Source organism: Chrysoperla carnea, chromosome 4 (genome assembly GCF_905475395.1).
Source record: "Chrysoperla carnea chromosome 4, inChrCarn1.1, whole genome shotgun sequence".
NCBI classification, from domain to species: domain Eukaryota; kingdom Metazoa; phylum Arthropoda; class Insecta; order Neuroptera; family Chrysopidae; genus Chrysoperla; species Chrysoperla carnea.
The window spans coordinates 33426477-33568664 of record NC_058340.1 but is presented as its reverse complement, the minus strand read 5'-3'; the positions used below and the strand labels follow the sequence as shown (position 1 = coordinate 33568664).

Below are 142188 nucleotides of genomic sequence, written 5' to 3'. Positions count from 1 at the left end.
ACTGAACAAACTTTGTAAATATATGTACTTTGAACTGGCTTGGATTAAACTGACATGACATAAGTTTTTTTGCGAAACATATAATAATTACCAATAGGTTCAATGTGAATGGTAGATAACAGATTATTAGAAAGTTATTTTAATAAACTTTTAAGTTTGGAAATCATTAACTTTCTTAAAATGTCATTGTTACGAAACTATAATTTAAATAATAGCGCCAATTTTATCATATGTGACCATTGACGTTTGTAAAGTATAAAGTCAATGTATGTGACAGACGTAAAATAATTGATTGTTGTAGACAATAATAGTATCGGTAAATTAATGTGCCTCTCTGTCCCTATTATTCGGAACAATTTTCGTTTAGTATCGATGAAGTGTACTGGATGTTTATATATTGAGCAAAAACTTTTTGGAGAAAACGCGGGTAAAATTTGATGATGAAGACTCGGCTTTTTGTCTCATTTTTAAAAACAATTCGTGACACTTTTTTCATTATTACGTAACAAACGGATGAGTAGGGGTTTGAAGCCAAAAAGCCATTTCGGTGTATAATTTTATGACGGTTTGGGTTAATTTTGTACGTAAAGATCCACTATAACCTCACCCCGTCATCAATTGCGACTTGATTAAAGTCGCAAATTTCATTTTCTGTACAAAAATTTATCCCCAGTCTACTTTTGTAGTCTAAATTAAAATTACTGAAAACGGGTTCACTTCCTGTTTCATTTAGTACAAATTATTATCGCCAGTTTCCAGAGTGGCAACTTCCTGTTATCTGATTATTTTGATTGATCCAAAGAGCATAGGGTAGAGGAGAAGCAGCCCATATGAGCTAATGTAAAATCGTAGTATACGAGTTTCAGCGCCTCTACCGAGTAAGGCTTTTAAACTTAATAGATAATAGTCGCCCCCGCAAAGTAGTTAAACTTAATAGTCATACCCGCAAAGGCCTACAAACTTAATAGTTGATCGCCACAGACTCCAGATGTCACTTAAAATTATATTCCTGCTTCTTCTCTACCCTATACTCTTTGGATTGATCTTTAAAAATGGTAAGTACAAGTATTGCCATCCGGTAGTCTAAATTGGAACTACAGAAAACGGGTTCACTTATCTGTTTTAATTAGTACGAATTATTATCGTTAGTTGGCAGGGTTATAACTCTCAGTTATCCAATTCTTTGCAACTTTTTTTTGACAGTTTAAAAATATTACATAACTTTTTTTATTTGTTTATAAAAATAAAAGAATCTCTACATTGCCAATGAGTATTTGAATTATAAATTTATTAATGTCGTGAAAAAAAAATTTCCAAAAAATTCTACGAGATGATGGAATTACATAATTTGGATTTTTTGATGCTTAATTATAAAAAACAAATTTACATACAATCAAATAAAAAGGTAGCATACAAAATAAATTGAACTACAAGAGATATTAATGCTCACCATTCTAAATATGATACGGCTCTTGACTGATGCATACTCAATGGTTGCATGTACGGAAAAAACTTTAAAAAAAAGTGCGCTTTAAATATGACGCTCGAGACGAACGTTTTTGTGTCTTGCTTAAAAAAATTGTAGCCAGCTACTATAGATACTGCAGTAAGCAAAGGCCATTTTTACTCTTGTGGGCTTTTTTTTGACAAAACGTAACCAATATAGAGTTGAGTAGAATTATGAAACCAATCTCTTTACCTCTCGTACACTCTCTACTATTTATTACTAGCAAAGGAATATATCGTTTAGTAGCAATAGAAGAATCGCTATACTAAATGAGTTTTCTCAGGTTTCACTCATTTACAAAATGCAGAAAACTTTACGTTGAAAACTTTAAATTTAATATAGAAATGTAAAATAGTATTTTTATCGAAGTATAAACAATAAAGATTTATTGAAATTAGGTATGGAAGCAAAAACTGAAAATGAAACCAAAAGCTGTTTATATAGAAAATATGCGAATTCCAGCTAGCAAACAACTTAGACTTTATTATAATCCATATTCATATTCTTCTCAAAAGGTAATGTATCTTTTCGAATTACTTCAAATTGATATTAGATACTTGGAGATTTTTGGCTACTTAAGCTAAAAAGGGGAGTATGAGTATGTTTGGGAAAGTATGATAATATATTTCGGCAATATTTCTCCTGTTTGAATTACCAAAGCTTCTGGTATCAATTTGAAGTTTCCGATTGCTTCAGTTTCCGGAAGCCCAGTCAAAATATGTTTAAATCGACTTTATTATAGGAATCTTAATAAATATCCTAGGTCCTCATTGCATTGCATGAAAAAAATTTATCATTTCAAAGTTATATAATAGATGTAACGAAATCAAAACAATATGATAAATGGTTTTTACAAATAAGTCCAAATGGAGAAATTCCGGTTTTACAGGATGGTAATCGAATAATCACCCATGCAAGAAATATAATTAATTATCTTGACGAATGGCATACAACGGGTAAATCATTTAAGACCGGGTGGAATTTTTAATGACGATACCTGATTGAATCGTAAACGACTAACGCTATAGATAGAATATTGGATAGAAGAAGGTCTTCGAATGTATCCGTTTACGTGATTTTTATCCTAGTCTCCATAGTCGACGTATTTCTAACTACAATTTAGCAACTCATTATTGATTCTATCACAAAAATTTATTTAAAAAAAAACCTTCACCTATTCAATATCTTATGACAGGTCGCTATCTGTGTGCAGGACACTTTTAAGCTTTACTGTTCAATTTTTGTAGAATTAAATACTGAGTTATTCCCTAAGGATTTAGAAACTATAAAAAAAGCAACACATTTTCGGAATATCATTGATGAAATACCAATCACAATTTTAACCGTTGGATCATTTATTCATAAAATATCGATTGAAGATCCCAAACCACCATTTACTTGGTCCATTATACAGTATATAATTAATGGAGAAAAACAAGCGTCAACATATGTGCACAAAAAGGCCGAATTATATCCAGAATTTCGTGGAAGCCTTCTAAATAAAGCCGTGTACTTAAAAAGTCAACATGATCAAATTGTAAATTTTCAAGAATTCAAAAAAATTATTACGAATTGTCATGACGTATTCGATCAAATCGAAGCTGAGTTATCAACGAATTCGGTTGCTAGTAAGTATATCGAATAACTACTATATCGAAAAGAGTAGAATATCAACCGCTTTCTGATAAGTGGATATATATTGGCTAGCGAAATGAGAGTTCGTATCCTACTTGCTACTAGATCAAAGTGGGTCTAAGATTTAAAAGTGAGAGATCGCCATTGTTCTTTAGAGTGTTCTTTTATATATTACGTAGCCTCATTACAAAAATTTTATGATAAGAAATGTAATATATTTGTTACAGAAAACACAATCAGATTGATCTGAGTACCGGACCACTCTGGCGTTAAAGAGCAGACTCGTTGGCACGAGAGGCGTCGTCTCAAACACTCCTTTCACCTGAACCTGTCAATCCCGGCGGAGAATTTGTGGGCTTCTTGCATGACGTCTGGCCTCGATAGAATCCTTGATTCGGAGACGTCCCACCTCCGGGTGACAGGTTGTTCTTAAGGAGGGCACAGAAAATACCCTTGGTCTAGGTGCTAGGGACACAATTGCAGTACCTCTCCTATGTAAAATTATTATTATTATGTTACAGAAAAAGAATTTTGGCTTATTAATGAAACATTCACGACCGTCGACATAAGTTTATCCGTATTATTGGAACGAATATATAATATTGGAATATCAAAATTATTTTGGGGCAATGGTAAACGACCAAATCTTGCAAAATATTTCGAACGTGTACGAAAACGTACATCTTTTCAAAAATCAATGCCGACACGCTTGATGAATTTCCAAATGATGTATGGATTAAAAGTATGTCTGGCATATATTACAGGACTTACATGCACATTAGGTGTAATGCTTTCAAAACGTTACAAATAAAATTCTTTCAGGATTGATTTAGGTTCAATTAGCTACTAAAATAAATACTTTTACAAAAAACAATTTATAAAATTATTTATTGTAATGTGATGAACAATCCGTAATTTATTATAATAATTGAAATATATTTGTAAAAATTTTTTATTTAAATATTGCTGTTACTATATCGAATTATTAAATGGGAAAACTAGACAATTGGGCATAGTATGTAAATTAATAAATTATCAAGTTTTTAGTCTTCATGTAAGGCTTCAGAGAGAAACCTGATTTGGATCCCCAGCTCTTAGAAAGCAATAGGATCACAGAGACAGACAATGGCTACAACAAAATGTCGTATATTTAAACTTTTTCTAATTTTGTATTCACAATTACAACAATTTTTGTTATCTTAAAAAGTAGCCCCATATTTTCACATTCAATATTTTTTCATAGTAACGAAACTTTTTAGAACTTATTTTCGATTTTTTTATCATGATTTTTCACATTTTTTTGGTATATAAAAATAAATTATTTGTTCCTATATGCTGATACTTTTTAAATGGGTAATTCTTTAAAATTTGAGTGCGTTAAGTCGATACGAACGCTCAATATGATCTCCAGGCCTTTAGTACTCCTCATATCAATGATCGTAGTTACAATGTTAAAAGTAAACGATCTCTATAAATTTAGAATCTCATACATTAATAATCGATTTTTTTTACGGGAAAAAAAAACATAACAAGTGCTAAATCTAAAAGAGATAGCATTCGCTTAAAAAAAAAATGCTGAGTATTGGATAATCATCGACCAATATTTGATTTTTTTTTCTATTTATATGAGATGCTAAACGTCAGTAAACTAGCGGAGCATACATATCGATAACCTCGACCAATAATATTTCGATTATAGCGCCACTTTGGTCATAAACCCAAATAAAGTTGTTGTAAAAGAAGATAATTGTATTCAATTTAAATGATTATTTCCACTCTGTTTTATCCAACAGATTTAATCAATTTCAACAGCTAGTGTATTAAAATTTCAATTTTTGTTTCAATATTATAAAAAAAATACACAAATAAATAATACACAGCTTGCCTTGCTTCTAAAAATTTCAAGTTTTATAGAAAATGAAACTAAAACTCTAAAACTGGGTAAATGGATAAAGACCTACCCCTAGCAAGCGTTACTGTGAATAATTGAAATTTAGCTCAACTCTATTCATGTTCAGTTCTTGATAATTTCAGTCGGACATTACTGAATATCAGCAGATTATTAGTTCGAAAACTTGTGTCTGATCAGTATAACTAACATAACTGCCTGTGTAAAGTTAATTAAGAATTTTAAGTTATGTAAGTTCTTTATAAGCGAATATAGGGTGCACCACAATAATCATATTCCGATTCATTAAGATAGTACCTAATTTGTACTAATCTAAGTAGACTTTTTAGTAAGATAGTTAAAACTGTTTGGGAGAATGAAAAACCCAATGTTTTTTTAAATTGTACGTTTTATGGCCATCATTAAATGACTTTCTAATACTTCCTTAACCGATTTTTCCTCGTTTGTGACCACCTTAATATCGAGCTTTAGTTTTTTGTTTAAAAATATTAAATGAAAGATTTTCTTATTAAATTATTTGTATATTTTTGGGATAAAATTAACTGCATAAACAATTAATTGGTATTAAAATAAATAACAATAATAATTCATTTACACTATTGATATTATTATAGATGCAGTAAAATAAACAGAAACTGATCGAAATATCTAACAGTTGAGATGATTTAATATTGAAACGTAATCTCAAAATTTAGCTTATGTCATAATTTTACTGAATCGAAATCCATCCAATAGTGTGAATCAAGTTTTTTTTACGTAATCTGTTACGTATTCTACTATAAAAGTCAAACTGGATTTGTAAATTTTTATCGAACAATAAAGTTTCAATTTTTGTAAAAAAATTCTAATTCTAATTCTATATGAATTATAGTAAATAATTTTGCCAAATAATCAAATATAAATTTTTCAAGAATTGTTCAAAAGTAAATCCAAGAAATACGACGTTTGCTTACGTACTTCATGGAGAAAAGATCGGCTTGATTTTAGAACAGGAGGGTATAAGGTCGACAATCACGTATCTATTTTTACCATACATATTTTTGATGAAATTTTATTGATTAATAAACACGTATATTAAAATTTATCGCTTATCTAACAAAAAGTGTTCATGGCTATTTTCAATTAATTTTAATCAATTTTTTTCATAAGGGTTTTCTGTAGGCAAGCCTATGCCCTTATTTTCGTTATTATTGTTACCTATATTGACTTACATGTTCATACCGTAAGTCATTATAAGTAACTACACCGATCTGTTAACTAATCGAAATTGGTATTATAAGAAGAAACAGGCTTGCCTGTAAAAAACCATTAATTAATTAATTAAATTATAAATAGTCATGAACACTTTTCGATAGACGAGCTATCGTGTCTATTTAGTTTACCGAATGTTTTTTTGCACAATTCTTAAAATCAGAATATTTTCTACACACTAAGCTACACAAAATTAAATAATAGCTTAAATAAAAGTGTCAAATGAATATATTTAAATAAATATAAAAGTGCTTCCATAAAAAAGAGAAAAAAATATAATTATCACCAAATTAAAATTTTAAGAAAAAAAACGTAGGATAAATCAACAATATTAAAATTAACTTTGAAATAAATCAAGCACGTAGCCAAAAAGGAGACCTTTTGAGCTGACTATCAGGATGTTATATAAGATTTACACAAACTGCAAGTATTTTCTCAGTCTTATTGGGATAGAAAACCGTGTGTCAATTTCTAGTAAATTCAAAAAATTTCACAAACTACAAGATTTATTGCAAACATTATCTTTAAAAATTTTTTTCATTTAATTCAGCCTAATTAAACTTGAATGGAGAGTGAACGCTGCATCAAATCGGGTTTTTTTGACATGTTGAAATTGTGACTTTATTTTAGTTTTTTGTCAATTTTGCTCAATCTCAAAAACTGATGTCAGTTTTTGAGATATTTTTATACCATGCATATATGTAATATGCAAGGTATACTAAGTTTAGTCCTAAGTTTGTAACGCTTAAAAATATTAATGCTATGAACAAAATTTTGGTATAGGTGGCCAACACGATAACAACACTTTTTTAGTAGGCCAACACGATAACTCAAAAACGAAAAATGATAACAAGCTGAAATTTTTACAGCGTACACAGGACGAAAAAATGAGGTCAAGTTCGTAAATGAGCAACTTGTATAGTATGTATGTTATGGCTATATCAGTTATATTTATGTGTGACATGTATGTATGTGTGATAGAGTAATCAACACTGTCTATACATGGTATTTCAACAATTAACTCAGTCATTTGTTTGTTTTCAGTACCATTCAAGTTTCTGAATTCCTTGGAATTCTTCTCCCTCCCTCTCAGTTGGCTTTCTTGGAGTCTCAGGGGATTCTAAGGTGGCCCCATCAACTAAAAGAGTCGACTAAGAGGAAAGATGAGGATTTTAAAGGAAATACAAAGTCTTTAGAAACTTGAATGGCAGTGAAAATGATGAAATTTTGTTAAAATTTATTAAAAAATAAATATATATGTAAATACATCAATGAAAAATATCTGAAAATCTGACATCAGTTTTGAGGATGTATTTATTTTAATCAAACTTTGTCCTCTTTGATGGACCTGGTTGGATTTATACAACATTCTTTCGGTTTTACTCAACAGGTACGAAAAATTGTTTTGGCTACGGACTTGAGACAAAAGAATAACAAAATATAAAAAATGAGCTACTAAATAAATCTACTAAAAATCGTTTTATAACAAATCGTATTATCTTAAACTAGTAGCAGTGTTTGGTATATTTTCCCCGTTGCCATTCTTACGAGATGTGTTAGTTTCAGCAGGTTTATAAATTGGCATACCCATAAATTTCGGTGTTGATTTTGGCGTTGACGTTGTTGGCATTGTAAAACTTGCTTTTCGATTTAAATTCGTTGTTGATGTATCTTTTGCTTTTGTATATTTAAACGAACCATCGCCAGGTGCTCTTGGTAATAAATTCGGTTGTTTAAACCAAAATCGATACGTAAAATACCAGGTTAAAATGGCAATACTTCCACCAACAAATTTTTCAGCCATTATGTGATAGTATAACATTGTTGATATTAACATAACATCCCATAAAATTTGTAGTACTGTCATTGCAATAAATAATATTCGTACATATATCGTAAATTTCTCGTAAAATACTTTTACACCAATTAATTCATGTTCAGATAAATTACGGAGTATATTATTTGATTGTAATGTTTGAACACTTCGATTATGCTGTTCATTTCGTAAATTTTCTTTAATAGTTTCCCAACCAATAATCACTCGAGCTTCTTCAATTAACATTAAACTTCCATATATTAAAATGAAACTGTGTCCTGAAATATCAAATCCATTCCAAAATAAACCAGCCTTTAAACAACTTGGTTTTGAGTCATATTGTTTATTGTTGCACTTTCCATAAGTTGTTTCAATGAAATTAAAAAACTTAATCCAGAATAACCAGAAGAAAGTAGCGATTGCAATCCTTGGTAAATGTTCTCGAACAACAGTTCGAATATTTCCACAACAATATGTAAGCGATGATAACGTTACAAATGGAATTAACAATAATAAATTCCAACCCCATGCAAATTTCACAAAATATTGATTAAATAAATTATCAGAACGAGCAAAATATGTTTTTGGAAAAGGTAAAAAATCGGTGATTAATGATAGTAAAAATAATGCACCTAAGTATAAAGCTACCTTTAAATTAATATCGAAAAATATCGATTTTTTACAAACATGTAATACCATTAAAGTGAAAATTTCTTGAACTGATGTTGGTTCTGCTGTTGGTCGTGTACCACGATTTTCAGTTTTTGGATTTTCCATACTACGGAAATTCAACCGAGATGGATTTGAATGTATTGGACGCCGTTTCGACATGACTTCGCAAAATTTATTAAATATCACACGTTTTATAATTCATGATAAGTTTTTTTATTAATTGAACTCGATGACCTTTGAAATAACTAAAATGTCTATTTACACCTTTACGTTTCTAAATAGTGGGGTTATGTGTGCTTCTGAACACGAACGTATTTAGACGTTTTAATCTAGGTATGTATTAAAAAAAAAAATTTAAAAAACATGTCGTCGAATAATAAACGAACAATTTATGTTGGTGGTTTAGCTGAGGAAGTCGATGAAAAAATATTAAATGCAACTTTTATTCCGTTTGGTGATATTGTAGATGTTCAAATACCTTTAGACTATGAAAGTGAAAAACATCGAGGATTTGCGTTCATTGAATTTGAAAATGCTGAAGATGCGGCGGCTGCTATTGATAATATGGTAAATTTTTCATTTGAATATTTAAAATTTACATTAATTTAAAGCCACAAACGTCGTAAGTAATTTAAAGCCACAAACGTCGTATTCTCATAACTTACAATAGTATCTACCCCCATTTTTTTTTCATTTTTCTAAGTACATCTTTTTTCTAAAGAATGATTCAGAATTATTTGGACGAACAATTCGAGTGAATATTGCAAAACCACAGAAAGTTAAAGAAGGTTCAACGAGACCAGTATGGGCTGAAGATGTTTGGCTACAACAGCATGCCGGCGAAACTCTAGAAGTAAATGATGAAAATAAAGAAACGGCTCCATCCAATAATGAAACCCAAAACGTAAATATAATTTTTGAATGAGATTTCGGGCGTAACTGAAAATTTAATTATATATTAACATTTTAGGATACATCCACGGAATCAACACAAAAAGTAAAAAATCCTCAAGTGTATTTCGATATTAAAATTGGCAATCAAGATGTAGGTAGGATTACCATGATGCTACGTGCCGATATTGTCCCGAAAACAGCAGAGAATTTCCGTGCACTTTGTACACATGAAAAAGGTTTTGGATATCAAGGAAGTATATTTCATAGAATAATTCCTGACTTTGTATCCTTTTATAAGTTTAAATCGTAATTGTGTTTCTGTTTATGTCGAGTTTAAGGGACCTTGTACAAACCTGGTGGAAAAACACTTTCAAAAGATTCGAATTAAACCCAACTTTCTAACAAACTCATTTTCCGAACATAGATCAATAATCGAAGATCGAAAAATAACAATAATACACGTTTTTCAGAACTTATATATCTGGTAAAATTTTCAGCCTAGCGTTTCTGATTAGTGATTGAAAAACGAGTTTTTGAATTTGATGAAATATCTTGTAAAATATCGATTTGTCGATGCTCTTTTAAAAAGAATATGATTATAATACTATCCTTAATCCAAAAGTAGATGTGTCAAGGGGGTGATTTCACAAAACATGATGGTACTGGTGGAAAATCGATTTACGGACGAAAATTCGCAGATGAAAATTTTATTTTAAAACATACCGGAGCAGGAACATTATCTATGGCAAACTCAGGCGCAAATACAAATGGATCGCAATTCTTTTTATGTACAGCAAAAACCGATTGGCTTGATGGAAAACATGTGGTGTTTGGGCATGTTATAGGTGGTTTAGATGTTTTACAAAAAATGGAAAAATGTGGAACAAAAAGTGGTACAACAAAGGAAAAAGTTATGATTGCGGCTTGTGGAGAATTACAATAAAATTGTTTTGAATTATAATTTGCTAATAAATATTTCATAATTTTTTTACGAAATTTCAATTTTTTTTTTTTAAATTTCCATTAAATAAAAAACGCATTCCTTTGACGGTTTTTAATTAATTTTTTCATACTAAGTTTACTTTATATTTGATTTTTGTATCCAATTATATCGGGCAATCTAGAATACGAGTTGCATACAAAAGATATCCCAATTATACTGGTTTTTATCCAAGTATTCCATCTGACAGGGACAGCCCTGCAGACGTCAGAAATATACTTTGAGTAGTGTATATTCTTTGGAGAGTAGAAATATATAGTGTAGTAGTTTGTGGTTAAGACGCTAATCAAAAGATTATGTTTAATCCCTTAATTTAAGATTCAATTGATTAAAACAAACTTAAAAAACAATTTTTTTTCCTATTTAAACAATTTGGTTTGAAATGCTAGCCAGCCGTAGCTGCATACTGCGCCCCCTTCCTTTAATTTTCCCTATCCTTTTTTGTATGACATTTTCTGTCCAATATTTATATATTTTTTAAAAAGAATGAATAAATTGAATTAAATATTTTGGGATTTCAAAAATGTTTGTTTATTTTAGAAAACAAATTTTGAGATTATTTAATTGGAAGTATTCGTAAATAACTCGATTTTTTAGACTTAAACTTAAAATAGACAACTTGAATTGTAGTTTAACATAAACGGTTGCCTACTAAAATGAGAATCGACCGAGTACAGCTCCAATTGAATTACCTCAGAATTTGGATTTTAAAATAAACAAAAATTTTTGAAATCACAAATTTATAATATTTAATTCAATTTATTCATTCTTTTTTTAAATAATACAGGGAAGAAAGAATAGGATATGGAAAATGAAAGGAGGGGGATAATAATATACAGCTATGGCTGGCTTAGTTAGGAAGATCTAGTTCAATTGACTATTTCTAAAAAATTACTTGAATTCGATCCGCGAAATTATTTTTTTTATGGGATTTTGAATGATATATCAGACTATGCATCCAATTATCAAATGAACCCAAATTTTGTATTTTGTGGTTCTAAATGTAGCTGAGTTTTAATCGAAATAGGAGGCAAAAAATTGTTATCAAGATTCAGATGGCAAAATTAAAAAATCAATTTCCCCTTTAAAAAAAATCCCTACATGGACATAACTATGTTTGTTTGCCATTAATCAATTTTTTGTGTCAAAAATATAAAAAAAAAAGTTTTGATTCGTAATTTAAGCTCTCTTATATTTTGAAGATATTTTCGGCATTTTCGGTTGTATCTCTTTACATGATTTAGACTTAAAATAGATAACTTAAAATGCAGTTTAACATAAACGGTTGCCTACAAAAATAATGAATGATTAATTCATTGTTAGATTCAAACAAAAAAGACATTTTTAAAGATATTTTGGAAAAAATATTTTACAGTAAAATTTAATGAAAATCATTTATTAAAAAAATATACACACACGATTTTAAAGTTAAAAACTAAAATTGTTCTTAAAAAATTAATAATGGACAAACGGCTTGTACATTGTACTTAGCCATTCCCTCAGTCGTTTTAATAATAAACTATAATCACATTAACTTCTCATCGTAATTAAAACCATCCACCTCCAGAACGACTGGATGCAGATGAGGATGAAGACGAAATTGACGCTGAAAATAATGATCCAATATTAAAACTAGCTGTTTGAGATTGGGATTGTGCTTGTGTTTGAGAACTTCCTCCATATCCACCAGATCCAGCTGATGCAGATGATCCAGCGAAACTTTGTGCGCCGTTAATACCACCACCTCCATAAGCACCGCCACCAGATGATGCGGAACTTTGTGCGCCGCTAAAACCAACACCTCTGTAGCCACCGCCACCACACAGATGGCAGCCTCCGTGTCTTGCTCGCCACCTGTTCAAGTGGCGTGCAATTCGAATTGGAATATTGTTTGGATTAGATTCAATTGAAACCGCTTGAATTGGCGAAACGGCTTCCACTTCTACCAATTGTGTTATAACATTTTCTGGCACTGAAATAATATTTAAGAATAAATTTTTCTCGAACTCTGGAAAATCACAATTCAACGAAACTAACCTGGTATAGGACTAGACAACACAAACTTTAAACAAACTATTATAGCACATAAGCTTAAAATTTTGTTTAAACTCATTTTAGACTGTTAATTACTTTCCACTAAACTAATTAAGAACAAAATAGACAAAGTAATTCCAAAGATACTTGTATATGTATCCAAACATTTCCCCCACCTATAAAAATATAGTTTTTGCACGCACACCGTAGACTGGATTATCCAAATATAATTTGAAGGTTTTTACAGGTATTTTTTTTTTATAAATAAAGTTGCAAAAAAAAATAGATTACTTTGTTTACATTTTAAAATAACCAGTTTGCATTTGAATTACTTCAAGATGTTTTGGGGAGTGTCAAGTTCAAGTTCATTATTTAATTTATTTTTATTTAACATACAAATAGTAATCAATAATTGTAATATTTCACAATTTTGACAATAATTTATTAAAATATAATAAATTATATTTTATAGTTTTATTAAAATGAATCATATAACTATTACCCCATGGACAAATAATATAAATTATAATTATACCTTCCCGCCTTTAATTTGGCCATAGCCATATTTTGTAATATCCAAAGATATTAATAAATAATAGTAATATTATATCTATGGTAATATCTCCTTTTCTTCTTGTGTTTTGTGAGATTCTAGATCTTATGAATCATGAGTTATAAACCCATGGCCATTATTTTGGTAAAAGAGGGCTAGATAGCTTCAAACATTAATATATAATATATAGTAGCCATCCTCTTATTATTGCAGATTCGGCTATTAGAAAACAAACTGCGGCGGTTTTTGTTTTCTAACCAACTCGATTTGTTGAAGTTGAGTGGAACTATACCTTCAGCTTCAGGACTATACCTTCAAACTTAGTATAATATATTGTAGATTCCCCCCCCCACCCTTATTATTTTAGATTTGTTGAGTGGGAAAATCCTTTTTTAAAGTATTTATGGAGGAGGCTAAGATTACAATATAATTAGATGATTTAACATTTTTCAACATCCAAAGTTTTTGTTTTCTTCAATTCGCCGCATGATTTTAGAAAAAATTTATTCTAAATATTCCGTTCTGCCTTGTTGTATATACAGTGCGTTTGAGGGGAAATTCGGTTTAATAAAATATAAATTATCTTTATAATTTGGGGATGAGTTAGTAGATTAATAATTAGTTTAAAATAATTTACTTAATAAATTATGTAGGACTTAAGTCGAATCATATTCTAACAAATGGAATGAGAAAAAATTTATTTAAAAAAAAAAATTGTATTTGGAATTAATATTTACAATTATAAACTAAAAGTGTTCTTAAAAAATTAATAATGGACAAACGGTAAAAAACCGTTTCCTCAGTCGTTTTAATATTAAATATATTAATTACATTTAGTAATCAAAAAATCCACCACCCCGATTTCCTCCAAAACTGGCCGCAGATGCAATTGATGCTGTAAATGGTCCAAAACCAAAGCTAGCTGCTTGAGCTTGTGACTGAGAACTTCCTCCATGGGATCCAGATCCAGCTGCTGCTCCTGCGAAACTTCCTGAACCACCATAGCCACCACCTCCGTGGCCGCCATAACCACCACCACCACACCGGTTACAACTTCCACCTCCGTGATGTTTATGTTTGAATAGATGACGTGCAATTCGAGTTGGATTATTATTTGCATCTGATACGATGGGAATTGCTTGAATCGGCGAAGCGTCCAATTCCACTAATTGTGTTAAAGCATTTTCTGGCACTGAAAAAAAAAATATTTAGAACAAAATTTTCGTAAACTTTCGAAAATCACAAATAAAAAGCTGACCTGGTATCGGACTAGATAACACAAACGTTAAACAAACTATTATAGCACATAAAGTGCTTAAAATTTTGTTTAAACTCATTTTAGACTGTTTTATTTGTTTTCCACTAATTAAGAACACTTATGTACAAAGATGTGCTGAAGACACGCGTATTTGTATTCCAAAAAAATCCCTACTTTACAAAATTGTTTTCCTCCCACACTGTAGGTTTGTTTATTTGCATATTTATTTTGAAGGTTTTTGCAGGTTTTTAGCAAAATAAATTTTAAAAAATGTGTTACTTTGTTTACATTTAGTTTCAATGACCAACCTGATTTTCCTAGTTTGTGGAACCATCTTTTTTTTTTTTTTTTTTTTTTTTTAAATTTAAGTATTATAAATTTTGAGTTTTACTGTTCGAGAGCTCAAAGCTGTTAGTCCGGGAGGTAGCGTTGCAAATACAAAAATCATAGTATCAATATGACTGTGAACACTCGACAGTCAGCTGCTCAAGTAGCGATGGGTGTGGGTGTGAGAGGTTGCGAAAGTGGTAAAAAATAATAAAAATTAAGGAATAGTAATAGATTTTTATAAAGTGATCTATTAAAACTTACCACAAAAGGAAGATGGGTCTCAAAAGAAAATTTATGAATGGTTTTTGAGATTTTTACAAATATGTCAAAATTTCTCTATTTGTGGGCTCTTTTGTGATAACAGATTTGAGCATTAGTCAGTGGAACCCCAGGTCTCCATCACAATAAGCGACCAAGCTTATAGATAGAAAATTTCATGTAATTATCGGTCATAGAGCAAACAAAGTGATACATACACTCTTGGAAATGTAAATTAGATTTTAAAGTCCATATTAATACCCGAAAATCTTGAGAATATCACCAACAGCATATGAGTCATTAAGGATGATTATATTAGATTTCATCGTTTATTAGACGTTTAATTTTATGACTAAAATTCGTTAATAATCCTGTCAAATGTAAACAAACTAATAACTGTTTTATTAAGTGGTATTTTTAAGGTCAATTAATATGGATGATGTTCATCTTTCTTTTAATGCTTTTAATTAATATCAAATTAAAATCAAAACAGGAAAACAGAATGACCTGTTTGCCTTCTATGAAGGACATTTAATTAAACATATTTAAAAACCATTTAAGAATGAAAACAAACAAAAGTTTTTAATTTCCTAATAATTAATCAACACCTACGTCCAACTTTAGGTCATAAGACAAAAATTTTACTTGGGAATATATGAAAATACTGGTTATACTTCAGCAGAATTACTGTAAATCAAAAATTCAGCTACAAAATTTTGAGTACAACACCGAAATGATGTAATTTATAATATTTTCTCATGAGTAGAGTGTCAAGCGATTTTCGCAACAATGCACATGAAAAATAGCCATTAAATTTACTAAGCTTCTAATTGCGGGATGGTGACCAATGGGACTTAGCACAAGGTGCGAATTATCTCCGGGGCAGCGATTTTTGTCAATAAATGCCCTGTCCGAGCAGGGATAGCAACTGTGAGTTAGAATGAAAGTTTAATATATTGTTCGGGTCTTAAAGGTCTATATTGTTCGGGTCTTAAGCAAATTGAATTTTTTCCTGATTTTGGGGCTTCTAAGTTTAAACATGCTTTAGCTTTGTACGAAGTACATAATAGTCCTAATACACGAACCAAAGTTTATAAATTTTTAATCTTACATTTTTATTGAAGTTCCTATCGAATTTTCGAGAAATTTTTAACAAAAAAATGCGTATTCATATTTCAAATTGTATTTAGAAGGGTTAAAGACTTTGGTTTTCACATTTTATAAACACGAATTTAAATTATTAACAAAAAATAATAACCTCACATAGGATCGTTACATAAATTACAAAATTTAAGTCTTTAGCCCTTTGTAAAATCATTTTGAACATGCATGCAAATTTTCAAGTCATTTTATTCAGGGCAACATAGAAAATACTTTTAAAAAAATGTCGATAATCTTCATATGACTATAACCCCTTAAGTTATAAGTTCAAATTAATATTTTCGGATGGCGCTGCGCTTGTTAGATTGTTAGTTTGTCTAGTTTGATTACTTCCTGTAATTAAACTTAACCTAAATACGATCGAACTTGTTTATTACAAAAATTTTGAAAGAAAACATCAAAATAAAATTGGAACGAATAACGAAATGTCTAGTTATTCAGAAGATTCCGACGACACTACCGAAAAAACATCCTTCACATGTAACATTTGTCATAAAACATTTTCTAAGAAAAATTATCTATCGAAACATAAAAAAATTCATTCAGATGAAAAAATATATAAATGTAATATTTGTGAGAAATCATTTATAGAATTAAGTACCTTACGACGTCATCGACGTGTTCATTCTGGGGAAAAACCTTACAAATGTTTAACATGTAACAAAACTTTTAGTGACCAAGGTAATCTTGCACGTCATAAACGAATTCATGTGATTAGTGGACCATTTACATGTAATATATGCGATAATACGTTTACAACACGAAGTAATTTAAGTAATCATATGCGAATACATAACGGGGGGAAATCAAATTTAAATGATAATGAACCTACACAACATTTTGAAGAAAACACATACTCTGAAGATAGTTCCGAAAATCATGATGAATCGTTGGATGAATCAACACAAATTCAAGAACGACCTTATGTGTGTAAAACTTGTAGTCAAGCATTTCGGTTACAAGCCTCGTTAAAAATCCACATGAAAATTCATACTGGAAAAAAAGCATACAAGTGTAATATTTGTGATCAAAAATTTCGTGATTGGAATGGTTTAAAAATGCATGGACGAATTCATACCGAAGACAAACAAGAACGACCTTTTTCATGCGATGAGTGTGATCAATCATTTCGATTGGAAACATCGTTAAAAATACATTCTAGAATACATAAACAGTCTGATTCGTGTAATGTTTCAAAACAAAGTAAGCGAAATAGTTTACAAAAAACGATTTATGTTGGAGATCGAACGTATAAATGTGAAATTTGTGATAATACGTTTACCGGACAAAGTAATTTAACTAATCATATGAGAATTCATAGTTAAAGTTGTTTTAATTCGATATCGTAACGTACTTAGTTGATAAGTTCGAAAAAATTGTACAGTAGAATCTCGATAAGTTAAAGTCCAAGGGAAACACAAAATATTTTAAGTTATAGAGGTTTTAAGTTATCAAGTGTCTATGTTAGGTAAAGGTTAATATAGAGGTATGTACATGTTTCTATGTACCCTAGTTAATATAGAGGTATGTACATGTTTCTATGTAGTTACTGAGGGCCTATACAGAGATTATTTATTTAAGTTATAGAGGTTGCGTATTTTAAGTTATAGAGGTTTTGGGCTCTGATGGGAAGGGAACATAGTATTTTTTGAAGTAACAGAGGTTTTTATGTTACCGAGGTTTAAGTTATCGAGATTCTACTGTATTTATTGGAACGAAGAACATATTCAGTATTTGTAAATATATACAAGTGAAAAAATTGAACATTTTCTTTTTTAGTAATTTCAAATTACGTTTTTTGTTTGTGGTTATTGATACTTTTCGAAAATTTTAATATACAACGTTGGATTTGATCGATATTTCCGCATCTATACTTATTTAGCAAAGAATTTCTAGCAAAATCTCAGACAAATCGAGTATATGCATTTTTTAACCGAGGAGGAGGTTATCAATTCGACTGGTTTTTTTTAATGTTTGTTACCTCAGAACTTTCGACTGGGTGAACCGATTTTGATGATTCTTTATCTGTTTCAAAGCTGGTGCTTCTCGTGTGGTCCCATTTCATTTTGGTCTAGTTCTGACAACAGTATCCGTGAGAAAATCATAAAAGTCTTAAATTTGCTTTAAGTATGCACGACAAGAGGACGAGTAACTCAATATCAAGCCAACCGGTTTCGATGATTCTTTTTTTAGTGACAAATAATTTAGTATTCTTCATATTCACTAAAAATTACAAAATAAAAAAAACTTTTAACAAAAAGAAAACCGACTTCAAAAGAAATACTTTTGAAAAACAAATTAAAATGCACTAAAAAGTAAAAAATAACGATAATTTAATGTAGTTACAATTATTGTTATTTTTGGAGTCGGTGTCAGCCAAGCTAATGTAGCAAACTGTTCTGTCAGAGTTGTTTCCTTGGCTGACAGCGACTCCAAAAATAACAATAATTTGAACTACATTATATTATCGTTATTTTTTACTTTTTAGTGCATATTAATTTATTTTGGAAAAGTTTTTCTATTGAAGTCGGTTTTCTTTTTGTTAAAAGTTTTTTTTATTTTGTGACTTTTAGTGAATCTGAAGTACATTAACTAATTTTTCACTAAAAAAAGAATAATCGAGTTATTCATCCCCTTGTCGTGCATACTTCATGCAAATTTAAGACTTTTATGGTTTGTAAGTTTTTTTTTTTTTGTATAGTTACCATGAAACTTAAAAAATAGTTAGGGATTTTCTTTCATAATCTAGGATTAGTCAGGGAATTTTACATCTAGCTAAGTCAGATTAACTATGATTTACGAACAAACAAAAAAATAGAAGGTAAATACACTAAATTTTGGTTGTGAGCTCTTCTTATAGCGTGGGTACGTAATAAAAGAAAGGATTTTTGGTAATTATTTTACTTAAGATCGGTTTTTCTAAGAAAGAGATGGTGCATGGTATTATATAACGTCCGTAATTTGCATAGAGAAGGATAGATAATGTTCAAGTACCATATATTGTTTGTATATTCATCTAGCCTAGAGTTTTCAGGACAGGCAAAGTGAATAATGCTTTTCAAACTTGAAAACGAACGTTCTGCGCTACAGTTTCTTACAGCTAATGTGATAAATATTCGATATGTTATTTCGATGCTCGGAAACTCAGTGTAAAGCTCGTCCATTATGCAGAACTGTTTATAGATCAGAAGGTGAATTTCGTTCCATTGTTTTTTTTTTCTGTGTAATACGCATGAAAGAGCACAAATTCTTCACCCAAACATTTCATAAACGTTTAGATCGTTAACAAATTTCTTTATTATCCCAATTGCTAAATTTAGTGATGGCAGAGATTTTTTTATGAAACTTTTCATATATGCTAAGATTGTCAAGAATGATATTGTAAGTATTAACTCTGAAATGTTTTCGATCTAAGAGTTGAACATCTCCATCTCGTGATTCATCAGCATGTAATTTTCTCTTCCGTAATGAAAAAATTAAACATTGTAGTTTTTCATTAGTAGATGTTTGCAATACGAATACACTTTTTCGGTAACACGGAAAATTTTTTTATCACTCTCAGAATTTTTCCGCCCTACGGCGCTGGGTATTTTGTAACAAGAAACATAAAATTTGATATTTAGAATTTTTTTGCAAAGCCCTGTGTGCAAAACCGTATACAATATCGGTTGGTGAACTAAAAATAATGGTTGAGAGTACATTTGATGCACGATTGGATTCTAAGCAGTTCTCTTCAATGATTTTGTGTCTAGCCATTAAAAAAACAACATAAAATAATTAATATAATTTATTTAATTAATTTTACAAGTAAATCTTATGATTAAAATGATTATTTACAAATTATTCCATAAAACTTGATAAATAAATATATAATTTTTTTTCCTAAAACTTAAAATGGTAAATAAAACAAAAAAAATTGGAATATTTTTGGTTTATAGCTTCATTTGTTTCTTTGACTATCTTGGATGCTATCTTTTTCCATATGATATAGTATATCCAAGATTCGTCATTAGCGTTTGTTTAATCGCTGGTTGTAATTCTTTTTGCATATAAGTTGTTAACAATGATCGTATCCCTTTTAAAAAGATATCCTCCATTTCACGTGATATCTCATCTTTCTCCTCAAGATTATCTTCTCGTCGATGTTCTTTGGACGCCATCTTCGGTTCACATCCATATGCGTACACACTAATAAAACCAGGTTCCAAGAAATGTGAATCTGTTCGAATGTTAAATTGACCACGTTCTCGACGTACAGGTTCTGTATAGAATCCAATACCAGCTTTACGTAATCGTAAAATCATGCCACATTTTTCGTTAGGGTATCGATAGGCATCACCACGTTTCAAGTCATCATCTTTGTATAAGTTGACATTTCCACTGATTGTGAGATCATTAAAAAGTAAACTTGTTTCTAAACTCTTGTTGCGAGGATGAAATTGACATTTATCTACACGCACCCAACTGTTCGTGGCAGGTAAGCGTACACGCATATCTGTTACATACATATCGTATGGTATTGTACGTAATGGTTGATGCAATGAATACCCCTCTAATTCTAGGCCATTGTGTTGACGCGACTGTTTTGCTTGTTGACGACGACGTATTTGTTCAAGTGCTGTTTCAAGTCGACTGGAACAACGTGGTTCTTTATTATTGTTCCCATTTGCACGATACTGATTGTTATTGTTTCCGTCTGTTAAATCATTTGCATGTGGATACGTTGACAAATCAGCATATTTGTCATTACGTCGTGCTGAAATAATTAATAATTTTTATATTGTTTATTATAAATTTCTAATTACTTCCTTGATATTAAAAGTAGGTAGATAAAAAGATAAAACTAGATGAGATTATAAAAGTGTAATTAAAAAAAACAGAATTGTTTTGATTTTATTATGTGATCTTGAATTTTTAGGGTTCCGTTGCTTTACAAAGAATTATTTTGGCCAATAATAATATTTTTTGATCAAATCATGTAGGGAACTAATTAGTAATTTTTTATTTATTCTAAAATTACTAAGATAGTACGAGCACCAAGGCAATTTTAGATTTATAGGGTTGAAATTATTTGTGTCTTATTTTCAATTTTGATGACGGATTTTGTTATAAGTTCATGAATGTAGACGAAAAATAAGAATTTTTTTTCTTCGATTTATCGTACTAAATGAACCTAGCATTCTTTTATAGATTCTTAAGAAAAAATTCTTTGTTGGGTGTATTGACTTGCATTTTTTGCACTGGCTTTAGAAAATTAGCTTAAAAAAAGTCTATATGATTAAAAGCGGAACTTTTTAGTTTAAACCCACATTGGTGTGAAGGGGGTTTAAATCGTAAAGTAAATCAGATAAAATAAAATAACTTTTAATAGATTTTAAAAAGGATTTTTGCGAATCAAGATTTAATGACATATAAGGGGGATTTTGGGGTCGCTGAGTTCGAATTTTCCGTCAAAATGTTAAATTTGTAAAGGGAGTATTCTTTAAGCCCACATAAGCGGACCTCCTAAATATATAATACCATTTTTTTTTTGAAAATTTAAGCCTTTTTAAAGCATGTAAGGAGGTTTTAAAGTTGCTGATCTTGAATTTATGATCAAATTGAGTTCCGTTTTAAACCATATAGACTTTTTAGAATAATTTTCTGAAGCCATTGCAAAAAACTACAAGTCAATACACCCAGCAAACAATTTTTTCTGTAGAAAAAGGTTCGTTTATTGTACTATAGATGAACCCTTTTTAACACGGTTCATAGTACTGTACGGTCTAAATAGTACTACTATGTAATATTGTATTTACTTCGAAAGTTTTCTTTAGATTAATGTCGAATCAGACTTTAGTGTTAGGTGTTTTTTTTAAGAAATTTACTACAAATTAAAACATTGAAAGCTACGAATGGATATAAAAATGGGGGACATACAATGCAAATTTTTAGAACTGCATAGATTAGAAGTAGAACTACACAATTTGTATAGAACTGCGCGTTAAAAATGTTTATAATTTCCAAGCGCCAACACCAACAATATACATTATTTTTGCAAACAAAAAGGGAAAATTGTTTTTAAATATAAAACCATGGGTCAGAAAATTTACAAATTGATAGAATCAAGAATTCGTTATAAAAATCAAAATAAACAATTTTTGTGTTTTTGTGAGTTTTAAAGAATTAAACCAATAGAGAATTTGCATTAATTTTTTGTTGTCACAAATTCATATACCAATGAAAGAATAATTTATCTAAAGAATATTTAAGTAACTTTTTTTTAAAATTAATAATTCCATTTTTTTGTTGATAATTAAAAAAAAATAGTTATATTTTTGAATAATAAAACGGTAGTGACGTATTTACACCCGTTGAGGCAGTGAGCCAAACAGAATCACGGTAAATTCACATTTTTTAGCTGATTTTTATGGTAAATTACGTTATAAATATTGAAAGCAAGTTTAGAAACAAACCATTTACTATTCTACATGTTATTTTATCATTTCTCCTTGCGGTGGAATTGCTAAAACAGTTGTGTTGACGTCATTCGCGTTTGAATTTATAGTTTAGACAAACGATTTTCAATTAAAAATTAAAAAACATGCAAGTTCTTTATTAATTTTAACAGGCATCTATATATTTTGACTTTATTTTCATATCCCCAAAGCGAGTGTGTTGCACAATTGATTTCGAGAACTTTTCTGATTCCGTCATTCGGAGCTAGTCAAATCACTTTTAAATTTAAGATCAATCCAAGAGCATAAACGTTGGGTATTCACTAATTGTTGCTGACTCAACATTTTGGCACTTATCCAAAGCAAACTTCCAATATTCAGGCACGCTAACCGTAATAACATTAACAAAAAAATGATCTTACTTGAATATATATGCGGTTGTACGTCATCTCTTATTAACACACCATTTGTTGAATCCAAAATTTTCAAAATTAACACCACAATCATCCAAACTGATCGTGCCATATTCAAAAAAAACTACAACAATACAGAGAATAAAAAAAAAGATTAACTGTAAAACAATCACAAAGTTAAATGCACTATAATAAATGAATGAACACAATAAACTTTTACTTAAGAGAAATTTCTTTAGAATTATTGTTATTGTTATTATTATTATTATTAACGGAAAAAGATTGTACTAGAATAAAACTCTTTTACTGATTGCTGTGTGTATGCTGTACAGATTAATAACGTTAACTAAAAGATTTTTATAAACGGTGAAACTATTTAACTACTTCGAATATAATCTTTTACCTACACTACTTTCATATACAATTATTAATCATTATTTGAAGTAGTACTGAAAATAAAAAGGTAAAATATTAACGCCTTGTATATTTACATGTTGGCGTGAAAATCATTCTTTAATCTTTATCGAATTATCATAAAACAATAATATTATAAAAAGCTTAGCTAAGTGAGTAGAGTATTTGGTTTGAATGTAAAGAGAACTGGGTTCGAGTCTTGTTTGGAGAATATTTTTTTTTAAAAATATTTTATATTCTTCTAGTCGCCCTGGTACCTCAGTTGGTTAAGGCGTTACCAATTCCATCCGTGGTATGCCCAGAGTAGCGGGCTCGATTCCCGCCGTCGCAACAGAAATTAATTTAATAGTTGTGATGGACTGGTGTAGTGCATGGTATATGCATGAAGGAGGTGCACTCAGCCTCTGAAATTGAGGAGCTGATAAATGAAATTATCAGCGGAAAAGGTGATAAAATAAACATATCTGGTATCACAATGGGCTCTGTAGCCTAAGTGTGTCCTTCGTGGACAGCCAATATAACCTATCCTAACCTATATTCTTCTATTCCTAATTGTTCGAGTCCATCCATTCGAGTTTCAAAGAATTTGGATTGAGTTAATATTTTGAAGGCTTCAGTATTTTGTACTGTCAGGTTTAAATTAGTTAAGTAGAACTGGAAATTCTAAATTTTTGCCGATTTATTTCTAATGTGAAACAAAATTGCTAATCTTTTCTGGATGAAATTTCGACAAGTATTGATGTACACCTGATACAGACGTCGGAGTGTAGGCATATTTCAGTTAATTACAAAACCAACAGGCCTAGTTATTTAATATTCTAAACATCTAAGTGTACTCCTTAAAGAAACCGTCAACCAAAAGGTCGTTATAAGATCAGACATTGCACTTATGATACTGCAAGATAGATATAACCAGACAACCATCAGAGACCTTCTGAGGATATTACCTTCAGTCTTATATATTCTATCAAAAGTACTCTATAAGCAATATGATAGCAAGAGTCCTGCCTAGGAGGAAATGCTGAACATCTGGGCTTATCTGTTGCTTAGGAGTGCTGCAAAAACTATCTTAATAAAGAGGAAGATTAATTGCTATAGACAATCTAATTATTTGCAGAATCTGAAATCATTTATGAGCCCTAATATATCTTTCCATTGTTCTTAAAGCTTACAATAGTCCTGAAAAATCACATTAACAACCGCAATCCTTTCTTTCTATGGCATTTAAACGATCGTATTATTTACGAATGGAGCACTCGAAAAAATTATTTGATTTTTGCAGCTATAAATGCATCAATGTTGGCCAATTGATAGATTTTGCTTTCGCATAAGGTTATTCTCAGTCGCAACAAGATCTGATTATACAAGTCTGTTTGTTAATTCATTAGCCCTTACTTTACTTATTTTGAGAAAGGTGGTAAAATTATTTTAGTCTAAAGGCAAGGTTTTCTTTGTTGATTTCAAACAGTAGGTATCTTTATATTTACGTGAGAGAAATACTAAAATATTTTAATGCTAACGTGTGATTAAACATTACATACTAAATCTTAAGACAATAAGGTTTAGAGTGGTTGCAAAAATCCTAATTTAAATACCATGCAATGCGAAATTATAAATATTAGTATTCAGATTAGATTCGCAAATACTTAGATTATTTTTGTGATTTTGTAAACGGTAATATATTATTGAAAACAATAGTAAATTTTAAGAAACATTTTTTTTGGTAATTACAACCTTCTCAGATTCTACTTGTTATATGTCAATCATTAAGTAAATAATCCAAATTCGATTTTACTCTTTTTTTTGATTCCGTACCTTTGGAAACAGAAAGGTAGAATTAATTTACGCAAATTTTAAGTTACTCGACGCAAAAGAGCTTAACATCTCAAGTTGAAAATAATATTGTTGCTGAAAATTCTGTCTTTAACTTTGGCATCCTCTGTGAGTAGAAGATACCAATGTTTTTGAAATACCGACTTTGACAAACCAGATTTTTATCTTAATGGAACCATATTGATTTTCTTTTTTCAGAAATTTTGTGGAAATAAGTAATTGGTAAAATTTTTTGAAAATTTCATAATATATTGTACATTTTGTCAGAACGTATGGTGCGGTACCTTCATGATAAATTGAACTCGAACTTGACCGAATTTTAAATTAAAATTTTGTTCTAATTTTCTTTTTATAATTGTTTTAAGTTTTAGTACTTTTACCTTTCACCTTTCCATCTAATTTTTATTGGATGCTGATTTCTTTATCTTGTTCTCAAGTCATTTTTGAAATAAAGAAACTCACTGTTTGGAATAAGAAGAAGAGAACAAAGTAATTGCAATTTTTAGATTCTAAAAAAGATTTCATAAATTTTTTTATTTTCAACTTCTGAAAGAAAGCTAAGTTTTAAAAATTTGAATTAGATTAACTGATTTTTAGCGGTTTATTATTTGAGGGCAGGTCAGTCACTTGTTGTATCTTCATAATTCATTTATTGATTAATTAAGGTACTACGATCGTTAAGGCCAGTTAGGACTGTGGTTGAAATTATTTGAACCTTATTTTCAACTTCATGAATGTAAACGAAAAATAAGATTATAATTGTTCTATATCTGCCTTAGTTTTCGAAATATTGAGAGCTAAATAATTAAACAAAATTATCAAATTTCGATATTTTGAAAATTACTCCAGATATCGAAAAATTGTATTCTTACTTTTCGTCATATATTGTCAAGTTAGAACATAATTTTCGTTTATATTTAAGTAGTGTTCAGGATGAAATGTATAGTCTGGAATCTATATTGTGGTCAATGTAGCGTCACGACGCTCTTCTTTCGCTCGACGCAATTCCGACGGCAATATTTCACTGCTTTCTATTGGAAAAATAATAAAATTTAGTAAACGATAAATAATAATTGCAGTTATTATCAATGACAATAACTAAAATAATTAATAAATGAAAGTTTTATATTTTTATTTTCAATATATAATTAGAATATTTTTTATTAAATGGTGCATAATTTTAATATCTTAATTTTCTTAAATTAAATTGAATTTTATTTTCGTTTTATTTGTGATGCTACACATATTTAAATAAAAGTTGATCATTTTAATAAAAAAAATTGAATCAGGTCGTTGATTAAGGTGACTAAGTTTACCATCTCTTCTAATTAAATGTATACCTTTAAGTACTTAATACACATCCATTGTTTACAATGAGAGACGACTACTTTAAGAGTTTTTTTTGTTGTTGTTATATTTAATTTTGTGATTTTAAAAACTGTTATATATTGTTCATACACGATATTTAAAAAGTTATTAACATCCTGTGTCGTTTTAGTCGAACATTCATCCGAAATGTGATTTAGTATGATAAAGTCTGTAGGCGCCCTTAAGTTATGTACGTAAAACGCTTTAAAATGAAACAATCTTTATTAATTTGCCAGCTACAAAGAGTTTTATGATTCACAGAAGCTTTAAATATTAAACAAACAAAAAATTAAATCTAAAACTCAACTTTGAATAAGATTAATAAATATGGTGGGAACGCAAATAAATTCAATGTATACTGAAAATTCAATAGACTGCTTGATTTAATTGCGCTTCCACCATTTATTTGTCATTTATTACATTAGAGTTTTTTTGCGTAAATTTTTGAGTACCTTGTATAGAATTCTCTAGAAATTGAAAAGAATATAAGTTAAATGTACATATTTATAATAGCAATAGTTGTAATTTTTTCTTTCATGTGTGTTAAAATGCATATGAATGGTACACAAGTTCTGTGTACACCGCAACATACAGAAATGTATTACATAAAACAAGTATCTATTGTTTAGATTACTTATATTTTAAATGTCAATACTTAGGAGGATAGTCTCAAACTCTTAACATACTAAGAATCGGTCAATTAGTGCTATTTCTTATTAATGTAAATTCGAATTCTATTTTTTTTTGTATCTTATAGCTTTTGTTCGATTTTTTTAAAAGAGGAAATATATAAAAATTTATTTTCATATTTCTAATTTAATTTAAAATATTCGATCGGCAAATTGAAATTCGTAGGTTGTAGAATATTTTATGATTGTTTCGAGTTTTCTTTCATGTTTTCATACTTTTTAACTAGTGCTGAGTTTAACAAATTTTAAATAAGTTTTAAGGGAAATCGATTTTTATATTTTTTGGGTCAAAATTATACTCTAGCAAATGATTTTTCTCCAAATCGGAAACAAAGAAATTTCTTGATTTTTTTGTAATTTTCTTAAGGTACCAGGTTGAATTTTGGCACCAGTTCATATCAATATCCGCAGCAAGTCTTCTGAGTAAGAAACCTCTAGTTTGAGATAAGGATTAGCTCTAGAGAGATATATTTCTTCAATACAATCATGAATTTTTTTCGGAAATTTTAAAGCTTAGTTTACAGAGATAAATTTTGACTCTTAATTTTGGAGATATAGTGTAAAATTTTCTGATAATTATTTTTAAATTGACGATTAAGTAAAATTCGATGAAACTATAGAAGTATTTATTTTATTTATTAAATAATTAGTGTCAAGTATATTTAATTCATATTATTTAATTGTTTTTATTTTATTATTGATTTGTTTCATTTAGAATTTGTTATGGATTTGGCTACAAAACGAATTTTTATTAATAAAACAATAAATAATTGTTATTTAATAATATTTTACCTTAGCATACTTATAAAATAGCATCGATTTGAGGTCGCAACCTCTATAAAAATACCGGAAACGTACCAAGAATATAATTCACCTTTTCCATATTTTTAGCCAGTTGCAATTCACTTGTGTAAAAGGACTTGAGGATATTTTACTTTAGAGCTATAGGCAAGATGGAAAAAGATTGAAAATAAATCTGGGATAGCTTACACACTTCGATTTTGAATCAATAGCTGATTTAATTCCCTTTTTGCTAATCGAAAATTAAATCGGTCAGAATCTAAAGATCGACTCATATAATTAAAATCTCTAAAACACAAAATGCAAAAAATCGAGAAATTTTTTTAATCTCCAATTTATATAAAACTCAGTATATAAGGTAATTTTGACCCAAAAAGTACAAAAATCGGTTGTTGACTGGTCGAATAGTTTTTGAGATACGGACTGAAATCAATCCAAATATTGCGATATCTCAAAAACTCTGCATCCAATCATTAAATTAACCTGATTTATATATTTTTTGGATTAAAATTACCCCATCCACCGAGTTTCATCAAATTCCAAAACAAAAATTGTTTTTGCTTTTTTCTCGATTTTTTTAAAGAGCATGCAGTTCCCATATCCAAAATTTGCATTGCCTTTTGAGCCTCTTAGGATATGAATTTCCATAAATTCTCTTAGAGCTCAATTAAGTTACTTAAGGAACGTGTATACAAAATTTCAGGCTTCTAGATGCAGCGGTTTCAGCTATGCGTTGATCGATCAGTCAGCTTCCATTCTTTTATATATATATATATATAATTCTAAACTTTTTTCAGTTTTTTAAAAGGACTATTTATAATATGAATAGAAAATCACACTGCATACAGTTCGTATGCATGTAGAGATAAAAAATTAATTTACCAGAATAACAATATGATTATTTACATTAAAAAAAACATAAATATCCTTTACAACAAGCTGTGTTTCAAAATAAAAGTAATATCCTAACTTACTAATATTTATTTATTTAAACACTTGTCAATTTTATACATTTCTTTTTGAAAAAAACTATTAAAAATATTAAGAAAAAATAGATTTAAAACAAAACCTCAACACTTAAGACATTGTTTATTTTGCTAATTTAGGATCAAATCTTAGTCATACGATACTATTATACTATTATATTTATGTCAAGTAAGTTAGCAGATGTATATCTTAAACAGTATAAAGTACTGTTTTCGCCGTCTATCGTACTTCTCGATCGATGTAAGTTTGAAAAATATAAAATGTAAGAACTTTCCAAAACCTCGAAGGATGAACAATTTGACAATTTCTGTAATAATAATTTCTGGTTGCCAAAAATACGATCAACTAGACCACTTTCCGAAGCAATGTCAAAAGTTTCATCGATGTGTGTCCACTGTACTCAGAAAAAAGCTATGTATAGTTGTCATTTAAAAGCACATTTTTTGTTTAAAAGAGACTATGGTTTCAAATAATATGTAGATGAACGTTTAAAACTCTTAATTAAACAAAGAGAAAGATACTTTAAAAGTGACATCATTGCTGTGTATCGCCATAGAGATTACATATAAAACTTTATTTTGCAAGAAAGAGACGGCCAACAATCTTTGAATGCTCATAACTTCGTCTTTTAATCAATTTTAATTTAAATTTCAAATTTTGTTATGGTGTCAAGTTTATTTTTATATTTTTATGGGTAATGTGGAAAATTTGATATCAGTCATCTACTCAATTCAACAAGAAAAAATTTGTGTGACTATTTTACGATATATTTCGGTTGGTTACCTAGGTAGTAGGTATATAGAATCCATTGCAGGGTTTTTTTAATGATGACTCAATAATTTATTTTAAACAAGTGAAAATATACAATTGACTGAGTCAATTGTTGAAATACCATGAATAGACAGTGTTGATTACTCTATCATATTACACATACGTACATGTTACACATACGTTACTGATATCCCCATATAATACATACCATACAATTTAGGCCAAATTGCGCCCTCACGGGTAAACAGTGATGTTTACGAAAAAGTGTTTCAAACAAAAGTTGTTTATTTTTTGATAAGGAAGATTTTTTACATTTAAACTTTTGTTCTATTTCTAACGGTTTACGAGATGGGTCCTACGGACTCATAGGTCAAGACCCAATTGACCTATGTTGCGAACGAAAAATGAAAAAGAAAAATGAAAATTTACGAATTTGACCTCACTTTTTACGTCCTGAGTACGCTGTAAAAATTTCAGCCGGAAATGGACTAATTAGGTGATTTTATAAACAACTATACCAAAATTTTGTTCAAAGCATTAATATTTTTAAGCGTTACAAACTTGGGACTAAACTTATTACATAATATATGCATGCTACAAAAATTGGTGGAAGAGGCGATAAAATTTTTTTAGAATCCTACAAGTTTATAACACTACAAGTCCAACATTCAAATGCCGTTGTAATCTTAAAAGATTTAAAATATAATTTTTTTTAAGATACAATAAAAGTTAACGGAAATGATTTTCATAGATTAACAATAACATATAAAACATTGTTACTTGATATTTTTGTTTATATATTTTTAATTTCTAAAATATACTTAAGTTTAAGTATACTTTATTAAATTAAAACAATTGGATAAACAGTATAATAATACTGTATTTTATATATTTTTAATTAGACTTACATAATAATTTTATACGTTTTATTTAACGCACTTTAATAAGTGTCACAGTTATAACTTACTCTGTTAAATTATTTTTAAATTAATTAATTAAAAATACTTATTAATTAAAATACTTTCCAAGAATGATAAATTTTAAAATATGGTTTTTATATTGAGCATTTTTAATCTATCTAATTTAAATTAAGTCTTTGTGGCGATATGACGGTTATTTGTAGCCATCGAAATAGAATGGCTTGATAATTAACGTTAGGTTAGGTTAGGTTAGGTTAGGTTAGCTTAGGTTATATTGGCTGTCCACGAAGGACACACTTAGGCTATAGAGACCATTGTGATAACATCTATGTGTTTTACCACCTTTTCCGCTGATAATACCATACACAGCTCCTCAATTTCAGAGGCTGAGTGCACCTCCTTTATGCATATACCCATGCACTACACCAGCCCATCACAACTATTAATTAAATTAATTTTGTTGCGACGGCGGGAATCGAACCCGCTACCCTAAGCATACCGCGTACAAAATTGGTTACGCCTTAGTCAACTGAAGTAATATGGCTACAACTAACGTTAGAAAATGATTAGTAAAAAAAAATTAGTTTGTATCAAACACGAATAAACATTTCTTGATGGTCTCCATTTTCCTTTCAATAATTACGTTATTCGATCTATTAAGGGTCGCTTGATTTGTAATAAAGGCTTAGACATTTTATGTTGGTTTCACCAAGTTAAAACTAATTGATATAGTTTCTCTGCGCCAACACCAACAATACACAATATTTTTGCCAACACCGCAAGAAAAGTGTTTATAATTATTAAATTATGAATTCGATCGTCATGAAAATTTGTAGGGTTTTGATTAGATGCTTACAAACTTATAAAACTTATAAAATTTGTTTAAAAAATGTATCCCCTTCACGTCCCCATAAAAATATTATTTAAAAATAAATTTTATATATTTTCGTTGAAATAATTGCAGTAGTAAATCATATACTTTTTAAGATTAATAAAATGTAAAATTTAACTTTTTTTAAATTTTCAACATTTATAGGCCTAAGATATGCTCAGCTCTAAACCATTTTATGCGTTCTTTCGATGCAGTCAATCTTGATGGATGGACTCTTATCGAATATTTATAATTTGAATGCTTAAATTTTATAAAATTTAATAAAATTAGATTAATAATATTATTTTTAACCCCCGAACTAAAAAAGGGTTGTTATAAGTTTGACCATTATGTGTGTGTGTCTGGGTGTTTGCCTGTCTGTGGCATCGTAGCGCCTGAACGGATGAACCGATTTTAATTTTTTTGGTTTCATTTGAAAGGTAAGCTCAAGTGCGAGCTTAGGTTTCCGTATCCGAAGAAACTTAAAAATTGGCGATGCATTAATCGATTCAGTTTGGAAAATTCATGACATTTAAATAATTACTATGGAAATAAATGGTCCAATAAATCTGGTTCAATTCATTTCGAAAAGTGCAGGAATGGTAAAACAATTAGGTAATTTAAAACAATGATTCAAAAGAACAAAGTCAACTAAAATATTTCAATTTAAATTAAAATATTTCCAAAAATTTGTCCCAAAAAATGATAGCTGTCTAAGTATCCTTTTCATCTCATCTGTTGTCCTTGACCATCACTTTGATATTGATTTAAGAAGGAGTGTTATAAGTTTAAAAAGTTTATCTGTGCGTCTTCGTGTTTCTCAGTGGCATCGTACTTCACTTGTCTTCAATTTTTCCTTTGTTTTTGGAGTAAGCGCGCTATGCAAGTGTAAGTAAAATATTTATTTTCAATCCTGATTAGGTACTTTACTTAATTTGTTACGGTCGTGAACTCAAAGATGTAAAGGAAATATAAATTTTACATATAAAACTTGTTAAATAAAAAATTATTACAATTGTTTACAACATGGTTTCCCCTTTTTGTTGTAAAATTTAAACTAAATAAATACTTGCAAACGATCATATTATATACATTTGATTTTAAGAAGTTAAGATTGTTTATTTGTATATTAAAAGAAACATTGTTTAAAATGACATTTTGTATATTTTTATAAGAAATTCAATGTTTTTAATATACCAACTTTTATTGGTTGTTTAAAATATTGAAATATGAATTTAATTTAGTTGAAAATCAGGTATTTAAATTGGTAGAAAATTTAGATCTTTATCAGGCTAAAAATTAAATAATTTTTGAGTCCTGGTACGGGATCACCGCTGAAAAGAGTGACCCAAACTTAGTGGGTTTCAAAAAAAATTCCAATAAGATATAATAAAAATTGCCTTTGTTATCAAAAAAATCGAATTTTTTAACTTTATGACGTCATCAGAATCCAAAATATTTAATTTTGCTCTCAATCACATCCAAATTTTATTTAATTTTGAGAAACCAAGTATGTAATCTTGCTAAATTTGGGCCATAATTTTCAAATTTGTGAGTAAAATTAACATAGATCCAATAGGTTTCAAGAATTTAGAGCCTTAGTCCCGGAATTAAGCATATAAGTGATAGCCAGCATAAAATTGACATCACAGCTTCTCAATTTATTTTTATAAGCGAGTCATATTTTAATTAAAAAAATTTAAGGGATGGGCCTCATTTTTCTGTTTTTACTAAAACATTGATTTAGGCAATAGTAAAATATTATATTTTTTAATTTTATTTTTAATATTATTTATGTGAGAAATATGTAAGTTCAAAAACATAACAAAAGAAATATTCAAATTAAAAATGTTTTGAAAACTTTCATTTGGAATTAACAATTGATATTATTACTTACTTATAAATTTTTATTTTTTATGTATAAAGAATAGAAATTAGATTTAATTTTTTTTTTTATTCACATCTTTCTTTGATCAGATTACATACTTACATGAGCATACTATATACATGCATTATACATGGGATATTTCAAAATATGTGGGAGGGAATTAAGAGAGGTGAAGTAAAGTCTGGCTTTTTGTTTTAATGATGACTAGGTTTTTAATTCATTTGAACTTAACGCTTTAAGTTAAGGATGACTATCTGATTATACACTTTTGCATATTTATTGCAATTTCGCGATTGCGTTTCACTAAAACCAATATTTCTTAAGCAAAATATCGATATTTGCCATCTCTAGAAAAAAACTTTGGGGCCATTTTCTACAGATTTTTAACCGATTTCAAACAAAAAAAGAGGAGGTTATCAATTCGACTGTATTTTTTTTGTGTGTGTTACCTCAGAACTTTCGACTGGGTGAACCGATTTTGATGATACTTCATCTATTTGAAAGCTGGTGCTTCCCATGTGGTCTTCTTTCATTTTGGTCCAGTTCTGACAACGGCATCCATGAGAAAAGCATAAAAGGTTTAAATTTGCATTAAATTTGCAAGACAAGAGGACGAATAACTCAATATTAAGCCAACTGATTTGGAAAAATCACAAAATAAAAAAAAACTTTCAAAATCACAAAACAAATAGAAAACCGACTTCAAAAGAAAAACTTTTCCAAAAAACGATAATATAAAAAATAAAAATAATATAATGTAGTTAAAATTCTTGTTATTTTTGGAGTCGGTGTCAGCCAAGCCAATGAAGGAAACTGTTGTCAGAGTTGTTTCCTTGGCTAACACCGACGCCAAAAATAACAATAATTTTAACTACATTATATTATCGTCATTTGTTTATGATATAAAACTTGTTACACAATTTAAGACTTTATGAATAAAAAGATGTAGAAAACTATAAAATTCACAATAAATATGAAAAAATATTTATTTAAATTTTAGTACGTACATTTGGGGTTTTACAAGATAGTTATCAAAATTTTTCTATACAATAAAAATAAATTTAAGATTTTAATTTTTAATATTTCATCTTTATTTAATTATAACTAGAAAAAAGTTAAAATATATTTAAAATTAATTAGATAAAAAATCACATTAATAAATTAAAAGCGAATAAAATATTTGTAGGGAAAAAATTTCCATTCTAATAAATATATTCAGTTTATCATTGGTAATTTTTTTAAAGTTCTAAAGTTTGCGTATAATTTGAATACTCATTTTATAAGAACAGCTCACAGCAGGCCACTAGTGTGCATAAAAAAAGTTTAAGTCGTTCAGTATATTCTTTCCATCGAGTAGAAGCTGTTTCTACTTGATGTAAAAGAGAGAGTAAAAGCTCAGAAGCAGTTTTGCTAACATTTCCGAAAAAAAAAAAATTTATTGGTGTATTTAGACGAGCGGGTCCTTTGGAAAATTGAAATTTTCCATTACTAGTTTACCTTATGTAGAAGTTAAATGTCTTCGTATGCAAACAAATGTATTCTTCTTGCATATGTAAAAGTTGATTAAGTATCTTGTTTTCCACCTTCAAACTTTAAATTGTTTTACGATTGAGGACGCAGCATTGGCGGTTTTACAAGATAGTTGCTGTAGTCTTTTAAATTTCCGTCCTTGATATAAAAGCTTGTTTTAGGAATATAAATCTTAAATAGCCAGTATAAAATAATAAAAAAATTTACTAGAAAAGTTAAATTTTCTTCAAGTAGATTAAGGAAGTTCCCAAAAAATCACGTTCTTAGGATCATCTTTATAAATCTATATATTATGTATATATTAATTTTAATGAGCATGTATATATATTTTAATACCTTAAGGTGTTAAATCCTATATTGAAGTGTTCTTATTTAAAGGTTGGCTTTATAATTATTATGTAACAAGGCTATTCTTCCCAAACTTATTTTGGAAAACTAATATTTATTAGTTAAAAGCATGACAAAAATTTTCCTATAAAGAAAATTATAACAAGCGGCACTCATTTTTCCATAAAATACGTTTAAAGTGATGAAATGAATGGCATTTGTGTGTTCTTTCTTCTATACCTAAGTGATTTTCTCAATATTTATCAATATTTAAAAAATTATGATACATAATGAAAAATTTTACTCTTAATTTTTGTCTCATTTTCCCAAATTCTAACAGAAAACATCCTCAAAATTTGAAACGTAAGTCTCAAATATTTTCATTCATTTTTTGGGAACGTCCTTATTTCAATTTTAATGAGCATTCAACAAGACGATTGCCAATCATGATTCAAATGACCGTTACTATAATGAGTAGCAGAATTATTATGATAATTATTATGATAATTTATTGAATAACTATTATCACCACTATTGTTCATATTCATAGTTGATTGAAATGCTTCACAATGTTCCGTACTTGATGTACTATATTCTGATAAAATAGTTGGTGACGAACATTCTCGAAGATGATTATGATGATTCTTTGTATCGCCATTATTATTATTATTATTATTATTGTTATTATTACTTCCTGATGCATTTGTTCCGACATTATGTTGAAAAGTGAATGGCCAACTCTGTAATAAAACAATTATTGTATGATTATTTTAATTATGCATAATTCTTTTTATTGTATTTAACTATTTCAATTACATAATTTATATAATATTAGAATTGATCATGGTAGAATCATAATGATCCAAGTATCAATATTCCAAAGTCGATTGCCATCATTTTTTCCGAAAAATTCCAACCTCTTACTTGATTTATTTTTACGAAGAATTGATTTAATTCTATGTTAAAACGAACATTATTTTTTTAATTAATAAAAATTTTTACATTATTCCAACAATGATTAATAAACCGTGGGACAGAAAGGGTGCTTTATGAAATGATTAATACATACTTGAAACTTTGTGAGTGGCTTCCTTTTCGCCAGTCTACTAAACTTCTCTCTACGACTTTTTTCGAAAGCGCTGCGTTCTCTAATGAGTACGATTACGTCATATTTAAGCCATCGGTCTGAGAAAATGCAGCAGAGAAATTGACGAACACAATGATCACTTGATAACATTAATAATTATTAGGTAGAAAATAATTTCTTTAAATTCAGAAAAATCATTGTATCGTAAAAAGCGTGGGATGCTAAATTTCAATTATTGTAAATATTTTATTGACAGATATTGGTAAAAGAAAAGTCATTATAGAATATCTTAAAAAGCTTTTTTTTTTTTTAATTTAAAGAAATAATTTTCTACCTTTTAGTTGAGCAAGGTACAAAATGTTTTTTATTTTTTTTTTAACCGATTATTTTGTGTTTTTTAGTTTTTTGACTATTATTTATTCAGTATAAATATGGTGGGAGCGCAAATAAATGTATATATTTGAAGATATGAAAATCGTTAATCTTGAAAATCCTGATCAGGATAAGCAAATAAATTATTAAATCATTGTATTGCCATCGGTCCTTGATAAGTGTGCCATATTTCTAGTTTTGAAGGGGATCAAAATCATTCGTTCAAAGTTATCGTTACGTACTAACATGCGTATGAAGCTAATAATAAAAGCGTGTTAAAAATCATTAATTTTCTTAGAACTTTCCTCCAACAAGAACACATTTTCTATTTATTTCTCACAAATATAAAAATGTTGCTTGAATCACTATGGTTCTACCGTCCCTAATCATTGGTAAATCTGATGACATACAGGAATTTATGTATTAATTCTTCAGCACTCATCATGTTATGCTTCAACAATTGGAAAAATTATTTGTGTAATATACGAGAAATCAAGTTTTCACCACATTATGGGTTGTAAACACCACTTGGAAGCTGATTTCACACTTTTAGATAATTGTCAATTTTGCAAGAAAGATGAAGTTTCAATTTCATGAGAGTAAATTTAGTCTAAAAATGACGTTTGTCTGAATACAGCGATTGTTTTTGACAAGCTAGTCGTGGGACATGGATTTCCGAGCTAGTACAAATCTTAAGAGTAACCTCGCTTCGATCAACTTATGTCTGGATGCTATGGCAACTACATTACTGTTGAAAAACCTCATGTACTAATGTATCTTGTCTTGATCTGGATTAGAAATAGGATAATCAAGAACATATACGCATGAAACTCGAATGGAGTGAGCATCAGGAAAAAAGGCGCCTATCTGGGCGAAGTCTAGTCCTTGGTCGTTGTGTACTTTGTACTGCGCATCAGGCTGTCTTTTGTTTTCAATCAATTGAAAGTGATGTAAAACAATTTCAATTGTTTTCAATCACTCAGACAGCTTGATGGGCAGTACAAAGTATGCAACGACCGATGACTACTAGACCCCGCCGAGAGACGCGTCGTAAATTCATCCACGGGCACTTATAGCTCGGCATAGAAGTTTCATGTCAAATTAGAATCGTCATAGAATCGTCATTGACCGTGAGGCCTTAATATATAACAAATTATTTGTGGGCTGTCTTTGATTGTTTTTATCTGACTTTTGGGAAAGATACACGTTAAGGTTTCAAGTGTGTCTCAAATATTTAATTAGTAAAAATAGACTTTTCTGGGTTTCGATAATTTTGTTTTAAATCGACGCATATCTCCAAAGAAAGTCATTTACGATGCAATGTGTAAGCAAAATGATATGGCGTACTGTAAAACAAATCAATTAACTCCTTATACCATGCAAAGAAGAAAATCTTAGTACCGAAAAAATACTTTCGATAAAAAAAATCCACAAAATAATGATAAATCTTTTTTGGTGGTAGTTGGAAAACTGGCTTTCTCAACACAACATCGTTAAGCCCCAAAAAGATAAAAGATGAAGAATCTATCTTAAAAGATAATTTATTAGTTAACTAAAAAAATTTACAGCTTATTATTTTCGTCTTAGTTTTGACAAAATGAAAACAAATATATTTTCAGTAGCGGGCGGCTCTTTTTTATGATGAATTCTGAAGAAATATAATTATTCATAAAAACCAACACATACATATGTATAAAAATAATTATTTCATCTTTAAAATAAACCATTAAATTATAAAATACCTAATTGAAATAAGATATATTTTAATAATGACTGAAGTATGTTAACAAATAAATAAATAAATGTATATGTATATAAGATGCACGAGCCAAAAAATCTATTTCGATTGTGTTTTTCGACTCCAGGTGGATGCAGCCGTTGTCGTTGTCGGTCGGTTTATATTGTTAATATGATACATTGTTTGTTTTGGGGAAGTGCCTCGCGATGTACAATGTGTATATACCAAATGTTATATATCTTTATCGTATTTTAATAAATAAAAATTAGACAATTATTTTTATTTTTTTGGAATTTTAAAAATGTTAATTATGTGATGAGATTTCTTTCTCAGTGGCCAATGGCATTTAGAGCTTTTGTGTTTGTTTATAATATTTTGGTATCCAGTCAGAATCTTGGTATTCACTCCATATCAGTATTTTGTGTTTTATTTTCTCTTATGAATTTTGATAAAATTCTGATTAATTTAATTTTTTGGAAAAATTTGATGGACACGTAATGATTAATGTATTACTATGCATTTTTTTAATTTAGAGTATTTTTGATGAAAATGTTAAGATTTCATGCAAAATAAATTTCTTTTTTCAAATTTTTCTGTTGTTTATAAATGTCTTTCAAAAAACGCAATATTTACAACTTTTAAAAATATTATGAATTTTCACGGACAAAATGAATTATATTTACTTCCAATTATTTCTTTTTGGTTTTGGGGCCATGTAGTTGAAGAAATTAGAGGAATAAGGAAATAATTTTGATGAAGTTTGATATTGACAAGTTATCGCCCTATTAGCTCAGTTGGTTAAGGCGTAACCGATTCCGTCGGCGGTATGCTTAGGGTAGCGGGTTCGATTATCGCCGTCGCAACAAAATTAATTTAATTAATAGTTGTGATGGGCTCGTGTAGTACATGTTATGTGCATGAAAGAGGTGCACTCTGCCTCTCTAATTGAGGAGCTGATAAATGAAATTATCAGCGGAAAGGTGGTAAATCATATATATGGTATCACAATGGGCTATATAGCCTAAGTGTGTCCTTCTTGTACAGCCAATATAACCTAACCTAACCTAACCTTGATATTGGCAAAATTAATGATAATTGTGTGGTTTTAATCAAATACTTGATTCAAAACCAATTGAATCTTATATTTTGGACAATTCTAAATAATTTTTGTTATTTGACTAAACCTCGCCATTTTCGAGATGTCGATGTTTTAAACTTGTTTAGGGTAAAATTTTGACGATTATAGAGTGGTTTTGATTAGAAAAAAAAAGTTTTGATTTTATATTTTTGATTATTTTAAATACGTTTTGTATCTTGACTTTTTTTTCCTATCCTTACCATTTCCTATTCTTAAAGATCGATCTCGAAAATCAGTTGGCATCATCAGACCTGTTGATAACAAAATTTTAGCCTAAAAAAGCTTAAAACGTTAATAATTCAAAAACGTCGTGGTATATTATTTCCAAAATATGTCGAAAATATAAGCTGCAAATTAGTTTTTTTTTTCTATTTTCATAATTTTTCAGCACGGTTGGCTATTACGAACTTTTAAGCACGCTTGTGGTCATTTTTTCGGTTTTAATACCTTAATTAATATGTAGATCTATCTTGAGATTGATAATTTAGTAACATTTTTGCGAATGAGTTTTTAACTAAAACCCTCTACAGATATGATATATTTACGGTCTAGCAAAAAGTATGAATTAGGAATTTCAATTTTTTTCAACATACTACATAAATTTTCGTTTGGTATTATATTTTTGGTGGGAGCGCCGATAAAACGTACATAATAACTGCGGCATATCTATTAAAATTTTTTTTTTGAAATAAAAAGATCCCATCAGGCAATTCAGATCTTTGGATAGTAAAACGAAAACTGGATTAAAACTGTCTAAGAAAATCGACTTACCAAATTCAACGGATGGTGATGATGATCTGTATTCGCTGCTAAATCATTATTTTCTGCATCATCCGCTGACAGCGTAGCACGTAAATGTGCAATATAACTTGTAGCCAAACGTAATGTATCCAATTTACTTAATTTTGTATCAGCTGGCACCCAAGGTAAAGTAGTTTTTAAACGACAAAAAGCTTTTGATAAAACTCGCATTCTTGCGCGTTCTCGAGCATTCGCTGCATTTCTTTGTGCCGGTGGTTGTCCATCAAAGTCGGGACTTTCACATCGCATCATTTCTGATTCTTGCATTCGTTTACGTCGGGGCATTTTTATTCCCTACACACACACTCACACGCACATTTCACGCCACAAAATTTGGTTAATTTTGATTAATTAATCCAGAAAAAAAATTATAAACTTTTGGAGTAATTTTCTTAATTTGCATACAAAATAGCTTTAATTTACCAGAACTAATTTGACAATAATTGTAAAGGGATGAAATAACACTCCTGAAAAATTCCTTGAATATTTTTTTAAATATTTAGTTATATCATTGGTTAATGAATACTCTTGTGGGTGGAGTTTTAACGATATCTTATTGGTGCGTTAAAATTGTATATCGTTTACTTAAGTCGTTATATTTAGATCAAATAAATAGCTTAAGTGTTTTATTTGTTTTAAATAAATTTTTCATTCAAATTTTTAAAAGTTTTTCCTCATGTTTAAAATTGTCATTTTGCTGTTACTAGAATTTTACAGATCTTTTTTTAAAGTTCATAAAATTTTCCAATATATAAGTTATTTGGCAGTTTTTAATCGGTTTGAACAACAATTTTTCAACAGTTTGAGCAAAGCCATTCTTGAAAATATGTATAAATAATTAAAATATCTCATCAAAATTATCGAAATTTTTATACCATGTATATATGAAATATACATAGTATATTAAGTTTAGTCGCGCTTTGTAACGCTTAAAAATATTGATGCTACCAACAAAATTATGAAGAAACTAAGAATATTTTTATGAAGAAATATAAATTGAATTATTGGATTTAAAAGGCCGGTTTGCCCGAATTGTTAGCTTTCGGAAATAAACGCTGGAGAAGAAGATATGTAATAAATGTGTTTTAAAAATTCACATATCTTTATTTATTATATATATCATATTTTAGCACATAGGCAATTTGCGTGACATTTCTGTAAGAACAAACTCTTATTTGCTAATGCACTATCATTTTTGCAAGAATAAAATCTAATTGTTGGCGAAATCTCAATGTTTACTCTCGCCTTTCGGTTGCATGAAAGATTCTTTTTCTATAAAACTAAGTTTGGCAAGATTTGCTTGTTTCCGAATTGTTTTTGATAAAATATTACCATATAATTAATGTTTTTGAGTAAATGAGTGTCTTCTTTTGCTATGCCATTTAAATAAATTGCACTTTCAATTAAATAAATTGCAAATTGCAATCCAATCGTTTTTCAGTCGTTATTCCAAAGAAAGGCGTCATAGGATAGTTTCTTCTAACCACAGATTAAAAACAAGAGTATTCCAGACTATAATTTTTTGACATATTCACGTATGAACCTTAGATGTATTAAACTTAAATCAAGTACCTACTCGCCTGATACGAAATTCATTATCGTATCGAAACTTGAGATTATTAGCTATATATACATTATGGAATGGTGGAAGATCCGATAAAAGCAAGAAGAAATATAAAAAAAAGGAAAAAAAAATCTTATAGAAAGTTATTTCAAAATTATTATTTTCAAACAATTCTGGATGTATGTAATTAAAATTCAGTGACTTTTTAAATAATTTTGTGAATCTTTGTTTGAGAATTAGATGTTTTATTCTCGAATTTAATAATGTAAATAATATAAAGAAAAAGCTAATCAATTATGAATGTGGCTCAATAGAATACAATGGCAGAAAAACCATGTAGAAAGAGTACCAAATGCCAGGCCATGCGTATAGGCCCAACTTGCATTGCCCAGATAGATTTACGAAAGCTAAAAGAAAGGAAAAGTAGGAGAAAACTTTCGAAATATGACGATTTTGGGATTTTTCAATTAGAGCAATGTATTTTATATCGATTTTCAATGATTTTTTTCCTAAAATTTTGCATGAATACCTAAGCTGAAATTTTAACCACATATTCTATGAGTAAAAGTCTACTTATACAAAATTTTGAGACCATGCTCATACATCCTTAATGATAACAAAACGAAATCTGTTAGCAAACTTTTGTGATATAAAGTTAAAATCAAAATTTGTTGTTTTTTCTTGGTAGTAAAAATATTATTCTTTTAATTTGACAAAAATTGATTTTTTGATTGACATAAATAGATTTTTTTTACTGTTTTTAGACATATCCGAAAATAATACTTTTCTCACCCTTAGGAAGTATTATAATAAGTGTCCAAATGTTTTCTGTCATGTCATCTTTTAATGATGATCCTTCTCTGCCACAACTTCCTGATAAATTATATTATAAGATTTTGTTTTTTTATTTTTATTTTTTTAAAGAAGAAACATGATATTTAATTTTTTTTATGTTGAATTAATTATTTGGAATTAAGTGGATGAAAGTTTTCTTCGAGGATACCACAAATAGATTAATTTAATTTTTTTAAGACCTATTTTATTTGTTACTTTATGAGAAAATTATTTGTTTTATTTATAGTTTTTTATTTTTTTTAAATTAAGGAAATAAATTATAAGTGTGTGTAAAACTTGATCCATGCAAGTACAGATACATAATTTTTTTTCGAGGGGGAGTGAATAAACTGTGTGGTGTCTCAGAAACTATACGCCCAATCGTTAAATAGATTCAATTTTTGTTTTTATTTGAGCCAAAATTATTCAAGCAAAATAGAATGATTTATGTCTAATTCGGAGGCAAAAAAATTAAATTAAATGTTTCTTTCTTGTTTCTTTTAAAAAAAAAAAAAAAAAAAAAAAAAACCAAAAATCAGTCAAAAAATTTTGTTTCAGAAATTTGGTTCAGATGAAATAAAGCATGCAAATTCTTTGCAAAGAATTTTGTTCTTATAAGTCAAAATTTGTGGAAGCGTCGAAATGTTAGAGGCTCTATGCCGTTAATTTATTGTCTTTTGAAAACCAACACTGATCTTATTTTAAGGGACGGAAATGTGGCAGAAATTTATTTAAATTTCCCCGAAAATAATTAAATAAACTAAATTATGAACTGTCTTAAAAATAGAGGCACAATCAGATTAAAAAATTATTTATTAAATCATTTAAATGATTTTATGAATAATAATAAATTAGCATTAATCCATTTTACGAACCGTAAGCTCATAATGAAGCAAAACGTTTATGATTCTATTTGTCTCCCATTTGGAGGATTGATAAAGATAAGTTTGGGAATAAAAGTGAGGTTTTAATCGTGGCTAGAGTGATGAATCTATGAAAATGGAGTTTTTTTTTTTTTTTTTTCGAATTTTCCAATTTTGTTTTGTCTGCCGTATGTGTCACAAGAAGATTAATATCAACACAATACGTGCAAAAAATGGCATTAAGTTTACAAACGTCGGAAGAGTTTAAAACTGTTTTTTATAATTACACTCTATTTTTCAATCCTTTCGACATGGCTGATCTTTTTGGCATGGCAATCGTGGAAAAACATCGAAAAACTAGGTCTGCAAAAAAATGTTTGTATCATTTTCATTTTTACGTTATCGAAATACCTTAACTTAAAGAAAATGTGAGAAATTTCAAAAAACAAGAAAATATTTAATTGCTTTCATGTCAAGAACATATTTTCTTTCAGCTAGTACTTTTTTTAGTGTGCAACCAAAAAGAATCATAGAAATATTACTTCATTATGATCTGCAGGTCCATTATGTAACATAAAACTTAAAAAGATCGTAAAGCAACAAAAGTTATAAATTATTAGAGGGATTACCTTTAAACTTTCATCCCTATTTAACTGGAATGAATTATATACACTTAGTGAAATACAAATTGTTCATAATGAGGCGTGTCACATAAAAACTAGCTTACATTTTGTATTTCTTTTGCAAAATATTTTTATTTTTATTTTATTATGCATATTTATCATTTTTAATTTGATTTCACTCAAAAAACTAGTGTTATTGTGGCTTTTTGGATTTAATATAAATGAGATGTGATTTATATGGCTGTCGACAAGGTGATTATTTGTTAAAAATTATTTTAAACAGACGGTAACTTTTTTTTAATGTAGTTATCATGAAATTGGTTGTTGTATTATGAATTTTTGATATTTCAAATGATTAGTTGAGTGAAAGATTATCTGCAAAATCGTGTAAAATAAATCAGTACCTATTTAAAGATAATTTAAGATAAAATTTTTTTTATTTTTTGATTGATCCTTTTAGCAATGATTAATATACAGGCTATCTCGTGATTCAATCGACATAGATTAAGAGCGTATTCTTTGGATTTTAAGTCGAAAGTGTCTTACTTATACAAAATCGTTTAACCAATAAGGTTAATATATTGTTGCTTAAAGTAGTTTAATGTTTTATTAATTGAAAATTGTTGTATTGCTAACACAAATGTAATTAAAATTTTGGTTGGAAATGCCCCCCCCCACCGCTATTTAACAGCTCATTATTATTGCTCTTCTAGTAATTGAAGACGTAGCTCTCTGAAAAGTATCTGAGTCGCCTAGTATGGATACAGCTGGAGCCATAATACACCAGAGTCGATCCAGATACTCCTCAGTAAGCTTCACCTTCAATTACTAAAACCGCAATATTATGAGGCCGCTGGGGGAAATTTTGAACCAAATCTTAAATTAAATTTGTGATAGAAGTACAAAAATTTATAACTGATAAAACATTTAAATACTTTACTCAACAATGTCTTTCCATTATTGGTTAAAGGATCCCGCAATATTAGACAGAGAAATGGCTTTCTGTGAAACTTTTTCAAACCGTCATGAAAATGTTCTTCAGATCGTTCTGATCAAAAACTCTCTCGGCCAGAACACTTTTTTACTAGTTGTTTTAGAGTGGGTTCAGAGAACCATATTCCTATCTAAAACTACGGGGTCCTTTAATAGTGCACATGACTCCTTAACCATAGGGTTTTGGACAAAAGTATATAAGGACTTTCGGCTTAAAATTATCCAAAGCTATTAATCTATGTCCATCGAGTCACGGAACACCCTATATAGCAAAAAATTAATTGCTTCACCTATTTATTCTAGAACCTCGTACTCAAACTATCGTGACCTGGTTCCTTGAAGGTTCTACTTATTTAAAATGTTAAATTTATAAACTAAATACTATAGCAGCAATATTTTTATCAAATTTACCAACCATTTACCAAGACAAATGTGAGAGGAATTTCCAATGAAACTTAGTCAACTATTCCCGAGATTAGTCTGGAAAACACTCATAAGTATAAAAGAGAAATAAAAAAAGAAAATTTGTTTTTTGTTACACGAAAATATAACTTTGTTTCTGAAAAACCACAAAATCACGTGCTGTTCGTATTTTCTTACGTGCTAATTTTTCATTAAATTGACAGAATTGACAGAACAAAATCAAAATCATAAAATAATATTTTATTCACAATCCTAAATAATTACATATATTATAATATTTTCTGGCTAATCGTGCATCATCCAAACATCCATATAAATCATTGATTTTTAAACAATCTGTTTTGGACAATCCTTTACGTTGACCTAAACGTACACCTTTCATTTTAGCTGTAATTGTTGGTTTACCTTTTCCTTTGCTAAAAAAATATGCACCATAATGCATTATCGAATCATAATCGTATTCAAAACTGTATGTTGTATTCTTTTTACTTTGTTTGTCGAAATTTGAACGAAATTCTAAAACAAAAATTTGGTTAAAAATAATTTTTTGTTTTTTTAATTTAACACCAATGACTATTATTTTAAAGTTATTCAGTATTGGATATAAAGTTTTATATAAGAATACTAGCAGATATCCGCCCGCTTTGCTGGGCAATTTCTTCTTTAAAAACAAAGACTATGATGTTATAGCCCTCACTTATCCTCCCTTTTGTTCACAATTTAGTGGATTTTAATTTTTTTGTGGGGGTAACTCTAACTTTTTTGAAAATGAAGTTTTGCAAATAATACTCGCTGACATTGTAACTTTCTATAGGTCCAATCATTAAATTAACCTGATTTTTATTGTAAAAAAAATTTTATTAGAAAATATTTTAGAAAAAAAGTTTTATTAGAAATTTTTTTTATCTCCAATTTCGATAAAACTCAGTATATAAGGTAAATTTGACCCAAAAAGTACAAAAATCGAGTGCATTTGATGACTGGCAGAATTGTTTTTGAGATACGGACTAAAATCGATCCAAATATTGCGATATCTCAGAAACTCTGCATTCAATCATTAAATTCACAGAAGATGATTACTTGATAAATAAAATTTCAAATTTTTTAAATCATTTTCATTTTTTTGGTATTGAAATACCTTAAACTTCGAATTTCTCTACATAAATGTTAATAAATAAAATTCTACCTGGTCTAATATTTTCCTTATGAATTTTCACAAATTTATCTCGATCTGACCGTGATTGTTCATGAAAAATACCAATTGCATGCATCAATTCATGTATGGCACGTCCTTCAGTACCCAAACAATTTTCACTTCGATCATCCGGCGGTTGTAAACTAACAATCTGTGGTCCACCATAACGTCCCACATATGACCAACAACCACGTGGATATTTAATTGGCCATATTAATAAAAAGTCCTTTTGTTTACCATTCCATGGTACAAATTTTACGCACGTCATAAAGTTTAATATCCGTATCGCTTTATATATGGTTACTACTTCTGGTGCTTCATACAATGGACTGATTACATATGGCACCGTACGATTCAACCATTTACGTTCAGGGAATACATCCCATCGGATACCAACACGCCAATGATTGTACATATCATCGTTAATTGCCATATCACCTTGAAATAATCCTGGACGTATTTCTGGATCATAACTTTCACCGGATAATAATTGGGCTGCTTCATCTAATGCTAAATGTTGAGCTGGAAATAGTAAACTATTTAAAAACAATCAGTTAATTCGCCATAACTCCAAGTTATTATCTAAAAAGTTTATAAATCTTGGATTCTAAGGATTTTGCTGTGTCATTCTTTCTATGTTTCGAAATTTCCGTACTCTAATTCCGAACTAAAAAAAGGGGTGTTATAACTGACCGTTATGTGTGATAGCTAGAAAAAATGATAGCTCTCTAAGTATCCTTTTTATCTCATCTGATGTCCTTGACCATCACTTTGCTATTGATTTATGAAAGAGTGTTATAAGTTTAAAGAGTTTTTCTGGGCGTCTGTGTGGTCGAACCGACTTGATTGAGAATATTTTATAGCTAAGTTTCCAAAAATCGGTTTACACGGAATAAATCGCATTTGTCGGGGGTTTTTTTTAAATTTTGTAAATTTCATTTGTTCTCATCACTTCCATTGTATTGACATCAGTTTTGTGTTAATTTTCAATGTTTGAAACCTACTAGAAAATCTTTTTGGTAATTTTCTATGAATGCTACCCTAATATTGAGTTGTTACATTTGTTTGTAATATTGTTATAAGTCAAGCTAATAAATTAAAAAAATTAAATAAAATTTTTACCTGAAGTTGGAACAGGGGGATGTACAACATCTGGTATTTTTGGTAATACAATCGCACAATAAATCAAAAAATTTTCATAAATTAAATATTGTAATAAATACATCCATATTAATTTATTTAATATAAACATAATATTATAAAACAAACACTATATAATTATCAATAAACAATAACTGTTATAATAATAAGTAATTAATTTTTTTTTTTTAAATTAAAAATTAAATAATAATTAGGTGTTAATTATTAATTTTATTATAAATAAATAAATTAAATTATGTATATTAGATATTATTTGGTTTTTAAGGTTTGATTGTTGCTGTATAATCTATACCATTGGTGTTAACTTTGTTGAATCAACAACGTATCATTCAACAAAGAGTTAAAAAAATTATAACAGGTTAATATAACTATTATATGCGTGTTTGGTTTTTTTTAAGTTAGTTGTGATATGATGAGAATATATCAAGTTAAATACATGTACGTCTTCACCTTTATGTGTTTTATCATTTAGTTAACACACGTTGGTTGTTAAAGGTATATTTACATTATATAAGAATAATTATCAAAGATAATTAATGAGAATTATAGGATTTTTCGAATTAAATTTCGATTTTCCGCCAATTTCGCCTGTTTATAAAAGTAATTACGATTGGCTAATGGATTAAGAGCCAGGCCAAAAAAAATTCGTTGAATTTACTAAAGCTGATAATTTGAGGATTGGTTATAGTAGTTGTGTACACACACATACTGTGGTCAGTCAAGCGAACGATAGAACAGGGGTCAAATATATGCTATCCAAACCGTTAAGTTTTACGTGGTAATAAAATGAATTTACTGAAGCTGAATATTGTTATACAGCTTGTATATTGCATATAAATAACAGTTATGGTTGTCAGTCAGTTAGGTATTAGAACAGGGCTGGTCAGTCAGCCCTTATTTATGAACAATAAATACATCATATTCATTTATGATTTCCGTGGTATTTAAATCAATTTATTAAAGTTGAAAATTGTTATACAGATTGTATATTGCATTTAAATAACAGTTATGTTTGTCAGTCAGTTAGGTGTTAGAACAGGGCTGGTCAGTCAGCCCTTATTTGTTAGCAATAAATAAATAAGATTCATTTATGATTTCCGTGGCATTTAAATGAATAAGATTTATGGCGATGTATAAGCTAGTTTGTGTTGTGTTGTTACTGCTTTCGATCTATGGTAAGGCAAATTTCAACGCAAAATTTCCTTTTTTGTGCTAGTTTTTGCCGGTTGGTTATTTTAATGTTGGTTTTTGTTGACTTTTGATAATATTATATCACATTTTGATAGGTGTATAACAAATTGTAAGGTCAGTTTTTATGACGATATTTAAATATGTCGTTACGTATATAATGATATCCTTTATACACGTTATAATGATCTATGTGTAAAATTATAATAGATAAAATGATCCTCCATCATTTAACGGGTCTTGAATGAGTTGATTTAGATTTTTTTACCAGTGATTTGTTTTCATACTAATCCGTTGATGCAATGTAAAGGAACCTGGAAATTTTAAGACCAATAAGTCTTTAATGGTCTTAAAAGTCTTCACCTCGAGTGCTTCTTATATAAACTTCTTTATAAACATTAAACTTTTAAACATGCAATTTCGCGCTGCTACAAATCTAAAAATAAAGCAGTTCGGTTGAAATCTTTTATCCAACTGCAACGTATGAATAAACCTTTATTATATATTTATTCTTCATTTATATTATAAAAAAAATGTTTCCCGTTATTAACAAGCCAGTATAATAATATTATTATTATATCGATATAACATACCAAATTAGACTTATTATTTATTATGATTACTTTTATAGACACTTATAATGCACCTACTTTAATTGTTTCATCTACATCTAAATCGTAGGCGTAAAATATTAGGTACAATAACCATTAAGCTCGTCGCCCTATTAGCTCAGTGGGTTAGGGTAGCAGGTTCGATTCCCACCGTCGCAACAAAATTAATTTAATTAATAGTTGTAATGGGCTGGTGTAGTGCATGGTATATGGATGAAGGATTTACACTCAGCCTGTGAAATTGAAGAGCTGATATATGAAACTATCAGCGGAAAGATGTTAAAACACATATATGGTTTCACAATGGGCTCTATAGCCTAAGTGTGTCCTTCGTGGACAACCAATTTAACCTAACCTAACCATTAAGCTCATATAGTAGATATATTAATATCAGAGTCGATTTTCAGCGAAATTTTTAAGTGGTTTTCTGTAATCTAAGTATATTTTTTAAGACAAAAAAATCTCACATAAAAATTAAGTTCACTGGCTCAGAATGTGGAAGTTTTTACATTTCGAATACCCCGCATTTCTACTACCCATGGAAGAAAAGTATTTACGGTGGACCTCCAGTAATCCGGCCCTTGCCTAATCCGGCACCCCCTGTAATCCTATTATTTTTGTATTGAAGTATGATTTGTACTTTGGAGTATGACATATAGAATCTTATCATTGGATTTGTGATTTATCGGATAACAAGGTGCTCTTATGTAAAATTTCTGTTTCTTGTCAAATAAGTTCCTTAACGCCTGCTCAAATGTTACGTAATGCTAGCAGACATATCCCCATTTCCTTCCCTTCATATTATCAATTAAAACATTTTTCAGGCGTTTGGGAGAAGTGAGAGGAAAGGAAATGCCTGCCAGCAATAAGTATATGTCCTATGAGTAAAACGCTCCACATCGACTCAGGATCTTATTTTCCACGCGGCAGAAAGTTAGAGTTACTACTTTTGCAAAAAATTTTTATTTGAGATAAAAAATAAAGAGCATTTAGAATAATTAACATAATTTTGCATAGTTCAAATTTTGGGAGTATGTAATGATAAATATTCTTATCAAAAATGTCTATTTTGCAGTAGATGATTAACTGGATCTTAATTTTATTGGATCTTCATATCCATGGGTGTAGAAATACCAGGGGTTTGAACAATAAAAACGACCGGGAACGCATATTTTTTCATGCATAAAATTTAACTCTTGGTAACAAAATTAGCATTATAATTCCGTTACCGGTTACATTTCAGTTATCAGTGGTTGTAGCTTTGCATCTGTCTGCCGATCTTTCTAAGAGATCCATGGGTCTTTTTATTTATTTACAGTAGGATATAAAAGCAATTGGATATAAAAAAAATTTCGTTACATTTTCTAATTTCTAGTCAAATATCATATTGACTAAAGTTGCCTAGGCCTGCAACATATACAATATTAATTAATGTAGGTATGTCTATTAAATAGAAAAATTTGATTTTACATATCTTGTCTACTCACGTTACTATTTCATTCTTACAGCGACCTTACACTTATTTTAGAAAAATCTTTGATAAAAACTCGAATGACAACTTCATTAATTAATTTCTTATCTTTTTTAAATGAATATTGTGCTAAATCTTAACGGTTAAAAAAAATTCAAACAAAAGTTGTTCGTGTTTTTAAACGTAATCTGTGTCTCTGTCTATGACTTCACAGATCCTAAATGGATTGACCTATATTTCAACATAGTTAAGGTACTGGAACCAATAATGACTCGTTTCCTATGATAGGCCACATTTAAAAAAAATAACTATTCAATAACAGATTACTAATTCAATTCATATTGCATGAACATGCGAAAAAGGATCGCAGACAAAAAGGCAACCGCACCTATACACAAATACGCCACCATTTTAGCGTTGGGTTTTAGTTTTCAGTGACATAACAAAGTGAGTGCATATTTTGTAATTTGTGAATGTGAAATAATTAATGAAAAATAGCTAAAATAGTTTTTCATACCAAAACGTTTGGATTTTGAATGAAAGGAAATGTTCCTGTTTTTTATTTGAATATTACCTTTTTACCTGGAATTTACAACAATTGAGTAAGGTTTCATGGCCTGATACATGATTTGCTGAAAAGGTCCGAGCCCACGAAATAAATGACTTATTAAACTGAAAAACGATTTTCTGTATACCTAGGTTATATTTGTGGCGAAAGGGTTATTTTAGAAGTTCATTCAAGTGGCGTCAAACTTTTACTGTTCGTGCACCAATAACAATAAAAAATTGATAAAATTATTATTATTTTTTTAATTGGGTTTTTATTTCTATTCCGTTAGAAATTGAATAAATTCGATAAAATTAATTTTTTTAATTTTCAACTCAAAGTAGATTAATTTTTATTGATAAGGATAATTATGTGAAGTATGTACACAAATTAACTAACGCACATATAGGTACATCACGACCCAAAAAACAAAAAAATAAATACATTTACTTTTAATAAACCTACAAAAAAAAGCTAACGGAATTCACTTTATATTAAGTTATTTAAATAATAAATAAATATAATGATCATATACCAAATTGCCAAAAACAAACTCTTATAATTATTTTTTTATTTATAATTAAAATCTCCCACCCATTTCTTTTTTTTTTAAAGAGCCGTAATATATTTTATTTTAGTGTGTATACGTTTTAGTTTTTGCTTATAACGGCAAAATAATTTGACCAAGTGACCAAGTATTTATTTATAAATATTATAAGTCTGATGCACGGAATATGATATAAAGTTAATATTGTTATAGTAATGTCTTAATAATTTAACAAAGATGGATAAATTTTTATATTTTAGAAATGAAATTTTTTATATTTTTGGAAGTTTTTCGGTTCCATGTATCCTTAACGAGAAATAGTCGAGGAAATAAAGGAATGAACTGTCGATTTTGTGAGTAGTAAAACGGATCGGTATGCGGTTTTTTTCATTCGATTCGTGAGTCTACAAACGTTATGAACAAAATTGATGAGGGAGAAGTGAAAAAATGGAATCTTAAAACTGATGGAAATGAGTTTAATTTAGTAACTTGAGGGTTTTTGGAACCACTGAGTTCGAATATCATAACGAAGCTCCTCGTCTCTTGGAGTTTTACGAGAATATGTAGGCAGCTGAACACGAATATTACTACGAAAATGGTTCGAGGTACCTGGAGCCCAGGGCGGACGAAAAGGGGGTGCCCATCAACGAAATATGTTACAGAGAGGAGGCTTATACTACTCACTCTTGGCACCAGGTACCTACCCGTACTACTACTCAAAAAATGGACAATTGACCTATTTTAAGTGCTTTATGTGAATTTTTCTTTGGAATTTTTATTATTGACCAATCGAATTCTTTATAAAGGAAGTGGGGTTGGTATGAAATTAGGAGGTCACAAATGTTATACCTTTTATCATTCCGAGGAAAAACTTTAAAAACGGGATTGTACACTCTCAGGTCCAGTAGGACACACCATCAAGCAACGCAAATATGGTTGGATTGGTCACATACTCAGGCGAAACAACAGCATTGCCAAAAAAGCACTTGAGTGGAATCCCCAAGGAAAAAGAAGGGTGGGCCGACCGCGTCATACCTGGCGAAGAACCCTGGAGCAAGAAATTACTGAGGAAGGCAAATCCTCGGAAGAAGTCAAGTCCATGGCACAGAATCGAGTTCGTTGGCGATCGTTTGTTGAGGCCCTACGCCCCCTTCAGGATCGTGGGACATAAATATAAAAATATATACACTCTCAAGTTGGTACAGACATGATCACTTTCTATTCCTATCTCGATAATGCAATCATTTTTGGAGGAGTTTTTGAGCCTTCCGATTAACTACTTTAGTATTTTCGGAGGTTGGTATAAAATAGCGATCAATAAATCAACAACTCGAAACAAACTGTACTTTGCCAATATTCTATATATTATAGAATCTTAGTAAAAAATTCAAAAAAATTGTACGGATCCTTGATTTTCTCTTCCTGTTACATTATTCGAATCAACTTTGGCAAACGGTGTTTTTCACCTAACATTTAGCTTATTTAATAATTTTTGATAAGGTTAGTGAGAATTAAAATAAATCAAAACCTTGAAGCTATTTGTAATTTCCTCTGAAACAAAAAACTCCAAATTTTCAAAGAGAAGTTTATTTCTTGACTTGATTTTCTCAATTTCATCCTCATTTTTTGCAACAATATTAATGAAAATTTATTAATTTTATTAAGAAATATCCTAGCGTGTTTGAGGTTTATGTAAATAGTACAAAGATTATCTTAATTGTTAAAATAACAATCGTAAAATTTTTAATTATGCTGTTACAGTGACGCCAATTTATCGTTAATTTCATCAAATTCCTTTTTCTTGATTTTATAGTAAATGAAATCAAAAGTAATAAAATTCAGGTTAAGTATTTCTTTTTGATAACAAAAATAATTTTCGTTTTAAAAAGTCTTGAACTTTTCAACTTAAATTTCTTTTAATAAATGGAAAAATTTTAAATAAAGATATAATAGTCTTAGAGCTGGCGTACATTTTCAAGAATTATTTTTTCATTGCTAAAAATTTTTCCGCGAAGTTATTAGATAAGTACTCCAACAGCACTGAGTAAGAGCGATATTGAAAATGCTGAAATACTTAGTAAAGGGTCAATTTATTTGTCCCACCAACTTAAAATTAATTAATATTTGCTTTTTTCTGATTTTAATAGGAAGACTTCGGTCGTTTTCTCGGACACTGTAGACTGTGGTCTGCCACTAAACACACTTTAAATTTGGAAATTTTAAAGATGCAAATAACAAACACGTAGCTTTGCTGAGTGTCGAATCAAAGTCTTCAGCGTCGAAGAGCTCATTATTTTCCATACGGGGCAATTAAAAATTTGCCAGTCTCATAACTTAAGTAGACTGTAGCCTTTTTAAACCTTCCTTATTTGTACAAAAGATAAATATCAGAATTACAACGTCAAAAATTTTATTGTCCAATATAAACTGCCGTCTTTCTATACTGACCAGTATACTAATATGTATTTTAGATTGAAAACTTTACTATTTCTAACTATTTTCGTAGAATAAATCAATATTTTAACAATTTTAAAATTATACTAAAATAATCAATTTATCAGAACCAATTATACCCCCTACGAATATATATCGAATTTAATTAGCAATGTAGCTAAAAGAACTTATAGATACCTATAAAAACTTTAGAAGTATACCTACATTCTTTTAATTTTTAATTAAGAATATATTTTTAGAATACGTATTAATAAATTAATCGAATTTATTAGCTTGTTTACAATTAAATTAAATACTTCGTCATAGTCACTGCTTTAGAATTAATTTTATAAATATTGAAAAATCATTTCCTTAATATTTCTAATTCACATACTATTCGCTCATAGAAATCATGGATATTACAGCAACATATGAGAGACCAACGACCTGAATTCGGTTTGAAAGGTACAAGGAAGCTTTTGCTTTTATTCTCTAAGAAAAATAAGGTAGTGTCCAAGTTATAGAGCTACATCATGCCCCCACTCTGATGCATGTTCGAGTTAATACCTGAAAACTTTTCAAAAACGCTCACTTACTTGCATTAACTTATCATCAGGATCTATCCAAGTTACAGACTTTACTTACCCTTTTACTATGATAAGATGTATTGAAAATGTCTCCACCGCAGAGTCAGCGAAATCGATCAAGGTTGTGGTCAGAAACTTCAAGGGAGCTGTTGAAGGGAGGAGGTAAAATTAAACACCAAAGTATGCTGCATTCCGAAATAAGAAGAAGATCACTTGCAGAGGTTTTTATGAAAGCATTAAATCAAATCAAATAAGTTTTAAATAAACAACACCTAACCAAAATGGTTGGCGCCACAAAATAAATTTAAAGATTAAAAAAAAAACTTTCTTTCTGCTTAAATATATACTTTAGAAAAACCTGTTTATCTAACGTTTAATTAAAGATATTACATTTAGAGTTAAGTGCTGTATTAGAATAAGATATTTAAATATTAACCAAAACCAGGGTCTTTAACATAATCGACAATGTAGGTAATTGTAGTTTTAACAGCTCATTTAAAATGAAATCATAGAGAAAAACTACATATAAATACTAATAAGTTATTTCTAATTTTTGCAACAAAATACGAATCTTCGAAATCAACGAAAAAATATCATAATTAATGTGTCCCAGAAACTAAGAGTTACTTCAGATTCGTAAATAAGGAACATCCTTTCATTACTTTTTCCACAAACAGCTACTTTTTCAAACGTAAAATACATTCATTTTTTGTTTGAAATTACTTTCGAGCAGAATAAAGCAGCATCGGCATTGACTTAAAATTTATTTGTAATAAACTTGTAATACCCTTATATAAAATGGATTGTAATTTGTTGAACCTTGTTTTCAAGAAATAACTCTAACAAAAAGCAACAGAGCTATTGTGAAGCCTTTCTTTTCATTCAACCAGAGAGGAGACCTTTTAATACTAAAGTTAAAACATTTTTATTAAGGTATGAACATGATGTAAGAAGGAATATGGGCGTACTCAGCTTTTGACCCCAAGGAGGGTGGTTAAAAAGAAATTTTTGGTCTAGAGGAAGTGAGAAATTTTGTCCTAAAAATTCTTAAAAGTCCAATAGTATATTAGTAAATCCAGGAGAGGGGGCAGCTTACCTGGTCTGCCTTTTTCTCAGTCAGCCCATGAATAGAAGGCTTTATTGATTTTTAATATTTCAATAAAATGAGCCGAAAAGCACTCATTGGTATTAAATTGAAATTGTGGAAGGTAATTTACCGTTTTTTAAATCATGATTTAAATGAAAGGTTACTTAAAATTTAAATAAGTTACTTAAAAATGCGTAAAAGTACTATTTTTAATATTAACTCTCTCGGAATTAATTAGGAAATTGTATCCAAATAATAAAAAAAATAAATACCAATATCAAAATAAAAATTATCAACTAAACTTCACAACATTCCTCACAAATATTTTTAATAGAAAAATAATTCCTGCTTAGTTTATCATCAAAAGATAAAAGTTTCTAATTTCAAGGCATTTTATTAATATTAATAACTTGATTAATGTTCGATAGCAGTGAACGAAATGTTTTGTATAAAGACGTTTCATTTCTAATAAATGTGCATCATCAACAAGCAGCTTTATTATACTTTTTGTATAAAATATTTTTCATTGAAATAAGACGTAAAATCTAATGAGCTATGACTTCCTTGGTGTGCATTAAAATGTTTTCAATGCAACAAATCATTTATTTTGCCAAAGATATTTCGGTACATCAATATGCTTTGGGCTTTATTATAAATTCATCGTTTTCATCGAAATGTTACTGTCCCTATAGCACAATTGGAAAAGGAAATTAAGACAAATTGCCTGATTTTTCAGTGGATAGTTTTCCTTAGTAAAAACAAAAGCTATTTAGACAAAAGTTAACATGAAACTTCAAAACACACTACAGAATATCTTCCTTTAAACAGACACATTAAGAACCTTCCTACTTTTGAAATCGATCAAAAAATTGCACAATAATTGCATAAAATAAATAAAAATTTCAATTTATAATAAAAATCACTGTCATTGTTATACAATAAATAATATTTATTTATTATAACTAAAATATTTATTTAAATATGTAATAATTCAATGCTGTTTTTTCAAATAATAATTTAATATTATATAGGTATTTTACATATAGAATTATATTTCAGTAGGTATTCGATGAGTACAATTGTGTACCAAGGTACGAATTTTATGTACCATATATAAACCCATGCAAGTGAATATCGTTACATTTTGCTATCATCATATAAACAAACGTAAATCGTTGAAAATGCAGTGGAATTTATAATAATATTGCTCGCTATAACTAACACGAAAATAAATATTTTTTTATTTATACAGTGTGTCTTAAAACAATGTTGGCTAATGATTTTATTGGGTACTATTTACTCTTTCTTTCTAAAACATAATTTAGTCTGTATCTTAGGCTGAGAGCTCTTAATTAAATGAAATTGTTATGACACCGTGTGTTTGTCTTTTAGAGAACTAATGATAGTAATAAAAAACAAGTGAAAACAAACAATTGACTGAGTTAATTGTTGAAATAAAATGCATAGACAGTGTTAATTACTCTATCACATTTCACATACATGCATGTCACACATACATAACTGATATTCCCATATAATACATATTATAAAATTTACGCCTAATTTGCGCTCTCACGGGTAAACAGTGATGTTTACGAAAAAATGTTTCAAACAAAAGTTGTTTATTTTTTTATAAGGAACATTTGTTCTATCTCTAACGGTTTACAAGATGGGTCCTACGGACCCAAGTCCCACTTGACTTATGTTGCTCAATTACGAAGTCGACCTCACTTTTTACGTCTTAAGCACGCTATAAAAATTTCAGCTTGATATCTCTTCGTTTTTTAGTAATAGTGATGACAGACGGACAGACGACAGACAGGCAGACAATCAACTGGAAATGGACTAATTAGGTGATTTTATGAACACCTATACCAAAATTTTGTTCCTAGAAAGTATCAATATTTTCAAGAGTTACAAACTTGGGACTAAACTTAGTATACCCTGGTATATTTCATATATATGGTATAAAAATGTACTTTGAGTTAAAGCTCGAGTGTTGATTTTCGTGGTTTTCGAGAATTTTTTTTGGTTTCCTTATGTGTTAAGACTTTAGAAAATTATTGAGAACAGAACACTTTTTCATTCCATTCGTCAGTTATAAACTACCATTTTTTAACGTTTACTTTATTAAAATTTTGTCACTAATTTCTAAAATAATAATAAAATAAAAGTGATAAGCTATTTAAAGCTATTGAAATACGTTAATCAGTACGAAGATCAGGCGAGCACGTAGATAAGCAGATAAGCAGGTCGTGTGGAAATTATGGCCTATCTTTTTTGTTATAGATAACTCAAAAACGAAAAGATATATCAAGCTGAAACTTTTATAGCGTGCTCGTAAATGAGAAACATAGGTCAAGGTCTTGGATCCAATGGACCCATCTTGTAAACCGTTAAAGATAGAACAAAAGTTTAAATATAAAAAATTTCTTATAAAAAAATAAACAACTTTTGTTTGAAATATATTTTTTCGTAAACATCACTGATTACATGCGAGGGTACAAATTAGCCTAGAAACATTATATAGTATGTATAAACAGGTACCTATTGTTTATATTTTAAATTTATACGTTACATATGTATGTGTTTGTTTCTTTATGTTTCTTTGCTTACATGACGTAAAAAATAAACTAATGCGTAATCAACACTGTGTATACAGGGTATTTCAACAATTAACCCAGTCAATTTGTTTTTTTGTTTTTTTTTATTATTCTTCTACAAAACCAAAATCGAATCCTATAAATACACCGATGTTTATTTTTGGTCACACTGTATACAATTTTCAGTGTACATATCTCCGGCCATCACCATATTATGATTATAAATAATAACTTTTTTATATTTTTATATTATCATAAAACTGTTTTTTTTTTAATAATTTCTTTTTGTTTTTCATTATACAAAATAAGTCAAGTATGAAAGAGTCTTGTATTATTTGGGCTAAGTTACGCATTGAATTGTCAAATCTATGCAAATGCTATTATAATAAATCAGTGATCATTTAAAGCTATGTTTAATAATAATAAGAACATAGGAAAGGTATTCAAATCTGAAAATTCATGAGCCTGCCATTTCTCAAAGGGTATAAAAAAGCTATTGGTCTTTCGCAGTCCAATAGAAAAAATAAATAAATAAAATGTATTTGAAAGTGATTACTTTATTTATTGAATTAATGTCTCGATAATAAACAACAATTAATAAGAGGTATATAGTCCTCACTTATCCCTCCTTTTGTTCACAATTTTATGGATTCTATAACTTTTTTGAAAATGATAATTGCCCATGATACTCGCTGACATTATAATTTTCTATAGGTCCAATCATTAAATTAACCTGATTTTTATACTTTTTGGATCAAAATTACCCTATCCACTGAGTTTCATCAAATTTCAAAACAAAATTAATTTTTGGAGTATTCTCGATTTTTTCAAAGGGGGTACCTCCCTAAAAAAATTGCAAAAAATCGAGAAATTTTTTTCCCCTCCAATTTCGATAAACCTCTAAAGTATACAAGGTAAATTTGACCCAAAAAGTACAAAAATCGGGTGCATTTGATGACTGGTCGAATAGTTTTTGAGATACGGACTAAAATCGATCCAAATATTGCGATATCTCAGAAACTCTTCATCCAATCATTAAAAACTGATTTTTATACTTCTTGTATCAAAATTACCCATCCACCGAGTTTCATCAAATTCCAAAACAAAATTTTTTTTTTGCGTTTTCCTCGATTTTTTTAAAGGGGTACCCCTTAAAAATTGTAAATATAAATTCTTCAAGTGACTAGATCAACATTGGTTTTTGTGCTAGAAGCAAATAATTTGTATATTGCTACAGTAAAATGATACTCCGATATATTAAAACTATTGATTTGAAAAAATATAAAAAAAAAAAAGTGCATTCAAATTTTCTCTAGGCTTAGTTGAGTGAGACGCTCCACGTACAAACTAGCACAAATAAAATGTTAGAAAGCTTCTAAATATACATTAATTTTAAGATTGATCGATAAAATACACGAAAAGTTTTAAAATGTTCTAATATTCCTTAAAAATAAATAAAAAAATGAAAGTAAATTTCCAAAAATTACTTCCGTCTACCAAAAATTTGCATAAACAATACAAAAAATATAGACATTATCTCATAGATTAAATACATCTTTAATTATTTAAAATAGAAATAAGGACAATCTCAAGGTTGTGGGAAAACAAAAAAATTAAAATGTCAATACTAGAAATAGTAATGATATATAATAAAATACAAAAACATACACAAAAAGCCACAATTTTCACCGATGTCACGAAAACTAAAGAAAATCTATGAAAAATTGTTGTTGATATTCATAATCGTCATGGTTACAACACAAAGTCTACAAGTTTTGATAGCTAACAATATCCTTAATATGAAAAAAGCTTGTTATAGCGGGCAACAACCCCTAAACATAAACTTCAATCTTTCCCCAGTGCCAAAGTAAGAATTATTCATTCATTAACGAAAACACGTTCGTGTAAGTGAATTTTCTTGTAATTTTTTCTCTAAATAACAATGCAATAACGTTTTATGAAATAAAATTAATAAAAAATTTAAAAAAACGGTAAATTTTTTTTTAAATTTTAAATATTGATCTGGTGCTTAGTGAAATGTGATAAGGTTTTTGAACTAAATGAAATAAATAAATAAAAATTATGTACACGGTTTGAAAATTTTACAAGTTCTAGATACTCATTGAAATGTGAACATAAAATTAAAATTAAAATTCAAGTGTGTATATTAAACAATATTTATATATTAACTAATTAAAGTTTATTTTAAAAAAAGGAGAATATATATAATATTTATTTTTAATGAACAATTATTAAATTTCTTCAACAATTCATCTCGATTGGTGTGCGTTGACCTATCACATTGTTGTAATAATATACGGAGAAATTTTTATTGTACTAATATAGATCAGTCAAATAATTTAATTTAATTTTTATTACAATTTGTTCATAATCATTCTAATAAGTGGAATAAATCTGAAAATAAGTTGATTATTGAAAGAAAATTTCCAATGAAAGTAGAATTTTTAAGAGAAATATTATTGTCATTTAAAATTTTTCTTTTATTCTAAACGTTTTTTAAAGTTTTACAGATAAATATTAGGTAAATCTCATGTCTTATTTTAGACACGAAAAGAAAACGTTAAGTTGATAACGATACGAAAAAACCAATTTTATTTTCATAAATTTTTCTAAAATTATTAGCGAAATTAAAAATTTAATTTTCCTTAAAAAAATTTAAGAAATCTCTTTTAATTTACCTTATTAAGTAATTTCATCAGTGAAGTATTCTGGAAGTACTATCTACATTTAACTCGACTTTTCCACACCCAAATTTTGACTTTTTGCTAGCGAAAGGCGGTAGAAAATATCCAACTTTTAAACACATTATTTTCAATGACCCATTGTAATTCTACAAACGTACTATTTACAAAATAATTAATATTTTAACAGGTAATGAAAGTTACAGACAAAATCGATATACTGTACATTATTAATATCGGAAAACCATAACAAAATTTTGTATAACATTACCGAATAGCAAATTCTACAAGGTTTTCACGAAACTACGAATTGTATAATATTGTTTTTTGTAATAAAAATTTATTTTTGATGCTGCAGAGATAATATAATATAAACAGATTTAACTTAAAATCACTTGGAGGAAGTTTTAATAAAAATTTCTTAAATCATTCCTTTTCATTCCAGAGTTTACTACTATTTAACTTAATAAATTAATTTTCTGAGACTATTCTGAAACATCAAAATCAATATAGGTATTACTTTTATTACGTATGTTTATGTTTGCATGTTTAAATAGATCTAACTTAAAATTAGTTTGATACATTTTAATGAAATTTAAAAAGGACTCCTATACATTCCAAAAATGTTATAAGCTACATTTTCTATATTGCTTGATTTACCACAAAAAAGGGGGATGTCGAATTTATACATTGGATGGTTTGTCGAATAAAACCAATATCAAAGTGCGAAAACGGGCAATTTTTGAATACATGGACCTTTCGTCAATCGAGATATCCTCTACCCCAAAAAACATATTTCCACCTACTCGTTCGTTACGACTTCTTCGCATTCTTAAAAAGCATTATAAATAAGAGCTACAACTAAAATTTCGAAAACTTACAAATTTTTATGTTTTTAATAGTAATGAGCCAGACCAAAATCTCGTCTTGCATTATTTTTTTAGTACTGGTCTCAGTTTTGGTATTGCAAAAATATGTCTTGGTCTTGAAGAGTTAGGCCTTGGTCTTGCAAAAATTAACTCGGTCTTTGTCTTGATCAATCGAGTCTTGTTTTTGATCTTGCATCATCCATGTTTTGAACTTAAATTTCTATTGAGTTTTATCGTATTATTTTTAAATTTTTGGAGTCTTATTTTTAAGATAATTGGGCTCATTAGAACCATTATAAGATAATTGGTAAAAGTTGTTTGGTAAAAGTTGTTTGCGCAAATAGATCTTTTTCTTGCAGACTTATGTCTTGGTCTTGCAGAGTTGGCTCTTCGTCTTGATTTTGATTCATATAGGGTCTTGGTATTTGTCTTGTCAAAGTGATACTCTATTGTTGAAAATTACTCTTGATGTTGAAAAATTTACAAGAACGAGACTAATTTTGGTCATTATTAGTTTTTAAGACTATTTTAGGTATAATTTTTCCTGATCTAAAATAAATGTTACGTCCACAAGAAAACTATCCCATACACATGACGATATACACTGCTCAATCAGTAAGTATGGTGATTTGAATAGAATTAATCATCTACATCTTAATATCCAATTTATACGGAACGATATAATAAAGTTCCTATATATCACAAAATAACAATACCTTTTTGTGTAAATTTAAAATTTTTTGAAACATGCAACTTGAAACATAATGACGATTAGCATGACACTTTTGTCAACGATTGGCGTGTTTTTCGACTAGAGGAAGATCGTGCGCATAGTGACAATTTTTCAATTTTATGACACCTGAGTCATCGATGCACAATGAAGGGTTTGTTAGATAGTTTAAAAATAAAAATTTTATTTGAGTCCCAAGTCTAGAAAAGAAAACTTCATACCTCTTCTTTGGTATAGAAATTACAATGGGTCATTTTTAAATAAACAATGATCGTTATGATCCGTGACTATTATGGATTAAGAGCCAGGCCAAAAAAAATTCGTTGAATTTACTAAAGCTGAAAATTTGAGGATTGGTTAAAGTAGTTGTGTACACATACATCTTACGGTTAGTTTAGCGAACGATAGAACAGGGGTCAGATATATGGTATCGAAACGGTGCAGTTTTACGTGGTACTAAAATGAATTTACTAAAGCTGAAAATTGTTATACAGATTGTATATTGCATTTAAATAACAGTTATGGTTGTCAGTCAGTTAGGTATTAGAACAGGGCTTGTCAGTCAGCCCTTATTTATGAACAATAAATAAATAAGATTCATTTATGATTTCCATCGTATTTAAATGAATTTATTAAAGTTTAAAATTGTTATACAGCTTGTATATTGCTGTATAACAATTTTCAGCTTTAATAAATTCATTTAAATACCACGGAAATCATAAATGAATCTAATGTATTTATTGTTCATAAATAAGGGCTGAGTGACCAGCCCTGTTCTAACGTTGAACTGAATGACAATCATAACTGTTATTTATATGCAACATACAATCTGTATAACAATTTTCAGCTTTAGTGAATTAATTTTAGTACCACTGCACTATTTCGATAGCATATATCTGACCCCATGTTATATCGTTCCCTTGACTGACCACAGTATGTGTGTGTACACAACTACTATAACCAATCCTCAAATAATCAGCTTTAGTAAATTCAACGAATTTTTTTTGGCCTGGCTCTTCCAATATTATATTACATTTACAGAAAAATACAACGAATAAAAAAATAAATAATAAATGTGCATATAAAAGTAAAAAAGTTATAATTTCAATATATAATGTATTCATTTAATGAACAATTATTAAATTTCTTCAACAATTATCATCATCCCGATTAAAATCGTTGGCGATATGTTCGTTGACCTATCACTATATACCATTGTTGTAATCATATGCAATGAATGATAATATTAATAATAATATATCGTTAAATGTGGTTGGGGGTAAACCCCGTTCGTTAGTTGAACAGAAACGTCTTCAGTGGGCTCGTGAACGAGGTATATTCTTCATTATTTTATTATTATTTTTTATATGTAAACATTCATACAATTAAACTTTATCATACATGTGTTTGTAATTAGTTTAATTAGTTTTTGTGTACTTAGATGTGTGTTAGTTTGTGTGTGTATGTATATATGTGAGAAAAGTTTTTTGAAACTGTTTTTTCTTTTCGTTTTGTAGACGAAATGGCTAATTTATGTGCGCCATGGGGCAAAAATGGATATGAACGCTATCCAATGAAGTAAGTTTTCTGGATTACAAATTTTGGATTTAATTTTTTTTTTTTAAAGATTTTTCGTAATCTTGTATATAATTATTTGTTTTTTGAATTTTTTTATTAATTAGTCGCTGCTTACCCAGTTTTTTTTTTACCTTTAATATTCCAATAAAATTATTTTTAATACTTTGATATTACCAAAAGTGATGGTTCATTATTAATTAGTTTAATTTATTTTTATAATTTTGAAATTAAATTGGCAAAATTGTAAATTGTAACGCAATCAAATATGTAGGTATAATTTTTGCACTGGAATTTTAAATATTTTTAACTTCCCAGTAGGTATAGAAAGTTATTGTAATGAGTCCGATTTTCGAAATCTAAATTTTCAAGATACCTTTACGTTTCATAGTCAGGACAAATGATCCTAAAAGAATTTCATAATATTCAGTCGAGTCATTTCGATTCGTTCGAGTTTTTTTAAAAATATTTTCCTGATCAACATCGCGCGAACAAAAAATGACATCGACTTTGTTGACGAATCGATCGAAGCGTATTAACGGCAATATGATTCGAAAAGAATTACATGATAGTCTGTCGAGATATTTTTTAAAATTTTTTTGTGGCCGATATCGCGGGAACAAAAAATGACTTAGTTGAGATGTCGATCGATGCGTATTATCGGTATCGATGTATAAGTTTTGTATATATAAGATTTAACTGAAAATTCACAGTTTCCGATGAAAAAATCTATACGGCTATCAAATAAACACCAAAATTAATGAGAAAAATAGGGCTCTAAAGAGCGTAAGAGTTTTTATAAAAGGAGGATGCCTTTTAGGGTTCTTTAGGACAAACTTTAGATTCTCCTTTTGCAGGTAGTTATGAATTTTTGATTTCCAAGAAAACACTTCAAGTTTTAGAGTATATTTACATTTTCAAGTACATTTCTTTATCATTAAAATGAGAGCTTATAATAAAGTCCAAAAGGACAAAAGATATCAAGGTTACTTGTCTGAAAATGAAACAAAATATATCGCTTTTTAACACGCTTATATTAGCTTGGTATGTATTATGTAACGGAATCTTTGAACGTGATTTTCACCTACTTTAAAACGTGGAATTAAATTGAAACTTTGCACACTTATCAAGGACTGATAACGATACAATAATTTAATAAGTTTGACCAATTATCCTGACCAAGATCTTCAAGATTAATAATTTTTCCCATATTTGAATACACGGTAGAAAAGGCTTTTGTAGATAGCTGAATTAAAAATCAGATAATGAATAATAGTTTATTTTTATTTACAGTAATTGCAATCCTAGTGTCCCAAACTTTTAAACGATAAAATGATTTTTTTCTTAAACACGCTATTTTTATTTTATTTTTTTTGAAATTATAGAATTTATTTTGTACTTTTTAGTTCAGTAAGTTACACAATCGTGTTTTTTAGTCTTTTTTATACTATTATTTATTGTCGTTTAGTATAGTTGTTTTATATTTCACAGCGCTTCCACCAAAATTGCCATGGTATACCTACACATATTCGAGTAGACTATCTTATATTCGAATACCATTTTATTAGACCTAATTTTGAAATTAAATTAGAAATAAAGCGATAACGTAATTGTATAATTTTAGAAGTCTTACTACATTTTTTGATAGAAACTATATATGAATCATTAATATAGTAATTTCGATTTGAATAGTAATATATATTATAATAGATATTAGTAATAGTGGTGTAGGTATGTATAAATGTTTCATGTTATTCTATGCGTAATAAATAAGTAGAATAATAAATTATAAATTTGCATGTTACAATCATTCTATGTTGTACTAAATGTTACCTATATTGACAATAATTTACCTATTTTTCATTTCATTTTAATACCCTTCTTTTGCTTAAAAAAATTTTTTTTGATTAATATTTAATTTTTTTTTTAAATAGTTTTAAAAAAAATTTTCAAACATAATTTTAAGTACATATTTTATTTATTGAGATTTAAAAAAATTTAATTATGGATATTGTCAGTAATATCTCCAGAATTAAATGATTTTCGTGATGTTTTTCAAGGTAACATTTAAACCATGTTTATACTAAAAGTAAAGAAATTGCACAAAATATTATAGTTGCATGTTTGAGGAAAATATTTCCAGCAATAATGCTTCAAAAAATGATTAAAAAATCCATAACTTTAGTCATATTTCCAAAACTAGAAACTTACTAGTTTAAATAATGAAAAATAAATAATACGCTTCCTAATAGAAATTCGTCTGAAAAATCGATTACAAAAGTTAAGCGTTCAAATTAATAAAAAGTAGAAAATTTCATTTATACTGACCTAATCACGACAGTTTATCAGTTGTTTTTTTTATTAATAAATTATTAATCGATAAAAATTTTCTATAAGTTTCTAAAAAACGAAAACATTTGATGAAATATTTCAAAAGTTCTGAAATTCTATAACCGCGTTTATTTAAGTTTATATAGTCTCCCTGGGTATGTAGACGCATCAAGTATTTCAAAATATTTGAAAATCCATAGCCTCTATTATTTTAGCTTCGAGGGCTTAAATATACTTTCCTTAAGTAAACGAATAGTTCTAGATTTATTGATGTAATTTTGGAATCTCTTACGCATTAAGTTATGTATTTTTTTTAGCTTGCCTCAACTCTAGAAAGACTTTTTAGAAGGTGATCTGCTATTAAACTTTAATCTTCGTTTGAAAATACGCAGAATTCTTTGAAAAAATAGAAAGAAACGAAAAAATTACACAGAAGCCTGGACTCGAATCCGAGTTCTCTAGATATCCGATCTAGCACGTAATAAACTTCGTCGCTCTGTTCTATGTGAGTGACAAAAATTATCTGTAACGTCTTCGTGCTTTATTCTACTTTAAAGTCATAAATACTCTTTTCCCCTTCCCCCTAAACTATTTTTAGTATCTAAAATATGCTGATTCCTTAAATATCGAAAAAATATAATTATAGAGGAAGCGTTGAGAATATTCATTGCAATGACTGCTACGTATGTTCAACATACTAATCTGCTCTTCCACTATATGAAGAAAAAAGCTGGTTATCCTTATATATTTGAACAAATTTTCATGCAACTTAATTAAAAACCACCCCGATTTGATGGCCAGCTTTTGAAATAAAATAACCTCATTGAGTTCGATCTATCCGTTTGGAACATAATGTAAATGTATGCTTCTTGATTTGGGAGAAATTGTATCCTGCTAGTGTCACAAGCAGGTCCCCGTAACTAGGGCGTGACAAAGAAGGCAACCGCCACCGGCGCAACAAAAATTGAGGCATAAAACAAAAAGTATGTTTTATACGTAAAACAAAAAGTTAGTAAAGATTATTGTAAAAAGGGGTCATTAATTTAAAATATTATAAATATTATAATCTGGTGATATAGCAAAATTAAATTTTTTGAATTCTGATGACGTCATGAAGTTAAAAAATTCGATTTTTTTGATAATACAGGCAAATATGATCCGATCTTATTGAAATTTTTTTTTGAAACCCACTAATTTTTTGTCATTCTTTCAGCTGTGATGTCAGTTTTTCGCTAGCTATAAATTCGCTTAACTCCGGGACCAGGCCCACACATTCTTGAAACCTAATAGAGCTAGGTAAATTTTGATCATAAATTTGAAAAGTATGACCCAAATTTAGTACAATTACAGCTAGTACATTAGCTACAGCCCATCCCGATATATGTATCTTCGTTACGGCCCTGGCCACAGACACCATAATGGTTAAAGGTTTCAATCAATAACTTCCCTCTTTTTTTTATCAAGTATAAAGCGATAATTAAGAATGAATATTTTATCTATCGACATCCACATACATTTATGAATGTTAGAAACAATTTTCTCTCGACGTCAACAAATTAAGTATATAAGAAATTTATTATTTAAGAATTTTTATTGCATGACATATGTTAAAATATTATGGAATATATTTATTTTATTAGGGTTAAAATACCCTTTATTTATAAATATGAATTAAAAATCTGAATTATAACAAAGGTAATATCCTTGACGTGTAAGGTGTAACCTACTTTTATAATTTATTCCAAAATTATTTTAATCATATTCTGTTGTAAATAAAAATAGGCTATTTTTGTTTTTAAGTCATTAGTATTATACTCTTTGTAAACCATATCGTTAGCCATTTATATTATATGAAGTAAGTTCTTATGTAGAAAACAAAGAGAGATTGTGTATGTGTATACATAAACCCAGTTGGTCAGACTCATCACTTGAAATTGTACACATACAATACCAACCACACACAGTAACACATAACCATGACAAACCATAACTCACGGTACACATTCCTTCTTTGTTTTATACATAAAACTCTTCTTACTTCATATATTTTATATGGCTAATGAGATACCTTACAATCGGTACTTATAGTTTGAAGAATGTAGAGCTACTTAAAATACAACTTTTTTCATGTTCCAAATTTCGTAATTTTTTACTACACTAGTCGTTAACCGCCTATTTTGCTGGAAAAGTTCACTTTATATTTAACAAAAATTTAAATAAAAAATACTTGTTAAATTAAAGCTGAAGCTATTGAAGAGTATATTGATTACAGATGAAGGCGGCGCTCATTTTAAAATATCAAGGATTTTTCGAAGCGCCTCAAGGTTTTACAAATATTATTGTATGAGTGATTCATAGAAATAATTTTTTGTTTGTATGTTTGGCCCGCACAAACATACAAACATTCTCAAGTTAAATAAAAGCTTGTAAAAACAAGTAAAATTTACAAACTTTTAAAAACCATCAACAAAATACTTAAAAATTGTAAAAAGCATTATGTTTTAATATGAAAAAGGGTTGTATGTTCGGAACTTACAAATTTTCAACATTCTATCTAGGGTTGTAGAAATGAGCATAGCCTTTAAAACGTCCAAAAATGCGGTTTTACTATGTGAAATTCTCCTGACCAAGTAGCCTTTGTATCATCCACTCTCGATCAAGTCACTTTTGTGCCATCAAGTTACCCGTTTAGGATCTATGTTGCCTCAGACTGAAACATAGATACACATGCTAAAATTTTAACACTTCTTTTTCTGTGCCGGGGATTAAAACACACAGATAAACTTAAAATTCCTTTTTTGTTGTGTCAGAGGCTAAAATTGCAATTACCCATTATTAATTATAAATTCATTTTTGAATATTTACAGAGGATCATATCCAGGTGACTATTATTACCAACGTAGCTCATTACCTCCATTAAACAAATCCGCTAATCATAAACAAGAAATCTACAATTCAGACAATCAGGGTGGTGAAACATCTGGTTATGCAAGTGATTGTGCACCACATGGTACTTCAGATGTATGGTCTAGACGTAGATCATCTGGAGTGCTATGGTCACGTGATGCAGTCAGGGCAGTATCACCTACAGACTCAGTATCAACAACAACTGGTGAACGATTACGTTGGGGTGATCGAGGTGTTGGTGTTGGTCACCTATGGGAACCACATGAGGTTGATCAAAGACCTTCCATAATGCCTGGGGATGGTTCACCGCCTGGTTGGCTACAACGTGGCTTAAAGAATGATACAACAGAAGTTATGCTTATAAATAGTCATCAAAGTGAGAAAGAAAGTAGCGAAGATACTGAAAGTATTGGTACCAGGTAATTAATTTTAATTTATTTGCATGATTATATTTTTCAATTGAATTCATTAAATAGTTAGAGCGTGGACGTATGATAATATTTCTTGGAATAATTACATACTTAATTGAAAAAAAATATGCGACAAGAAAGTCGAGCTATTGTAACTGGATAACAAGCTTTGCGAACACTCATTTGCAACACTAGTTCTTATCTAAGAAAATTATCTGATGAATTCAATTCTTTCGTTCTACTACATTCTTGAAATCCGACTCAATGGAACATCAATTAGAACTGTAGGAAACTGCATATTATTAGTAAAATTTTTGGACACTTTGATAAAATTACAAACATAGAGAATGGGCTAAGAAATATCCTCAAGGAATTGTCCACTCCAGTGGCCAATACCTGTCTCTTTTCTGTGCAAAGCATATAGAGAACGATTAACTGACCGTCTTATATAGTGTGTCGCATTTAAGATAGTAAAACAGGGTGATGAGTCCCATTTTATAAGACACATAACCGAAATCTCAGCCTGTACTACAAATTGACAAACAGGATTGATTCTGAACATTTTGTAGTAATTTTAAGTGTAGACCAAAATAATGAAAAAGGCGAAAAACAAATTCGCATTTTAAGTCTTAATTATTGAAATGCAAGTTTACTTTTGGAAAAAAGGCACCGAAAGACTTTCCATCTTGATTTCTGGGTAAGGCCGGTTGGTGTAGGTCTACTACCATCAAGAAAAATCACAATAGTGCTCTCAGTATCTACTCTAGAATTTTACTCGGTCAACTTGCTCCCAAGTAGTATCTATCAAGCTAAGGGTAATTTCAAACTTACAATGAATCTAGAGAATCGAATTATTGACCTTAATTTTCAGAAATCTGACGAAAAAATATGGTAGGAAATAGAAGAATACGGTAGTTGCCTGATATCGAATTTGCCATATTCCGCATAAAAATGTAAAACTAGACTTGATACAATGACAAAATTTGAAATTGAAATTAATATTGATAAAAAAAACGAAGAATTTATAAGCATTCAAAGATTATTGCCAATCTCCTTTTAGCAATAATGAGTTGTATATGTATCCCTATGGTGATATCGGACAATGACGTCACTAACCTATATCTTCCTCTTTGTTTAATTAGAAATTTTAAACGTTCATATAGTGCGTACTTCTATTTTGTCGCTCTCCATTTTTCTACTAAAACAAAATTTCAAAATTGTTAATTTATTATAAATTAATTGTTTTTCTTCTAACGTTCCTCGAGTTTTTTACAATAAAAAGAAAACTATTACAATTTTTACAGATCATACCTTCGAGGTCAAAATATTCCATTAGATGCATCAGTAATTGCCGAACGTGAACAAAAACGACAACGAGCAATTTTGCATCAACAAGCAATCTGTCAACAACTTGAAGAACGTGAAAAACAGAAACGTGAGGAAAAAGAACGAAAACGTAAAGAGGAACGTTTAGAAGAAGAACGAATTAAACGTGAACAAGAACAAGAAAGACAAAGATTAATGAAAGAACAGCAGATGGTACAAGAACGTATTGAACGTGAACGAAAACGCCAAGAATTAATGAAACAAGCTTTACAAGATGCAGAAAGATCAGCTCAAATTGATAAACAGAAAAAGAAGTACGCAAAAATGTATGGGTTTGAAGAGAATAGTAATCAATCAATTTTAGACAACAAATTATCTCCGACACCATCTTCAAGGATACATGATTATCCTGACATAGTTCCACCAATAGCACAAGAACAACGTAAGTATTATTACACCAAAATTTTAATGATTGGTCTTTATAAATCAATTTATTTTTTAGATAAATTAAACAATGATGAGGCTGAAATGCATCATAAACCAAACCCAGAAAGTCCTCGTTTGAAAAATAGCCCTCGTCATTCCCCGCATAAAATTGCAGACCAAACACAAAAATTTCAACCATACATTGATTCGTCTTCCGAAGCTAATCAAACTCCATTCAAAGCCCATTCTCGACCATATGTCGATTCATCTTCTGAAACAAATCAAACGCCATTCAAAACTCGGACATTTGTAGATTCATCTTCTGAAACAAATCAAATGCCATTCAATACTCGGACATTTGTAGATTCAGCCTCTGAAACAAATCAAACACCTTTTAAGCATCCGGATGTTTTAAATCATGCCGATGGATTAGCCTTAGTATTACAATCAACGCCATATTCAACACTTGACACCGGCAGTCTATCAAGTCTTCAATTTGCCTTGCTAATGACACCACAACATTCGGCTAATGGAACTTTACCACCGCAAATTCCTGTTGCAATTCCATTGAGTGCAAGAAGTAATTCGGTTGCAACAAATACGCTTAATTTAACTGAAAATCGAATTTTAACCCCAACAAAATACCGTCAACAATCAAGTAATAGTCGCGATGCAAGTACTCAAACCGAAAAAATTGAATTTGGAACGGAAGTAAGACAAAAAGAATATAAATATGGGAGTCTTGATCGTCAAACTGTGAATAGAAGTCGTCGAGAGAGGCGTTTACGATCAGAAGAACGTTCGGCGGCATCCGATCGTCCAAAATGGGGTGTAAATAAACCTCCAACACAATACCTAACACAAAGTGAAAAAGATCCAGTTTATCAACGAAGAAAATTGCAAAAGAAGATGCATGAATTAAAACTTAACGATGATAAAAACAATAACGATTCTAGTGAAGATAGTCGATCCCCAAGTCCCGTTAGTAACAGTAATAATAAAAAAACCATGTCCCGTAGGAATGAAAAAATGTTACTCCATAATTTAAACGTATATCAAACAGAAATCATCCCAATCGAGGCTGATTCTCGAGGACGCCTATATGTGGGGCAATCCTCACAAAGTGGAAGTCGACGACAATCGATTAGTGAGAAATTTTTTATAGCAAAACAAAATCGAAATAAAAGTTCTGATTATGAAAATAAAAATTATTCGTCACGAAAACATCGATTAAATAAACAAAATGAAACGAAACGTTTGAGTACAGATGAAAATTCATCTACATATTGGCAGAGTGCAGAAATTCTGAGTCAATTGTCGAATTTAAAAAATAATTTATTACAAAAACAAAAAACATGGGAAACCAGCTCATCACCAAGAAGTGATCCATTAGATATTGACACAGACGTTATATAAACTTTTTTGGACGTAATTTTTTACCATAATTTTTTTTCTACAAGCTTCTTTAATCCATAAAACGTTATTGCATTGTTATAGCAAAATAAACAAAATATATAATTCTATTAAAAAGTTCACATTTCTCTATTAGGTTTAAATAAAAATCATGGCTAAATTAGATGACCTTTTCGATAAGAAAAAAGAGGTTGCACCTATATTAGACCTGTCCAAAGCCACAGTAAACAGCAAAGAAGAATTGCGAAAATTATTAGACAAAGTTCCTGAGTTCAAAATAAGACCAGAAAAAGTACGAGCTGAGGAATTGAAAATTCGTGATAAAGATTTTTCATTTAAAATGACGAAAAAAGAAGCACGAGCTCTGCGTCAACCGTATACAATGGTAGATCCGGTTCCAGCTGAAATGAGAGTTTTGAAATTAGAGGACTTAATTTCAGTTCCTATTGAATGGAAAATGTTGACAAACATACGACCAAAATCTAAACTTGAAGAAGAATATTTTTCTCGGTAAGTTGAATTTTAATGTTTCAGATCAAAATTATTAAACACTATCACTCATTATATCGAATTTAACGTATTTTTCAAAATGTGTTGTAAAAATTTCAAAATGTCTTTACCTTGAATCTTTCGTTTACCTTGAATCTTGAAGACGGGCTACTACAATTTACTGTAAAACTCGAAGTATTGTCAAGGCAATCGAAAATTCAAGACTATTTGTAAAATAATAAAAAGTTCAATGTTTTCCATGGTGGGCGGCGTAACACTTTCCTTTTATGAAAACTGTTACGATCGTTAAATAATCCTTTCCCCCCTACCGTTTATGATGTGCGTTTCACAGCCGTACGTTTACCATAGGCAATTTTATTTCATTTTTTGCAACAATTTTTTTGGACTTAATACAAAATTCAAAAGTCACTTTTGGACATAATTTATGGAATCTACCTGTTTTAAGCAAAATTTCTTTTATAAAAGAATACAATTTTTGGTCGAAAATCAAATTTGAAAAATGTTTTCCGTTTTTTTTGGAATCTACTATGCTTTAAACGAATTTTAAACTAAAGGTTGCATTTTTCAATCTTGTTGATAAATTTATTTATAACAAAAAATTGTTTGCTTTAGTTTGATTGAGCTTGGAAAATCAGAAATCAAAACAATAAATAGAGAGAAACGCGAAGCTATGATGACAACAACAATTCGTAAAACTAAAAATAAAGCTGGTATCATAGAAACACGAGCAATTTCATGTAATGAATGCGGGGATGAATTTTGTACTGGTATTCGCTCAAAATTAAATCTTTATTAAAAAATTACACCACATAAAAATTATTAATTTGGTCAAATAAATTTTCTTTTAAGGTAAAACATGTGGTAACTTTGTGTACGATTGTTACCTACGTGTAAGTGTACCAACGGCAACCGCTGCTGGAGGAGCATCTACATCGGGAGCAGCTGCAGCTTCAACATCAAAATCCACCGGTGGTGTAAAATCGCGGAAAACGATTAGAAGTCGAAAGAAAAAGAAATCGAAGGGCAAGAGCTCAAGATCAAAAAGTCCAAAGAAAACAAAAACAAAATCTTCACGTTCAAAAAGTGAAGGTCGTAAACCAACTACCACTCAGCACCGAAAATCTCGCCACGTTAGTGGCTCAAAAAGTGAATAATAACTTGATTATTAAAACTTGTTTATAAACACTTTAAATACAATTAACCTTTAGATTTTAGTAACATTTTAGAAACGAGAGTTAGTTTATAGTTTCATAGTTTGTAGCACTTAAAATTTTTTTATTGTTTATATTACCAAATCTCGAAATTGAAAAAAATTAATAAATAATAGAAAACATTAATCATTATTTACTTTCCTATATTAACATATTCAAATTTCTTCCAAAATGGCAAAACTAAATATATATAAGAGGACTTCGAGGCCTGTCAATAATTCACATATTGTGGTTCCTATGGTTTTATTCGTTGCGCGTGTAGTCATGCCAATAAAACTCACGCACGGTGCGAATAGTTAGAGAGATGTACATATGATTTACTGATGGCCATGACAACCGTCTGCTGAGCCTTAAATATGATAGTAGGTAATGTTCCAAGTCTCCCTGTAAGGTTTCTCGAATTTCTATGTGTCATATTCACCCCCCCCCCCCCCTGCTGCCAAAAAAATCCCTGACCACTTGTTTTTTTGCCAGACATATTTTCCTGATCCTTTTGACATCCTCAACACAACCAAACAAGTTTTACACAGTTTCCAAAACCATTCGGTTTTTTTTTCAGGTTTTTTGGCATAATTCGGGAATGGGACGACTTGTTGAGCTCAAACTTTGCAGGATGACTGTTCAGAATCACATCTAGTGAATTATCAAACATGCAGACAGTCTCAGAACCATCACTTAGTGGCAGTTTTTCAAATCTCCCCCTGGGGGGGGGGGTGGTTAATATGACACATAAAAATTCGAGGAACCTTACAGGGCGACTGGGAACATTACCTACTATCATATTTAAGGCTCAGCAGACGGTTATCATGACCATCAGTAAATCATATGTACATCTCTCTATTAAGCCTCTATGTTATATATAATCTCTTTGATTAAAATCGATGATTCGGATTCATCCATATCACAGAATTATAAAATATAAACTACTAGTAATTTATTAGGGATCTTAGATCATCATTACTAGATAGGTCCATCGTTTGTTTACCATGTATGTACATTTTTGCTTCACGGAAACGATTAACAAAGGCAACAGCACAATATTCAAACAACTGACAGAGAAGCACAATACCAGAGCATGGCATTCAATGCGCATGATCGTATTGACGAAAGTCAACAGCCTTAAAGACCCACATTCAAAAGAAACAGTGTATAACAATAAAAATTTTAATTTATTTTCAATTTTATTACATTTTTCAACAAATAATGCACATTAATAACGCTGTATTCGATATATGTCGACAAATTGGCTAATTGGAATCCACTTGACACCATTAAATTTATTTGAGGAAAATCGCTAATTTCCATAGATACTTGCCGTTGGTGATCGTGTAATGATGTAATTTAAGTTTTTCATAAATTCAACCATATTTTGGCATAAAAACAAAATTAGTCAACTAAATCAGTGTTAAATCCAGTACCGAGATAAGGGTAGTTCAAGGCAGCTGCCCTGCGCTAGATACGTCCTGACCACTACCAATATGATGAATTTGTTTGTGAGCAATCAAAGTGCTTTTAAAAACAAAAGTTGCAAAACAAATATCACAAATATTATGAATTCGTTTATGTTCAATTAAACTGTTTCTAAAAACAAATTCTTGGTTACAAACATCGCATAAATGTGTGTGTCGTTTATGTTGAAATAAATATCGTTTATCAGCAAATTTTTTATTGCAAACATTACACGCAAAAGGTTTTTCCTTTTCCCCGTTATGCAGTCGTTGATGTTGAATCAAGCTATTTTTCTGGTCAAATTTTATGTTGCAAACATCACAGGAATATAGATTTTTATCATATTCATTTGTTTCTGCATCATGAACTGTTTTATGCTCAATTAAACTACTTTCCTGGTCAAATTTTTCGTTACAAACATCACAAGAATATGGTTTTTCCCCATTATGATCAACTAAACTGCTTTGTTCAACAAGTTTTACATTAGAAACATCGCTAGAATATTGTGTTTTCCCGTTGTGCGTTAGTTTATGATTAAGTAAACTAACTTTCCAAGTAAATGTCTTTTGACAAATTTTACACGTAAACGGTTTCCTTCCGCTATGAATTCGTTTATGCTGAATTAATGTGCTTTGATTATTAAATTTAATATTGCAAGCATCACAAGAATATAGTTTTTCATCATTTTTATTTGTTCTTGTAGTATGAAGTTTTTTATGTCTTATCAAACGCTTTTGTGAGTCAAATTTAAGATTGCAAAAATCACATGAAAACGGAACGAACCCTGTACAGTTATTATGAATCAAAATCGACTTATCCTCAACTAAATTGCTTTGTTTATCAAATTTTTCGTCATTAAATGTTTTAGTTTCATCTTCAACAATATGTTCCGAATGAAATTGTTCTGTTTTAAAGTTTTCATCACTAATACATGGTATAATGTTTTTCTCTTGAAAAGAACAATTTGTTTCTGAAGTTTCGGAGTTTTCTTTTAATACTAAAGTATTAGCAACAGTAAATGAAAAATTATCTTCATCTTTAATTAACAATTCTGAATGTAATTTTTCAATTTTAATATTTTCATCTTTAATATACGGTACATTTTCATCGTGACAAATGTTTAATACAGAATCGAGGGGAGGGCAATTCAAGTCAGTTTCCCTCCCCTCGATGTGTTCATGATCACTACCAATATGATGCATCCGTTTATGAGCAATCAAAGTGCTTTTAAAAACAAATGTTGCATCACAAATATCACAAATATTATGGATCCGTTTATGTTCAATTAAACTATTTTTAAAAACAAATTCTTTATCACAAACATCGCATAAATGTGTGTGTTGTTTATGTTGAAGTAATAACCATTTATAAGCAAATGGTTTATTGCAAACATTACACGTATGACGTTTTTCCTTTTCTCCGCTGTGAAGTCGTTGATGTGCAATCAAACTATTTTCCTGGTCAAATTTTGTGTTGCAAATATCGCAGGAATATAGTTTTTCATCATATTCATTTTTTTCTCTATCATGAATTCTTTTATGCTCGATTAAACTACTTACCTGGTCAAATTTATCGTTACAAACATCACAAAAATATGATTTTTCTGCATTATGAATTCGTTTGTGTTCAACTGAACTGATTTGCTCAACGGGTTTTACGTTACAACTAGAATATTGTGTTTTTCCATTGTGCGTTAGTTTATGATGAAGTAAACTAACTTCCCAAGCAAATGTCTTTTCACAAACATCACACGTAAAAGGTTTCCTTCCGCTATGAATTCGTTTATGCTGAAATAATGTGCTTTGATTATTAAATTTAATATTGCAAACATCACAAGAATATAGTTTTTCATCATTTTTATTTTTTCTTATAGTATGAAGTTTTTTATGTCTATTCAAACGCTTTTGTGAGTCAAATTTGAGATTGCAAACATCACATGAATACGGAATGAATTCTGTATAATTATTATGGATCCGCTCATGTTCAACTAAACTGTCATGCTTAGCAAAGCCAAATTTTGTATCAGTTTTGGTTTCATTTTCAACAATAACTTCTGAATGAAATTGTTCAAGGCAGGTTTTGATATTTTTATCACTAATACATGATAAATTGTTTTCATCTTGAAAAGAATAATTTATTTCTTCAGTTCCAAAGTTTTCTTTTAATACTAAAGTATTAGCGTCGATTACTGAAAAATTGTGTTCATCTTTAATTAACAATTCTGAATGTAATTTTTCAATTTTAATGTTTTCATCTTTTATATACTGTAAATTTTCATCATGACACCAATAATTTATTTGTTCAGTTTTAACGTTTTCATCCTTAACTATTACTGAATTTTCCACATCGTCTGGAAGTTTTTTCTCTTTCATTATACCTTTTTCTAATTTTGACATATTTTTTGTTATTGACATGGAGATTAGAGAGAAGGAGAACGATCGCTGTAGGAAATATTGTCCCAGAAATACGGACAAAATAAGTTAGGCGCTGCGATCGCTAAGTTGTCTCAATAAAAGCAGGCTTTTGTTAAATTTGTACATTATGCAACTAACTTCATCTACTTATACTCACAAACAGCTAACTTCGCAGATACTACTTACCGACGAATTTTCAGGGACCTGTAGGGCGATTCACAAACATTCATATCTATCGTTTTCGTGGTAATTATCACAAAAAGCGGTACTTATCGTCAAATGCGATTCACAAACATTTTTTACCGACGGTGGCGGTGTGATACTTATCGTCTCTAGGCGTTAACTTAACAACAAATTTTATTCTCGTGGTAAGTATGTAACGTCTCTGACGCTTGCGCAATGACAAGATTTTAAGTAAACAAATGTCAAATATGAATACAAAATAAATGTTATAACCATACTAATTGATTTTATTTATTTATTTATTTTTTTCTATTAAAATTGCAAAGTGCATAATAAAATTTCTCAAATTTAAATATTTAATTTAATTAATATTAAAAAATACTTGAATTAATTAGTTTAGCATAAGGTCTTTATTTATTTCTGTGCTGTGTGGTGTTCTTATTTGATAGTTAGATTTTAGGTAAGTAATTTTCTTTCGTTATATTCTATTCGTATTCTTAAAATGATATTATTTCAGTAACAATGTATATTGTTATCTCAGAATTTCTTAAATTACAAAAAAATTTCTTAAAGTTATTTCAAGCATTGTTTATAAAAAATGATATTTGCAGACTAATTGTTTTATTTAAAAAAGTTTTGATATTTAAAGTTTCTTTGATATAAATTTTTTGATCTTTATAGCAATGGCTTACACAGAAGCTGCAGCGGACCTCCTCGATTTCCATAATAAGAGTCAGGGTACATTTTAATTGATAATGACGAAGATGATGGTATAATATAACAACCCTCATGATGTGGCAGTGTCAGTTCAAAATCGTTTGATTATGGGAGAGATGTAGGATGCATCATATTTATAATATTTTTTAATACATATAATAAATATTCATATTTTTCCAACTATTGTTTTTTTTTTAATCAACCCACAACCAATTAGATTACCTCTGTTTTGATAATTATAGAATACTTACAGATACATCGAGCTAAAAACTCAAATTGCCCTTAATGTTAAAAGTTTTCGGATGTTTAAGTTTAACTCGTGGTTAATAAATTATATTTCATTTTCAAAATATCACAGACGATTATGTCTTAATCTAATTGATAGATATAAATAATCGATTCGTAAAATTAGGTTTTTGAAATGACGATGATAATACCGGTATTTAGGTTACAACTAAATTAAAAAAATTCATTTTATTTCAAAACTTTATTAATAAAAATATTTACATTTCAATATATATTAATTCAACATTATTGTTTATCTAATTCTTTTCTAAATTATTTCTTCCTCGATGTATAGGTGAAAATTATGTTCTTTTTTCTAATTAATTTCAAAACTTAACTAAAACGTATAAAACAAAACACACATACGCACAAAAACACGAAATTAAATGATTATTAAAAATAAAAATAGTATATTTTAAAAATTATCATTATTATTATTTTTATATTAGGTTTTTGACATTTAGTTGAAAATAAATGTGAATGTAGTTCTTATTATTTTTTTAGTAATTTTTGTTGGTTTGTAACAAAAAGTAACTAACTTTTATTTAATAATTTCTTAATACATATAGAAGTCTGTGAATAAAGTCGATAAGAAATTTAACGTTTTTTTCACTAACATAGAGTGTTTGTGAATCACTAAGGCGTTAGTGCAAACGTCAAAAAATGATAAGTATCATTTTTGTGGTAATTATCACGAATGTTTGTGAATCGCGCTACTGGCGCGCTAATGCTTTAGCGATCGTTCTCCTTCTTTCTAACCTCCATGGTTATTGATCTCACAGCATGTTATATTATTCACATCTCTATGGTTATATTATTTCTATGGCTCACAGATTTGAGTGGCGAGTAATGAGTGAGTACATAAAAGTATGACAACTATTCAAGTAGTATTACCAGAAAAAAATAATGGTAACTTCAGCTTGATACGAACTGGGGTACTCTGTAACCAAAGTCAGGCATGCTGCAATAGTCTATTTGTTAATTGGTTTGATTGAATTGCATTTTTTGGGATTTCTTTACCCCATATATACTAAAAAAAGAGACATTAAATAATTGTAATTTCTTAATATTTTTTGATGACTCCCAAAAAATGAGATGATTTGGATAAAAATCATTTTCTAAAGTAATCAAAAGTCATTAAAAATCCCACTTCCTAAATTTCCCTGACTATTTCTTCTGTGCAAACTAATTTTGACCATGATAGAATGTAGACTCGAGCGGAACTTGAAAGACGGGTTTTCCATTTTTTAAATTATTAGTTTTGTAAACTAATTTCTAACCATCTATTGTTAGTAAAAGGCTCCTACAATATTATACCGTCATCAACGGAGGTGACTAGCGTTTACTTTAATTTGACATTTAAGATTATGAATATGCTTACATAATTTAAAACATTGTAGATATACTCGTACACGCATCGAAAGAGTAACGTTTGTCAAATATTTTTCATTTATTCTCTCGAAAATAGACGACGTATTTTCTCATGAAAAAGCTCGCTTCAGAAAAATACTTTTAAGGAAATTAAAGAACAAAATACAGATACATTCAAAATATCGCCATATACCTTTATTTTAATATATTTCATATCATTTATACAGTAGGTATTTTAATGTTTATTATTTTAATATTTACACACGCAAACTTATGAACTACATTTTCTGTTGATACATTTTCCGAGAAAAAAAAAATACACTATTTATTTTCAAATTATGAGAAACACATATTTATCAAAAATCTCTCATCAAATCAAAACCAAAACCTTAAAAAAAAATAAACCACTAAATTTATTAAAAATTATTTAAAAAAATCTGTGCAATAATATTACAATCATTTACTCCTTGACTAAAGCGGTGTTATACTAAAAAAAAACTCAATTTCCACAAACTGAATTAATCGGCAATGAAAGCAATTTGAAAACTTATTAAGATATAAAACTTATAACAAAACAAAGACTTCAAAGTTTTAGTCACCTTTTACAATTAGCCTTATTTCGAAATTAGACTTACTTTTCCATATTAATATTAGTTTGTCATATACACGCTTGTAATCTGGTAGTCATAACAAATTAAATTTTTTGAATTAAATATTGCTCTTTGTTTATTTTCGAATCATATCTTTTTTCTTAAAGATTACTAACAAATTCCATTAATAGGCCTTTTCATCATGTCATAAGCGCAAGTGCAGAGTTTATTTTTTCGTACTGACAGCAATAAGTAGGACTAAGGTAGAAGATATTTGTTATTCATTTTATCACATTGGTTATAAATCATTTAGTACGAAACAAATGTGAATCGTGATTTGAAAATGAAAAGCCCTATTATCGAAGTTTAAAATTAAAAGAAGACATCAGAATTTATAGATATTAACGTTGAATTCTCTAGACTTCTTATTCTCAGGGGCGGCCTTTACAAAATTTAACGATGGTGTCAGTTTTCATTGTAACACCACGTCTTTCGATATAGAACGACTTATTCGTATTTTATCATATACAAAGAAATTTAAACAACCAAAGAAGTTATCAAATTCTAATAAACTTGGAAAATTTGTTGCGTTTTCAGTTTTTCTCTATAAATAGTATTGTTTGATGTGAATGCACCACTCATACTACCCTGGAGCCGCCACTGCGTGTACACTAAATGAAATAAACTAAAATTAACATAAATTTGTGCTAATTTAGTTAAACAATAATAATTATTGAAAATATCTTCAAATCTTAACAATAATGAATCTAATCAGCCTCAAAATAGTTTTTTTAATATCGTGAATATCATAATTCATCACGCACAAAAATCTTCATATGCACACATTAATTTTATACACCACATAAATTATAAAAAAAAAAAATCGGTTTTTTCCTGTATATGATCTCAAAACATTTAAAAAATTTATTTTACTACGTACAAAATATAGAAAATAAATTAAGCTCGACTTTTTTATTCAAAATAAAATGTGTCAAAATTCGATTGAAATATGATTTATTAAAAAATATTTTCAATTCGCCTTCGGGTGACAGGTTGTTCTGAAGGAGGGCACAGGGGAGCCCTTTGTCTAGGTGCTAGGGACCCATTTGCGACATCGCTGTTATATATATGATTAATTAATGCTTAGTAAGGGTGTTTTTTTTTAAATTAATAAAAAGATCTTAATCATATTTCAATTTACTCTTCAATTTCTGTAAATATATAGCCCTGAGATATTTTTTAGTGATTACCATTATCAGCCGTGTTTAGATTATGAGAATTGAGCAATAAATTTAATTTGATCAGTTCAAATAGAGTTATCTCGCCATATTAGCTTAATATAGTGCTAATCATTCATTAAATCCCTTCAACGATATACCTGTTTTAAATGGTGTAACGAATCGCCGTTACAGTCACGTTCTTATACTCACATCAAAAAAATTATGGAGTGTAAAAGTGTAAATGAGTATCCTCTCTTATGGCTGTTTGACTAAAAGTGTCCACATAATAGCATTAAATAAAGTGGCTAGGATAGCGTTTGTGTAGTAAAAGGGTGTTTGATATGAACTTCTCTATCCTTATATAATGACTTGTTTAGTTCTCTATCCTACCCTTATTAATTTAAGCACATCTTTTGAAATGTACACTTTTGCTACAGCAGCGCCATCCTTATTTAATGCTTTACGACGGACACTTTTTTTTATACAAAGATGATTCTCCTTTACACTTCTACACCCCATAAACAAAATTAGAAATTCATAATTTTGATGGCAATATGTGAGTATTAATTACATTACATAAAAAAACGCAAATTCATACAAAGCGTTTTCATCAAAATGATAAATTATTCATTTTGGTGTGAATAAAGAAACGCAACTACTTGTGTTTTATCTAACATTACCAAATACTAGGGTTTTATTATTTAAAATTTTTGTAATTTATAATTATAAAAATTTTAATATTCCAATTTAATGGAAAACATTTTTAAAATAACTTTCTTACCCTCAGTAATGTGTATCCAGGAGGAAAATTTAAGGTAACGTATAATTAAATCAATCTTTGATATGTCACAAAATATTCCAGCTCTTACTTAATCTAAACACAACCATTAAATCGTTTATATATTTAAGTAATCATATTAAGTTTATTCTTTTTTAAATTTGAATAAACTCATTAGTACAGAGAAACCAAAAATATGATGCTACTGAAAATAAGGACGTGTTTTATAGCATCAATCATTTATGATCACTCGTTATTAGTAAAACAAAATGAGTTAGTATGAAATTATTTTAAAAAAAAAAATTCGAAAAACATAAAAAATCGTCGAACTGTTCTTAATTAATAAAATTATTGCTAATAAAGAAAAAAAGAGGAATCAAAATATATTATCCACATTTAATGCAGTATACAATTATACAAATATCTCAAATTAATAACAATTTGAAATAACTATATTAATAGATTTCATCTGACATCGAAAATAAAAGTAATTTTTTTTATATTTTAACAATATAATAATTGTTAAAATTAAGGTGGTTTTATACCAAAAACTTCAAAAATAATTCAAATATTGAATTAAAAAAGATTGTCTGTTTAGTTTAATATTTATTCTGAATCTAAGACGATGTATGAGGCGTAATTCACACTTGATTTCGCTTGGTAATGTTGTTCACGTTTTTAATCTCACAGTGCAAAACCCTATTTTATGTTATCAGTTTTCTCGGTGTAAACATACTGTTTTGTACAAACAAGACAAGATGAAACCATTGAAATTAGCCTCATTTTAAAAGAGCAGAGTAAACAAAACAGGTATAGAGCCATCTTAATAATATAATCACATACATATAATAATATACCATTCATACATTTTTTTTATTTTTTATTTAAACATTTATTGATTCAAATTACTTTTTAGTATTTATACATTTAAGGCCATTCATTTTTTTTATTAAAAAAAATTAATATTACTAGAAAACAAATTTTGGCACAAGGCTTTCTTTCTTTTGAATATGTTTTTATTGTAACAAACATTAACTAGCTAAAAAAAAAAATAAATTAAAAGGTTTTTTTTTTTTTTTTTTTTTGTTAAATTCAAAATAAAAATTATGTTTTTCGTATCGAAAAATGAATACCAAAGAATTAATTATCTGGTTAAACAAACACAAGTTTTCATCGTTTTTTTTTTTTTTTTTTATATTTGTCAACAATAATTATTTCAAAATATTTCGAGGAAAATCTGTGTTAAAATCGTTTTCCTTTTCTAAATTATCAAGGTGTCTAGTATTTCCATTTTGTCCAGGATAAATACTAATTGATTCGTAATATTCCGTTGCAGACAATATATTCTTTCCGAGTTTCTTCTCGCAATTCTATACTTGGAGTGAAAGAAATTCTATAAAAAAAATTCTTATTTATCCGCTTATAACTTGAATTTAATAAAAACACTATCGATTCGATTTCCAGTATTTATCCCTGGAAGATTTTATACCAAAATACTTTACAAAAATTAAAGTGTAAGTACGGTAAAACTTAATTTGTTTGAATATTACCTACTTTTTACCGAAGGCAATCATACAATTTTAGTAAAACTGCCGGCATAGTTTTCTGATATCTTTAAAAACCGCTATTATTTACGATTTTTATGACTGAATAGCTAGTTAGTTACCCTGTATGGAAATACTCAAAGGGAATTTTTATCAAAATTAATTTTAGAAAAAGTATAAACAAAAATTTATTTAATTTTCTTTCCTGTTTTATAGAATATTAAAATTCTTATTAGACAAATATTTTTCCCTTTTTTCATTTGAATTTAAAAGATTTTAACACATTCTATTTTTCTCAGAAAAATATATAATATTCTATATAACACTTGATCCCAAAATGTTTGTTTCAATTTAAGCCCTTATGTACTTTTCGTATTTTCAGTACAAAATTTATAAATATTTTTTCTGTATATTTTGTATTTTTTAAAATTAAAAGAAAAAAAAAGGAAAATAAATTAAAAATGTCGAATTAAAAAATTACAAAGACGAGGTATTATAGTAAAAAACAAATGACAAATGAAATTAGCTATGAAACAAGTATCGATTTTCATGAAATATTTCAGAAAATTTTAAAATATAATTAATTTGTTAGTTTTTTTTTTTCCTTAAATATCACAAACAATGTCTCTCACCTCTCAAATACACATGGAAGTTCTGTTTTTTTTTTTGTTATTATTTTTTTAAAGCTATTTTTCAATCAATATTGCACCATCTTCGTATCGAATACCAATATCGATCGGTATTGTGAAGAATTATGTGAATTTGTGAAATTCTCAAAAAATCGTTACTTATTTTATAGATAACAAATCTCTCTGCGCACTCGCGAATTTCCTATAATGAAATATTAAATTTCATCAAAGTCTTTTCGTTTTTATTTTTTTTATTTTTGTATAATCTTTTTTTAAAAAGGTTTTTTTGTTTTGTTTTTATCCTTAAAAAAATAGATGTAATTTTTTTAAATATTTTTCTAACATTAATATATATTTTTTTCATACATAAAAATGTAATATTCTTTTGTCAAGCAAAAAAATGTTGGAAAAAAAATTTGGTTGAGCTGATGGATGTTGTGTGATTTTTAACCATCTCAACTGATAAATGCGACGATGATTGTATAAATCGCTTGTTGCAATTGGAAATTGTCTGACGCATTTTGATGCACAAATTCAATACTCTTTCAAAGATCTTTTCGTGCTTTTTTCTTGCTTTTAACCTCTGCCCATTTTTCTGAAAAATTTATAAACATTTTAGTAAAATAACTTTTAACAGGATAATATAGTCGAATATTGACATGTTGTCTTAGAGATAATATCATAGAGCTGTAAAGCCGCCGACAAACGGTTGAGCGTAGTAATTAAAGGCAGATAAAATAAGTGCGTTTAGCTGTATTCGCCCCTCTTATATTCCTACAACTTCTGCCTCTTTCTATTTCTCTCACTTATTGCGTTTCCATATCATCTCTATGTATGTTGCATTTGTGCAATATTGAAACAATTGACATAGAAATTAGGGATGTGACGAATATTCGCAATCGCATTTACAAATATTCGTATAATTGACAAAAATTGGCATAATTGAAAAAAAACATGAAATTATATGCGGGAATGTAATGAAAAAAGAATTAATAATGTATTTTTTAGATTAAAAAATGATTATGTAACAATCTTGAGGTAAACTATGACAATCTAAATTACAAATAATTTTTCTTTTGTTGGCTAATGCAATGATAGCAAAAAGCATGAAGGTTAGAGAGAAGGAGGACGATCGCTACGCGCTAAAGCATTAGCGCGCCAGGTCCCTGAAAATTCGTCGGTAAGTAGTATCTGCGAAGTTAGATGTTTATGAGTATAAGTAGATGAAGTTAGTTGCATAATGTACAAATTTAACAACAGCCCGCTTTTATTGAGACAACTTAGCGATCGCAGCGCCTCACTTACAGTGCAACCTTAATATAACGAACCTCAATATAACGAATTCCTCGATTTAACAAATTTTTCGCAATCCCCTTGAATTGTCCATAAGAGTCAATATAAAATATACCTCTACATTTCGAATATTTTTTGCGAACAGTCTCTTTATAACGAATTTTCAACTATAATAAAAAATTTAAATACCTCTAAATAACGAAATTCGTCAATTCAAAACCTTTATATAACGTATAAAGTCCCACCAATATATGACAGTTAGTATGCTCCATAGTATGTAATTCATGCCGCGAGAGGTTCCGACACTTTTTTCCTCTTTATAACGAATTTTAGACCAATTTAACCTCAATATTACAAACCTCAGTTTAATGAATTACTTGATATAACGAATATTTACTGGTTCCCTTCAGATTTGTTATATCGAGGTTGCACTGTATTTTGTCCGTATTTCTGGGACACTATTCCCTACAGCGATCGTTCTCCTTCTCTCTAACCTCCAGCTCCATGGCAAAAAGCAAACTAACCTCAAATAAAAACAAACTGAAGTTTGCTTTTAATGGACTTATACAGTGCGTTTTTAATGGATTTTTACGGTTTGCTTTTAATGGACCTATAGAGTACTTTTTTACGCTAATGAAGAATTATGTATCTTAAGTTAATACATAAATAATTAATACATAAATGGTTACTGATCTTGTAAATATATAACATAAATACAGGATATTAATAGAGCACAATTGAGAAGGGTGATGGGACTCTTGACAGGACACTGTCGACAGATATGGAAGGACACTGAAGAGGATCCTGATCAGAATAATGGGACAAATTTATTAAATTATTTTATTGTCATCGGTTCTTGATAAGTGTGCGAAGTTTCAAATCAATCCGACGTTTTAAGTGAATAAAAATCACGTTCAAAACTTCCAATGCATACCAAGCTAATAAAAGCGTGTTAAAATGGATAAAATTCTAAAAAGAAAGTTTCGTAAGATTCAATGTACTATTAACGAGATAGGGCTTCGTAAATATCGTTTTTAATTTTGAGAAGTTTTCGATAAAAATATTGGGAACATTATAAAAAATTTAATTATCGAATTGAAATAATTGCAAAAGAAATTTCCTCTTAAAATTTTATCCTCCAACCTCCTGTGCTTGTTTTCCTAATGGAACAGTTATTGAAAATTCCAAAGTAGTGTTCCAAAATTTGTCAAAATTTGCAATTTCGAAACGGAATATTTAAAATGGAAAATTATTTATTTACCTGGTTCTTCGGCACCATTGCTCTGAGCAGCAGATGTTTGTGTTACTTTCGAAGGGTTTGGTTGTTTTGGTGCTTTAGCTGGTTTTGATTCTGTTTTGGCTTCAGTGTTTGTAGCACTTTCTTTAGTTTTTGGTGCTTTGGCCTTTGATTGTTCAACTGGTTTAGCTGCCGTTTCAGTATTTTTTTGCACTTTTTCTTTTGGCGGTTGTTGTGGTTTGGCTTCTTTTGCATCAGCTACTTTTTCTGCTTTCTTTTTTGGTTCAGCTGGTTTCTTAGGCTGAGCTTTCGGAGAATCAGTAGTCTTTTGACCTTCTTTAGGTTTGTCATCTTTTTGTTTTTTAGCCTTACCTTCAGCAGGTGGTGTTTTTACTTCATCACCAGATTTTGGTGCTTTTGCTTGTTTTTCAGATTTTGTTTTTGGTGACTTATTTGCATTATCATCTGCTGGTTTAGCTTTTCCTTCATTTTTCTTCGCAGCAGGTTTGGCTTCAGTTTTAGTTTCTTTTACTTCAGCTTTAGGTGATTTTTCTTTTTTTTCCTTGGGCTCTTTTGATTTTTCTACTTGTTTAGATTTGTCAGCTTCAGGTTTTTTAGCTTTTTCAGTTTTTGATTCGTTTTTTGCTTTATCTTGTGATTGATTTTCATCTGATTTATTTTCTTTCTTTTTTGGAGCCTTTTCAACTTTAGCCTCTTGCTTTTTTACAACTTTTTCAGTAACTTCTTCAGCTCCTTTTTCGGTTTCCTGATCTTTTTTACTCTTCTTCTTTTTTTTAGTTTTTCCATCAGCAGCGTCTACAGGTGTTAAAGTTAATTCAATACCTTTTTCTGATGTAGTATCTTTTTTAATTTTTGCTGATTTTTCTTTTAACTCTTTATTCACAACTTCTTTAATTGCTTTGTCCTCAATTTTCTTTTCTTTCTTTGGTGAATCAAGTAAATCTTCGATTTTCTTTGATTTCTTTTTCTTTGGACTTTCAATAATTGGTGAATCTTCAACTGCTTTACGATTCTTTTTATCATTCTTGGTTGGTACAGTTTCCCAATTACCTTCATCATAATCTAAAGGTTTTACATTTTCATTCTTCTTATTCTTTTTATTTTTCACTTGAACTTCTTTTGGAAGCTCAGCCCGTTTATTTGAATCTTGTTGCTTTTCCTTTTGTTGTTTTGGTGAAGTTTTTTCAGCTTCATTTGTTTTAACTGGTGAACCCTTTTTAACTAACTTTTCAGATTTAGAATCTTTAACAGCAGTTGCATGACCATTTGCGGTAGGTTTCTAAAAACAAATTTTGAATAAAATCTTTCTTATGAATTAAACTCAAGTGTAAAATATGTTAAAAGTTGAATTAAATGCATGATTTAAAAAAATAGCAAAGTTTAAGTAACCATATGCATAATAAAACAAAGGCATTATTGAATAGTTCAAAGGTGAAAAACTATAATAAAAAAATATTTACATAATCGTTTACGTTACCTTTTTATCTTTTTTTGGTTGTTTTTTATCTTTCGATTTTTTATCATCGTTTACAACTGTTGCTAACTTTGTAAAGGGTGGTTGTTCAGCCCGTTTAAAACCAAATATATACACAAAAATAGCACCAACCACAACTGTAATAGGGACAACGACCAACACTAATTGGTTAACTATAAAATCCTTAACCGTCTCCATTTCTAAATGATTAAATCTATTTTCACTGAATGCCAAGTGTTCAACTTTGTAGACTAATATTATATGAATATACTGTCTATTACCACTTTACCAGTGCCACGAATTCAGATCATCGCCAAATCGCAAACACAGATGATTTTTGATGACGCGTCTGTGACGTACACAAATAAATGCCACTTTACACATATGATTAATATATGCGCACGCCGGCCACATTTGCTCGATTCATCGACTCCCACTCAAAATATAAATTACTAGGGTCTAGTTTTTTTTGATTGAATTTTTTTTAAATTCGTTTGAACATATTTTTGGAAATAATGTTTGTCTAATTTAAGATTATGATATTTTTTCGATCCTAATATATTAACCTAATGGTATAATATAAAAAAAAAAGTTTTTAATTTTCTAGAAATTCTTAAATCTGATTAAAAATATAATTGAACTTTGAAATATTTCTACAACTACAATGTGCATATGTTAACCAAATTTGTAAGTTCAAATAAAAAACTGATAGACCAGAATAATACCAATACTCAAAGACTTTTTCGATTATAAAGTTTGAATTCATTATTGTTTCATTTTGTACCCACTCAGCTACTTCTAGGGTTGTTCAAATTATTGTTATTGTTAGCCACAATATTGCAAAGTAAGCCAACCTAATTTACAATAGTCCAGAGGTTAGTGACATTGACATCAACCTTGCAAAACATTGAAATTTTATAAAGTGGAACCGGCAACCCAATCGTTACTCTAAAAAGAATAAAAAGAAAAAAACTACTGCAACTGTTTGTTGTAAAAATTGTTAATGGACTCAAAGAAAATCTGAATAAAAGTATTGCTTCTAACTTTTTTCTGCAATTGATTGTAAAGTTAGGATAGGGGGTAAATTTATTTCTGAACATGTGCTAATTACTATATGGAGTTCAACATTTTTGGTTTTTACTTACCGTTTTCGAAATATAATATGACGACATTTAAAATATACCCCTATAAGAAAAGAAAATTTATTTTTTTTTTTTACATACCAGTATTTCAGATAAACCACACAGTTATCGAAATATTTGAAAAAACGATTATATTAGAGGCCTCCAGGAGTCCAGACATTCCTCAGTACCATGACTTGCTACGATCTGATTTTGTAGCCGCACTATAAACAAGTATTGTATTATTCTATTTGAGCAATAATGAACAAAGAAATTACACCAAGTTTTACTTTTTTGGATTGGCTAAAAAATCCTAATATTTTTGAAATTGTTACGAAAAAAGTACTTTAGCCGCCGGACTATAAAGTTTAGAATCGAAATAATACGTATTTGTAAAAAAGTCTATGGAATCGTAATCGACTAAATAAATGACCTCAACCTCATTATTGTTTAGCTAGTAAATTTTATTTAAAAAATGTATCTAGTTTATCCTAAATTCCCAAATAATGCATTGTCTTTGAGTGTTTTATTTTGTTAGCGGTCGTTAGTTGCGTGTTTTAAAAGAACAGTTATACAATAGTAACGTTTTATAAGAACTTTAAATGGACTTTCAAACGATGATTTTTAATTCTTTTTTTTTTTTTTTAATTATGTAAAAACTTTTTTGTTAACTGTAAAGGAATGTAAAAGGCGAACTGGCGAAGAGCTATAAGGCTTTTAAATTAAATTATTTTTGAAGATTTCATGTTTTAAATTCAACGTTGCCTTGATTTAATTTGTCTATAAACATGTTAATGTAACGAAGACCATATAGGTTGTTAGTTTTTTCGAAATTACATAGAATTTTAGTTTCTGTAAATGTAACGAAGTAAGGTAGAGTAAGAAGAGGTATATTTATAAAAAAAGCTAATTTTTGGAATCATACTAGGTCATCGTTAGTTGCAAAACTCTCTCTTAAGGGAGTTTTAGAAATTGAAATTTGGGTTCCAATTGTCTTAAGGTACATCAATATAGTTTGAGTTGCTATAAAAGTTAATTAAAACGGTTTATTAGCTTCTTTTTACCAGGTAGCATAAAATGTACTTCGAATCAAGCTAGAATCGAGCTTATCGGAAATATACAGGAAATGATTCCACGAATATATCCTATCCCTTATCGGAAATATACAGAAAATGAATCATATACCTTTCTCTGCTTAAGGACTCCGAGGACTCCTTGGTCTAGATCCTAAGAACCCATTTGCGGCATGCCCTCTTACTCTTAAGTATTATTATTATGCATAAGCCTTTACAAATCAAAGTATATCATGTGTACGGACCTTTATACGCAGTTTATTGATCCCAGTTATTATTCAAGAATTTCGAATATTTATTTTATTTCCAAATAATATCGCTTTTTATTAATAAAAAAATTATTGAATGAGAAATTTATTTAACTTCTTTAAACATCTCCTCACATATATAGAATTAAATAATTAAGAAATTAAAAATAATTATTTGAAAAAAAAAATTATGACATAAGTCATCTATTGGCTATCGTTTAAAGTACATTTCATAATTTAATGGTTTTATCGATTTCACTTAATTTCACATTTATTTCTTGATATGTTATTATTAAAATGTCAATAAAAATTATTGAAAAGAATTAAAAATTAATTTTAAATGGAATTAAATAATACATATTTCATAATTTTCATATTTTATTGATTTGAAAATTACAGCATCGCGCTGTTGCGCAGATGAAATGGACTTAAATCTTTTATTTCCGTCAATGATATCCGGGTTGTTGAGTTGAATCGACCTTTTTGATACATTATTAAAAAAAAACAACAAAGTTAAAAGCTATATTTAAAGTATAGAAAATAATTTTTTTTCAAATCAACTAAATTCCTAAATATTTTATTCATATGTAATACTTGATTTTATTAATTATAGTTTGAGGACAGTAATGCGAATGGGTCGATCAGGAAGGAGGTTAGTTGTTTATTTATGTTGAATTGTTTAGTTTCCATATTTATTTTCAATTTTTAATAATAATAATTATAGTATTGAATTAATTATTTAATATTTACTTGAAATTTAATTAATTTCAAGTGTTTAATTGCAAAGATTTTGTGTAGTATTGTTTCAGACGATAGTATTTACAATATAATCATAGTTCATAATTAGGTTTAATAAATTTATGTTAATTCCTTCAAAAGAAAGTTAAACATAGATTTATTGTATAATAAAATGATGAATATTTTATATTCAAAATTGAAAGTAGAATCTTTAATTCATTAAATATAAAATTTACGTTTTTATCAACAAAATCTATAATATTTCGACTCACAAATTCATCATTAGCACAGATTATAATCGTGTTTATTAGCTTATTTCAATAGTTCGGTAAGTAATCAGCTGAAATTCTGATTATTTCCAGTATAGATTGTAGATCAAACCATAACATCGTTCTCCCATGAAGTGCTATAAAAAAAGGATATCTTGTAGATATTAATTAGGAACTCCATTATTAGATTTTGAGGCGACATTTCAAAAATTAGTTCGGTATTTCTCTGGACTAAGGCATTACGCTAAATTGAAATTTATTTGATAATAACTATTTGATTTGTGCTGGTAAATTGAGCTAAGTTTTATGTTAATTTTGTAAGAATTGATCATGTCCAATTACTGTCACAAACAAACTTGATGATTTTTCGGATTTTACCGATTTTTTAGATTTTATCGGGTCACTAGATAGTTAGACATCAAGAAATTTTTGTTGGATTTATTTTTGGAATCTGTTGCTTAAAGGAGAAAAATACAGAAAAATATCTTCAAAATATAAGACCTCGAATGACATATCGGACGATATCATAGAGACTAATCGTCAAAAACTTTTTTTGAATTTTTTGGGTCAAAATTACTCTATATACCAAGTTTTATCAAATTCTGAAACAAATTTTTTTCAAAGAGACACTCCTTAAGAAAATTGTAAGAAATCGAGAAAAATTTGTTGTCTTCAATTTCGATAAAACTCAATAGAAGTATATAAATCGATTATGTATGATTGGGAGCATATTTTCTGTTTTCTCAGATCGGTGCCAGACAATTTTTTATAAAATAATTGACTTATAGTCAAATTAACTCAATTATCTTGTTTTATGAGACCTACAAAAACTCAAACGAAATACTTGATTGCAGTGAAAAGACATAGCCCCTAACAAAATTTTTTTTATAGATCTCGTAGTCGAGATCGCAGACGATCACGAAGTCGTGACCGTGGCTATGGCAGCGGTGGAAGTGGACGTCGCAACAACAACAGTGGAGGGTTACGTAAACCAAGATGGGATCTAAATCGTCTCGAATCATTTAAAAAAGATTTTTATGTACCACATGAAAATGTTTCCAAACGATCCATTCACGAAATTGAAGAATGGCGTGCTTCGAAAGAGATAACTCTGAAAGGAAAAAGTATTCCGTATCCAGTATTTAGTTTTGAAGAAGCTGGTTTTCCTGATTATGTTATGGACGAAATTCAACGAATGGGATTTGAAGATCCAACAGCTATTCAAGCGCAAGGTTGGCCGATTGCATTATCAGGACGTGATATGGTTGGAATTGCATCGACCGGATCAGGAAAAACTTTATCTTATACATTGCCAGCGATTGTCCACATTAATAATCAACCACGATTGCAACGTGGAGATGGACCAATTGTGTTAATATTAGCACCCACACGTGAGTTGGCTCAACAAATTCAACAAGTTGCCAACGAATTTGGACGATCGTCTCAAATTCGAAACACTTGTGTTTTCGGTGGAGCTCCCAAGGGACCACAAGCCAATGATCTAATGGATGGTGTTGAAATTGTAATAGCAACACCTGGGCGATTAATTGACTTTTTAGAAACAGGAAGGACAAATTTAAAACGTTGTACATATTTAGTACTTGACGAAGCTGATCGTATGTTAGATATGGGTTTTGAACCACAAATACGTAAAATTATTGAACAAATCCGTCCAGATCGACAAACTTGTATGTGGTCAGCGACATGGCCAAAAGAAGTACAAAGTTTGGCATCGGAATTTTTAAAAGATTATATACAGATCAATGTTGGTTCATTACAACTAGCAGCAAATCATAATATTTTACAAATAATTGACGTGTGCCAAGAGTATGAAAAAGAGACTAAATTAAGCACGCTTTTAAAAGAAATTATGGCTGAACAAGAGAATAAGACTATTATTTTTATTGAGACTAAACGACGTGTTGATGATATTACACGGAAAATGAAACGTGATGGGTAAGTTTTCTTTCACTATATTATTTTATACACTGTTACGTTTTCACGGTTCAAGCTCAGGTGAAGGTGCAATAAAGAAATTTTGATTTAATCTTTGATTTTTGTCAAAAATTTCTCTTTTTGTTAATTAAAAAAATAAGATGTTGAAAAACAATTCTTCGTTCAGAATCTAATATATAGTATGTAAATGAAGTATGCAAAGTTTAGATGAGAAAAAAGCGATTAAAGTTTGATACATATAATATAATATAATAAAATAGAGAACGAAATAGATGAATAAAAAAGATATCCCGGATACATAAAATAATCGATTTTCAGGACCTTGCCCCCCTCTTAAGGTAATTTTCAACAACTTTGACCATGTTCCCCTGAGATAGAAAATAAACATTTGCCATGCTTAATACAAATTTCATATGTTTAACATATTATTTTGTACTTAAAATAGCTTGTGTAGGAAGACTATTATATTTTGGACAAAAACTTAACTAGAATGTATAACAAACAGCCAATGAATTATAGCTCCTTGAAAATACAATATACGCCTCAAATCATCATTTAATGAGATATTTATTACACCAAATCACAGAGTTTTTTTTTGAAGAATATTACTAAGAAAAATATTACATTTTTGGTGTTACTATTTCAGACAAAACTTCTCCAACTCATAATCTTTTAAAAAATGTATAAATATTATCAGATTTTTACTAGAATTACTACTCGTGTCGACTTTGTTCCATTCATTTTTCAATGTGAGATGGTTAGTGTCGTTTGTCATAATTTAAAGCAAACTGTTTTTGGTAAAAAATATGTGCAATATTTTTAAAAACCAATACCTCAAATATAAAATGAGATTTTTGTTTTTATAAAACTCTCATAACATATACGATTAAAAATCGCTTAAATCAAATGTAAATCTCTACGATAGATCACTTTATGTGAGGAAAACATGATAATATAATAACTAGATCGGATAATTATATCTAATTACTTGTTAGATACCAAATATCAAAAAAGAAAATAATAAATAGAGAAATAAAAGATCGAATTCTTTCTTTAACTTTAAAATGGAATATTTGAACATGTATGGTCGTGTTTAGACGGTTGTGTGGTTATGGTTCTTGGTTATTAAACGAAAGGTCTCGGGTTCGAATCCTGGCATGACCATTATAAATAAAGTATAAATTACAATTATTATGTGTGCACAACTCAAGGGAGTTTATATAAATTAATTATATAAATCACACGCAGTTGTGCTAGAAAAATTAGGAAAGCTAATTACCTCAATTAACTACACATGTTAACTTGAGTCAGTCCCTTATCCAACATTTTCTTTTGTTTTCTTTGAAAACTTAAATTCGTAAAACATTTTACAAGATGAATAAATATATTTCAATATACTTTGTTTAGGTGGCCTGCGGTTTGTATACACGGTGATAAAACTCAACAAGAACGAGATTGGGTATTACAAGGTAAATATTTTTTTGTAAAATTATCTTAAAATGTTCGGTGTACTAATTAATTTTTGTTTTTTAGATTTTCGCTCAGGGAAAGCTCCAATTTTGGTAGCTACAGATGTAGCAGCTCGCGGTTTAGGTAAACATTTACTTTTATATTTAAAATATTATTTATTTATTTTTTTTTTATAAAATATTTTGAGTTTATTTTCATTTATTTTTCTTAGATTAGAATTAGAATTTCTTTTTATTTATTTTTCTTTATTGATTGAAACAATAAATTCATTTATAATTAGATAACATACGTTTAAAACTAAAAGTATTGGGTTTTTATTTTTCCGCATTACAGTATATGATAATTGTATTTAATATGAAATCAAATAAAAAATATCCATTTTGTGGCAGCGAATCATTATAAAAGTTAACCCAGAAATTGTAATGAAGCAAAAAAACAAAATTAAATATACATCCTTAAAACTATTTGCTTCGGTTTTTTTGACATTACTAAAAAAGTGCAATTAATATAATACAACATCAGGTGAAATTTCGTGTAACTTAATTTTAGGACGCTGATTACGAATTTAGATGGATGTTTGTGGAAAAGTAATTTTATGAATTGTTATCATAAAATTAAAAAAAAAAATTTCTCTTGTTTTTGATTTTAGTTCTGAAGCTCAATACACGACTTTTTACGGACAACTATGGGACTTTTAGTTTTAAATTTAATAGAAACTTTAAAACATGTTTAAATCTTTATTAAATTCAAAATTAGGATTGAAAAAATAAAAAGAGTTATTACGAAATGTTAAAATAAAAATAAGAAAATGGTGAAAAAGTACTAATTCTAGTTAACATTTATGTAGTTATTTAAGAAAATTATCTTTTCCTAATTGCTCTAGCACACCTGTATCTCATTTATACAATTATTTTACATAAAGTTCGCTTGAAATGTGCTAAAGTATCTCTGACTGAATGGTCTTCTTGGTTCTTCGAACCATAACCACTCAGTCATCCAATCACTTTATCATCATCTTCAGTATTTCAATTTAAAGTTTAAAAAAGAATTCGATCGATGAATCTTTTTTTTAATCTGTTCATTGTTTTCAGCTTTGAACTTTGTGTACTGAATAACGTAATCGGATGACTATCGTAGTGATGCATTTGTAGAGGTGGTATATTGGATCTAGGGCGTAGTTTTTCATCATTTCAGAACGGTTGGAAATTTATTATTAAAGTCATGATGATTTTCGTAGAGGTTGTTCGACATGAGCTTAAATTTTCAGATATTCTAAAATGAGTGTCAAATGATGTACCCTAGATCCATAAATGTAAAATTAAATAATAGAATTTGAAGAGGTTTTATTCGGAAGAAAAATCTGCATGATGGAAATTCAATACTTACCTTGACGTTTGTCTTTTAATATTAATTTTATTTTTTAGCAAAATTTTAAATCCATTAAAAATGAGAATTACTTTTTGGAATGTTTTTGAAGCTAATTATAAATGAATTTATATTAAAATTAATTTTTAATTTTATTAATTTATTTTTTGATTCATTAAATATAAAAATTATTATTTTTTCAATGTATATTACAAAAAAAATATTCATAGATATATTTTATAGGTATAGATGTTTGTATCTTTACATAAGTTAGTAAAATTGGCCGTGTGTTTTTTTTTTGCAGAGGCACAAGCGAATAGCCATTTTGACAGTGATGAGACGGTCACGTAACAGCCGGGCGCTTTGCCCACATGTGACAGTGTCATTTTATAATATGGTGGCTGTTATGCCGCTGTGCCTCTATCTCCCGTGCTGCATTATTTCACACCACAAAATTGTGGGTGGCAGCAGCTGAAGCTGCGTCCTGCATTTCCTGCACACTCTCAATGTGTGTGTACATGTGTTTGTGTGTATCATTATGCAGTGTGTGGCGGGCGAATCCAGAGCCCTCTCTGCGCGCCCCCTATGACGCGTGAGCATATGCCGCGTTGTTTGCACCGAACGATGATTATAGGGTTTGTGTTTGAACCCATATCTCTCACTATTGGTACACTATTTTAATATAACTGAAGCGAGATAAATTATATGTTGTGTGTCTTTTTGTATTTTATTTATTTTTTTTTTTTTAAACATATAAGATCGATTAAGTTAAATATTCTAAAATTTTTTATAAATATTGCCTATAATTTTTGAATTCTAGGCAATAGTTAGTTATTAATTAGTTGGTTAATAGTTAGGTAGTTATTACTTTAAACATAAATAAAGTAATCTAATCTAGTTCACAGAGGGAGAATTTTGTAATTTATTTTCTGAATAGATGAAGAGAAATACTCAATTTCGAGGTTTTCTATTTCAGGGCTCATGAAAATTTGTTATTTTCATCAAAAGCTTAAAATTAATGAATATTTGTTTATAAAAATCTATAAAAAAAAGAATTATATCGTCACTGATTTAAGTTCTTCCGAGAAAATTTTCGTGGAGTAACACGTGTTTAGCATGCTCGTTGACAACACACTCCCAAATTTCTGCCCTTTTGTGAAGTATGTTGCCAAAATGTGGTCCTAGTCCAAAGATTCTCATAAGAGAAATACGTATATTTCGACAAATAAGCACTAACAGGAAAGAAACAAATTAATTCAACTTATTTCTATCATTTTTTTTACAGTCATAACATTTTAAGTTTTAGCAACTTCGACTTTTGCCAAATGCTTGCCATCGGCAAGATTGATTGATCCTTTTGTAATGATATCGCAAGGAAATCATCGGCTTTATTATTGTCAACCATCCTACATTAAGGTCAAGTGAACTCGCTCATAATTGATAAGAGGTGCTCATTACAAACATAAAGTTTGGTATTATTTGGACAGAAATAAAAATTTAATGTTTCAGTTTTTCTTATATGTAATACCATTCCCTGATTTTTACTTTTCTAGATAGATCTTTCTAAAAATCTCTGAATTGAATTTTAATAATTCAAGAATATTTTTAATCGATCTTATATATTTTTTAAACAACACAAAACTTTTGAAAGCACCGATTAGTCGAAGTATAAATATTTTTTGTTTTTATATAATTAAATTTTATACTCGCTTCAGTGATCATTTTATTCAAATACATAATTAATTAATTTACATGCATTAATAATAATATAATTACTATAATATAATATTAATTAAATTAATTGATATATTTATGTATATGTATTTTAAATTGTATGTATATATATCAAAAACACATTTTTTTCATTTTTTTAAATTTATTTTTGTTTTTTCTATTACAGTTTAAATATTTTTCATCATTATTTTTACAATATAACCATAAGCATCAATAATTAATTATTTCATTTTTAATTAATCATTTAATTATAGTTGATTCATTTTTCATTTGGCTTGATACATTTCCAGTTAAAGATATTTAAAAAAATCAGTGCTAAATTAAAAAATTTATTTTATATTAAAAATTTACTTACAACTCTTTTATTTTAACATTATTTAATTTATTATTCATATATTATTTTGTGGGAACCACAAAGAAATAATAACTTTAGCTAAAATTTATCAAGTGAAATTTACTTTATTAGTTAATAATATAAATTTTCTTATAATAATCAAAATAATGCTACATGATTTATTAAACAACAGCTTTAAAATAATGTTTTTCTAAAATTAATAAATTATCTGAAAATGTGGAAAAGGATGGGCTGCTATTTTAAATAACTTAAAATAAAACCCCGCTGATAACTTTTCAATATTTTAAATAAGCAAATTATTTTAGAAAATTTAGCTGAACTCTAAAAACATAGCTGGAAATGGCTGTCTAAATTAATTTTCATTACGTTATAATTGAATTCCATATCTGCAGTCAGCTAAATGTGGGTAGACGAAAAATCATCACGTATTCAGGAGAATAGAAATGCATGCTTCAAATTTACAAAAGTAAATTTCAATATACGATAATTAAAACAATATTCAATGGCGGACGTTTAGCAGGTACTCAATATGCTCAGTTAGATTTGGTTTCATAAAAAACTGAACGCGTAATGACCTATTTAAACGTGAGTTTTAGCACATAAACATTTACTTTTTTTACATTCTTTAACAGGAATGGTGAACCTTTTTGAAAAGAAATGTTTAAAGAGGCCATAGACATGCCGTATGACAAATTTGTCAACAACATAGATTATTATGGTATGCGTAAACAAACTATACGTCATTAGGAATTTTAGTCTACGATGTAACTACAAAAACAAACGAGCTCACGTTCGTTCGTAATATAATACTTCATAGTGAACTTTGTGATCGATGGCATGTTCAAAATATTATCGTGACATTAGTTCGCCACCCCCGTTCTATAACATCAACAAACGTCAACTGTTAAAAAGGGACCTTTTTTTTTTGATAGTAGTTGAAATTCTTAACGGTACCTAATGTTTAACTGTACACATTGAGCGCCTTCTAAACGTGTATCGTTTTTAATAATATGATGTCACGTTATTTCCAAACATATTGGATAGAAAAGTCTTGAAAATCCAATAAAAGAATCACTTAATATAGATTCATTTAATGATTTCCATAAACTTAGAGTTAATAGAAAACACCATGTTAAGCGAACACAACTTATTTCTGACCATTTAGCTCCAAAAGTACAACCCAATGATTTATCGATTACCCACATTTAAATATATACGAAGAAAGTTTAATTTGATGAAAATTAAACATCCATCTCTTGAGTTAAATTATACTAAAACCAAATATTTATTATCTTAAATCTTCGATCAATATTTTCTAGCAAGGTATGTATTTCGATTATCAAGTGCATGATGGCCACGCTTCTAGAAAAATTTAAGGGTTTAGGGGCAGTAAGAGGCACGAAAAAACAAGCATTCTTAATAATATTTTTAATCAGTAATTTTATTTATTTTATAAATCAACAATGCTACATCATTTTGTCATGTTTCAACTTGATTTCATCCAAATTTGAAAAGAAAATTTCAATTATATAAAAAGTGATCGCTATATGCATCGAATCGTGTTCTTTGTAGTCAATTGCGGTGACCACCATAACTTCTCAACATTTCAACCGAAATCATTCAAATAAGATATCTTAATAATTAATCTAGTGCCTAATCGAAGCTCCTTTTTTTCTCAAATTTCCAGAAAAACAACAGTAACTTGTCTTTAAAAAATTGAAGTTTTGAAAAAAAAAATTCCTTGAACAGGCACTAGTTTTCTAAAAGTTCCATACATTTCATTCAAATTCACCGAGCGGCTTTTGAATGTCAAATGTTTTTAAGGTCAACGACCTTAAAAACATTTGAGAAAAACTCATCGTTCATTGTTGAATAACTCGAAAATTATTCGTTGGATTCTTTTGAAATTTTCAAAGAATATTTTCCAAATAAACTTTGAGAAAATCCAAAAAATAGTTTTTTTTGAAAATTTTGACTGCTCTTAACCCCTGTGTCTGATTTGTTACAATTTGAATCTCTGGTGTCAACAAATTTAAAATCGAATAATTTTTCTAGTGTCTTGTCTTTGAAAAGAATAAGCATCTAGGAAAATTTTTTCTTTTTAAATTTAAACTGAATCTGATGAAATTTTCAACAACAAAAAAAAATACTTGTCTAGAGTCTTTTGTAGAATTTATTTCATCGTGGCCACCATGCAAGCGAGTGGTTATAAAGGTATTATAAACTTGTTACAATAATTACAATATTTTTTATGATTAATATTCCCATAATTGAAATTGTGATCTTCACAGCATTTCCAATAAATATTATTAACAACCGCCAATTTAAAACAATATTTCCTGCCCCACATTAATTAAAATTAATTTGTTTTTCCAATTTTTGAATGCGACCAATCGTGTAGCATTAAAAAAACTGTTCGAATGAAAAAAATATTTGTAAAATTGATTATCATTTCAAAATCATTATCATAAACATAACATTCATGAAATTTCAGATGTGGAAGATGTGAAATTTGTGATAAATTTTGATTATCCGTCAAATTCAGAAGATTATGTACATCGTATAGGACGTACCGGGCGATCACAACGTACCGGAACAGCGTATACATTTTTTACGCCTAGTAATGCAAACAAAGCAGCTGATTTAGTGGCTGTTTTAAAAGAGGCAAAACAAGTGATTAATCCAAAATTACAAGAAATGGCTGAAAGTCGTAATAATGGATGGGGAAATTCTAGCGGCGGAAGAGGTAATGTATTAACATTTCTGATATGTTAGATATAACGAAAAGTACACACGAGCGGTGATCGAATTCACAAACTCTGGATAAAATGGTAAAATTCGCTATTAATTCGAATTAAAATGCTCAAATTAAAAACATAGTATTGTTTGCCATTGTTTTAAAGGGCGATCTGATCCAATTTTTGAATTGAATGAATCTCACCAATTTGATTACCATAATACCATAATACCTTTTTTCAGATCAGCAGTTTTAGTCAATAAAACCTTTATACATCAATAAAATTTATTGAATCCCGATTTTTGGCATAATGATGAATGGTTTTGTAATGTCATTGCTCAATTTTAACCAAAAAAATTTTTTTTTAATTACAGGAAGAAATCGTTGGCGTGGAAATCGTGTAATTCGAAACCATAGTGATTCACGTAGTCGCTCTAGATCACGTGACCGAGATCGTGAACGTGACAGAGATCGTGATCGTAGACGACGTAGTCGTACCCGATCACGTAGTCGAGATCGTCGAAGAAATGGTAGCAATAGATTACGTTCTCGAACACCTCCCTCACCACGTTCATCCCGTTCAAGTAAATCTCAACAAACTAATACACAACAGGTTTCAGCACCACCAGCCGGTGGTATTAGTGGTGGTACACCTGCGTCACACGCCAGTAATGGGAATACTGGATCACATGGACAACAGCAGCAACAACAGCAACAAGAGCCACCACCACCACAGCGTAATACACCATTACCTCCAACACATACTGGGCCACCACCACCCCCACCACCAGCTCAACAACAGGCTCATTATCCGAATAATAATCAAAATACGTACTCGAATGTTTCAAAATATTCATGCCCACCAGGTCCAGCACCCCCACCATTACCACCCCCGAATCCTGTACACCATTTACCACCACCTCAACAACCTCCACCGCCACAACCACAGCAAATCGCTCATCATATTCAGAGGCCACCACCACCGATAGCGATGCCTAATCTAAGTGTACCACCACCACCTACTCCACAGAGTATGGCAGCAGCCGCACATCATCATCAGCAACAGCAACAACATCATCATCATCAAATGATGGCTGCTCAAAATGTTTACCATCATCCACATCATCCGCATCACCCCCACCAAATGCATCAACAGCCACCACCCCCGTTTCATCAGGGTATGATGATGCAACCACCTCCGCCACCGCCCCCGCAAATGAATTCGGCACCAACAATGTATTATAATCCACCACCACCGCCACCCCCAGCATCTGCAGGACCTGCTGGTGGTGGATGCTGGTTGCCACCACCACCGCCGCCACATACTCGTTGATATTAAGGGGATGATTCATGTTGAGATGTATATGAAGGTACGTAATCCACAATTATCATGGTAATGGAAAATACACCACCTACCATTTTGTAAATTTTAATGGTAGGTAGGGGACACAATCATAGCATAACTTACACCAAGAGCTGACCTTAAATATCAGAAGTGAATTATCTCGATATCAATTTTACATGAAAATTGATACAAATTATTTAGAACCGTATTTCTAACAACTTTTGTTTAAATATTTAAAAGGTAACTGTTAACAAAACTTTTAAGGATAAATAAAATTTTTCAATTTTGCCTCTCAATCGTTAATCACTGGCGAAATAAAGGTGTGAAAAAACTTCCAGCCGTAAAATCAAATCAGTCTAAAATTGAATAAAAACCTTTTTAGAGATACACTCTTTACCAAGACTCAGCAGTACTAGTCATGAACATCTTGAGATTTTTCCAACCACATGCAAAGATTGGATAATTGGACTTGAATACTGTGTTCCCAGATTTCCCGTTAAAGCGGTTATTTTTCGTAATATACTAAGCCATTACCTTTCGCACCTCGACGTATATATTTAATTTAATTTCAAACAACTTTTGTAATTTTACATTAATTTGGCGAATTATTAATTTCTTAAATTCAGTAACAATTCGAAATTGAGTAAAAATACAGAGTCTACCGTATTTTTTGCGAATCTGTCGTTTTTTAAAGATACCCCTCTACCGTTTTTTGTTCGAAATGGTCTGACAACACTGCTTGAATAAATTATTCATTCTTATTTTACTAATGAAAGCTTTCTTTATTTGCAGATAGCTTTACAATTGAAAGTTTGTATAGCAAAGTATGATAAACGATCAAGATGATGGAAGGAGACGATAAATAGATTGAATTTTTTGAAATTGTCGCCAAAGTGTAAGATAATTAAATGGAAAAAATATTTCGCCAAACTGGAGTAGAAATCTTGATATTTTTTATTAGAGAATATAACTCTACATTTTAATTATACTAATTTATTTATTTTATATGATAACGAAAAATTATTAAATATTGTTCATTTTGTAAAAAAACAAAGAAACATTGAAAAATTGTTACTAAAAAAAAATTACAAATGTGTTCTGTCATTTATAAGTGAAAAACATAAATTAATATGTTAAAAATAAACAAAAATTTGTAAATAAATTAATTTGTTCGTATTTTTTTTTACTTAATTTATTTAAATCTAAGGGAAACAGGCATTTTGGCAACTCATTCTATCAAGGAGAGGGAAATGAGAAGCTTGCGTTTAACAAGTTTATTTCTAATAATAATAATAATAAAACATAAGAGGGGTACCGCAAATGGGTCCCTAGCACCTAAACCAAGGGTTTATCTGTGCCTTCCTTGAAAACATCCTACTTCCCGTAGGCGAGACGTTTCCGGATAAGAGATGGTATTTTAAGTAGATGAAGTAACAGAATTCTGTCGAGGCCAGATCCCACGCAGAAAGCCCCCTGCATCGGGTTTCATGCTTTTCTTCGAGTATTTTATGCCGCTTTGAGCTCTTATTTTCTTTTTTATTGAGATGTCCGCAAAAGGAAGAACTTTGCAAAGAACGTTATGATTCTGTAAAGTAAATCTCGCTTCTTCCGAATTCTGGCTGTTAATTCATTCTCCTTTCACAAGTCTTAGTACACTAGATAAAGAAGGAATATAATTTAAGCCTTATTAAGTTGTAAAAATTTCAGCTTCCTAGCTCAAATACTACTTAATCCTTTTACTAAGGTATATATATATACTCATAAAAAGCTAACACGAGGGAATAATTTAAATAATTGCGTACAGAGACTTTGAGCGTCAAATACTAGAACTACATACAGCAATAATTAGGTAATTAGTTCATGATTATTTAATTTATTAATGCCCGATAACAATAATTATTATTTAATGGCAAAGTCCCATTTTATAACTCGGCATTTATATTCTTTAATGATTTTTTAATGAAAGTACTTCAATTAGAACGTTTTCTAGGGACTCATTTTAATTACCCCATTCACAAATTGATCATACGGTTCTTTTCAATAAAATTAACAAATTATTTATTTTTTGATTGCTACGCAAAATATCAAGTACTATCCAAGTGATCGTAATAAATTTATTGATTACTTCATAAATTATAAGCAAACTGGTTATTTTATTTGGAAAAATGTTTTAGAAATTAAAAAAAAATAAAAATTATATATAGAAAAATATAAAAAGATTTTTCTAACAATTTTTAATTAATAATTTTCTTTTTCCATATTTATTAAAAATAACTTGAATAAAAGAAAAAAAATTCATTTCTCATAATAAATAGAAAGAAATTTATCTAAAATTTGGAAGCTTAATAAAAAATAAAAACAATTTCCTATGTCAAATTAAGAAGACGATTTTGATTGGTGGATGATTGTTATTGATCCATGTTTACGTGTATTGTACAATGCACCAGATGTTACGTAGTTATGCGCACAAGTTTCATACGCATTCCATTTAGAATATTTGACAATTTCCTTTCCGTACAACGTTTCAGTAGCCATTATCGTTTTGTTCGCCGGTCTGGTCAGTACGGTGAGTCTCAACTTTTTGTTTTATTATGCAAAAATAATTTTATTTCAAAATATTTTTTCATCAAACACTTATATTAAATTTTAATTTGTTATTTTAATATTTTTGGGAGAAAATTAATTTAAATTTTCTTTTCTTGTCGATTTAGTATTGATTGGACGATAACAAAAGGATAAAACAAAATAAGAAACGTATATTAAAAATTAGTTATAATGCAACAACAATTTCCAAATAATGGATATCAAAACCAGCAAAGCATGTAAGTTCATAATTTTTTTTAAACAAATTTTTTTTCCTTTGTTCACCATATTGATGGCCTAATATTTATGTATCGCCATTTTGTTAATATATTTATATGACGTGTTCAAATATTTTTCTCTTGTATGTTTTGAAAAAATTATTAACGTATACAGAGTTATAAATCGAACAATTTTATTTACAATTATTTTTAATTAATTTTGGGTAATTTTTAATTAAAATGTAATAATTCTCATATACAAGGTTGACCTCCATTTCATGGATGGACTTTGCATAGCCATGTTAAACATTTACTTTTAAATTCATGCGCAATAAAATGGACTTTCTCTTGGTTTTAAAACAGAATTTTAGCCATGAATTATTTTTAATTAGATCAATATTTTATGAAATTCTTGATTCAATTTCATTATTCATTAATTTTATATTTCGAGGTATATGTGCATAACAAGGAATTTTCTCATCTTTGAAAATGAGTTAATTTCTAAAATAATTTTTTGATCACTTTCACCTTACATGATGCTTCTTAACCTTGGGGTAGAATATAGCATTTAATCGAAAAGTGATAACGGATTTGTTTGACCTGGAAAGGCCAAAGAATTTTTCAATTTTAGTATCCGCCAGAGAAAATAAATTCCGAAGATCTAGTTCTTAGAATATAGCATTTAATCGAAAGGTGATAACAGATGTGTTTGACCTGGAAAGGTCAAAGAATTTTTCAATTTTAGTACCCACCAGAGAAAATAAATTCCGAAGATCTAATTCTTCCGTTATATTTTGGAATTTCGATGTTACCAAAGGGCGAGAGGAATTTCTCCCAGGCTCAATTTTTACCAAATTGAAACACCATTTTATTTTTGTTCATTTTTAATTAGATGTAATTTGCTAAGCCATTTTCTCAGTACTCAATCATCTCTCGAAACAATGAATTCTAGAGCTTGGCTATCGTTTAGGTCTCCTCTTATCGCTCCGTACGAGGGCTCGGTATTCTCCTGTTCTAAGAACGATTTAGAACAGCATTAATATAATTAATATGGTATATAAAAAATCGTTTGATAGCGCTTTACAAATGCGCAGACCCTGAAGACAGCCATATATGTTTACATTCTTTCGTTCTGTCTGCGCATACCATCACCCATCCGCTGCCATATAACGCGCCTACTACCTTCTACGCAGTGGCTGTAGAAATCAGTGCAATGGGGATGCTAAACTAATTTTTTATTTTAAAATTTATAATTGTAACAGTTTGATCAATTCGAAATTATATTTTAGTTTGAATAAACCCAAATTTATCCATAGAAATACATTTTTTAAGGGTGGGGCTATTCGGATACTATCTCGTGTTTAGTATGAGTTTCAGGTGATTAATGTAAACAGAATAACATCTAAACTCTTTCGAGCTCTTCTCATATTTTCTGAAGTTTAGTGATTTAATTCAATTCAATTTTATGCAACGTATTTGTAATCTACGTAAAAATGCTTTATTTTGATTTCTTACCTGACGTTCTGTTGTGAAATGAACCTGAAGCTAGATGACCGCTAGATACACGATAGTGTCCGAATAACCGCGTTTTTAAACCTTGGACAGCCCTGTATTTATTAAAATAAACATCACTCGAAACATCTTAGTTGCATGGAGGCGGGATTTAATAAACGCAGTCATAGTTTCTATGGTTATTTTAGATATAGGTAAAATTTCAGTTTTTGTTTAAACAGAAATTGAATTAAATCAAGACTTCTTAAATTTTTATTTTCTACACACAAACTATTAAAATAAAATTATTTATATTTAATAGTGCGAAAAACGAATTGTAATTATCTCACGATTTTGAACAAAAATAATCTTTTTTTCTAAATACAATTTTTGTATAATTAGGTATCGATCACGGCCTGACCGCGGTGAACAATACGGTAAGCAGAGCAATTATTGGGGTGGTTCCCCGACACAACAACACACAATTTCACCAACACAAGATTTTGGTGGACCAAATCCAAGATTACAAAAAATGAAACCACAACATCAGCAACATCAACAGAATCAACAGCATCAACAACAACAGCAAGAATTTGGAGGACCAAATCCAAAATTACAGAGTTTAAAAGCTAAAAATCCTGGATCAACATTAAAGAAACCAAATTGGGATTCAAAATTACTTCAACCATTCATGAAAAATTTTTATGTTCCACATGAAAATGATACGAAAAGAAGTATCGAAGAAATTGATTCATACAGAAATAGTAAAGAAATTACTGTAAAAGGGACTAATGTACCAAATCCCAGTCAAGATTTTGATGAAGGTGGTTTTCCGGATTATCTTATGACAGAAATTCGTAAACAAGGTTTTGGTGAACCAACAGCCATTCAAGCCCAAGGTTGGCCAATTGCTTTAAGTGGACGCGATATGGTAGGTATTGCCCAAACTGGTTCAGGAAAAACTTTAGCTTATATTTTACCAGCAGCTGTTCATATCAACCATCAACCACCAATTGCACGAGGTCAAGGACCAATTGTCCTTATTCTTGCTCCAACTCGTGAATTAGCACAACAAATTCAACAAGTAGCCCGTGATTTTGGATCGACAAGTCTTATTCGAAACACATGTATCTTTGGCGGTGCACCAAAAGGATCCCAAGCTCGTGACTTAGAACGAGGCGTTGAAATAGTAATTGCCACACCTGGACGTTTAATTGATTTCCTTGAAAAAGGTACAACGAATTTATTGAGATGTACATATCTTGTTCTTGATGAAGCTGATCGTATGTTAGATATGGGATTTGAACCTCAAATTAGAAAGATTATCGAACAAATTCGCCCAGACAGACAAGTTTTAATGTGGAGTGCAACATGGCCTAAAGAAGTACAATCATTAGCCGAAGACTTTTTAACCGATTACATTCAAATTAATATTGGTTCATTGAATCTTTCCGCAAATCATAATATTCGACAAATCATTGATGTTTGCCAAGAACACGAAAAAGAGCAAAAACTTTCAACTTTGTTACGAGAATTTGGCGTTGATCGTGAAAATAAGATAATTATCTTTGTTGAAACAAAGAAGAAAGTTGATGATATTACCAAAACAATCCGACGTGACGGCCATTCAGCGATATGTATTCACGGGGATAAATCACAACCAGAACGTGACTACGTTTTAACAGAATTTCGTTCAGGAAAAGCATCTGTATTAGTTGCTACTGATGTAGCTGCCCGTGGTTTAGATGTCGAAGATGTTAAATATGTCATTAATTTCGATTATCCTAATTCATCAGAAGATTATATTCATAGAATTGGAAGAACTGGACGTTGTCAACAGGCTGGTACCGCTTACGCATTCTTCACACAAAATAATCAACGGCAAGCACGTGATTTGGTTGCAGTTTTAGAGGAAGCTGGTCAACCAATTAATCCGCGACTTCAAGAATTAGCAAATGCTGCTCGTCAACAATTAGGGCAAAATAAGAATCGTAATAATCGTTGGAATACAAGTAAACCATCAAATCGTGATGGAAATAGTTCACCCAGTAATTCATCGACGCCACCACCAAGATTTAATAATTATCAAGGACAAAAGAAAAATTATCAAAATGGTAATGAAGGTTACCAAAATACCGGTTACAAAAAAGTATATCATCGTGATCAAAATGGATACAGTAATGGGTATCAACAAAATGGCGGTTATCAAAATTCCAATGGTTATAATAATAGTGGCTATGGACAACAGCAACAAAATGGCTACCAACAACCTGGCTATCGGCAATATAACAGTAAGTTATACCTTTTTTCTATTAAATGATCTCGAATTATTTAGATTTGTAACTCGAACCACTGTACTTCGAAAATGGCACATGAAGCCGGAAAATTTCATTTTGGGAAACCAACCATGCCCAAGTTATTTACCACTAATTTCTAAATGATGAAATATTTTACTGAGTGCCTCCTGATGTTTTAGCAGCACTTTTAAACCCTCTAAGAAGACCTGATTTTTTAAAAGATTATGAATATACTAAATTGGTTTCAAACTTATTTTTTAACTGAATTCATTTTTTTGTTGTTGCTTTAATAGATCGCAATAATGGCCAACGTTACAACAATAACCGTAATAATGGTAATAGTGGATACCATAGCTCATCAAGCAATGGAATGTATTCTCAAATGCAACCACAACAGCAATATATGATGCAATCTGGTCCACAATCCGATGCCAATATTCAATCATTATTAAACAACAAATTTTTCCAAACAAACCGACCACCAACAAACAATCCATGTGCATATCAATCAATGGGCGCACCTAGTCCTTATGGCCAATATGCAACCGTACCTTATGCTGCATATCAACCATATTCACCTCCAACGGCTGCCGTTCAACAGTAAATTATATAAAAAAGGAAAGTATAAAAAAAATTTTTTTTACACTGTAAAAACAACTTGGGAGCCCAAAAAACTAAAAATTGCTCTGTTTTTTCAATTAAGTATAATCCTATAAATAATTCAAATTTATATATTCTCAGTGGTATGTTTTTTTTTTCAATTTAAGATAGATATTTAAAAAAAAGAATTAATTCACTATTTTTTCATAATTTTATTTCATTTAAAACAATATTCTTCTCCGTGTTTTGATAAAAAGTGGGAAATATGTGCGTACATTATTTTTTTTTCAAATTTAAAATCGCATATATTAATCGCTAATCAAAATTTTTAATAACAAAATAATCGTATATTTAAAATAAATGTAAAATTGATGTTTTTGTCAGCTTGTATTTTCTTGTCTTCTAAGATCTAACCAAAAATTTGGGTCGTTCGTTAATAAATATATACATATCTAAATCCAAAACTTATTTTAGATATGTATATATTTTTTTTGTAACCACATTTTTTTTATATCAGTTATATTTATACCATCCCCTCTCATCATATTTACGACGCCGAATGTAATTTATAATTCCGATACGTGTTTGTCCTAAAACGTCAGTTGTCTTAAATCGAACCATTTTTTTAAGGAAACGTTTTTTATATCTAATAATGTAGAATATAAAAATTAAAATATGTGCCTTTATTTAATTTTGAGGCAAAAAAATTGAATTTTTATTTGAGAAAAAACGTGTAATATAAATATTGTAACGAATTTTTTTTAAGTGTACTCAAAAAATGTTCCGACAATTGAATTTTATGACAGAACGTATATAATAATTAATATTGTAATTAAAACTAATTAAGTTTTTAATTTAATAAATAAAAACCAAGTCAATAAAAGTCGAATGAAATTTAAATATTTGATCAAAAGAAATATAATTGATTAATCTTCATACAAGCATTAATTTTTTTTCGTAGAATTAGGTTTATAGATTTAATGTCATTTAATTAAAAAAATAATTACTCTAGTGGTGTTGAAAAATTTCTCTGTATGCTGTTGAAATGCACGAAACAATTAGAAGGGACTAATTTTTTATATTGTGTGATCCCTTGGTCATTATAATAGAAAAAAAATATATGTATATTTATTAACTACTACTGCTTATATTAAATAGTTGTGTTAAAAAGCTTGTCAGGCAGGTAATTGGCTGCGTAAAAAACGATAATCTCCCCCCATTTTTCAAAATAATATTTCTCAAAGAAAATTTATCTAAGTTGTTTATGGGTTCATAGATCTGAATACTAAGTCATATGTGATATTAGTTACTAAGAATTCATTGAATTAAAAGATGACCATTTTTTCGACAATGATTAACATCATGTTTTGGTTATGTATACGTCTTATAATCGCGTCTCGCTACTAAAGTAGAATGATTGGTCACTTTATTAAATTGATTTCATGAAATAAAATGGAAAATTTCGTGTTAAAATTTTGAGAAATATTGTTACAAAGTTTTTCTTGTTGGAAAAAACTTAAAATTTTTGATAATAAAGAAACACATTGGTACCTGTTTGTTGTTTTTGTAAGAAAAAAAAATGTATTTAAAATAGTTGATTTCTTTTTTATACGTACGTTTAATAAAACGTCATATTGTGTAGCAAACACAGAGAAACATATTGAGAAATCGTTTGTGTGAATGTATGGTGAACCTGTGAGATTTATTAGTGAGATCTGCGATATGTATCTTGGTATGCTATGCTCTTAAGTATATATCTAAAAAGAAAACTTAAAACGTTTGCCATTTTTTATTTGAAAAACAAATGACGAAATGCATGCAAAAGAAAAAAAAAACGAAAAACAACCGTACTAAAGTATTTTTTTATGACACAATAATGCGTGCATATATTTTGTATGTTAAACGTTTTTTAAAATTAAATAAGCAGCCGTCTGTTCTGTTAACTAATTCCAATTAAATTTAAAAACTATACAATATATTATATAGTTAGGGTAGTAAACGCGGTTTATATTCGCGAAATTCGCGAGAATTGTCGCAGCATAGGACCTTAATCAAGTCCGTTTATCTGTGATAATATATATTTATATGTAATTTTTTGCCAAGAACAACCAAGACAAAAAACTATTTAAAAAAGAAACACTTATTAATTAACAAAATCGCTATGTCCATTACAAATTTTTTATGTACAAAAGATGTCATTAACGAATTTTTTTTTATTGTATATTTCTCCTGTTTTTTTTATTAAAAAAAAACACGACATACTTATTAAAAAAATATACAGTTTTTACTTATTAATTATTTTATAAAGTTGGTTTTCATTTTTAAGGCCAACTATTTTTGGATTGTGATATTACTCTTCTAAGACTGAATATCTAGAATATATTTTTTAGACATCTGTATTTATAATAATTACCAAAATCTGACATTTAATACGATTTATTTATTTAAGCAAATTTAAAGGCAAAAAGTATTTATAAAAAATTTTGTCCTTTAAAACATAAAATGTCAGATAAAAAAATGAATTATTATTGTGAAATAAATTTTGTCAATTTAAGGTAAAAATATTTATTTCCTTCAAATTTATTTAATAAATACCCGTAATAAAAAAAAACTTAAATTGGCAAAGTATTTTACTTGAAGAAAAAATATAAAAAAATTTATCAGACTTCTTTTTTATAAATATAAGTATGGACATGACAAATTATCATGGCGAAAACGTTAATTATAATTAATATAAATATAAGTCCGTAGTTTACTCTTTCTAAAGGAAAAAAAGTTCACTTATTATATAATAAAATAAAGAAAAACCATGAACATTTATTGATGGATGTTCTTAAGTGTTATATAAGTAAAATATAGTCAAAATCGATTATAAAGGCATGGAAATAATTTGAATCTACAAATATTTTATCTTAAAAGAATATATTTATCTGAGAGAAATGACACCAAGCTCATTTATTGATTCTGGAAAAAAATCATTCTTCGTCGAATAAAAATGATTATAGGTCTGCGAAAAACTACATGAAAAACCTCAGATCGATATAGGGGCGACCCAACTTGACATAAAGGGGTTACATTTTGGCGATTAACTTACCATTTTTCTTCGGAATAGTCTGATTTTAATTGGAGACATCAAATAAGTTCCTTATTTTAAATTTTATTTCTAAATTAATATCAATCATACCATTTATCAAAATAGTTTGAAATAGCAAAACAAAACAAAAATTTAATTAAAAACTCAATCAGAAAAATTTTATAGACAGTTTTATTTTGAGTTCTTTATTCTATGAATAAAGCTGTGCGATTAATCTTAGTAAAAACATAACGAATGGTTTTAAAACACATTCTCACTTAGAAGTGTCTTAATTCTAAACATCGACGGCGTTTCCTTTGGTTAAAATAATGTTAAGACATTTTGTCATTATAAACGATTTTGACTATTTAAATTTGTTATTAATTTATTTTAATTTTTTTTTGTGAAGTCATCTTTTCATTTTTTTTTTTTATTAAATTTCACTTGTCATGAGAAAAAGAGATTTGTTGTTTTTTCATAAATCAAATTAGTATGTTAACTTGCGAGAAACAGTATTAACTTTAATTTTATTAACTCTTTTTTAATATAATATCTCAATTTGGGTACCTGCAACGCGTTATTTATATATTTTTATTATAGATATCTTTGTTTAATTTCAAACAATTTCTGTTGAGATCAAATCTCACAATACTTAAAACTGTATTATTCCGAATTTCTTTTTTTTAGATAGAAAGAATTTATTTTTTAAATTTAGAGACGAGAACATTTATTACCCAATATTGTTAATTTATTTATTAAAATAACAGAAGTACTAAAATTGGAAGTTTTTTAGAGAGAATAAATATATTTATATAAATAATATTTAAAAAAAATAATACAAATTATCTTTTTTCTTTTTTTTTATATTGACATTTAAAATTGTATAGTCAAAGTCAAACGAGAAACATAATACAAGCTTCCATCATATATTATTATTATATCGAGTAATTATTTGTTAAAAAACTATTATACCGAGAAGGTTTTAAGAACAAACTCTTCTGTTTGTTTCCAATGAGTGCATTTCTTGTATGTAATACAGTATTATGGTTACATGTAGAAATCAAAATAAAAAAATTATTCAATTTATATAATTGCGTTTTCTCTTTTCTTGTTTTTATTATTTTCAGATTAAAATATTTTTACAAAAGAATGCTACGCTTATCAACAATTGAAATTAGTTCAAATAACTATAACATGTTACAAAAGTGGTGTTTTATTCATCATACAGAAAATTTTTTGGAAAACAAAATTAGTTGAGAGTCCTTGCAAAAAAATACGGAAAATATGGAAATACTATATAAACCCACGATAAAAGACATAATGGATCCCTAGCACTTAGATCAAGGGGTACCTCTGTACCCTCCTGATGAAGCTATAAGATTGTATCGAGGCCCGCAGCTTCACCGGGATTTCTTTTCCCAAGTTTGATAAATCCAAGGTTTCGGACCAAAACATTCTGAGCCCGAAGCCCTGCAGGATGAAATAACATTTATGGAGGTTTCATCGTCCTCCTTGCAGGCCTTACAAGTGGGAGCATCAAAGATCCCCATTTTATGCAGATGGTAGTTCAATCGACAGTGTTCTGTCAAGAGTCCCAACACCCTTCTCAACTTTGTTCCAGTTTTTCATAATTTTTTAGGGCGCATATGAGAATAAGATGAAACAGACACGTTTCAAGGAAATAAGTTTATTAGCCTTTTTTCAGTAAATATTTTGGATAAAGGATGATTGTTAAAAGTCAGGCAGAAAATTATACAAAATGTTTAAAATTTGTATATTTAGCTTGGTGTGAAGCATCATAATTTTTCTTGCAGTTCATTATTAAAAAATGTTGACCTTTCAAGTAATCCTAAATTATGAGACAAGATTTCATATTAAGTTCTGAAAGAATCATGAAAGTAGGACTGAAACATGAAAAACATTCCTAGGGTAAGAGACAAATTATTGTAGCAGGCTAAAAAATCAAGATAAGAACATTTCTCTTAGACTGGAACGAATAAATATATTATAAAATGATGCAAAATTAGATTACAAATAAATTTTTTATTTAATATCATTTTTAACCCTGAAATAAAGGTAGTCTTCCTTGGTTATGTTGTTAAAAATCTCCATTAGTCCATTACGTTTTCATCATTCCTGAGAATATTTATATCCTGGTTTAGTACCTAATTGCGCACTAGACAATAGACATGCGTGCCCCGACCCTGGAATGTCTGCATATTTCCATGTTTTTAAACTAGGTTTGTAATGATGAAGCAGGAATATTGACCCCTTAAAATGTACAACGTATTTTAAACCAATATAAAATGTATTAACCCGATCTGTGTGTTATTTCATCATAATTAAAATGGAGTCGGTCTGTTTTAAACAAAAAAAAAATATAGTTTTCAGATTGAGCTAATTTTTATAGTAAAATTCAGTATAACAGATTTCAATCCCAAATCTTTACAATTACTCTAATACAAAGAGCAAATTTTAATATCGAAAAATAAAATTTTTATTTTTAAAACCCCAGTCCTATGTTTATTCTTCTAAAGAAACAAGTCTGAGGGTTTATATATCAAATGTAGGTCTAATAAGGAAAATATGTTGAATGAGTTGATATGAAAAAAAAAATTGTTTGAGGTGTTTTTCTGAAAAAAAGTAAAAACCACAAAAATTTGAGGGATGACAAATCTCAAAACGTAGATCTTGAAAAAGAAGAATCAAATGAATTATTTTAAAAAACTAGGCGCTGTTTAATTTTTTTATTTAGTTATCAACGAAGTTAGAAAAAAACTTTATTCAAAATTTTTGGATGTTCTAAATTATTAAAACATATAATTGACTTAAAACCAACAAAACAATATGGATGCCTAATATGATGAATAATTAGGTATAATATTATATCAATAACGGTATTTTTAGTTATTATTTTTTAAATGCCGTTATTTTGCAAAGATATCGTATAATTTTAATTAAAAAAATTTTGGTATAAATTTAAAGAAAGTTATTAATAATATAATGGAGGAAAGATTTTTTGAAAATCGCGTGTACATTTGAGTAAAGATTAAAGCGTTTTTGGGAAAATTCGAATCGAGAGCTTTTCTTTATTAGACAATTTTCTTAATACTTTTTGTTTTGTTTATAGAATTAATTTTTATGAAAAACGGACATGTATTCCATACTAATATTTTAAAGCAAAATTTACAATAATGGCGGATAGGTATTCTAAGCAACCTTGAGATAAGAAAGAACATAGATTTCAATTTTTAAATAATTTTTTACAAAATATATTTAGGGCGGCAAAATTATCTATTCAGACATTGAAAAAAAAAAATTATTCAGACTTTGATAAAACCAGATACGCTAATCAATATTGCGTAATTATAAATATTTCCAATGTTATGTTTATAATATGGTATGAGTCATGAGATTAAATTTTTTTTAAAACGTGATACAATACGTAATACTATTGATTGCCACGGGTTGTAAATTAATTGTTAATTCTGATTAAATGCTGCAAAATTATATCTCATGTCTCGTGGGCAAGCACGAGAAGGCAAGGGGTCCATTTTATAAGTCCATGTATTGATTTTATTCGAAATAGAAATATTTACTGCTTCTTTTAGTAAGAAAGACAAGGATGAGATATAAATTTCTAAACCGATTTTCTAATTGGTGTAACAATAAGTTTTTTTTGTAGATGCGCGCTTCAATCTTGAAATGAACAGAAACGGAAATGAAAATACTGCAGTATGATTGGTAATTTCAACAATGCGTCAGTGGGAATATTATGCGCACATAGTCAAAAAAGCAGAAATAACAAACTGCGCTTGTGTTAAATATTTTTAGAGTAGAAGGCTAGGGTCCGAGGTTGTTGTAACTTCCTTAAACGTTCTCTTGATTCGTAACTGTTGAAGAGGTAGGTTGTCGTTGTTTATTCTTACAGTTAAATTGTAAAGAAATATTTATAATTTGTTAAAACTCTTATTAATAATGTTTTAACAAGTATTGTTAAAACGTTTACAACGAAAGTGCGGTTTATTTACTTATATATTTTTAATTTTACAGAAAAAAACAAAAGGATCATATATACATCATAGTATCATCCAGACAGAAATAATTAATTAATCCTTACTTCACATCCTGAATTAAATAAAATGTAAGTGTTTTTATTTTTTTTTGTAATAATTTGTAATATTAATGATACGTATATATTAATATGATTATATTTATATTACATCCTGTGTTAAAAACTAATAGTCGCCATTTTAATTTTTACATTGGAATATAATATAACATATTACGTTCCTCTTAATTTGGCATGCCTTAATCTTGATTTTGTGATTAAGCATGAATGCTTTTGAGAGGTAGATAAAATTGATAGGGAATCTATGCCTTCGGTGTTCACACATAACAACGTCTGAATCCCATCCTCGTGATTCCCTACAAATAAATTTTTTATTAAAATTACATTTTCTTTGTTCATACTGCATATGCGTGCGCATATATAGGTTTATTGATTTCGTGTACATTTACGATATATAAAGCATTGAAAAACTCACAAAATGGCTGCTCATTCCATGTTACTTATTTAGTATTGAAATGTGACTGATATATATATGCCTAAATTTGAATTTATTTAACTTTTGAACATATTTTTATATATTTTTGAACAGTTAAGTCTCTCGTTGATGGATTAATGAATTGAATAATTACATTCACCAGCCACTGACGTGGATATTTTTTTAACATATACAGTGTGTCCCCGGATAGAGGAAACTATACTTGTAAATTTCCTTATTTTGCATTTTAAGAAAAAAAGTCATTCTTTATAAAAAGTTTTGCTTATTCTGAAAAGTATGTAGGTATATTTAAAATTTCTAATTAATGTATAGGGTAGCCAAAAATTTGGAATCACTATTTTTATTTTTGGTAAACTACCCTTCTTTTTTTATAAGTTGGCGAAATGTTACTAAGAAAAGTTATTCGCAATTAAAAATTATGACTATACAAAATATCAACAAAGTCCGTGTACTTTTATAACATCATTTTTTATTTGAACAATAGCTCTAATTGTAAAGAAAATGTAAGATAGAAAATAATAATAATAATAAATCAATTATTGTACAATTATGGTACAACATGTACCATTCGAGAGTGTAATTTTTTGTGGGCTAGTTTAGAAAATTAAAAGATAAACATTCACTAAGAATGGAATTGTCAAAGTCGGAAAGATCTTCTTGATATTTTGTATAGAATCATAATTGTTAATTTCGAGTAACTTTTTTAAGTAACATTTTTTCAACTTGTAAAAACGAAGGGTAGTTTACCCAAAAAAAAGTGATACCAAATTTTGGGATACCCTATAAATAATTTAGAAGTTTTAAATATACTTACATATTTTTCAGAATAAGCAAAACTTCTTATAAAGAATGACTTTTTTTCTTAGAATGCAAAATAAGAAAATTTACAAGTATAGTTTTACCTCTATCCGGGGACACACTGTATATAGTTTGAATGGCTATTAAGTTTGTAATTAAGTGACGATTTTATGTGTTCATAACGGAAAAACCTAAACGTTTTAATCATGATTCATTTATTTATAAAATATATCAATTATGGCGGATTTTAATAATCAGCCTTCCTTCTTCAAATTATAACATTGTCCTCCATTTTTACTGCATTTGCGTGCGCATTATAAATATTGATTTTGTAATTTATTATATTTATAATGGATAGAAATGTTGCTGTTATTGTATAGCTCACAAAATGGCTTCCCAATTAGTATTTACTTTATTAAACTGTAGTGAGTGAGAGTTGATCGATCTTTTTATATCGTTTTACGTACAAATTAAATTTCATAAATTAATCAAAAATAATAATACCTTGATTTGATAATTATTATTTTTGTTAGGGGGATTTCAAATCCATTTTTAAGAACAATTTCAAGATTGACTACTACTATTCTATGTCGAAATCAAATACATATTGAATCGAAGACGCGCAAATTACTGTAATTATTGTTTTTTTCTTAAAAAGTTTTGATGTGAGTTGAGCATATCCATGAACAGTTATTTGTCTATGGTCAGACGTAGAGAAATTACATTGCCAAGGTCTCGTCATGCCTAACAACTATTTTCTAATGGCAATTTTGCTCGAAAGGCTCCAGTTGAATATTTTCGTATTGGTACAAAGTTATTAGGCATGGCATTGGCAATTGTTTCTTTCCAGCAGTTTTGAAATGACACCCCAAATTAGGGTTGTCATTTCAAAGTCCCGATAGCCGGAAGAAAGTAGCTAGCTACAGAAAATTGCTTTAGCCAAAGGTTGTCAAGGATAATACAGAACATTCACCTGAAACCCTGATCTTAAAGCATTGTAATCTTGAAGCATTTTGCTGTAGTTAACTAGTTTCCTTTCAGTGATTAAATGCAATTATGACATTTTTAAATCGTATTTCCTCTGAAAGCCAGCGATTTTCGAAAAGAAATGTTTAAATAATATTAAATAATAAAGGCCATTTTTTATGAGAATCAATTTTCTAATTTAGAGCGCATATCTTTTACTATTTATGACCTAAATTGACTTTTCAAGCAACTCGAAAAACTAATAGATTAAAATGGTCCACCCTGTATGAATAGTAAAATCTTCGAAAAGAGTTTCGTAAATTTCAACATCAATCACTATTGAGTGCCTATTAATTGTTTGATCGAACACTTATCAAATTACGCATTAAAAATCGTATTCGGGAATAAAATCAGTATTTTTATTCACCTTATTTTATAATTATATGTAATACGTGATTTGAAAGTAAAATTATGTTGACCCACTTTCACTTCATTCTACCACAATTCTTTCAGTTCATTCACCCAAAACGTTATTTATTTAAATTAATTTGCGTTTTTTAATTTATTTAAAGGGCTTTTGAAAACCGGACAAATGGGTCATATGGTACCCGAAATAATTATGGAGGCAACCGAGGAGGTTTTGGAAGTAGCAATCGCAACGGTTCTAATTCCAGTTTTGGAAATGGTGGTAGCAAGTTTTCAAACGGAAGTGGAAAATTTGGTGGAAAATCCGGTAGCGATGGAAAGTTTGGAGGTAGAAGGGATAATGGAAATAGTCGATTTGGTAATTCAAATGGTGGGGGCTTCAGAAATTCAAACAACGCAAGCGGTGGAGCACCTGGACGAGCATTACGTAAACCAGATTGGGAATCACACAAGTTGAGACCATTCAAAAAAGATTTTTATGTTCCACACCCATCAGTATTGAGTCGCACTAAGAATGAAGTTGAAAAATATCGTGATACTGCACAAATTACCATCAATGGAGATGCCCCACCACCAATAACCCATTTCGAGGAAGGAAATTTCCCCGAATACGTTATGGAAGGTATTCGTAAACAAGGTTACGATGTACCAACTGCCATTCAAGCTCAAGGATGGCCAATTGCCATGAGTGGAAAGAACATGGTTGGAATTGCCCAAACAGGATCAGGAAAAACCTTAGCTTACATTTTACCAGCTATTGTTCATATCAATAACCAACAACCCATTTCACGTGGAGAAGGACCTATCGCATTAGTTTTGGCACCAACCCGTGAATTGGCTCAACAAATTCAATCGGTTGCTACCGAATTTGGAAGCACTACTTATGTCAGGAACACATGCATTTTCGGTGGTGCACCAAAAGGACCACAGGCTCGTGACTTAGAACGAGGCGTTGAAATTGTAATTGCCACACCTGGACGTTTAATTGATTTCCTTGAGAAAGGCACAACAAATTTGGCAAGATGTACATACTTAGTATTAGACGAAGCCGACAGAATGTTAGACATGGGATTCGAACCTCAAATTAGAAAAATTATCGAACAAATTCGTCCAGACAGACAAACTTGCATGTGGTCCGCTACATGGCCAAAAGAAGTTAGAAAATTAGCTGCAGATTTCTTAAACGACTATGTACAAATTAACATTGGATCATTACAACTTGCCGCAAATCATAATATCTTACAAATTGTCGACGTATGCCAAGAAGCAGAAAAGGAAGCAAAGTACGTATATTTTGAATTTATAATTAGTCATTTTCGAATCATTTTCCATTGCCTTGCGTTTTGCTAATTTTTTTGTCTCAAGTCAATATAATTTATGGATTCTGCAAAAGTTTCTAAATGATGAAATACTTTACTGAGTGCCTCCTGATGTTTTAGCAGCACTTTTTAACCCTCTAAGAAGACCTGATTTGTCTAAACAAAAAGCAATTCTTGAATATCTTTTAAAAAAATCTTATATTTCTAATATTTTTTATTTTTTACAGATTAGCAAATTTATTACAAGAAATTGGAAACTCAGACGAAGAAGCTAAAATAATCATATTCGTCGAAACAAAGAAAAAAGTAGAAAATATCACACGAACAATCCGTAAATTCGGTTGGCCAGCAGTTTGTATGCACGGTGATAAAAGCCAGCAAGAAAGAGACTATGTATTACGTGAATTCAGAAATGGAAATGCAAGTATATTAATAGCAACAGATGTGGCCGCCCGAGGATTAGGTACTTTAAATTACACATATCATCTAGAGTCGCTACTAAGGTTAATGATATTCCAGAGTTATCTGTGCCCTTAATTCAATTTTAACGTATTTTCGGACTGAACGCGCGAGTATCACATATCTCACTTGAACAGTATCATTGACTTCAATTGCGTTATTAATTTAACCAAGTTTATTTTTCAGAGAAAAAATAACGATTGATATCGATTCCAAATTGACAGTTTATAAGTTTTTTAGAGTAAACAAATTTAATTTTAAAAAAATTAAGGGGTGGGATATATATAGTAGCATTGTGAAAGAAGGAAAAAAATAAATCAGGGGGTATCACAGACTGGTCGTTCGTTGGATGTAGAAAGGGCATTGACGAGACGTAACAACAGAAAGGAATAAAACACAAAGCCGTTGTAATTTTTTTATTTTTTTACGTGAACATTTTTGGAAACAAGTTACATCACAATATGGATTTGCTTATTGGATTTATGTTACAATAAATGTGGCGAGCAAACGTGTTGGGAATTTGGTTCTAACAATTTTAACAATATTATTTTTATAGTTTTATAATATTTTATTAAGATTTTATTTCTAATCAGTCTGGTTATCCCTTTATGTTTCAGAGGCACAACATGCGAGATGAAAGCGTACATGCAACTTTTTTTAAAAAAAAACTTTGAACGAGTTGCTTAGTACGCCTATACAATGGTGTTGGCGCTAAAAAAACGAATATTGAATGCGCAATACTAATGTTGTCTTGTGTAATGTGCCTCTTTAATAGGCCGATGTTTTTTTGGAAGATGTTACCGATGTGTACGAATTCGTACGATAATACTTATGGCACAAATTTGTTGATTTTCTACCACTATCCCCTTCATATTCCATATTATTCACAAACAACCATCCCTAAGGTATTTATCCAATTCATTCCATTATGAACATATCCTCCTCACTTATGATTGACCAAGAAAATCTTACCTACGCAAAAAAAAAAAAAAAACGAGTGTGGCAGCGTTACTATAAAACATTTTTACAAAAGCAGCCGACTTGACGGGAGTTATCACGGTCAATCATCAGTTTATATATAACACGATAATTATCAAATGAGTGCCATTTCAATTTTGCTCTTGTCTTCCTTGTGTAAATCGGCTGCAGTTAATCTCACACTGTTCCAAACCAGTTAAACAAAAACAAAGGTATTTTTTGTTGGTGCAGTGTTTTCTTGCATCATATATTGCTACTATACATGAATCACACAAAATAAGTACTTTTCCTACCTTCTTATAATCGTCTTATTGGCTGTCGGAATGGACGTATCAAACTGGTTTGTATATTAAACAATTTATTACGCACGTTATATCATCGTTCAGCATAAGTATTGAGCGTGAATAATGTGTGTGATTTTGTTAAGTATAATATTTTATATAACTTTAAATTCAATAACTTCTTATAAATGAATTTATTGAAGTTCTAAAAATATTATGATTATCAAAATAGTATCGAAATTTACTTCTTTTTTGAACAAAAGAAAAATATATTTTCAAGTTTATTGATGCTCTCTTTTGGGTGGAAAAATTTTGTACTAAGCTTTTGTGAATAAATTTGCATGATTTGAATTTTTTTAAATTTTTAATCAAAAAGGAGAGGTGTTATAAGTTTGATCTCTATGTGTATGTGTCTGTCTGTCTATGACACCGTAGCTAAACGAGTTAACCGATTTGATTGCGATTTTTATTGGTTAGAAAGGTGATTTGATCGAGAGTGTTTATGTAAAATCGATTTAGTCGTTACAAGGAAAAAACTGCATTTGAAGGGGATTTTTAAAATTGTTAATTTCACTTGTTATTAAATATTTGATATGCCAATACTCCGCTATTAATACGAATTTGTTGTAGAAATTAAATGCACAAAATAGTAGAATATACGAGTTAACCAAATAACCAATTACACTCGTGAATTTGTCGTAATTAGAAAAAAAAAAAACTAAAAAATTTAAATGTCTCTTAAATTAATTTGTAATTTGCATGTTTTTATTTTTGTTTTCATATGTTAGCGAGAAAATTTTAACGTGTTTTTTTTTCTGAATTATTAACAATTGGGATATGTAGCACATTGTAGACAATAGAAATTTCGTGTGAAACTCATACATACCGACGAATTGTCGAGTTTTAAAACATTCTTACGTTTAATTTTAAGTATATCGCAATTTTAAATAGTTGAAAATTCACATTAACACATTTCAAATTTCTATTATTGTCCTTGGAAGGATAATTTCTAAAGACATTGCACAATCTTAATTTGCTTTACCCACTTTTTATGAATACATGGTTGCAAGAACTTAGTTTGTACATATTTAATGAATATGCCGATGGTTAACGATCGTGTAATAACGTTTGGATTTTTTTCTAACAAAATTTTTAGTGTATCGTTTTTTCTAACTAACAATTTAAAATGTTTGCAGAATTATATATAAACCGTTTGAGTATCTTGTTTTCAATGTTTATACAAAAGTACAAATTTTTGTCCACTTTGAGCAATCAAGTTTTTCAAAATTAATATTAAGAAATTATGTTCTTAAAAATAAGAAATAAATTTCAAATTTTATTCAAATCCATTTTCAAAAACAAAATTTTTTATTTTCAAATTTTATTTTTCTAGTTCAATACTTATTTTTGGACTTGACTAATTTAAAAAAAAAAAAAAAAAATGTGTAAGGAAATTTCATTAATATAATTTATTAATCTAATCATTTTTAATATAGATGTTGAGGGTATTAAATATGTCATAAATTATGACTACCCTAACTCGTCAGAAGACTATATTCACCGAATAGGAAGGACAGCTAGATCACAAAGTACAGGTACATCATACGCATTCTTCACACCATCAAATGCCAGACAAGCAAAAGACCTTATATCAGTGCTCATAGAAGCAAACCAAACGATAAACCCAAAACTAAAAGAACTTGCACAAAGAACCGGTGGTTTCGGTGGTAACAAGGGTGGTCGATGGGGTTATGGTGGGGGTTATGGACGTAGAGAACAAACAAATGGGGGTGGAGCACAACACAGACGATTCGACAACCAAAAATCATATGGCGGTAATTATAAAAAGAAAGGTGAAGAAAATTTTTTATTTTTATAGTTGAATTTTTTATAATTTGCAAAATTCAACTTAAATAAAAATTTTAATTCATTAACTTAGTTTATAATTTAAGATTTTACGTTAATGGAACATTATTATTTGGGGAAAAATGGTAGACGTTTTTTTCAGATTTCTTCAAGCGCTCAATCAAATGACTAACAATTAGAATTTTCTAACTTTAGATCTTGAAAAAATCTAACACGACGAAATTGTTAAATTAGCTTACATAAACTTTACGAAAAATTTTTCATTCTGTTGATAGAATTTTTTTTCGGTTGATTCGTTCATGATTTAAAGATTCCAAGTCGTTGATCCAAGTAAAAAAATAGGCAATCTGCCTTCAGTATTTAAAAAAATTCCATCTGGCAAGAAATTGCAGTTTGACATAGCCAACGATATTTTACACAATGATTTCGGATACCCTAAAATAAAATTTTTTTCGTCGGCTTTACGATTAAAGAGATTTTTGTGAATATAACTGAGATATGAAAATTCAATTTTCAATTACCTCTTTGTCGTAAGGTATCGTTGAAAAGTCTTTGAAAATAAAAATAAAAAGTTTTTGGAATTTAACTTGAATTGTGATCAAAAATTGAGTTTTCGAACTTAGTTGGAAAAATTCTGCCATTGAATTTGAGATATAATTACTTGTACTCGATTTCGATTTCTACGTATGTAATGTATTACGATCCTCTTAATTTGGCATGCCTTAATCTTGATTTTGTGATTTAGCATGAATGCTTTTGAGAGGTAGATAAAATTGTTAGGGAATCTATGCCTTCGGTGTTCACACATAACAACGTCTGAATCCCATCCTCGTGATTCCCTACAAGAAAATTAACCATTTTTTACCAAACATAAAAGGTTTTTCCATCATTTTCAAAATTCCTTAACGTAGAATCTCCAACCATAAAAATTAATCATTAACTAATTTGAATTTTTTTCTTTTTGTTACAGAATATTAAATTAAGTTAATTAAACGGGATGAATTTCGGTTTTAATTTTGTGTAACTCTGAACGTATTATTAGGTTCGCGCAAGTGTTAAAAAACAATTAAAAAAAAAAGGAATGGAAGACAGTATTTATTTTTCATATCATTCCCAGATGACATTTTCGTGGAAATACTAAAATATAGTTAATAATTTATATATTTTGATAATACTTGATTCGGTTCATTTTGTTTTTCGTCTGTGATTTGTGTCGTTCGATGACATAAACATAAATAATGGTTATCTTATATATATTATATATTTATTAGAATTTTTAAAAGCATTTTATAAATTTTTTTTTAAGTAAAACTTCTCACAAAAAACCCTCTTTATTTTGATTTAGTACAATTTAAAAATCGCGTTTACTTATCCATTGAAGGATTTTTTCGTTTTTTGGATAAAATCTCTTACTCGTTCGTCATATAATTTTACCCCCGAATTTTTGTGTAATTGAGAAAAGAATACATAAAAGAATTTAGTAAAATAAAAATGACTTAAAACTTTGTACCTATCAAATATTATAATGATAATATTGTCGTTGAATGTATTAATAAAATAAAGTGAATCTTAATTTAAATAAACGTATATTTCTAATTGTATTTTTTGTTTTTCATCCAATTTTTTTTTATAATTTAAACAGGATGGGGCAGAGCGAAAATTTTCTAAAAATTTTAACTACTTGACTAAAGAAGTCATAACGGGTTTGAGTGATTTCACAGAATTTTAGGAATATGTATGACTTGAGACTATGGCTTGAGACTGACTTTTCCATTATGGTAGTAAAAATCCTTCTACCAAGTAATCAAATATATAAAAAATTTCCAAAGGTTAAGCGAACCCAATACAGGGTTTGCCTAATCTTATGTTTTATTACTCATCCTACAGTTTTTCCGTAACTGCTCTTAGGGATTGTCTAGAAAATTTTCTTTAAATATCTGGATGAGCCCTGGAGATATTTAGCCTTCATTTAAATAAGTAAGCAATTACAACAAAGACATGTCGATGATACAGCAAAATGTTCGTTATGAAGACATTCGTTAGAAGTAAAAACTTGAATCAAATTCTCTTACTGGATCCACCGCTTTATGAACAGAATGTTCCTGATAACCCTGATAAAAACTGGGGATTTTTAAATTGATACAGAATAATAATACTACATTCTAAATATCCAAGAAACATCCTAGTATCCAAAATTTAGCTGGTTTGACGATAAAGTGAATATTCCTAGGATCCAAAATCCAGCTGATTTAACGATTATGTGAATATTTTTCGAAAGATCTACAGAATCACATAATCGCTTTGGAATATAATTATCCTACATGATTTTAGGCAATTAATCAATTGTTAAATGAATACGATCTTTGTATTTTCTAGGCGTAATTACGCACGTTTTACAACAAAAATTTTTGTGATTTTTCTTTATGAAAATTTGTTTGCTTCCGATGTGGATAAAAATCATTAAATCCCGTATTTATGAAATATATATCAAGCTGTATGCTACTAAGTTTGTTTCAAGTTTATAACGCTTAATTAAAAATATTGATGCTACGAACAAAATTTTGGCATAGGTGTTCATAAAATTACCTAATTACAGTCCTTTTCCGGTTGTCTGTCTGCCCGTGGACATGACAAGTCAAAAACGAAAAAGGATAACAAGCTGAAATTTTTATAGCGTGCTTAGGACGTAAAAAGTGAGTTTAAGTTCGTAATTGAGCAATGTAGGTCAATTCAACACTTTCTGTACAGGGTATTTCAACTCAGTCAATTGTTTTTCACTCGTCTAAGAGTAATTTTTCCCAAAAATCAAGTTTCTTTGTCGATTAAATGTGTGGATATCGACTGAAATTGTATAAGAACAGTGATGGGTCACCACTTCTTGAGTCGTTATCTTAAAAACTTAACGTATAATATCAGAATCAACAAGATATTCATGATTTTGGATGGATGTAGTTAGGAATCAATCGAAGAATCAATCAATATTAGAATTATGTGGTTTCAAAAAACATAAAAATTCAGCTTATTTTACGATTAAACAACGTTTTTTTTTTTTTTGTACAAAATAAAAGCTTATTTTTTATGACTTAAAATCATCAAGTTCAATAGACTACGTACCTATTTAAATTTTAAAAAATAATTTGTTTGGATCGAAGAAAGATGATCTCAAATAGTAACAATCAGATCCTGGCAAAAGTAACTGATTATTTTACCTTTTGCATTATTATAAGAAACAAATTTTCTTAGGAACATACATTAAGGATTTTATAGCAATAAAAAAAAATTGTAAGATAATCCAGTTTTTGAAATATTTATTAACAAACAAGTAACATCGTAAAATGTAAACTGTAAACCCGATACTACAAATGCTTTTATACTAGAAACTAATAAACCTTTATAAAGACCAGTAAATCCTTCATTTTTGGTCGTTTGTATTATACAACTAACAAGACCGCGACAAACAAATTTATGTTTTTTAAATATCCATTCCCTCATACCCTGTATTTGCATACGTTTTTTCGCTAAATCTAATGGATATACAACTATTTTTGCACATAATCCCGCCAAACTACCACTTACAACCGATTTACTTAATGTAATATTTAACTGTTCCTGGAAGACATGTTGATCTGGAACAATTTTTTCAAACCATTTATCATATATTTCCGAAAATAATCGATAAAACATAAATTGAGATCCAGCATAAGGTACAGCTTGAATTAGAGTAGGAGTCAAACCTTTATAAAAAGTTGAAATCCCTTCGTGTTTATAAATAAAGCGTATTGCGTGTAAAAATCCTTCGTAAGTTTTATCCGTGTGCGTCTGTGCTACTAATCGTGTGCGAATTACATCAAAAGGAAATGTACATACTGTAGCAACAACTCCGGATGTTGCTCCAGCCCCAAACGATACAATTTCTTTTCCAAGTATAATATCTTCATAGTTTTTACAAATTTTACTTATGTATTCCCATGTTGAAAATTGTAGTAGACCAAAACTAATAGATAAAGTTTGTGCTGGGACATGTCCTTTCCATAAAGCTGCGACACCCTCTTCTTTGGTAATATTATATAAAGCTTGAGATATCGAAGTGTATTTTCGTCCCGCGGATTGTAATTGAAATCTAATTTTTAATACATCGAACGGTTGACATAATGCACGAGTTAAACCACCAGCAAATGCACCGGCTACGGCTATTTCGCTTTCATTTAAAGACGTTTTCGGTGATGAATTTGCACAAATTTCCATATTAAATTCAACCCTATATCAAGAAAAATTATTTTAATTTGGAAATTATTCATAAATATTTATATAACACTTACTGTTTGCATTGTTCGTAAATTCATTTTAAAATTATATCAGGGAAACGTTTGGAATAATTTTTAAAGGTCACTTTTACTCTTACTTAACCTCAAAAAAGTTTTTTGACGTACGAATATGAACTGTCAAAATATTAAATAATAAAGATCAAAAAGTTTATTTACATTCCAAAATATGAAAGCATTTAAACAAATCCTATTTTTATAATTTTGATAAATTTGTGTAAAAATTTGTTGGAATAAACGAAAAGCATGGATAAATTAACATTAATATCGGGAACACTTTTTATGGCTGCAGATGTATTTGCTATTGTTAGTTTAGCAATGCCAGATTGGATTATTACAGATGTTGGAGGTTTATTTGTTTTTTAGAATATTTAGCATGCTCTTAAGATACTCAGATTTACTCTTTCTATTCTATGCTTAATTTAAATCTAATATAATTTCAAATCGAAATGTAACCTTGAATCTTGGATTGGAGCATTTTATATTTAGATTCCTTTAATCACAATCCGGTTCTAGCCGTAATTCACTTCGAAGAAACGGCCGTGAATCTCATATGGATCTCAGCCAGTTGTAAGGATTTCTTCAAAAAAAATTCTGCTCTGATTTAAATTTTTTCTTTTTTAATCCCACCGCTTTTTATATTTATAGAAAATGTTAATGACTTTAAAAGCGGTCGAGAATTTGAAATATGGCACTTTGTTTTGTAATATTTACCTATGATATAAATGGCAAAACGATCCATTACTCTAGTAAAAAGGTCGTTATTACACGAGATAAAGGTGATTGAAAATTATCAGATTAAGTTAGGATTGTTACCCAAAGGAATCTTCAAAATAAATATGTGTAGCGTCTAGATCGGAGTTAGGACCAATTTTTCAGGCTGGATACTCAAATATAAATTCAAATAATATCTGAAGAGTATTCTAACTTTCTTTAGATATATATCAGTAACAATTATCCCAAATTTCCGCCCAAAAAGTTTTATTCTTTGACGTTATGATAAAATCCTAAATGTTTTGCTTTTGGGATTTATGATATATTCGCATAATCTGACTTTATATTACTAATTAATATTATTTATATATTGTGTAATCTATTATTGAAGCAAAAATAAAAACGTAACCTGTTTCATTTTACACGACGCAAAAATTACTGAAAATAACGAGATATGTTTTAATTCCAGTTCAGTGATCATTTTAAGCATATTTTAGAATAATATGACCAAAAATATCACCACGGAGTTTATATAAATAAACTCTAAATGTGTGTTACATTCATGTGGATCTACCCACTTCGTGGGTGTCGAGATGCGGTTGTTTTTAATTTTTTTGTAATAGATAATGATCATTTTATGCTGTATTTTTATCTTCTAATATAATATCGGACACTGAGAAAATAGTTTCTACCTCATAAAATGTATAGACTTCAAATTGTTTAGCGAAATGTCTGTAAAACTCATTTAACGTGGAGCAGGCATAACAGAGAACATTTTTAATATTGTTCAGGAGCTTATTAAAGGATTGTTCTAAGCAAATATTTATTTTACATTTTATAATTCGTTTTACTTTTCTAAATCACAGGTGATACTCGGTTGGGATTAATGTGGACATGTATGACATTATATAATCGACCACAAGTATGTTTTACACCTGATTTACAACCAGAATGGTTGCTTGCATTGGTTTGTATATTTGTTGGATGCATATGTATTACGACTACAATTATATTATTGGCTTCATCACATTGGGATCGAAATGTGGTTCCATATGCTAGATGGGTGGGATTTACTGCTAGTAAGTGTTTAGGTGTTTACTATTCACTATATTTTATGGCATCGATTGTATGGTGTATTTTTAATTGAGGAATGATTCTTGACTCAGTGCTGGATTAACCCATGTCGAGGCTCCTAGCAATGTAATTTTCCGTGGCCACTAGGCTATGTGAAAATCAGACGGCGATGTGTTTTTTTTTTTTTAAATTTCTTTATATTTCTTGTGCGCAGTACCTTTTCCCGGGCCCCTTAACCGATGCAATTCACTAGGAAGGTTTCATAATCTGCCTAATAGTTAATCTGTCACTGCATTAACATACACGATTTCTTTCAAATATCTCCAAATGAAATTGTAAGGAGTATTTAAAGCCAGTGAACACAGTCCAATTAAAATTAATTGTGCTCGAAATAATAGATTTATTGAAGCAATTGAGTTTCTTATGCCTGGAATACACAAGGGCATTTTTAATCCAGAACAATAGAGCCATTATTATTTCCATCCTACTGGCTTTGTTTACTCTTATTAATGGTCACTAATAAGCCAATATGATTGCAATAATAAAAAGTGAAATACTTGATTGTGGAAAAAAAATTTGCTCCAGATCTTATGAATTTATCAATTTTTCCACATTCTAAATAATAGATTTTACATTGTAATCTTCAAAAGTAAAAAGTTAGCAAATTAATTTTTCCTTTTTCGATTTTACAGTGGTTTTGTTTTGTTTGGCTGCTGTTATATTTCCAATGGGATTCCATATGGAAGAAATTGGTGGTCAACCCTATCAATTACCAAACAGTCATCAAGTTGGAATCTCATATATTTTATTTGTGTTAGCATTATGGATTACAGTTATTTCTGAATTGTTTGCTGGAAAAGTTTGTTTACCTCATTTTTAAGTATAGGAATTGATTCTGTTTAATAATTATTACAACACATTCCGTGATACATTTATGGATTTGATATTTTATTACAAATAACGTATTATTATACATGCATTATTTTATATTTACACTTGTTTATTTTGAAAATAAATCATTTTAAAATTACCTACAATTTACTTTTGTACCATGGATGCGTTTTTACTAACTGACATCTAAAGAATCAATAGCTTTCATACATCGACGCGACGGTCTCAGATATTTCTTTCTTTCTTTTAATAGTACATGAAATGGTATAAGACCTTCACCCATCTAGTAACCAGATGAGATATATTTGTTATGAAATTTTATTGATGGATGGACGTGCCTATTTACCAATTATACCATTATTTTTATACCATGCATATATGTTATATCCAAAGTATACTAAGTTTAGTCTCGCCTAATCAAGTTTGTAACGCTTAAAAATATTGATGCTACAACCAAAATTTTGGTATAGGTGTTCATAAAATTACCTAAAATTAGTCCATTTCCGGTTGTCTGTCCGTCTGTCTGTCAACACGATAAATTAAAAACGAAAAGATGAAATTCTCTATCCTACTTTTTCTTTCAGAACAAAATTATCAATTAATTAATTATGTAGTAAAGGTAAGTAAGTATTGAGTTAATTAAAAGGTAATAAATAAGATGGATGGTTGTGTGGGTATAGCACTTGCCTAGTACACAAAGCTATGCTGGTTCGTATCTTGGTGTGGTTAACATTTTTACTTTTGCACAAATTAAATGCATTTTTCCTGATGTTGAAAAATCTTCCACTCTTTTTATAGTTTAAACTATCTGTATAATCCGCCCTCTTGCTATAAATAACGTCAGTTATACATATGTCATAAATCACTATTCTGTCAGAACAAAATTTCTATCCTATTTTTTCTTTCAGAACAAAATTATCAATTATACAATTATTTTGTAAAGGTATTAGGTTATTAGGTAAGTATTACACATAATAGGGGTGGTTGAGTGGGTAAAGCACTTGCTTCTCAAAACAAAGTACGACGGTTCGTATCCTGGTGTGGTTAAAATTTTTACTTTTAAATTTGTCCTGACATTTAAAATTTTCCACTCTTTTTATAGTTTAAATTATCTATATACCCCGCCCTCTTGCTATAAATAACGTCAGTTATACATATGTCATAAATCACTATTCTGTCAGGGGGTGGAAATTTAAATAATCATAAATATATCTCACTCTTTAAAATCATGTTCTCCTGTTACATAATATCAAAAATATGCACAAAAGCTTGGTAGCTCCGCGATCTTAGCACCTCATGTGCGGAATTTCGATTGACCAATTATACCATCTGAAAGGTCAGAAATTGGTCATAAAAGGTCAGTTGGTCTCATTAATTGGTCAGCATCAGAAAATTTTTTATTAAAGATTAAAGTTTTTAAGGTCAATTAATAAGTTTAGCACCTCATTCGCAGAAAAAATAAAAAACTCCACCTATGCGCGATCGGGAAGCATTCGCTGATAATTGGTCAGCTAATATAAATAATTGGTCAGTTTAATTTAATATTAAAAAAAATTAAAAAAGTTGTCTCTGTCGTAACGCGCATGCTTTGAGCCGGATGGTTTTATCAGGGCAGTGAGTACTTACGCACAGCTCTTCACTATAAACCAGACAGAGTAGGGGAAATATTTTTTTTATAATTTTTTTTTTTGATATGTACTACTATCAAATATTGATATACATGTATATTTGATAGTAGTACATATCAAAAAAAAAAAAAAAATGGATAAAATTTTTACTTTTAAAAAAATGAATTTTTCCTTTTATTTAAATTTTTCACTCTTTTTATACCATGTATATATGAAATATACATAGTATATTAAGTTTAGTCCCAAGTTTGTAACGCTTAAAAATAATGATGTTAGTATAAAAATTTTGTCATAGGTGTTCATAAAATCACCTAATTAGTCCATTTCCGGTTGTCTGTCCGTCCATTCGTCCGTCTGTGGACACGATAACTCAAAAACGAAAAAAGATATCGAGCTGAAATTTTTACAGCGTACTCAGGACGTAAAAAGTGAGGTCAAGTTCGTAAATGAGCATCATAGGTGAATTGGGTCTTGGGTCCGTAGGACCCATCTTGTAAACCGTTAGAGATAGAACAAAAGTTTAAATGTAAAATTTTTTTTCATAAACATCACTGTTTACTCGTGAGGGCGCCAATTAGGCGGAAATTTTATAATAGGTACTATACTTGATTATCAGTTATGTATGTGTCACATGTTTGTATGTGTAATGTGATAAATAAATCAACACTGACTATGCATGGTATTTCAACAATTAACTCAGTCAATTGTTTGTTTTCACTTGTATTATATATATTTGTACATATGTCACCTATAAAAAATTTGAATGAATAATAATAATGGTTATTTTATATAGTAAAAAATCAATTTTCGGGATAACGTTTTCAAATTAATATAAATAAATAAATATCGTTATATATTTTAAATTTTGTTTTATTTTATTCTATCCCATTTTTTCTTTCAGAACAAAATTATTAATTAACTAATTAATTTTTTTTTAGTAAAGGTACAAACAAATTCTTATAAAATATAGGTGAGATAAAGAAGTTGGATTGTAAATACGTAATATTCTTTTTGGATTTTCATTTTATTTTTGTGTGGTATTTGGTTTGTAAAAAAAAAGTTGATGCAAAAAAATTTTTTTAAGATGAAATTAATTATATGGAATTATGTGCAAGTAATTCGTAAATAGTTTTTATGTATTTTGATTTCATTTAAATAAAGTTGAAAACTCAAACCCTGTTTTTATTTTATTTTTCCCCATCTCTCTGTAGCTATACAATATTATTTCAGTTAAAAATAGGTGAGTATTTCGAACTTCACGATAGGTAAGTATTTCAAACTTCGTTTGCCATTTTTTTTTTGTAATAATACTACTCAAAATTTTCCGAAAATGAGTTTTACTTTTTGTTATAATTTAAGAAAGTCGAAAATATGAATATAATTATTTATTAATACGAATAACAGAGCCCTAATGGTATAATGGTTAGCGTATCTGACTTCGAATAAATAGTCCCTTGGTTCGAAACTAGGTGAGGACATATATTAAAAAAAAGTTCATTAAATCTTTTAAGCAAAATCTGATTTTTATTTTCATTTTTTTTCAAATTTCCACCACAGCATGTTTGCCTAGTAAATGATGAAAAAATTAGTTTTTTTTCGTTCAAAAACTTCAATTTTTTTCACATTTCTACTAGGAGAACATCAAGGACGGACGGAATAAGTAGTACCTGATAGCAAGGTAATGGTTGTCACCTCGTAAGTCAGAAAGTTAGTGGTCTGCACACCCGTGTTTGGTGAGTGTGACCTCTAGTGGGCAGACCAATAACTTTCTGCCAAAATAAAATTTTAGACTTTCGGGGTGAAAACACTTACTCACCTTTCTCCTTATCAGGAACTACTAATTCCCACTTATGTTCTCCTAGTACAAATGTTGAAAAAATTGAAAATTTTTTCGAAATTATATTATTTTTTGAATATAAAATTAAACTGACCAATTATTTATATTAGCTGACCAATTATCAGCGAATGCTTCCCGATCGCGCATAGGTGGAGTTTTTTCAATCTTTAATAAAAAATTTTCTGATGCTGACCAATTAATGAGACCAACTGACCTTTTATGACCAATTTCTGACCTTTCAGATGGTATAATTGGTCAATCGAAATTCCGCACATGAGGTGCTACGATCGCGGAGCTAAAGCTTGGTAATGCTAAAATTTGAAACTATTTAATAGGAGAACATGTCATATAGTTTATCTCACTCATATTCTCCTATTACAAAATATTAATTTGTATTTATAAAATCGCTCGTTAAGAACAAAATTTGAAATTTTGTAACAGGAGAACATGTTATATATTTTATCCCAATTTTTTATAACATATTTTCCTATTACAAAATGTTAAAAAAATACTTATTTTGCTTGCTTTTTTGTTTGTACATGCTAAAATTTATTCTTATTAAATGTTTTATAAGATTTTGTAATAGGAGAATATGTTATTTCACCAAAAATAATAATAATAATAATAATAAATTATGTTAGTCCGTCCTACTTTCCTAATTATGTCATAAATCATTATTCTGTCAGGGGGTGGGAATTATCTAAAAAAATATTATCTAAAAAAATAACATAACAATTATCTAAAAAAAAAGACATTCTCTCAGCATAATAACTTAATTAAAATTTAACCCGGAAAACTCTAGGTACGAACCGAGATACTCTGTAAGCAGAGGCGAGTGTGTTATCCACTACTCCACCTTTGACATATTATTTATATTACTCAATAAACTTACCTATAAATGAATAATTGTAGTAATATTTTGTTACAAATGTAGGTTTTGTTTGATATTCCTGAAATCGATGTAAAGGATAAAAAATAAAGGTATACCAAAATAAAGGTAGGTATAATATTGAATAATAATAATTAAACCAGAAAAATTGCTAAAAACGATATTTTATTATATATATTTGTACATATTTCACCTAAAATAAATATGAATGAATAATGGTTATTTTTGTGGGGGCCAAATTACGCTTGCTGTTTACGGACATTGGTCAAGAATGGTCTGGTGGTGGCTTACTAGTACTTGGGAATGGAGGGGGGGGGGTAATTTTTAATAACATTGCCAGTCTATATTCAGTGTATGTCTGTGACCTACTTGCAAGTAAAAGTAAAAAAATTTTTGACAATTTCACATTTCTTAAAGTACAATTTGACATAATTTTATAGCAGTGTGATTTATTAAAATTATAAATTCATAAAATAAAATGTCAGATAACTCATTTCATGATCCTTTTTACTTAAAAGAACGAATTAGTACTGAAGAAAAATTGAAATCAGAATTAATTCAAAATGTTAACAAAAAAGAAGAGTTTCATTTACCTGAAGAAGTGGAGATTAAAGAAGAAAAATTTGAATTCAAACAAGAATACCCTACGGAATTAGCTGATTTAGTTATAAAAAATGAAATGCTAGACTTAGAAGAGGTTGCTGTGGATAATGAACAAAAATATACAAATGAATTGGAACACTTGGAGCTGGTTTATGGAAAAGATGAAATTCAAGAACAATTACACACTACAGAATTAGCCGATTCCGCCGATTTAAATATAAAAGATGAAATTCTAGAAGACGTTACTGTGCAAGATGAACAAACATATACAAGTGAATTGGCACACTTGGAACTTTTTTATGGAAATGGTGAAATTCAAGAACAATTACATACAGAACTTATAATCAAGGAGGAAATATTAGAAGAAAATGATTCAAATCATCAGATAATCGGTACCGAAGACAAGTTTTCTTGTGATGCTTGTGACAAAATATTTACCACTCATAAAAGTTTAATTTATCACAAAAAAGTACATACTGGAGAAAGACCTTTTGCATGCGATCTTTGTGATAAAAATTACTGCCGACAATGTGATTTAGATTATCATAAAAAAATAAAGCACAATAATGGACAAGAAACAACGATTTGTAGTTTTTGTGATAAAATATTTACTGATCATAAAAGTTTAATTGATCATAAATACAAATTCCATCTTGGAAAAAACAGACGCTTTCCATGTAACCTTTGTGACAAATCATTTGCAAGACGAAACGGTTTAGTTTATCATAAACGAACGCATACGGGAGAAAAACCTTTTGCTTGTGATGTTTGTAATAAAACATTTACTTCAACTAGCACTTTAAATATTCATAAACGACTTCACACTGGCGAAAAACCTTTCTCATGTGATAATTGTGACAAAACATTTACCGCTTATAGTAGTTTAATTTATCATAAACAAGTGCATACGGGAGAAAAACCATTTCCATGCGATGTTTGTGGTAAAACTTTTGCCGGGCATCATGGTTTAGTGTATCATAAACGAACGCATACGGGAGAAAAACCTTTCTCTTGTGATGTTTGTGATAAGGCATTCAGTTCGAACAGTACTTTAACTATTCACAAACGAACACACACTGAAGAAAAACTTTTTCCATCTAATGATAATTCATTTACGTGTAATACTTCAATTGATCATATTAAAGAAGAGCTTCATCCATTTAATTCATCTTCTAATGAATTATTTTCTAAACTAAACGATTTACTTAATGAAAAACGATCGCACACTGACGAAAAACGTTTTCCATATAATGATAATTCATTTACGTGTAATACTTCGATTGATCATATTAAAGAAGGGCTTCTTCCATTTAATTCATCTTCTAATGAATTATTTTCTAAATTAAACGATTTACTTAATAAAAAACGATCACATACTGACGAAAAACCTTTTTCGTGTGATCTTTGTGATAAAAAATTTGCCAGACGAAATGGTTTAGTTTATCATAAGCGAACGCACACAGGAGAAAAACCATATTCTTGTGATTTTTGTAATAAAACATTTAGTTCAACTAGCATTTTAAATATTCACAAACGAATTCACACTGGTGAAAAACCATTTTCATGTGATGATTGTGGAAAAACATTTACCGCTTATAGTAGTTTTATTTATCATAAACAAGTACATACTGGAGAAAGACCTTTTACTTGTGATGTTTGTGGAAAAGCGTTTTTCAATCAAAGCAATTTGGATTATCATAAACGAACTCATTTTAATAATAACGAAAAGATTTTCCGGTGTGAAGTTTGTGAAAAGACATTTACAACAGAAAGTCTTTTAGTTCGTCATAAACGTGTTCATACCGAAGAAAAACCATTTTTATGCGACTTTTGTGGTAAATTTTTTAAATACAAAGATAATTTAGCTTCACATAAACGAAAACATTCTGGATTAAAACCGTTCTTATGTGATTTTTGTGGTAAATCATTCGGTCAAAAAGTCCGTTTAATTCAACATAAATTGATTCATAATGGTGAAAAACCCTATTCATGTGATATTTGTGGAAAATCATTTACGTATCGTAATACTTTAATTGTACACAAACGAATCCATACCGGAGAAAAACCATTTGCCTGTGATGTTTGTGATAAGACATTTTCGGTTCATAATAGTTTAATTGTACATAAACGAACACATTCGGGAGAGAAACCATTTAAATGTGATAGATGTGATAAAACATTCGCTCAGCCGAACGGTTTAGTTCAACATCAAAGAATTCATACAGGAGAAAAACCGTTTTCATGTAATGTTTGTGAAAAGACATTTAGTTTTAGTAGTGCTTTAATTATACATAAACGAATTCATACGGGGGAAAAACTTTTTACATGTGATATTTGTGAAAAAACTTTTACTCATCATAGTAGTTTGTATAATCATAAACGAAGTATTCACGACGAAGCAAAACCATTCTCTTGTGATGTTTGTAATAAAACATTTAGTCATCAAGGTAATTTAAATAAACATAAACGAATTCATACGAAACAGAAAACATAGAAAATAAACTCGTTGTAATATTTTAACTTGTCTGAGTTGTTACTTGATGAAAATGTTTTTTAAAAGTTGAAATAAAAACAAATATTTGAAGTAAACGTAAAAATTATTTTTAACCCGATCATCTTAGTCAAAATAAGTAATCAACCTCGGAATCTAACGGAATAAGCTAATTTTTTGTACAAACCTTTATTTTGATAGTACAAATGTTGTATCAAAAGTCACAAATGATAACGCGTTCGCGTCGTTAGATATTCACAAATCAGTTTTTTGTTAATATCTCGTTTCTTTTGCGTTCAATCGTGTTAGCATTTATTATAAAAGTTGTAGAGGATAACATTTTCTACAAATTTTGCCTGAAACCTTTTTTTTTGTATGTTGAACCGTTTTTGAAATA

At 29.1% G+C, this 142188-nt stretch overlaps 20 protein-coding genes and 1 long non-coding RNA gene across 28 annotated transcripts in view; 11 read left to right on the top strand and 10 right to left on the bottom strand.

The window, feature by feature from the left end:
- The window catches only part of LOC123298110 (dehydrogenase/reductase SDR family member 4-like), a 1661-nt gene extending 1612 nt beyond the window's left edge, over positions 1 to 49 (bottom strand). Inside the window, exon 1 of the mRNA XM_044880015.1 lies at positions 1 to 49. This exon is cut by the window's left edge and continues 198 nt beyond it. The gene's annotated coding sequence lies outside the window, so the exon portion shown is untranslated.
- Positions 50 to 1927: 1878 nt separating this feature from the next.
- LOC123299065 (ganglioside-induced differentiation-associated protein 1) lies at positions 1928 to 3958 on the top strand. The gene is made up of 4 exons (XM_044881216.1): positions 1928 to 2022; positions 2271 to 2463; positions 2755 to 3135; positions 3664 to 3958. Exons 1-4 carry the CDS (start codon positions 1957 to 1959, stop codon positions 3951 to 3953), a joined length of 930 nt encoding a protein of 309 aa, XP_044737151.1. The 5' UTR covers positions 1928 to 1956; the 3' UTR covers positions 3954 to 3958.
- Positions 3959 to 4100: 142 nt separating this feature from the next.
- Positions 4101 to 10644, top strand: LOC123299066 (peptidyl-prolyl cis-trans isomerase E). Of its 6 annotated transcripts, none has more exons than XM_044881220.1 (5): positions 8998 to 9123; positions 9197 to 9357; positions 9512 to 9694; positions 9761 to 9967; positions 10310 to 10644. In XM_044881220.1, the coding sequence occupies exons 2-5, from the start codon at positions 9355 to 9357 to the stop codon at positions 10625 to 10627; spliced, it is 711 nt and encodes a 236-aa protein (XP_044737155.1). In that variant the 5' UTR covers positions 8998 to 9123; positions 9197 to 9354; the 3' UTR covers positions 10628 to 10644. The 6 variants fall into 6 exon arrangements, with proteins under 6 accessions (XP_044737157.1, XP_044737155.1, XP_044737156.1 ...); XM_044881221.1 differs by having other exon boundaries at positions 9017 to 9123; positions 9257 to 9357; XM_044881219.1 differs by lacking the exon at positions 8998 to 9123 and having other exon boundaries at positions 9137 to 9357; positions 9512 to 9643.
- LOC123299064 (acyl-coenzyme A diphosphatase FITM2) lies at positions 7595 to 9078 on the bottom strand. Its single transcript, XM_044881215.1, has one exon. The coding sequence runs from the start codon at positions 8947 to 8949 to the stop codon at positions 7798 to 7800; it is 1152 nt and encodes a 383-aa protein (XP_044737150.1). The 5' UTR covers positions 8950 to 9078; the 3' UTR covers positions 7595 to 7797.
- A 1460-nt stretch (positions 10645 to 12104) lies between the features above and the next one.
- LOC123298297 (keratin, type I cytoskeletal 10-like) lies at positions 12105 to 12868 on the bottom strand. The gene is made up of 2 exons (XM_044880259.1): positions 12722 to 12868; positions 12105 to 12656 (listed from the first exon to the last, which is right to left on the bottom strand). Exons 1-2 carry the CDS (start codon positions 12795 to 12797, stop codon positions 12232 to 12234), a joined length of 501 nt encoding a protein of 166 aa, XP_044736194.1. The 5' UTR covers positions 12798 to 12868; the 3' UTR covers positions 12105 to 12231.
- A 1138-nt stretch (positions 12869 to 14006) lies between these two features.
- LOC123298298 (glycine-rich RNA-binding protein 3, mitochondrial-like) lies at positions 14007 to 14661 on the bottom strand. The gene is made up of 2 exons (XM_044880260.1): positions 14530 to 14661; positions 14007 to 14463 (listed from the first exon to the last, which is right to left on the bottom strand). Exons 1-2 carry the CDS (start codon positions 14606 to 14608, stop codon positions 14105 to 14107), a joined length of 438 nt encoding a protein of 145 aa, XP_044736195.1. The 5' UTR covers positions 14609 to 14661; the 3' UTR covers positions 14007 to 14104.
- A 1984-nt stretch (positions 14662 to 16645) lies between these two features.
- On the top strand, positions 16646 to 17607 carry LOC123298437 (zinc finger protein 525-like). Its single transcript, XM_044880435.1, has one exon. The coding sequence runs from the start codon at positions 16704 to 16706 to the stop codon at positions 17601 to 17603; it is 900 nt and encodes a 299-aa protein (XP_044736370.1). The 5' UTR covers positions 16646 to 16703; the 3' UTR covers positions 17604 to 17607.
- Positions 17608 to 20226: 2619 nt separating this feature from the next.
- Positions 20227 to 23290, bottom strand: LOC123298465. The gene is made up of 2 exons (XM_044880469.1): positions 23138 to 23290; positions 20227 to 21034 (listed from the first exon to the last, which is right to left on the bottom strand). Exons 1-2 carry the CDS (start codon positions 23238 to 23240, stop codon positions 20247 to 20249), a joined length of 891 nt encoding a protein of 296 aa, XP_044736404.1. The 5' UTR covers positions 23241 to 23290; the 3' UTR covers positions 20227 to 20246.
- A 12662-nt stretch (positions 23291 to 35952) lies between these two features.
- LOC123298689 (probable serine/threonine-protein kinase DDB_G0282963) lies at positions 35953 to 41076 on the bottom strand. Its single transcript, XM_044880781.1, has 2 exons — positions 40634 to 41076; positions 35953 to 36267 (listed from the first exon to the last, which is right to left on the bottom strand). Exons 1-2 carry the CDS (start codon positions 40946 to 40948, stop codon positions 35953 to 35955), a joined length of 630 nt encoding a protein of 209 aa, XP_044736716.1. The 5' UTR covers positions 40949 to 41076.
- Positions 41077 to 46207: 5131 nt separating this feature from the next.
- LOC123298539 (hatching enzyme 1.2-like) lies at positions 46208 to 50215 on the bottom strand. Its single transcript, XM_044880570.1, has 4 exons — positions 50178 to 50215; positions 48281 to 48333; positions 47150 to 47680; positions 46208 to 46479 (listed from the first exon to the last, which is right to left on the bottom strand). Exons 1-4 carry the CDS (start codon positions 50213 to 50215, stop codon positions 46208 to 46210), a joined length of 894 nt encoding a protein of 297 aa, XP_044736505.1.
- A 14712-nt stretch (positions 50216 to 64927) lies between these two features.
- LOC123298687 (PH domain-containing protein DDB_G0287875) lies at positions 64928 to 74111 on the top strand. Its single transcript, XM_044880780.1, has 6 exons — positions 64928 to 65027; positions 65212 to 65272; positions 70468 to 70926; positions 72222 to 72685; positions 72746 to 73833; positions 73879 to 74111. Exons 1-6 carry the CDS (start codon positions 64928 to 64930, stop codon positions 74083 to 74085), a joined length of 2379 nt encoding a protein of 792 aa, XP_044736715.1. The 3' UTR covers positions 74086 to 74111.
- Positions 74112 to 74205: 94 nt separating this feature from the next.
- Positions 74206 to 75847, top strand: LOC123298982. The gene is made up of 3 exons (XM_044881085.1): positions 74206 to 74592; positions 75205 to 75359; positions 75442 to 75847. The coding sequence occupies exons 1-3, from the start codon at positions 74234 to 74236 to the stop codon at positions 75744 to 75746; spliced, it is 819 nt and encodes a 272-aa protein (XP_044737020.1). The 5' UTR covers positions 74206 to 74233; the 3' UTR covers positions 75747 to 75847.
- On the bottom strand, positions 75769 to 79648 carry LOC123298686 (zinc finger protein 271-like). The gene is made up of 6 exons (XM_044880779.1): positions 79442 to 79648; positions 78812 to 79039; positions 78442 to 78709; positions 78066 to 78288; positions 77570 to 77714; positions 75769 to 75777 (listed from the first exon to the last, which is right to left on the bottom strand). Exons 1-6 carry the CDS (start codon positions 79646 to 79648, stop codon positions 75769 to 75771), a joined length of 1080 nt encoding a protein of 359 aa, XP_044736714.1.
- Positions 79649 to 80240: 592 nt separating this feature from the next.
- On the top strand, positions 80241 to 80746 carry LOC123298984. Its single transcript, XR_006535294.1, has 2 exons — positions 80241 to 80309; positions 80531 to 80746. It is a non-coding gene; the product is annotated as an uncharacterized LOC123298984 (long non-coding RNA).
- A 6617-nt stretch (positions 80747 to 87363) lies between these two features.
- Positions 87364 to 91380, bottom strand: LOC123298981 (neurofilament heavy polypeptide-like). The gene is made up of 3 exons (XM_044881084.1): positions 91012 to 91380; positions 89538 to 90813; positions 87364 to 87578 (listed from the first exon to the last, which is right to left on the bottom strand). The coding sequence occupies exons 1-3, from the start codon at positions 91204 to 91206 to the stop codon at positions 87529 to 87531; spliced, it is 1521 nt and encodes a 506-aa protein (XP_044737019.1). The 5' UTR covers positions 91207 to 91380; the 3' UTR covers positions 87364 to 87528.
- Positions 91381 to 93913: 2533 nt separating this feature from the next.
- On the top strand, positions 93914 to 106337 carry LOC123299069 (ATP-dependent RNA helicase dbp2-like). The gene is made up of 7 exons (XM_044881225.1): positions 93914 to 94102; positions 95349 to 96413; positions 97821 to 97882; positions 97947 to 98006; positions 103832 to 104083; positions 104449 to 105444; positions 106212 to 106337. The coding sequence occupies exons 1-6, from the start codon at positions 94077 to 94079 to the stop codon at positions 105405 to 105407; spliced, it is 2424 nt and encodes an 807-aa protein (XP_044737160.1). The 5' UTR covers positions 93914 to 94076; the 3' UTR covers positions 105408 to 105444; positions 106212 to 106337.
- Positions 106338 to 107886: 1549 nt separating this feature from the next.
- LOC123299124 (ATP-dependent RNA helicase dbp2-like) lies at positions 107887 to 112677 on the top strand. The gene is made up of 4 exons (XM_044881366.1): positions 107887 to 107985; positions 108131 to 108241; positions 110114 to 112002; positions 112302 to 112677. The coding sequence occupies exons 2-4, from the start codon at positions 108195 to 108197 to the stop codon at positions 112610 to 112612; spliced, it is 2247 nt and encodes a 748-aa protein (XP_044737301.1). The 5' UTR covers positions 107887 to 107985; positions 108131 to 108194; the 3' UTR covers positions 112613 to 112677.
- A 6765-nt stretch (positions 112678 to 119442) lies between these two features.
- LOC123298450 (ATP-dependent RNA helicase p62-like) lies at positions 119443 to 128598 on the top strand. Of its 3 annotated transcripts, none has more exons than XR_006535269.1 (6): positions 119443 to 119585; positions 119735 to 119825; positions 122586 to 123722; positions 123986 to 124221; positions 124835 to 125535; positions 126973 to 127112. XR_006535269.1 is itself a non-coding variant. In XM_044880450.1 (6 exons), coding segments are annotated over exons 2-6 (1740 nt in total). In that variant the 5' UTR covers positions 119444 to 119585; positions 119735 to 119823; the 3' UTR covers positions 128321 to 128598. The 3 variants fall into 3 exon arrangements, 2 of the variants coding, with proteins under 2 accessions (XP_044736385.1, XP_044736386.1); XM_044880450.1 differs by lacking the exon at positions 124835 to 125535 and adding an exon at positions 128313 to 128598 and having other exon boundaries at positions 119444 to 119585; positions 126973 to 127329; XM_044880451.1 differs by lacking the exon at positions 124835 to 125535 and adding an exon at positions 128313 to 128597 and having other exon boundaries at positions 119444 to 119585; positions 126973 to 127311.
- A 2005-nt stretch (positions 128599 to 130603) lies between these two features.
- LOC123298685 (mitochondrial thiamine pyrophosphate carrier-like) lies at positions 130604 to 131825 on the bottom strand. Its single transcript, XM_044880778.1, has 2 exons — positions 131662 to 131825; positions 130604 to 131600 (listed from the first exon to the last, which is right to left on the bottom strand). The coding sequence occupies exon 2, from the start codon at positions 131585 to 131587 to the stop codon at positions 130604 to 130606; it is 984 nt and encodes a 327-aa protein (XP_044736713.1). The 5' UTR covers positions 131588 to 131600; positions 131662 to 131825.
- On the top strand, positions 131763 to 134383 carry LOC123297437 (uncharacterized protein C16orf52 homolog A). Its single transcript, XM_044879097.1, has 3 exons — positions 131763 to 132013; positions 133245 to 133457; positions 134145 to 134383. Exons 1-3 carry the CDS (start codon positions 131911 to 131913, stop codon positions 134330 to 134332), a joined length of 504 nt encoding a protein of 167 aa, XP_044735032.1. The 5' UTR covers positions 131763 to 131910; the 3' UTR covers positions 134333 to 134383.
- A 4792-nt stretch (positions 134384 to 139175) lies between these two features.
- Positions 139176 to 141820, top strand: LOC123298684 (zinc finger protein 271-like). The gene has a single exon (XM_044880777.1). It carries the CDS (start codon positions 139176 to 139178, stop codon positions 141792 to 141794), a length of 2619 nt encoding a protein of 872 aa, XP_044736712.1. The 3' UTR covers positions 141795 to 141820.
- The last annotated feature ends 368 nt before the right edge of the window (positions 141821 to 142188 follow it).

What these genes read in the sequence shown, in the direction of transcription:
- LOC123297437 (XM_044879097.1), top strand. Translation starts at nt 131,911, where the DNA reads ATGGATAAATTAACATTAATATCGGGAACACTTTTTATGGCTGCAGAT. An exon ending in GATTATTACAGATGTTGGAG is followed by an intron (nt 132,014 to 133,244) that starts GTTTATTTGTTT and finishes TCTAAATCACAG; the next exon opens with GTGATACTCGGTTGGGATTA. An exon ending in ATGGGTGGGATTTACTGCTA is followed by an intron (nt 133,458 to 134,144) that starts GTAAGTGTTTAG and finishes TCGATTTTACAG; the next exon opens with TGGTTTTGTTTTGTTTGGCT.
- LOC123298465 (XM_044880469.1), bottom strand. Translation starts at nt 23,240, where the DNA reads ATGGCACGATCAGTTTGGATGATTGTGGTGTTAATTTTGAAAATTTTG. An exon ending in ACAACCGCATATATATTCAA is followed by an intron (nt 21,035 to 23,137) that starts GTAAGATCATTT and finishes TAATTATTTCAG; the next exon opens with CACGACGTAATGACAAATAT.
- LOC123299069 (XM_044881225.1), top strand. Translation starts at nt 94,077, where the DNA reads ATGCGAATGGGTCGATCAGGAAGGAG. An exon ending in CGGAAAATGAAACGTGATGG is followed by an intron (nt 96,414 to 97,820) that starts GTAAGTTTTCTT and finishes TACTTTGTTTAG; the next exon opens with GTGGCCTGCGGTTTGTATAC. An exon ending in ACGAGATTGGGTATTACAAG is followed by an intron (nt 97,883 to 97,946) that starts GTAAATATTTTT and finishes TTTGTTTTTTAG; the next exon opens with ATTTTCGCTCAGGGAAAGCT.
- LOC123298685 (XM_044880778.1), bottom strand. Translation starts at nt 131,587, where the DNA reads ATGGAAATTTGTGCAAATTCATCACCGAAAACGTCTTTAAATGAAAGC.
- LOC123298689 (XM_044880781.1), bottom strand. Translation starts at nt 40,948, where the DNA reads ATGCCCCGACGTAAACGAATGCAAGAATCAGAAATGATGCGATGTGAA. An exon ending in ATCACCATCCGTTGAATTTG is followed by an intron (nt 36,268 to 40,633) that starts GTAAGTCGATTT and finishes GTTTTATTACAG; the next exon opens with AGTTGGCCATTCACTTTTCA.
- LOC123298982 (XM_044881085.1), top strand. Translation starts at nt 74,234, where the DNA reads ATGGCTAAATTAGATGACCTTTTCGATAAGAAAAAAGAGGTTGCACCT. An exon ending in GAAGAAGAATATTTTTCTCG is followed by an intron (nt 74,593 to 75,204) that starts GTAAGTTGAATT and finishes TGTTTGCTTTAG; the next exon opens with TTTGATTGAGCTTGGAAAAT. An exon ending in CGGGGATGAATTTTGTACTG is followed by an intron (nt 75,360 to 75,441) that starts GTATTCGCTCAA and finishes TTTTCTTTTAAG; the next exon opens with GTAAAACATGTGGTAACTTT.
- LOC123299065 (XM_044881216.1), top strand. Translation starts at nt 1,957, where the DNA reads ATGCGAATTCCAGCTAGCAAACAACTTAGACTTTATTATAATCCATAT. An exon ending in ATTCATATTCTTCTCAAAAG is followed by an intron (nt 2,023 to 2,270) that starts GTAATGTATCTT and finishes TAAATATCCTAG; the next exon opens with GTCCTCATTGCATTGCATGA. An exon ending in ATCAACGAATTCGGTTGCTA is followed by an intron (nt 3,136 to 3,663) that starts GTAAGTATATCG and finishes ATTATGTTACAG; the next exon opens with AAAAAGAATTTTGGCTTATT.
- LOC123298437 (XM_044880435.1), top strand. Translation starts at nt 16,704, where the DNA reads ATGTCTAGTTATTCAGAAGATTCCGACGACACTACCGAAAAAACATCC.
- LOC123298450 (XM_044880450.1), top strand. An exon ending in GAAGCAGAAAAGGAAGCAAA is followed by an intron (nt 123,723 to 123,985) that starts GTACGTATATTT and finishes TATTTTTTACAG; the next exon opens with ATTAGCAAATTTATTACAAG. An exon ending in TGTGGCCGCCCGAGGATTAG is followed by an intron (nt 124,222 to 126,972) that starts GTACTTTAAATT and finishes TTTTTAATATAG; the next exon opens with ATGTTGAGGGTATTAAATAT.
- LOC123299064 (XM_044881215.1), bottom strand. Translation starts at nt 8,949, where the DNA reads ATGTCGAAACGGCGTCCAATACATTCAAATCCATCTCGGTTGAATTTC.
- LOC123298686 (XM_044880779.1), bottom strand. Translation starts at nt 79,648, where the DNA reads ATGTCAAAATTAGAAAAAGGTATAATGAAAGAGAAAAAACTTCCAGAC. An exon ending in GTAACGATAAATTTGACCAG is followed by an intron (nt 78,710 to 78,811) that starts GTAAGTAGTTTA and finishes AAATTTGACCAG; the next exon opens with GAAAATAGTTTGATTGCACA. An exon ending in AGCAATTTAGTTGAGGATAA is followed by an intron (nt 77,715 to 78,065) that starts GTCGATTTTGAT and finishes TGTTGAACAAAG; the next exon opens with CAGTTTAGTTGATCATAATG.
- LOC123298687 (XM_044880780.1), top strand. Translation starts at nt 64,928, where the DNA reads ATGAATGATAATATTAATAATAATATATCGTTAAATGTGGTTGGGGGT. An exon ending in ACCAATAGCACAAGAACAAC is followed by an intron (nt 72,686 to 72,745) that starts GTAAGTATTATT and finishes TTTATTTTTTAG; the next exon opens with ATAAATTAAACAATGATGAG. An exon ending in TTAGTGAGAAATTTTTTATA is followed by an intron (nt 73,834 to 73,878) that starts GCAAAACAAAAT and finishes GAAAATAAAAAT; the next exon opens with TATTCGTCACGAAAACATCG.
- LOC123299066 (XM_044881217.1), top strand. Translation starts at nt 9,154, where the DNA reads ATGTCGTCGAATAATAAACGAACAATTTATGTTGGTGGTTTAGCTGAG. An exon ending in CCAATAATGAAACCCAAAAC is followed by an intron (nt 9,695 to 9,760) that starts GTAAATATAATT and finishes TTAACATTTTAG; the next exon opens with GATACATCCACGGAATCAAC. An exon ending in ATAGAATAATTCCTGACTTT is followed by an intron (nt 9,968 to 10,309) that starts GTATCCTTTTAT and finishes ATCCAAAAGTAG; the next exon opens with ATGTGTCAAGGGGGTGATTT.
- LOC123299124 (XM_044881366.1), top strand. Translation starts at nt 108,195, where the DNA reads ATGCAACAACAATTTCCAAATAATGGATATCAAAACCAGCAAAGCAT. An exon ending in TATCAAAACCAGCAAAGCAT is followed by an intron (nt 108,242 to 110,113) that starts GTAAGTTCATAA and finishes TTGTATAATTAG; the next exon opens with GTATCGATCACGGCCTGACC. An exon ending in TGGCTATCGGCAATATAACA is followed by an intron (nt 112,003 to 112,301) that starts GTAAGTTATACC and finishes TTGCTTTAATAG; the next exon opens with ATCGCAATAATGGCCAACGT.
- LOC123298298 (XM_044880260.1), bottom strand. Translation starts at nt 14,608, where the DNA reads ATGAGTTTAAACAAAATTTTAAGCACTTTATGTGCTATAATAGTTTGT. An exon ending in GTTATCTAGTCCGATACCAG is followed by an intron (nt 14,464 to 14,529) that starts GTCAGCTTTTTA and finishes TTTTTTTTTCAG; the next exon opens with TGCCAGAAAATGCTTTAACA.
- LOC123298684 (XM_044880777.1), top strand. Translation starts at nt 139,176, where the DNA reads ATGTCAGATAACTCATTTCATGATCCTTTTTACTTAAAAGAACGAATT.
- LOC123298539 (XM_044880570.1), bottom strand. Translation starts at nt 50,215, where the DNA reads ATGGTTATTGTACCTAATATTTTACGCCTACGATTTAG. An exon ending in ATTTTACGCCTACGATTTAG is followed by an intron (nt 48,334 to 50,177) that starts ATGTAGATGAAA and finishes GATTTATTGTGC; the next exon opens with GATTGTATTACCAAAAATAC. An exon ending in TAAGGAAAATATTAGACCAG is followed by an intron (nt 46,480 to 47,149) that starts GTAGAATTTTAT and finishes TTTTTGTTTTAG; the next exon opens with AATTTCGTTCAAATTTCGAC.
- LOC123298981 (XM_044881084.1), bottom strand. Translation starts at nt 91,206, where the DNA reads ATGGAGACGGTTAAGGATTTTATAGTTAACCAATTAGTGTTGGTCGTT. An exon ending in AACCAAAAAAAGATAAAAAG is followed by an intron (nt 90,814 to 91,011) that starts GTAACGTAAACG and finishes ATTTGTTTTTAG; the next exon opens with AAACCTACCGCAAATGGTCA. An exon ending in CAATGGTGCCGAAGAACCAG is followed by an intron (nt 87,579 to 89,537) that starts GTAAATAAATAA and finishes TAAATTTTTCAG; the next exon opens with AAAAATGGGCAGAGGTTAAA.
- LOC123298297 (XM_044880259.1), bottom strand. Translation starts at nt 12,797, where the DNA reads ATGAGTTTAAACAAAATTTTAAGCTTATGTGCTATAATAGTTTGTTTA. An exon ending in GTTGTCTAGTCCTATACCAG is followed by an intron (nt 12,657 to 12,721) that starts GTTAGTTTCGTT and finishes ATATTATTTCAG; the next exon opens with TGCCAGAAAATGTTATAACA.